General features: G+C 38.2%; 15 protein-coding genes and 3 pseudogenes across 16 annotated transcripts; 10 read left to right on the top strand and 8 right to left on the bottom strand.

The window, feature by feature from the left end:
• Positions 1-1,470: 1,470 nt before the first annotated feature.
• LOC145903508 (uncharacterized) lies at positions 1,471-3,943 on the bottom strand. Its single transcript, XM_082991592.1, has 7 exons — positions 3,832-3,943; positions 3,545-3,582; positions 3,447-3,478; positions 3,215-3,283; positions 2,971-3,030; positions 2,612-2,852; positions 1,471-2,081 (listed from the first exon to the last, which is right to left on the bottom strand). Exons 1-7 carry the CDS (start codon positions 3,873-3,875, stop codon positions 1,939-1,941), a joined length of 627 nt encoding a protein of 208 aa, XP_082847718.1. The 5' UTR covers positions 3,876-3,943; the 3' UTR covers positions 1,471-1,938.
• Positions 3,944-5,033: 1,090 nt separating this feature from the next.
• Positions 5,034-8,713, top strand: LOC145903219 (3-galactosyl-N-acetylglucosaminide 4-alpha-L-fucosyltransferase FUT3-like). Its single transcript, XM_082991283.1, has 6 exons — positions 5,034-5,180; positions 6,462-6,506; positions 6,575-6,673; positions 7,212-7,285; positions 7,657-7,773; positions 7,922-8,713. Exons 1-6 carry the CDS (start codon positions 5,034-5,036, stop codon positions 8,634-8,636), a joined length of 1,197 nt encoding a protein of 398 aa, XP_082847409.1. The 3' UTR covers positions 8,637-8,713.
• Positions 8,714-9,540: 827 nt separating this feature from the next.
• Positions 9,541-15,311, top strand: LOC145901977 (uncharacterized). Of its 2 annotated transcripts, none has more exons than XM_082989807.1 (13): positions 9,541-9,689; positions 9,911-10,049; positions 10,289-10,336; positions 10,588-10,662; positions 10,853-10,918; positions 11,019-11,157; positions 11,868-11,989; positions 12,422-12,625; positions 12,813-12,907; positions 13,132-13,381; positions 13,834-13,953; positions 14,190-14,358; positions 14,618-15,311. In XM_082989807.1, the coding sequence occupies exons 1-13, from the start codon at positions 9,558-9,560 to the stop codon at positions 14,892-14,894; spliced, it is 1,836 nt and encodes a 611-aa protein (XP_082845933.1). In that variant the 5' UTR covers positions 9,541-9,557; the 3' UTR covers positions 14,895-15,311. The 2 variants fall into 2 exon arrangements, with proteins under 2 accessions (XP_082845933.1, XP_082845932.1); XM_082989806.1 differs by having other exon boundaries at positions 10,283-10,336.
• Positions 15,312-15,314: 3 nt separating this feature from the next.
• Positions 15,315-16,544, top strand: LOC145901978 (diphthine methyltransferase-like). The gene has a single exon (XM_082989808.1). The coding sequence runs from the start codon at positions 15,344-15,346 to the stop codon at positions 16,364-16,366; it is 1,023 nt and encodes a 340-aa protein (XP_082845934.1). The 5' UTR covers positions 15,315-15,343; the 3' UTR covers positions 16,367-16,544.
• Positions 16,545-17,582: 1,038 nt separating this feature from the next.
• LOC145903218 (ankyrin and armadillo repeat-containing protein-like) lies at positions 17,583-29,886 on the top strand. The gene is made up of 31 exons (XM_082991282.1): positions 17,583-17,735; positions 18,112-18,187; positions 18,257-18,381; positions 18,610-18,733; positions 18,906-19,029; positions 19,290-19,463; positions 19,852-19,968; positions 20,202-20,374; positions 20,527-20,683; positions 20,746-20,906; positions 20,972-21,086; positions 21,265-21,458; positions 22,293-22,400; positions 22,476-22,593; positions 23,223-23,279; positions 23,714-23,915; positions 24,760-24,989; positions 25,268-25,450; positions 25,808-25,933; positions 26,257-26,456; positions 26,591-26,797; positions 27,044-27,220; positions 27,403-27,556; positions 27,764-27,925; positions 28,182-28,291; positions 28,355-28,477; positions 28,732-28,890; positions 29,036-29,153; positions 29,239-29,376; positions 29,530-29,709; positions 29,828-29,886. Exons 1-31 carry the CDS (start codon positions 17,638-17,640, stop codon positions 29,884-29,886), a joined length of 4,449 nt encoding a protein of 1,482 aa, XP_082847408.1. The 5' UTR covers positions 17,583-17,637.
• A 1,178-nt stretch (positions 29,887-31,064) lies between these two features.
• Positions 31,065-36,236, top strand: LOC145903379 (GATOR2 complex protein WDR24-like). Its single transcript, XM_082991460.1, has 11 exons — positions 31,065-31,373; positions 31,689-31,898; positions 32,241-32,384; positions 32,687-32,824; positions 32,977-33,159; positions 33,247-33,960; positions 34,273-34,436; positions 34,648-34,735; positions 34,873-35,141; positions 35,475-35,643; positions 35,914-36,236. The coding sequence occupies exons 1-11, from the start codon at positions 31,200-31,202 to the stop codon at positions 36,214-36,216; spliced, it is 2,556 nt and encodes an 851-aa protein (XP_082847586.1). The 5' UTR covers positions 31,065-31,199; the 3' UTR covers positions 36,217-36,236.
• A 12,171-nt stretch (positions 36,237-48,407) lies between these two features.
• LOC145903637 (uncharacterized) lies at positions 48,408-49,678 on the top strand (annotated as a pseudogene).
• A 5,006-nt stretch (positions 49,679-54,684) lies between these two features.
• Positions 54,685-64,257, top strand: LOC145903217 (uncharacterized; annotated as a pseudogene).
• Positions 64,258-68,930: 4,673 nt separating this feature from the next.
• LOC145903216 (uncharacterized) lies at positions 68,931-69,883 on the bottom strand (annotated as a pseudogene).
• A 588-nt stretch (positions 69,884-70,471) lies between these two features.
• On the top strand, positions 70,472-71,296 carry LOC145903215 (alpha-protein kinase 1-like). The gene has a single exon (XM_082991281.1). The coding sequence runs from the start codon at positions 70,472-70,474 to the stop codon at positions 71,294-71,296; it is 825 nt and encodes a 274-aa protein (XP_082847407.1).
• Positions 71,297-71,390: 94 nt separating this feature from the next.
• On the bottom strand, positions 71,391-88,391 carry LOC145903214 (uncharacterized). Its single transcript, XM_082991279.1, has 2 exons — positions 87,918-88,391; positions 71,391-72,116 (listed from the first exon to the last, which is right to left on the bottom strand). Exons 1-2 carry the CDS (start codon positions 88,389-88,391, stop codon positions 71,391-71,393), a joined length of 1,200 nt encoding a protein of 399 aa, XP_082847405.1.
• Positions 88,392-102,715: 14,324 nt separating this feature from the next.
• On the bottom strand, positions 102,716-103,354 carry LOC145903213 (uncharacterized). Its single transcript, XM_082991278.1, has one exon. It carries the CDS (start codon positions 103,352-103,354, stop codon positions 102,716-102,718), a length of 639 nt encoding a protein of 212 aa, XP_082847404.1.
• Positions 103,355-114,910: 11,556 nt separating this feature from the next.
• On the bottom strand, positions 114,911-119,926 carry LOC145903636 (GATOR2 complex protein WDR24-like). The gene is made up of 11 exons (XM_082991745.1): positions 119,753-119,926; positions 119,228-119,437; positions 118,730-118,873; positions 118,290-118,427; positions 117,955-118,137; positions 117,154-117,867; positions 116,698-116,861; positions 116,399-116,486; positions 115,986-116,254; positions 115,484-115,652; positions 114,911-115,213 (listed from the first exon to the last, which is right to left on the bottom strand). Exons 1-11 carry the CDS (start codon positions 119,924-119,926, stop codon positions 114,911-114,913), a joined length of 2,556 nt encoding a protein of 851 aa, XP_082847871.1.
• Positions 119,927-120,555: 629 nt separating this feature from the next.
• LOC145903715 (ankyrin and armadillo repeat-containing protein-like) lies at positions 120,556-124,454 on the bottom strand. Its single transcript, XM_082991844.1, has 10 exons — positions 124,317-124,454; positions 123,330-123,506; positions 122,995-123,148; positions 122,642-122,803; positions 122,252-122,391; positions 121,913-122,146; positions 121,650-121,767; positions 121,427-121,564; positions 121,094-121,273; positions 120,556-120,974 (listed from the first exon to the last, which is right to left on the bottom strand). The coding sequence occupies exons 2-10, from the start codon at positions 123,432-123,434 to the stop codon at positions 120,916-120,918; spliced, it is 1,290 nt and encodes a 429-aa protein (XP_082847970.1). The 5' UTR covers positions 123,435-123,506; positions 124,317-124,454; the 3' UTR covers positions 120,556-120,915.
• Positions 123,654-125,948, bottom strand: LOC145903212 (xanthine dehydrogenase-like). The gene is made up of 6 exons (XM_082991277.1): positions 125,900-125,948; positions 125,573-125,724; positions 124,967-125,127; positions 124,614-124,773; positions 124,317-124,500; positions 123,654-123,814 (listed from the first exon to the last, which is right to left on the bottom strand). Exons 1-6 carry the CDS (start codon positions 125,946-125,948, stop codon positions 123,654-123,656), a joined length of 867 nt encoding a protein of 288 aa, XP_082847403.1.
• A 1,925-nt stretch (positions 125,949-127,873) lies between these two features.
• Positions 127,874-130,417, top strand: LOC145903543 (cathepsin 8-like). The gene is made up of 7 exons (XM_082991630.1): positions 127,874-127,967; positions 128,074-128,216; positions 128,371-128,595; positions 128,652-128,828; positions 129,197-129,365; positions 129,468-129,609; positions 129,828-130,417. The coding sequence occupies exons 1-7, from the start codon at positions 127,907-127,909 to the stop codon at positions 129,949-129,951; spliced, it is 1,041 nt and encodes a 346-aa protein (XP_082847756.1). The 5' UTR covers positions 127,874-127,906; the 3' UTR covers positions 129,952-130,417.
• A 1,089-nt stretch (positions 130,418-131,506) lies between these two features.
• LOC145903211 (uncharacterized) lies at positions 131,507-132,963 on the bottom strand. The gene is made up of 5 exons (XM_082991276.1): positions 132,925-132,963; positions 132,566-132,776; positions 132,299-132,450; positions 132,002-132,185; positions 131,507-131,550 (listed from the first exon to the last, which is right to left on the bottom strand). Exons 1-5 carry the CDS (start codon positions 132,961-132,963, stop codon positions 131,507-131,509), a joined length of 630 nt encoding a protein of 209 aa, XP_082847402.1.
• Positions 132,964-136,743: 3,780 nt separating this feature from the next.
• On the top strand, positions 136,744-137,643 carry LOC145903210 (uncharacterized). Its single transcript, XM_082991275.1, has 3 exons — positions 136,744-136,776; positions 137,210-137,434; positions 137,491-137,643. Exons 1-3 carry the CDS (start codon positions 136,744-136,746, stop codon positions 137,641-137,643), a joined length of 411 nt encoding a protein of 136 aa, XP_082847401.1.
• Positions 137,644-140,950: the final 3,307 nt, after the last annotated feature.

Here is a 140,950-nt window from a genome sequence, read left to right as displayed (position 1 = left end):
GTTGCTGCCTAGTTAGGTTTTCTGGTGTCAATTGTTGCAGAGAAAACTTGACTTTGTTTCTCAAACCTTCTATTTTACTGTAAACTTCTTGTGCCTTTTGTACCAAGTCACTTTCTGATTTTGCAGCATTTGCAACTTTAAGAAGTTGTCCACAGACTTTTCTAAGTCCTTCCTTTATTTCATCTTTATTTTCTGGATTTCTTACAAGCGCAGCATTGAATAATATTGCACTTCTGATGAATGTCATCTTTTGGTCATATTTACAGTCGAGGTTCACATGAAGCTTGCTGTATTCTTGAGCCAGTTTGTAGAATATTTGTGCACATTCTACTGGGTCTTTCTCCTTGCCTTCCTTATCACACAAATCTCTCAGTTCTTTCGACAACAATTCTATGTTGTTACTCATGTTCAAAATTATGTTCTACAATAGTTTATTCGTGAGATTCTTTTGTTTTAATTAGCTGTATTTTTATTATCAAAATCATACTCACACCTAAAAACTACTAACTTACAATACTAATAATTTGTCAACAGCATTTAAGGCTTGCATCTTTCAATATATGTTGCAGGTGCCAGTTAGTGCTGAAATTTCCTTATCGTTGTGTATACCAATTGTTTGTCAGGACAAAGTTCTTGTTTGCGATACATGACTGTGACGTCATAAAGCAAATATGGTTCGCTTGTTCCCTTACTAGGGTGCTGGCCCTGAATTCGTTGGTCAAATAGATTCTTGCTGGTCAAATAGATTCTTGTAGAATTTCATTCTTTAGACAAGTGTGCAAGTATATACAACAAAATTGCTATTGGTTCGTGCGGAATGTCCAAAATGTCCTCACAGTTTTCGTCGCTGCATTTGTTTGTACCTGGTACATTTACATGCGCAAATTGTAGTGTTTTTTTAATTGGAATTTTTATCAAATGGGTTTTTACAAAAACGTTTCGGTATATTTTATTTATTTATTTATTTTTTGACACACCGGGTTTCGAACCCAGGATATCCTAGTCAGGTCCTTAAATGGGAATTTCGTTTGCACGCAAAGCGCGTCACTCAATTGAAATCACATATAAATCTTTGACGCCCTCAGGTGGTTGTGTGAAGTGCAAAAACCAACGTAGATTTGAACTGTTTAAATGGCGTTAAAAGTTTGATTGTTGCAGCTTTAGTAAAAAGCAATTGTTGTTGTTGTAACACAATTATGGCGCATTGCTAATATTGAAAAGATACAAACTTTTTCCAAACAAACACTTCCTTGGAAAACAAGCGGGAACAAAAGTATAATCACCGGTGCATTAACAGCACTTCTGCGATTCATTTCTTGCAATACTTGGGTTTTACCAACAGTACACCCAGTAGCTTTATTGCAATCCACAAAATTACACTAAACCTCATCCAAAGATGCATGAATTTGTTTTATTAATGTATGTGTACTCGTTAAACCTTCCGGTTGGCACCAATGCATTACAGGTTGATGTTGTTGCGTTCAATTATTCTCATTGAAAAGAGTTCGAAACGAGCATTTGCAGATCTAGAAATTTTCTTCAATATAAATCCTAAGATGGGGCCAGTAGTGAAGGAAGGTGGGAACCTCAAATACCCAATACACCATAGTGCAGTTTGGTGATTTGAGACAGATGGGTTTCTATATAATTAGTTGATACAATTATTTAAATCAGATCAAATTACAGCATTTGTTTACATATTTGAATTAAGTATAGTGTCCGCATTGTTTGTATTTAGATATACACATATTAAATATAAAAATGCATGCATAAATAAGAGTACACGCTAGTAAAGAAAAGTGCATAATATTTCCCAATCATTGCCATACACATAAAGTCCAAATGTAAATCGTTAAAGTAAGATATGGGAAGAGGATTAAGCTTGCTTATTTTTCCATGTTGAATACAATTATAAGCACTGATAAACTGATGCAAGATTTATTTTTCAATGGCAGGAATAGTGAGTTGGTTGATGATCCTGCGAAGGACCAACTCCATCTGGAAGAAAACCTCGCGAAAAGATGAGTTTCTGCATCCTTCAGTCGTCATGTCGAAGAACGGACCAAGAAATCCATGTGACTCTGTGTGTCACAAATTATATTCTATTTATTTTTGACCTCACTGGGATTTGAACCCAGGATATCCTGGATACTATTTCCGGTCAGGATTTCTTCTCTTTCGAGTTCGGTGAATTGGTGACTTATTGTGGTTGCTGCAGTAACAATACTACGTGTTCTATGCTATGCGGACAACGCGACAACGTAATGTTTTCGAAGCAATTAAGACTATATATCTGTAAGTATGGCTTCACTAAACAGTATCATGTTTCATAAGATCACATATTATGACGTAACATGTAAACAATATAAAATATTCTAAATATTTCCAAGGTATCCTATAGATCGTTTTTTGCCAAGGTTTTTCCTTGATGCATTTTATTTCATCTTGTAATCAATATCTGCACCACTAATTCAAATAGAAGCCGTGTCAAACTTGGGACTTAGGATTTTGTACAGCAATTGTTCAAAAAATTCGTTGATAAACCTTTGTTACACATAAAGCTATCGGGACTTTCATTATTTCCATGACGCATGTCAGCAAAATGTCTCACCGGCAGTTTGACGAATTTCAGGAATCGTGCAAAGTTTGTTTGATCCCGGTCTTGGGTTGACAAACACAACAATTACAGAATCTCGTTTTTTCAGCCAGTCGTTAGATGGACCTGCCAACATGGTTAAATCATCGGCCACAGATAAACATATGATGGCTCCTTTTAGATATGGAGTGACAGAAGATTCACTGAATGTGTAAATGCCAACTTCGTAGTCCAGAAATTTCAGCAGCCAAGCAATCTAAATAACGTAAAGCGTTTAATTTCAATAATATTCTTCAACTACCTTCATTCGTGAAGCAATCTGGCAAACATTTAATAATGTATATGTACAGATTCGCAAAGTTATAAACTTTTACCCTTCCAGGTGTTAAGTCTTGTCTGTCTGATTCGAATACTCCAACCTTTTTCTCATTTCCCTGTGAATATTTTCACTGATATAAACTGCGAGTAATGTTTGCCGAATTCATCATAGATGAAGCGTATATTTTGACTTTTCCATAATAACACGGCCATATTAAAAGAGAATATTAAATGTTTTTTATAGCTTAAGGTAGAATTTAAGTAACAAAAAATTGTGGGCAAATGCAGTTTACAACTTACAGAAAGCGAAGTTTCTGCCACAACGCTGGTGATTTCACCGTTTTCAACCGTCACTCTCCTCATATTTAGCTGCAAAGTATATCAATATGGCAATGTGGATTTTATGATGAAGCTTTTGTTTTGAATAATTGTCCTTTACACACATCATGACATCATTAGTTATTTTTTTCATGACATCATTAGTTTTTGTATCATCCTGAACAACGGCAATTTATCAAGTAAGGTTTCTTACCTCATTTCCATCCTTTTCTCCAACCATGTAAACTAAAGCGAAAACATTAGTGTTTATAATTGGTCTACAAAGTATCTAAGTAATAATATAACACTTACAAGGTCCCTTCATGGGGATTGGTTCAGCACGTGCATGTCTGTTAGAACAAAAACAAGTTTTCTGACGTTAAAAACATGCATTGGATTTGGCTGCGTTATTATTTAGGAATGACAATGATTAGTTCTTGGAATTACTTCAAAGACCAATCACATCAAATTTCATATCGCAACAACGAAGTAGCGCCTCCCCAGCACAAACTAAACGTATTCAGCGTTGCTTGCTTAAGACGAATCGTTCCTGTCCATCGCACAATACATCATATATGTTTGATACACGAAATGCTCACCCGAATGGTTTCATCACATCGGCATGTTGAGAATAGTTTTCCATTTCCAAGTCTTCCTTTCACTGCAAATATTTTTCAAAACCCAATTTTCAAATACTGGCTTCATGGTATCTGAGCCTTCATATATAGACAGTTAATGCGTGGGATAACGTGGGTTTAGTTGCAACATGTGCAGGCGTTCCAAAAACACTTTGCTTGACGTCATATTATGGAGGCTGGTGGTCACAGGATCACAATCAAAATACATCGGCAAAGATGCTTTTTTTATTATTCATGACGCGATTCGTTGACTACAATGCAAGGATTTTCATTTTACCAGAACCCGAATGGTTTGGTACGGAAGCCAAACTTTACCGATGCACTATGGTTGCATTTCTCATCATTCTTCCCTGCATCAGTAAACCCACATGCACTTGTCTTGTCATAAACTGTGTCGTAACAGATATTTTGCGACAATTCGTATAAAACAGACTATTATGTGTGGAGATACACCGTCACACTTATTGAGGTAATCACGCCATACTGACTGTCGTATCACTTCCTACTCACGTCATTTCAACATACTGGAGTTGCAACATGTTACGTCGGTGTCCAAACCTCCTCATTTCTCACATTCATTTGTGAGTTGACTTAATTTATCCTCACAGCCAGGAAGTTTATCGGTGGTAAATAATGGATTTGGGGTTGTCATAAAACCGTATCTGGCAACCTTTATTATTAAAGATGATTCCAAACCTTCAATTAATGTTCTTCATAGCAGCAGGCTGATGAAACCAATGGATTTTAAGTTTTTACCACGGCACAGATAAATCTACAGGTGATTTTCCATCATAAGTTTGTTAATTAAATCACGCATTTACTGCATGCATTAAACTGCATTGAACAAAAGTTACGCAAAAGAGTACTGCACACAAGCAATCACTAGAGTCAACCAATAAATAAGTAATGTCTTGAAGTATTGAGGAATGCAGCAAGCAACAAGTAACATTACTCACAGAATTGCACAAAACTTCCGCCTCTTACGATAGTGGTAATTAGGTGTGAAGACAGAATTCGACCAATCTTCATAAATCTTAGTATCCAATATTCATATAATGAACTTTGTTGATACCAAAGCCGTCGCTTGCAACTTGTGCCCTGCGGCCGAATAAAGTTTCTGGTTTCTTTTAATCACGTGTTTGAGTCAGTATTGCAGCGGCGGAATGACGTGCACAGCAACCTTCAAGCTGTGGAGTTTTCTGTTAATTTTCATGCTGTTCACGTTGGCTTACTATTCTATCACCGTGCGTTACCCTATCATGGTTAGGAAGCTAGAGGGGAAGAACTCAAATACTTCAAGCAGTTTCAAGGTGAGTCAATTCCAAGGAGTTTAACTTCATCTTTCCTTCATATTTTTGTGTTAATTTCTGATTGAAGTGGTGAAGTCATTGACACATTTGGTTTGTTTTTCATTCCCAAATTATAATTTATTTTGCATTCCAGTAGAGACTTTAGTTTATTTCCATTTTGGAACAAGAATCATTCTGTGTTCTGTCGCAATGTTTTATTTTCAAGATTACAACCATGCTCATAATTGATATCATTGATATATTTGTTGCTAGCAACACACATTAGCAATTCTGTATAAGAAAGCCATGACATTATTGACTGAGTTTTTTAATGCAATGAATTTCACACGAAGTTTCGAGAAAACCGGCGACGAGAAAATGAAATTTATGATTTGTAAAGTTTTTTAGGGTTATTTTACTGGTGATGAAATAATCGCAAACAGTTTTACTATGCTGTTAAAATGTGTCTGGACCTTCGTGTCAAGGCTTCATTCAGCATTTGTCAGTGTTATAGCCTCTGGGCAAACGCATACGCACGTTGTGTGCTTACTAAATGCCCTGTCCACTGACGTGTCTATTGGGGGCGTGTCTAGGGTTGGGCATAACAGTCAAGTTATCTTTTCTAAGTCACAAGAAGAATATATCTAGAATAAGATTGAAATTCAATTCGTGAAAAAGTAAAATTACTCTTGTCAAGTGTGTTTCATTTCAAGGTATAACGATAGCAACGGTTGTACATAACATGTGATTCGTGTCTTTTGTGTCCTTTGTGTAATATTGTTTCCCAACCGTTTTGGCGTCATATTAATTTCAAGACATGTTTGATTTCCAAGCAACAGTTACGTTGTCAAGTGATTTTATTAGTTAGTTTGAGAGTGTTTGGTAGCTTCGAGACATTAGGTTTTCCTGTGTGATTCTCCTCTTCTGTCGTCTTCAGTAACCGTCTTGTCTTTGTTAACTGTCTGCTGACCGTTAGCTTGCTTTGTCTTCCACTCATATAATGAGTGTGATTTGCTGTGAACAACTTTTAATGCAAATTGTTTTCTTCCTTACAAAAAAAAAGAACAAAGAATGGTGATGCAAGTGTGCAAAAAAGGGGCAGAGTTTGATTCAAATTAAAAAAAGAGGTTGCAATATTCATCCCTGGTGAACAGTAGCACAATTTTTAAACAAAAAACTTGATTGGTCAATTCTGTTTATTCATTGCCTAAAACTTTTTCCAATTTTAATTTAGATTTTGAAGAATTAGGCCTGGTTACTTTTGAAACAAAATTCCAAATTTAACATTTTCTACATTTGCAGAAAAGAAACGAAATTTTAAAATATTCGAGCAATGAAAGTGACCCGGTGAGTTTTACCTCCTACCGCTATGTGCTGCTTCATGATTACAACCAATCTCTTTTTTATCTATTTAGATATATATTGTGATGTGGTACCCACCATTTGCAAAGACACGAGAGGATCGAATCTTGGAAACCTGCGATGATTGCATCGTCACACAGAATCGATCCAAAGTACATTAACAATTTTGTGCCTATAACATGGATATTAATTTGGCAAATGAGTTTAAACCCAGCTTGACCTCCGGTAAACTTGCCGTAATTGGATTAATTCACCTAAAGCAGTGATTCCCAACCTTTTAGTGGTTACATACCACTTAGTTGAGTGTTACAAAGTAACCTAGAGTATGAAGTAACAAACATTTTGAGATCACTTACGATATTTTAAAGACGAACTAGATCCGCAAATTACGGGAATGGTCTCGCGTACCACCTGGAATGCCGTCGCGTGCCACTAGTGGTCGCGTACCACCGGTTGGGAAACACTGACTTAAAGTCTCGATTATTCTTACCTAGTGAACTTATTTCAAATTTTTATGTGAAACACTGCCAATTGGTTTCTTTTGCTCTGAATGATTCGACCTGTCAGTGTTTCGCGTAGGATTTTTTACAGAAAACACAGGAACAGAAACACAGTGAAGTTTAAACCACGTATTGGTATAATACCGACGAAGCACATTGTTTTTTGGCAGCTTTACGTTTGTCGTTACAGTTGGATGGAGATGGTGTTAAAGTGGTCGCAATGCACTTTGCCGACTATAATTCCACTGATCTACCACAGAAAAGGTGATACAATTAAGGCGCTGTTGCATGCTTAAGGTTTCATGTCATAAATACATTGAAAAAATGTTTTGTAACGTGAACTTCCGCAATGTAGATGTAAGCAAGTAGAAACCCTGGATGGTTGCCGACAATAAGGAAATATACTTTTCTAAAGACAAACCAACAACCTACTGTCTACTAGGATAGTTATTTTAAACTTTGTAAAACCTACATACACATTTCACATTGAGTAAAACAGTTTACTTTCCTAATTTAAGTGCAATAATGATAGTAATTATCGCGGATACATGCCATCGATAGATTTCTTAAACTTGCTGGATTCCCTGTTGTGTCCGGTTGTATGACGTGCGGTAAACAGAAAAGTTTTATTTTAGAGAGGAAAACCATTTGTACGCTTGGTGGAGTATGGAAAGTTCACTGACTCTGCACAATCAAAAATATTTTGAATCCGAACAGATGGATGGAATATTTAATATTTCCGTAACGTACAGGTAAGAGTTTTACTGGGACAACCTTTCTAGCCTAAGAACTTTCTTTTTAACAGTTCGCATTCCACAGCTTATTGTGTTTCAATTTTAACAAGCTAGCTCGCTAGAAACACTTTTATATTTGTTTGGTTTGTGTCACGTGTCCTTCCAGGAGGGATTCGGACATCACGTTGTCATACGGCAGTGCATCACGTGTCTACCAAAAAGTAAACCTTGATGAACAACCAATGAGTGACGAAGAATTGGACGCACTCATCAAGGAGAAAACGCACCTCGCTTTGTGGGTGGTTTCAAACTGCAACATGAACCGAGGTGCGATTGATCGAATGAGATACGCGACAAGAATGATGAAAACCGGCTTCAATCTCACATTCGGTGGAAAATGCAGCGGCAGCAAAGTTCGACGGGAGTTCAACAACACCAAGTTTAAATTTTACTTGGCGTTTGAGAACAGCTGGGGGTGCAAGGATTACATCACTGAGAAATTTTGGAAAAACTCCCTTGCAGCCATGACTGTGCCCGTTGTGCTCGGCGCTCCCAAGGCTGACTACGATGCTGTGGCTCCTCCTAACTCCTTCATCTACGCTCAGGACTTCCAAACTCCTGAAGATCTTGTAAAATATTTGGAATATTTGAACAGAAACGATAAGGAATACAAAAAGTATCTCCAGTGGATGACTCTGGACATTTCGGAAATGTCAGGGTTAAAAGAAAGGCAAGGTTTCTGCAAAGTATGTTCGTATGTGAAGAAACTCAAGAAAAATGATGAAGGCACGTTGTCACCAGTGTCCACATCTTTGTCTCGCCATAACTTTTCTGTTCAATCTTGGTTTTTAGAAAAAGAAAATAAAGCCTGTTTTTCTTGACCTTTGTATGATATATCACCAGTGACAAAAATATTTTATTTCTTCGACTGAAATGTTATAAGGCATAACTTATACCTCATCCCAATGCTGCCTTGGAAAAGAAAAGCGATGTGACATGTCATGTGATATGCCATTCTTTTTAATTAAATAATTCGTCTTTTTCTATTGCTGTGCAATATAGTGACTCAATTGCAACCTTTTCAATGTGTTGACACAATTCTGGATACAGCGAGATTCAAGAGCACTGTTTGGTGTTTTATCTGTGTTCGAATTATATATTGACCACTTTTTCAACTACAAAACATAATACAACGTTAGACCCCAATATCTTGTTTTTATCGGTTGATCTGATCCTTACACGATAACCTAAAAAGCGCTCATGTCAGATAGTGGAAGAGACCGATTGTGATTAACAAATTTTATTTGAACCAGCTTCATGCGCTTAACATACGTAAAAAATAAAAACTCGTGGCTCAGAGGTATACGATACACTTCATGTTTATTTTCAGTAGTTGGATTTCCGCAAAATCTTTGGAAACAAAAAATACCTTTTGGTGAATACCCATGCTCTGAGTACCTTAATCCGCAACAGTGGAGTGTGAATAACAAATCGTGGCGGCAAAAAGTATTTGCCAAATAAATTGACAAAAATATAAAACTGCAATGCCGTGTAAAATTAACGTTGGGAAATTGTCTGCATAAAACTTTCCAACCACTTGCCTGTATTCTGGTTAAGAAATACTAATGACGTAAACATAATATTTGGTCAATCAGATGGATTGCGAACAATTGTAAATGTTAGTTACGTTTTGTTTGCTTATTATTTTTCCAACCTGGGTCGACACATAAAAAGTTTGGTAGAGTTTGTATGATTGTGATTTTTTCCTCTTTCTATGATAGTTCAGGCCCAAAAACTTCTCCATGGAGGAGCCAATATCAGTAGAAGTTGTTGAGGAAAGTTTAAAAAGAATTCGAAAATTTAGGAAAAAACTAAGGCAGATTGAAAGACTGGAAAGATCTGGAAGAGACCTTACTACAGATGAAAAACTTAAGGTAAGCTAGATTGTAAAAACTTTTGTAAAAATGTTCCCATAATCTGTGCAAAATTATTAAATGCATCAACATATGATAAATTTGTGACAAACTGCATAATCGACGGTTGTTCAAAAAATCCTTCCACTTTCATATTGGGAAGGTGAGCAAAGTGACCAACAAATTGAAAATTAAATGTACAACTAACAAGAGATACATTGTCGTTTTTTTTTATATTACAGATTGCAACCAAAGACAATCTGAGGAGCCATCTGCAAAAACTTCTTGCTTCGATAAATCGTCAAGAAGAATCCTTTAATTCATCGCTGGGAAATGATGCTGGTGAAGAATCAAGTGAAGAGGAATTCCTGCAGCCATCAAGTTCGTCAAGTCTGGTTTCATTTTATTCACATGTGTTTTTGTGGAGTCATATTTAACTTTAAAATGTTTAGGATTTGGAATAATTTTATTTGAATGATTTCCTGTGTTAAAAAAAACTGTGAGAACTTTATGGCGTGTTGCACTTCGTCTGGTGTGTTTGGTAACCTTATATTATATATATATAATATATAGTCAGAATTAATTTGGTTCGTTTGAGTTTTGTTGCATTTCAGTTTCAGAAAAAGAATTATTTCATGCCAGTGCTTCAGGTGATGCTGAAAAATCAGGTAAAAAACATTGTTGCTGAAAGTTAATGATATTAAATATCCAAATGCTGTTTTGTACAACAAAACAAACATGATCAGTTCTTATTCAAATGAAAGGTTGATTTCTTTTGAATATTGTAATTTATTGAGAGCGAAAACGCTTTAAATTAAACCAATTTAAGGATGTATTCAATTCTTTGTAATGTTTAACACTGTTTATCATTCTGAACCTGCCAGTATCTGACTTGTTTTTGTTTATTTTTGTGAAATAGATGCAACAGTTTGTTCCACCAGCGCACCTGTGGAAAAGGTGGATAATATTCTAGTTCCCAATGAAAAATCCAAAGGTAATGTAACTTTATTGGAGAGTTTTTTCTGGGCACCTAAAATGGCCGATTTTGCAAAAAACATGGACAAGTTTTATTTATTTGAGACGTTTCAGCAACTGCTCCATGTTTTTGCTTTCTGGAATGTCGGCCAGCCCCTTTTTTTTAATTAGAATTTGTGTTGTTTTTTGATACAAAGATTTCTGTTTAGTTTCAAACAATAACAAAAATGAACAACCAAGTTTGACAACAGCTTCAAAATCTCAACAAACTAAAGGTATGAACACTTTTTAAAACAAAAAGTTACAGTTGTTATGTGTTTAAAAGCATTTCTGTAATAATTTGTATGTTTTTAATTTAATGTCGCATTTATTTAGCAAAAGAAAAACGACCGAAGTTGCGTTCGAAGTTGCGGAAATTGTGGAGAAACAGAATTTATTCCGTCATAGCTCTAAATGGACACAATGATGCAACTTGCGATGTTTCAGCATATGGAGGATGGATGGTCAGTGGAAGGTGAATACTCTGAGATAAGAGTGGAAGAGGTTTTGTGTCAGTGTGTGTCTGTTGCATTCCATCAGGGTTCTGCAGAGAAACAAAAATTATTGTCCATATTTTGTGGATGGCGTAAATTTCAAATGCATGCAGATACTTTGCGATAATAATTGTCGTGGCTTTCACTGGTGGAGCATTTCAGAGAGTTGCAACTTATGTGCACTTTATGTTTGTTGTTTATAATCTACTACACTTAGAGGTCTGGTTCTTAAAAATACTGCCTACATTAAACTTGTCCTTTGCCAAAAAACATTGGGTATGAATATTGCCAATATGATAGTGAATTTAGGTACTCAAAATCATATTGATGCACAAGTTTTAGATATTGGTGTACTAGATGCAAAAATATAACACTTAAGTGAGTACTCACATATTCTGCTATTTTTGCTGCCATGCATGGTACTTAATGGGAGTTGCTCTTCTGGCACTTAAGTTTCAGAGTGTTTATTGAAACCGACGTTTCGTCCTGAGAAAGTCTCCCTTGATGGTAGGCAACACGCCAGGTTTCAATAAACACTTTCGAAACTTACGTGCCAGAAGAGCAATTCCCATTGAATACTCACATATTTGATCCCAAATCACTTTTGGGTATTGGAGAAGGTTGAGCACAACTTGATAATTGAGATTGCTTCAACTTTTTTTAAAACTGCAACTCTTAAAATTATTTCCAGCCGGGATACTTCAGTGAAGTTGTGGGAAATTTCATCAAAACAAGAAATACGGAATATGTCTGGCCACATGGGGGCAGTAACAGCAGTGCAGATACTCGACGAGGAGGAAAGCAATCGATTAAGTTTGTTCTTTTAATTTGTTTATTTATTGAAAAGTAAAATTAAAGAGAAATTTAGAATTATATATATAATAAAACTATTTTGTTTTAATTATATATTAAATCGAAAGTAGTCGTAAGATGTATTTAATGTTGTCAACTTTGCTTTAATTTTGCTTTTCTCCCAAAGGTTTGAATTCTGAAATAAAAACTCTGAACCAACAAAAATAAATGGGTGTAACTTTTGTGTAATAAGAATCCTTATGACAAGATAGACACAGATTTGTGTGCATACTTAAGGTTGTCATGCATGGTCATGAAAAATATAATGTGTTAATTAATGATGGTTATTGTCATTTACAAACAAGCAATTATCCTAAAGGGAAAGTTCCCTTTTTGTTTGCGGACAATTACTCCAATTTTTCTTTCATTTCAAATTGTGTTTTCATATTTCAGGAAACCTCATATCAGCGGAGTCCGACAGCGAATTAATGCACGACATGTCCGTGAAGGAATTCCCACAAGAGCTCCTCCTAGTGACAGCATCAACAGATTGTTATGTTAAACTTTGGCTTTTGCCGCAGGGTTTTTGCATCAAGTCAATATACAATTATTCCCCTATTACAGCTCTCTGTCACAAACACAACTTTGTGTTTCTCGGTAAATCTTTTTTACGGTCTTACTGTGATGTAAATTTGACGATAGCTTTACTTTGACTTTTAATTAATTTGGACAATATCTTTATCAAGTTAAAATCATCAGAAAATGTGTGACTTTCATGAGGATAAATTTGTGTAAAATTTCGAGAGTCCAAGAAATATCCTCAATTTTGTTTTATTTTGGTCAGGTTCTGATTCAGGAAAGTTGACTGTGTTCAACTTATTGAACCGACAGCAGCTTTATGATGTCATAATTCATGATGACACAATCACTTCATTGCAGGTGAGTTCGTCTGTTGGTTGCTTAAAATAATGAGAATACTGCATCACATTTTTTTGGAAAAGTTAATTTGAACCCAGATCCCACACTTAAGTGTGTGACTATGTTTGTTACATCATGCACTTCACTTTGTTCGTGGATTGTTCAATATATTTCTCTGTTAAACGACATAGATTGGAACAATGCCGGGATAAATTAGGAGTTATAATAAAAAATATTGTCTTTAGTGTAATAACAACATGTTGACTTCAACATCTAATGATGGAAATCTAAAAGTGTGGGAATTTTGTAATGAAGACAAGGAACCAATCACAGCCAAGAATATTTCCAACCAACTTTACTTGAAGCCTAAGTTTAACCTGATGGAGTCTGATTTCTATGTTGAGTCTCGGCAGATATTGTGTTCGTGTTTGATCGATAACAAACTTTTCTATGGAGATGATGGAGTGAATGTTAAAGTGTTCGACTTGACTGCAGGTAATCACCACCTTTTATCTAACCATGTGTAGCCGTTTGCTACAATTGGACAAATTAAATCAGTATTCTTATAAACCTTGACACCATGAAACTCTGAAGGGGTCCCAGCAAATATTGAGAAGCCCTGATTCAATAAACAATATGTAAACATTCACATGGAAAGAAACACTCTCTGGACGTTTTAGTTCAACTGAATATTTCAGTGCAACTCAGTCGTTTTTAATATTCCTAATGTCATGATTTACTGACTTGGATGAAGTGTTGACTTAACCCCGGAGTACCTCCCGAAAAACTAGGGTTCTCCAGAACCAGGGTTGAAGGGTTTTCACTGAATGTATTAAATATATATTTGTTAAGTTCGACAATACCTTTGGAAAAGTATAGATTTACAGAGAATTTAACATCATTGGAAGCCATATTCTATTTTGCTTAAATATAATCGTGTTTTTCAGGAACACTAACCAAACTGTGCAACCACAAGTCTCCAGGTTTTACAGATTCCTGTTTCATGATGAACGAACTCATTTTCACAACTTCATTTGATCTGGATACTGGGGAGGGGAGTGTAAACAGTAAGTGTAACAGCCTAACAAAGTCTGTGTTCTACTTCACGTTTGTTAAAATCCAACTCATTGTTGATTATTACAAAAACAATAGAATGCTAAATTTGTGACTGTTACAAAACAATAGGATTTTTTGGTCAAAACATAAGTAGTTTCAAATAATTTTAACACCATGTCTTAATAACATTTTTTAAACAGTTTCAGATTCACACTATAATTGCATATTTTCCTTTTTTGTTTGTCAGTTCGAACTAATTGTGCTGAGTCACCACTTGCTTATGTTGCAAGTTTGTCATGTGATGAGTTTTCACGCTTCACTTGTGCCACTCATGATCCGACTTTGGATGAGAATATCTTCTTCACTGGTGGGGCAAGCTTGTTGCTATGGAAACCGCATCCCCATAAGAACACCAGGCAAGCCATCGGTTATTAGTTTTTAAATTATGAATGGAAACTGTGATTTACAGGGATTATTGTTTGCATTTATAATTGCAACTTATGTAATGGCAAAAGTCCGAAATATGGATTTCATTTCTCAGAAGTAAAAACTAAGTGTGTCAAAAAAAACATTTTTAGTTGTTTAAAACTTCCTCTACAAACTTGCAGTGTTGTTGCTTCCCATTAGTAATGCAACATAAATCACATATAAGAGTCACTTTAATGTTTATTCTAGTGAAACTACTTTGGAAAGAAATGGATTAGTTCATGTAAAGGGTGGAAATATTGCCGAGCTCAGCAAAAGTGCTGTGCATTCAGATGTGGAATCAGACTCAAGTGATGAAGAAACTGATTCTGGTTCATGGTGGTGGTCTAAAAAACTGGCTGAAACCGGTTCAAAGCAGATAAAAGGTGAACAGGATGAGAGCGAATCTGATTCAGATGAAAGTGAAGCTGAAAAAAATGAGGCAAAAAGTGAAATTGGTTGGACTGACTGGTGCTCCCTTTTCTAACTTCCTCGAATCTGTTAAATTTTGTGCAATAATTCTCCATGTTTTCTGCTGAAAAAGTTTGTTAGTAGCCTCAAGTACAACAAGATCTCTATGCTGTTTTTTTTGCATTAGATTTGTGTGGTTTCGTTCGCAAGATGATCAATAATTATTGTGTGGTGTTCATAGTTCATGTATGGGGCATTGTTGTATTTGGTGACATTATGCCATTTCATCTCTCTTTTGGTTGCTTTAAATACTTATTGATATTTCCCCAAACTGCCTGTTACCTATTTAGTTATCTATTGTATAATTTATTGTGGTTCACTTGTTTGTTCGAAATCTATGATAAAAAAGTTCATACAGCTAATTTTTGTATTTACTTAATTTAAAACATACAAATGTGCTCTAAATCAACAGCATATTTTTGTGCTTTGCAGATGGTTAAAATGCAACATTAGTTTTTATGTAAAATGTCAGATATTGTAACTCACCAAGAGTTGGACACAGGACTCCATGCAGACAGTGTGGAGTGGTGCCCGGTGGATCCTCACCAGAACATCCTTGCAGGGGGAACTTATCAGTTGAATGAAGTGGACCGGACGAGGTTTGGGGAAATCAAACTTTATCGACACGACGAAAACACTCTGAATGATGTTTGGTGTGGAAAATGCCCAGGAATACTTGATATGAAATGGTCCCATCACACCCTGCCTGGTGGCGTGGTTGTCTTGGCAACGGCGGACGCCAAAGGGTCGCTTACTTTGTATCAGCTAAAGGCCGACAGTTTGTGCCTTTGGAAGACTTTTATGCAACCAGAGGAATCTATAGCCTTGTCACTGGACTGGGCGACTCGACGTGAAAATAACGATTGTCCGAAAGTTGTTGTCAGTTATTCCACAGGACATATCTGTGTGTTCCAAGTCTCAAAAGATGAGATTACAGTTGTGCAGAAATGGAAGTCCCATGACTTCGAGGCGTGGATCACAGCGTTCGATTATTGGGAGACGGATAAAGTTTATACTGGAGGAGATGACTGTTTATTTCGTGGTTACGATTTACGGACGAATTCTCCTATTTTTACCAACAGGTCACATGACATGGGCGTTTGTAGCATTCAGTGCAGCCACTTAAAGGAGAATCTGTTGGCCACCGGAAGTTACGACGAAAACGTAAGACTGTGGGACACGCGAAAAATCGGTAAAACTCCTCTGTCGACGGTTCACGTTGGGGGCGGGGTGTGGAGGTTAAAATGGAATCCCACAAATGTCGATTACTTGGCGTGCGCTTGCATGCATAACGGGTTTTCAATCATTGACTGTAAAACTGAACCAAAAGTGATTGAAAGATACGAAAATCACGAGTCTTTGGCGTATGGCATTGACTGGCGCTACATGGACCGTGAAAACAAAGTTGAAAGTTCAACTATTGCTTCCTGCTCGTTTTACGATCACAAATTATGTTTGTGGGACTGGAAGAATAAATTAATTCCTTAATCGTCGGTTTTTGTATTTCAGTTTCATCAGTGTGTTGACCTTTACGGAGTGTACTTTCTTTCTTTTCAATCATATTAGTCTTTCTGGTAAACCAGGACTGTCCACAAAGTTGACAAATTATTATTTGTAAACAAAAAGTAGGCCTTGCAGATTATCAAAGTTTTTGGCTTTTATTAATTCACCCAAACATTGAATAAAAGACTATTGATTAAATATTTCGTGTTTTTAGGTTTCTCGAACACATCCATGTAAAATAACTCACAACAATAACTTTTTTCAAAATAACGGTTGACAGAAATAATAGCCCGTAACGCATGAGTGATTTCACATCGTATCTCGGCAACAAATGACGCTGAATGGATTTGTGAGGATTGAACAAAATCGTCCAACATGAAGAAAGCAATATTAATAAACATGTATACAACGAGGCACAAAGCGCCGAAGTAGTGTTACAAAGTTATGGGAAGCAGCAGACTCTACTTACGGAAACCACACTCAAAATCATGTAGTATTGTTTTCGAACGCTTAAAAAACATCGTATTGTTCGCTGTCGTAATCAAACAATTGCGAAATAAACAGGGGCTTCTTAATGGAACAATGGCTTCATTGTTACACTTTGTCTCACGGGTGTGTGTATCACACACACTAGTGCTTTATGCGGTGACGTTTCAACCCATAATATTGGTTTGTTGTCAACCGTGTAGGATTTATCTCTGGACAGGACAATGCCTGATAAATTACCCCTGGCTTAACTACACATGCGGGACTGCGTAGTATCTATAGTTGATTTCAGGCTAAAGTAATTTATCAGGAGCAAGAGTAAAATTTATTTTGAAACATAAATTTAAAAATAAACTTTGTATGCTATTGTGTCTCAAAGTATTTTGGTAATCTTCAAACAGTTCCTTAATTCAGGGCTAACCAGGTAGCTTTAGTTTAACAAACTTTATCAGTATCAAGCCATGTGAATATCAAACCAACCAGGAAATGTTTTCATATATAAACATATGGTACACAAATTAAAAGTACTGTTAAAACATACAAAAACACAGTTAATGAGATTAAAACAAGAATCTAAAGAAGAAGTATGCTCTAAAAACTATGAACATACTGATCAGGTTTCTTTGTTATATTCTGCATGTGGTTTTGTGTATTATCTTGTATAGAAAGGTGGCCACAATGAAATTTATACAAACATTGTTGCTTTTCAGGAAAATGTCGACAGTTTTTAGTTTACAATCTGTCCCTTGTATTTCTTAAAAAACTTTACAATGTCAGCGGTCCGTCCTCAAAGTGCGGTTGGTGATGTAAGGAGTGGACTTGATATAAGTATTAACCTCCCGCAGACACCAGGCACTGGTGAACAAAGGTATGTACACATACTTTGTTGAACTAAACCTTGCTTTCTTTGTGCTATACTTATTCATATATTTGGCCTGTTTGGCTAGTGAGTTTAATATAGCGAGTTTGATATAGTGGTTGTAGTGAGTTTGATATAGTGGTTGTAGTGAGTTTGATATAGTGGTTGTAGTGAGTTTGATATACAGGTTGTAGTGACAAAAAAGGTATGATTAGTTCAAATTTAAAGATCAATTAAAATTTGCTCAGTGCCATATTTTGTGCACTTCAATGCCATGTTGGTACAAATGTAGTCATATTAAAAAAAATGTATTGACCTCTAAAATTTGTTGACAGGTATTATGGTACATTGACATAATTTTGTAATATTGAAAATCGATGTTTAGAGCCGGTTCCACTCCCAGACCTGCAACAGCAGGATTGGCCACTGGAAGATCAAGTGTTTCTACTCCAAGACAGTCAGTAAGTATCAATTTATGTCTTGTCATGAACTTGCTTTCATTTTCAACTATTAACTTTACTATTTTTCAGACCATCCCTGATGACACTGGCCCCCATAGAGATGCACTTTCATATTTTGACAGCTTTAAAAAGGATGAGTTGCGAGAATTTATTGCTCAAAGCACGGCTAGTTGGATGCTGTCACCTGATTTTAGGTTTGTATAAAATGTAAAAAATAGTGTGAGGTTGTTAAACTTAAAGTGTGAGGCTGTAAAAGAAAACTCTAAGCTTGTGCCTCATAAACACTAATGATCAATGTAATTGTAAAAATTCTGTTCATGCAAAAAATTTTTGTGTAATCGTCTTTTCGACTGTCATGTACACACGTAAATTTTTGTTGCAATCTATTAATACTGATGATAATTGTTGTGAATTTTTTCCAGGGGTAACACATCACTACCATGTGGGCTCATCTCCAACCTAACTTTAAACCAAGACCCTGACATAACTTTGCTCTTTGCTAAAGAAGAAGATGTTCCCAACTTGGAATACAGAGAACTGCACCAGGTTAAAAAAGTGTTTTTACCACAAGTACATTGTTTGCAAAGTTTGAACTCTACTGGTTTGTATCAACTGCATGTTGACTGGAGAAACTGATAGTTTCATGGTAGCTTTCTACTTTTTATACTTGTCATCTGCAGATTATTTAAATTGATTCTAATATTAATGTTTTTTCCAGATTGTTAGAGAATTAACAACTGGGATATTCTGTGGCAACCAAATGCCATCACTTTGTTTAGAACCAAACTTTGATTCAAGTTCAACTTGCCAGATGCCAATTGTGTACAAAGATACAAGAGTTGGTAAACCAACATTTTTTTATCACTGTTGCTTTGTTATGAAAAAAACAATGGGTACTTGATTAACTATATGAAAAAAATAACTTATTTACCTTACCATGAACATGAAAAGATTAAAATTGGGGTTTGCATCATGTTATATGTACGTAGGTGTTAACCCCATTATCTTTTGCCAAACCAATAGCCTAACTATCATTGCTAAACCTGTTATTAAGTAAAGTCCTATCCATTGATACCACATAAATATAATAATTTCCCCGCAGGTCAAGTGCTAATGGCTGTTGATTATGCCATGAAGTCCTTCTGGCACGGAGTCTATGTCCCTAAAAAGAAAAGAAGCAAATTATCTGAACGCTGGAGGGCGCTACTTGATGTCAACACAGCTACTGGGGAATACAACAAAGCGAAAAATCCATACTCCGATTTTACTGCTGCCGGTGGGTGGCGCACTTGAGTAAATATGCAACAGCCGATTTAGGCCAGAGTTTACAGAAAAACGAGTACGTTATTAAGGCCTTGAGTCGCCAAGGAATTCTTGAAGAAGTTCGGCAAATAATGCGGAATTCCAATTTAAAAAAAACTACATTAATTGTCAAACACAAACAGAAACATATATCTTTCGCAAACTCCCTCTAAGCTCAATAACTATAACAGTGCGTTAAACAGAATATTTCAGTGTAACGCAGTAGTATTTAATGTTGCTAATGTCGTGATTTAATGATGGAACTTCTGGGCTTAATTCCCGAAACACAGAAGTTCCGCAAAACCCAGGTTGAAGCGTTCTGAACCAAGTGATTCACATTAAGTGCTCCTTTATTACACAAGGGCAAGAAAACGTCACTGACAAGAATGAGTTCAAAGATCTTTACTCCGAATTGAACAAAGTTGACCCAAGTGGTCAGGCAGCAGAGAAAGAAAACAGATTCTTCAGCAATTATTCGGGTAAATTTATATTATTCTTTTGTTAATGTAGAACTTTGAACATGCAATTTCGCTGACAAAGATTCGCCTGTAGAAGATTTTCCCGCGCTTTTATCACGTGACCACTATTGTTGGCGAGCTGGTGTCGAGTTTGAAAAACCTGTATCGTCCGTTTAAATTTCACAAGGAAATAAATTGCGTAAAGGTTCAACCCAACTAATCGGGTATCTGGATTCGATTCCTTTTTTTACCAGAATACGCTCGTTGCGTGATCACAACCTTCTTGTCGCGTGTGCGATCGTCGCCCGTCGCGAACGTGGTCGCGATTCATGCAGCAAGCGACGTGACGTCAGCAGTCACACTACCAGACCACGATCATATCCACCCGATGGCGCTGCAGAGACTACAACGGCGATTGCGTCATCACGTGATGAAACTTATATTTTTATGAATGATTTTAATAATTTCCACGCACGTTGTGTCAGTGACCCCGCTTTTAACTTTTCCACTTGATTTACTGCATTGAAAATATCGAGTCGCATAATCTTTGTAATGTTGGAACACAAAATATCCCGTCAGATGAAGGTGATTAGAGATGGAATGGAACGAGATGCAACCACAAGAAGAAATCTTGCACTCCTCCGATTTATCGCATCCGTATCAGTTCTCTTGGTGGCGCTGCGGCGTCGTTTAATGCGAGTCCCCAACGTGGACGGGCTTCTCACCCCTCTGTCAGGTGGGAGAATAAAATCTCGTTTGTTTAACAAGTGATAATTACTATATTGTGTCGTCACAAAGGTGACGTTCTACGAACCGAAACCGAAATCCCCCCATTCGCTGTTCCTCCCAAGAGTGCTCACTCATGCGAGACCTTCACGCTTGACCACACGGGCGAAAGGCGACACCTAGTGACGGCACACGGGGAGATCCAGTTCGACGTCGACACTAACGACATAGAGGTAAGTGACGTCGGCAACAACTACGTCATTTCCTGTTACCTTTTCACATAGTAAGTGATTGGCAGGTTATATGTGATGATGACTGGAGTAATCGTGTGAGGAATGATGCCAAGAAACACTTGAAGGAATTGTTGTTGAACAGGCCGAGGCAAGAGTACCCGACACCCACAACCTTCCAAGGTATCAACTTTGTCGCGAATCGTTTTCAGAATTGGATTTTTATTTCCAACTCGGAAATTATTTTTTGAGACAAATAACATTGCTTTGCAGAAATAATTTTATTACTAAACATGGCGTCGTTGAGGAGCAGTAAAAAAAATAGAAATGATTGTAAAAAAATTCTTCAATCTGTGTGAAGGTAGCGACGAATATTACGTGGTCCACATTCCTCTTTCAACTTACTACCCTGCCACCCCGCCCCAACCCGCGTGGCTCCATGCAAGGTATCAACTCCTGAGCACTTACAGACCAAGAAAACTCCCAATGAATGACCTCCAGCTTGCTGAGATGTTTAAGAGGGTGTTCGGGTTCAGGCAAGCTCTCGCTAATAAGGTGAACTGGGATTTCTTTTACTTTTATCAACAAAATAATGGAGGAAACTTGTTAAAAACAAGGCGAAAATTTGATAATGACACTCTATAGATTGGAGACGACTGATATTATCAACAAATCTATTGCTTTATTTTGTAGTTTTTGCATCAGTATGTTGAAGAACGTACAACGCAGAAGTAGTTGCAGAATATTTCACATCAGTTTTTGGCAAGGGGCATCGAAGTTGAGTTGTACAGAAAAGAATTGTTGGATGAGCGCAAGGAAGTTTCTGTTTTTAGGATATAATGTTTATGCGCGGAACAATGAAATTAGCCATGATTTATTGTAATGTCGAGGAGATGGTTTGACTTCATGTTTTTGTTCTTGAAAGGAGAATGACGAAATTAAAAGTGTCAAGGTTAAATTGTTGGCTCAGAAAATGTGGTTGTTTTGTTTGTATTCAGGACAGAAAAGGGCATAGCGTTAAGCAAGGTCGCAGTGGTGAAAGTAGACATGAACTATCCCGTAAGAATCCAACAGTTAGTGTGTTATGATGGTTATAAGAAACTTAACTTCATCAAATTTTTTATTCACCTTTCTTAAGAAATCTTACGTGGGATACGAAAGCACAACATAAACCTCAGCAGAGCTATTGTCACATGACAGTCCAGTCCTGTTTTTGTTTGTCTCCGCATTCGCTTGCCTGTGTTCGTGTGCGCTTAAGAATACCATCATATTAAATATGGCTTCTCTATTCAGGGCAATAGTTTCGTGTAAGTTTAATCGTCTGCTAAGATTGTTTTAAAAGAGCTTTCTTCTTCAAAACGTCACCCATTTCCTATTTTCTCATCTTAGAGTACGGAAGGTTGCCTCAAACTTTCCTCATGTAGAGGTCTAAGCGCGCCCTTTGTTGCCCTCATGCGGAAGACAGCAAGCTCCAGTTTATTTTCCCCCGACGTGCAGGTATGATTTCTATTGTTCAATGGTCTTCACAAAGCACACCGGCCCAATTAACATGCTTTACCGTTTGTGTTGCAGGGCATGACGTTACTTCACCAGGCTTGTATTTACAACAGGTCGAGTATTTTGAGTATTCTTCTCGGTAACAAACCGTCTCTGAATGTGAGAAGGACGGAAATCAACTCAAAAACAACCCGTGAGTTTCGTTCATTTCCCCGGTTGGCTGCAAAGTAAATCAAAGAGAAACCGTCTCATTTCAACAACAAGTTTCATCGATAACTTCCCGTAAACGCTGCCCGGGTTCAAAAACACACACGTGATGTAACAATACGTTTTGTTGTAAAACAATTAGATAGCATCTCAACATAACAATTGATCATGGTCTCAACATAACAATTGATTTATTGTAAAAAATACTCTAAACCAGTGGTTCTCAACCTTTTAAGTTTGCGGACCGGTAAACTTTCAAAATAAATTTTGCGGACCGGTGGACTTTTAAAATCACCCCAAAATGTAGCCTAATTACGACAAAATTATGCAATTCAAAAAAAATATGAAATTCAATTTAATGAGAGGATTGCTGCTGTCTGTTTGATGTCATACATGTTAAACGCGGGTCTAATGAAGTTTCTGCAAGGCGACATTGAGACATAACATTGTAATATATTTCGGCAGGAAAGTTGACGCGGGCCGGCGACTGAGAACCATTGCTCTAAACTACTTGCACTGAATCAATGTTAAAAATATATAAAGTATAGTTTTGTGAAATTTTTTCTTGCCGTTTATGTTAAATATACGTAACTCATTACGTAAAAACTGACGTAGAAAGCCAGAGAAGTTCAGTCGATATTCACGACGAAGATTTATTTTTTGAGAGGACTGGTGAGACGTTGGTGTAACTAACACTGGAAAGTCCGATCAAACATTCTTGCTGAACTTTCTGTTTGAAATAACTGTTTTTGTGTGGTGTGACGTCATAATTACTGGTTTGTTGTGTCACACTGGTTTTTGTTTGTGTGGTGATTTGTGTTGTGGAAGATTATTGTTCAGCTCTAACAGATTTGCTGTTGTTTTGATGGAATTTTATTGGCATTTTCTTCAGTGTGTAATAAGTGGATCAACCCCTAGTTTGTAACATATGCAAATTTATAAAATAAATATTTAAAATGCAAATAAATAACTTGCACAGAAACTTGCTTGTGTAAAGCGCTCTTTAATGAAATTAATTTTGAAAAGCTTTAATTTTTTCCTGACTTTTTCCATGAAAACTTTTTCTGGTAAGCTGTATTGTGAGTTACTAATGTTTCTTCGTTTAGGGGCAACCCCTCTTCACTTTGCGGCTCGATGCGGCGCCCTCGAGTGTGTGACAGCGCTCCTAGCGAGCAAAGTGAATCCATTTTTGAGCGATGCTAGGGGATATTCTGCCATACACATCGCATGTTCCTCGGGTCACACGAGTGTTGTGAGGTCATTACTACGACGTCATCCAAATTTACTCGAAGTTCGTGCGACTGGAGGGTGAGTGGGCAGCACACAAAGTACATTAAAACACCATTTGACTTTATGTTTGTGGCGAATGCAGTAAAATTGTCTTTCTTTTCAGTGATGACTCAGCAATATTTTGAAGGTATTTTCACAAACTAACTTTGCGTCATGCAATCAGTCATCCGTGAACAATTGATCAATCATTGTTTGTAATTCATTTTGTGAAACACATCCATAATTACTGCATTAACCCATATATACCAACCATCTATTGTTGGTATGGCAATGTGTTTTTTTGCACTGAAAACAGAACAAATTTTTTTTTATCCGTTGCCTTTCTATTCTAGCCTCACATATGTTACATATTGCTAGGGAAATACTCAAAAATCATTCGGATTCCGTCGAATCTGGACCGAATTCCAACATTTAATGATGCCATTAATTAATATTGGTCATAAAAGCAACAGCAATTCTGTTAACGACGTAACTATACGTAAGTGTTGTCTTTCCCCCGTTAATTTGGACTTTGTTTGTTTCATGCGGTGTCGTTTTCGCAACGACAATGTGAAATTCTTATCGAAGTTGTTACAATCTGAGTGGAGCGCATTCCACGTACGATATTCGGGTTAGGTCTGACTCATCCCTGTGTATTGCATTTCTGTCTTGCAACGTTATTTAAACTAACCCCGTATCTAACCACCACTGATTTCGTCACCAATGAAACAAATACGTCACGAAAATGGGAATTTAATGAGAAACAGCTGCTGATTTTTTACCACACCGGGTTTCGAACCCTGACTCTCCTTGCCATGAATCCCGATCAGGATTCTTGTGCTTAATAAAACGTCGAGCGCCTTCACCAATATTGTTGAAATAGAGACAACGCTACACCACTGCTCGTTGCTGCCTCAAGTGGAGCGCTCGATTGCCTCAAATTTCTCATCAAGTCTGGCGCCACCGTGCGATCGTGTGACGTCAACAATGACGGTCCCGTGCAAAGAGCAGCCCTCAGTTACCACACTGACGTCATCAAATATTTGATTAGTTTGGAGGGGAGGAAGGATGGTGATGACGAGGAAAGTTTAAACGTGTGGCCATCTTTGGTTGGTGAGTGACGTCATTGTTGGTAATAGCACCAGGATTACGTACTGAAATTACGCTGAAGATGCTTTTTGCGTATATGCGTATGTATTTATGAATTTATTAGCAGGGCGGATGACTCTTTAAGGAACTTTGGTTCCATCGGTTGATGTTGTAATTTTGAGAAAATTTTGTTTATTTTCGGAATAAGTCGGAAACTCTGTGTGTGGAAAATGTGACAATTTATTTATTTATTATTCCCTAACATTATTGCAACCTCACAAAAAACAAATTGTCTATTTAAGAAATGCTGGAATGCCGATTCGTTTCCCGCCAAGACGCTTCGCTTCGTTGCCTCGAGGTTCTGCTTCATCGCACACCGACTTACTGGCGCCCTCTGTTGGCGGCTGATGCAGTTCCTCCTCTTGTTAATTTGCTCCGGAGCGCAAGAAGAAGACCCAAGTCAGGAACCATGTCCCTTGATTCTGGTTCGTTTTTAACTGTGGTCAATGTGGGCACATGTTTTTCGTCGGGTAAATTAAATATAAAGCTATCCCGGCGACTGTGCGTGGTGTTCGCCCGGCTGTTTCGTCACTGCCCCAAAGGCTGCACGGGTGAGACCTAGTGGTCGAAACACCCACTAAACCTGACTGGCACTCACTAAAAGACGTGTGTTGTTTGCCGCTAGATGTCGCTGCAACGTTTATATTCCCGCAATAAGCTTCGTTAAATCTTTACGCGGATGCACCGAGTGTGTGTTTGGGGTTGGAGTCCAAGTTGTAACTCCAGAAATCCCAAACCATCGAACTTGATGGTCGAGGACTCAGTGAACATTTGTGTTGAAGGTTTAGGGAAGGATTTGGAAGACGAGACGACTTCTCCCATAAGATCACTCGCTTGTTCTGTTATTTGCCTTATGTCGGAACAGGATGACGTCAGAGTTGAGATTGCGAACGCTGGAGCGATTCCAAGTAGGTGTTAAGTCACGTGGTCAATATTTCACTTTTGTCAGGGTAGAAATCGTATTTAAATATCTGTTCAGTATTTTTTTGAAAACCACGTAAAAACGTAAGAGAAGTTGTGTGTCTGACTCGGAAACCCTCATGGTTTTATCGGTGCTATTTTATGTATCACGTTTTCTGTTCATGTCTGCAGTAACTTTGCGTAAAAATTATGTAATTTGTGCAATGTCTGCTTATCGTACAGCATTTGATTAAGTTAAGTGTAAAATATATTGAATATGCCGTCGATTGGTCAGACTTGTTTCTTCTCTATCGGGGACTATTTTTCGCAGCTCTTATTTCTCTGTTGAAACCCATGGCCTCCCACGATCTTGATCCGGTGCACCAGGATCTGGAATCTACGGATGAGAGATGCGAGATTCAATCGCGTTCTTCTGTCGTTCTCTCGGATCTCGCTCACGTGGATGACAACGCGTCACGCATCGCCGCACATGGTGGTATCCGACCGTTAGTTGAACTCCTCCAAGTTGACGTGAGTCAGAAATAACAGGAGGGGAATTCTGGATTAAATTTATTGCAGTTGGTTTAAAACCGATGCCTCACGTCCGTCGTATACTTCCCATGGGATTTGAGGTAATTGTAACTTTCCAGCTTGTATTGTTCCAGGTTGTGGATGTGCTTGTCAACGTCATCAACACCCTGGCTTCACTCTGTCGGGGAGACACGAGTGGTGCGGGTGACATCCAGCGGAGAATTATGGAGTGTGGAGCTTCCGGGTTCCTGGTTGATTTTCTCACGGTGAAGGACGATTCGCTTCAGACGGCGACTGCTGACGCGATTGCTGCTGTTTGCGATGACAACCAGGACAACCAGGTATAACGGGTGTGGGGATGAAGCTTGTTGTGAATTGTGACCTAAATATTAATCCACACTTGTGGGATTTTGAACAATTGAATATTTTCAGTCAAGAAGTGAAGTCGTTGTTTATATTGCTTGCAGTAATCATTTTGTTTGGCCGGTGTTATTTTTGCAAAAGATTTACTGAAATATTAAAATTGGTCTTTTTTGTTGTTTTCTAAATGTCAGAAAGTTGAAAATTTAACCGAAGATTTCACGCAGAACGAGTTTGTTCAAATCGGAGTCTTAGCGCCGCTGGTGGCGATATTGCGAGGACATTGCATTCCCGCTCAGATGAAAGCTGCGCTTGCTGTTGGATGCATTACTAGAGGGAACCAGGGAGCCCAACACGAGGCGTCGTTAGAAGAAGCTCCGACCGCTCTGTGTCGTCTGTTTCAAGTAAGTAGAGAATGAAGTTACAAAAATCAAGTTTGTCAAGTTTAAAGAATTTTCTTATTGAAACCTTGTGACTTGTAGTGGAACTCTTTTACGGCATTTTTTTATTTTTCCTTTCCATTTTGCAAAAAAAACATTAATCAACCCAATGTAAAGATTTCCATCAACTGTCATTTTCGTAACAGATTTGGTCGGATGAGGTGAAGGAACGCGGCGCATGCGCACTGTGGTCGTTGGCCGGTCACCACCCTGAGCAGCAGAGAGCAATTGCTCGCAGAATCGGGACGAGTCAAATCATTGACATGTTACTCAGCAAATCCGACACGCTTCAGTTGATCGGTAAAAAGTTGCTTTATTTCTGATATTTGAAATAAAACAAACGAATAATATTAAAAATTAAAACAGTGTATGTCGGTAAAACAAAATGACTTCAGAAAACACAAGATCCCAATCAGTGGAAGTTGTCGCTAAAAAGATTCTTCGCGGAGTATTTTAGCAAAACGATTTTATGATGTCAATGGCTGGAATGTATTGACTCGTTTGTAGGTTGCCAGGCGGTGGCAGCATGGAGCTGGAAAAGTTCATCGAGTCAGGCGCGTTTGTCACGTGACAACACTATTCCTCCGCTCATCCGGTTGCTCAGGTTGGAGAAAACCAGTCGGAAAGTCGTCATGGGAACACTGGATGCTATCAACAAGATGTGCATTGGTGCGTGACAATTTTTCCTACCTCTGTAACGTGCATTTCAGGTATTATCATGACGACAATGGCTGCGCGTGAAGCTTTTTTGTTTTCTAAAGCATTAGAGGGAGCTTGAACGTCTGGTGTTGGTTTTTAGCAATTAGAAAATATTGGTTTCGTTCAGAATGCAATATTTTGTGTTTGTAAAATCAGTGAATTTCCTAAAGTTTGTTTTTGATAAATTTGTTTATTATTATTTCACTTTATTTTCACATCGGTCCAGGTGTAGCCCACATAAACAACAAGACCTCTCAACTCACAATTGCCGAAGAGGGCGCCATTGAGCTGCTGGTCAACAGAGTGTGGAAAACGTCACGTGACGAAAAGATGCAGGTGACGCGATGCCAGAAATTACGTCATAGAGTCGCGATTAAACAAAAGATGTTTGTTCTAAAGGTCGATCTTCTCCATTGTTTATCGTGTCTTGTTAGCGGTTGTCAGGAGAACGAAGACAAACTGAACGAATTGGACGGATTCGGATTCGAAATTATTCTGCAAGTCTGCAACTCGCCCAGTATGGTGGGTTTGTTGTAAAACCTTTGTGATGTAATAAAGAATGCTCAATATATAGTACCGGGTGGGTAATCCCCACCTCTACTACTTGTTTCCCACAACTCCTGTTGAATCTGCGAAGCTTGCTTTAAGCCAGGGTATTTACTTTCTATTGAAATTTACGTACAAATAATTGGCGATAAAGTTAATTGCGTGTGCATAGTTTATGTGTGAACGAATTGGAAGTAATTTTTACAAACATATGTTTTGTTCTTTCTAAGGCGGTGAAATTACAAGCAGTATCCGCACTAACCATGTTCGCATTCAACCGAATCCAACAACAACAACGGATTTCACGCTTGGGTGGTTTGACCCTCATAACGTTTGAGGATTTATTTCGGTGCAAGGATCCGATTTTTAAAACTACCGCAGCTTTTCAGGTAAAGTTGGAAAGAAATATCTTGTATCTTAGACAGCTTTGTGAGATGAATTGAAACCTCATGCAATAATATAAACCTTGTGATTTATGTGGGACGAAAGCGGGGATGAAGTGGTTTTAAGTTATAGCAGTTGTGTATTTAACAGCTGGTTGTTCTCGCTCGCATCATAACAAACACTTCCCTTGTCGAATCTTCCGCTAGAGGCGTCATTACGCTCGTCAACTTCCTCGATGACGTCAACGATGACGTAGTGGCAATGGCAGGTACGTGTTGAAATATACATTCGACTTTTTGGGTGATTTGTAGTTTCACATGAAAGAAAGATGACGTAATGATGACGTATTACAGCGGATTATCTTGCGTCACTCGCCCACACGAGGGCGGGCGTTCCTGAAGCCATCGTCACTTGCGGCGCTGTGGAGAAACTTCTTGGTAAAGTGAAGTCGGAGAATCAGTTGGTTCGACAAACTGCTGCCCAGGCATTAGGTTAGCTATCTATATATGATTTCTATGGAGTTGTCGGGTGACAAAATAACGTGAGATTGTTTAGGAAAACATGCACTTGGTTTCCCTATTACCTTATGTATTACATTGACATTTATCTATTTCCACGTGGTTTAAACTTGATGACATTTTTAGGATATTTATCTTTCAACCGAACGGCGAGCAGAGAGTTGATGACGTCATGTAGAGCGACTGAAGGCCTTTACGTCACTCTTACGGATAATTTGGGTGAAGATGGAAAAGTGTCTGATGAGTTTGTAGCCGAGTTTAAACGACAGGCGACTATCGGTTTGCCGATTGTTAAAGAAAAGAGGAGTAAGTTCGTTACAATTTGTGTTAACGTACATTCTACTGAGCTTAGACACAAGCTTTCATGCAGCAAAAGTTCTGGGGTTTATTTCAATCATAAAAATATCAACCTTTGTTTATTCAGGGCCGTCAAGACCTCAAACAGCGCAAACGAGGGGAAACACCTTACATGTTAACGGGTAGGAAATGCCTCGTAGTGTACGTTAAAATACAGGAACACTGAAATGTGGATTTTTTCAGAGCTGCTCACCGGACGATGAGAGCACGTTCGATTTCCCCAGCCAACAGAAAAGTTTCTACAAACAAATAAAACTTTTCTGTTCCTTTGTTATACTTATTTTAGAACAACAGTTTCCTGTTTTTCTTTTCTTGTCAGGTTCAAAACATTGTATGCAGTTGCGCGACAAATTCGTGTAGTTTGTAAATATTTCACTGTGAAAATTTATATGCTTCCTGTATTATGTGAAAGATTGTTAGATGCTGTTTTTTTATGTTCTTGCATTCCCTTTTGAAGTGACACGTTTTGTGAGATTTATAAAACTGTGAACATCCCAGATTCTTCCACTGATGTAACATTTTTTTACTCATAATTGCATCGTGTGCACTTAGTAAAGAATGTTTGACAAAGTTAGACATATGCATATTTACCTTAAATTTTTGTAGAAATCGAGTAGCTTTACTACAATAAATTGTTGGCTTCCAACCGAATATTTGTAATATAGAATATTGCTCGTTCATGCAAAATGTATATCAACTTGATTCAATCTGCCTATTTTGTGTGTACAAAAAAAAATTAGGTAATTATTTCAAGTCAGCAATCAGCATTAGAACAGTTGGAAAATGCTACTACACTGGGTAACAAAGTTTTTTCCAAACTTGATCCACGTATAAGTCTGTGTAAAACAGAATTCCGTGCAAATTTTAATGATTAGGTGTAAACAGGGCCACCATCTGTTATTTTTGTTTGCAAATTTAACTTGAAATACTACACGAAATCGTAGCGTTAATATTCGCACAGATTTCTATGTTGCATAGGTTTATATGTGGATCAAGTTTGGAAAAACTTTGTGACCCGGTGTAAAAGTATCTTCCAGAAAAGTTAATGTTCTGGTTGCGAGGATAAAATCGCTGTTCGTGTTGGAAAATCACTGAAGCGTGCAAGAGACGAATTTGTTTTGTTTACATTTTCTCGGGAATTAGTTTGTTTAAGAACTTGCTGCTACTGTACTTATGTAGTTAACCGTAAGCAGGTTTCTTTATATCTGAAAAATCACCTTTGCATCTGCGCTTAAATGGTTTTTCTGGGTCGGATTGGAATAATTGTTGTTATTGTGTAATTTTATCAAAAATTTGCAAAGGCAAACAGAGCCAGTGTGTTGTTCTTTAAATATACAATAAATTTCATGACCTTGTCTTCTGTAAACCAAAGTGCTTATGTGTTGTGGAAGTGATATTAAATATAAAACACCGCATATTTCATCGGAAAACTTGAAATTATGAAGAGAAACAAAGCCGTTTCAATAGATGTTGGAACAGCAGTGAATGCACTTTGCCTCAGTAAGGACAACAGTAAAGTGGTCATCGCTGGACGGTCTCTGTTGAAAATTTATCATGTTGATGAGGTTAATGGTTTCAGCGAGCACCTTAATCTTCATATTGGAAGAAAACAGGTTTGCTCCGATGGAATTAATGTGTGCCACTAAGTTTGATAGTGCTGATTGTGTTTCGTTTCATGTTATGAGTGTATGTTTTTGCAATTGCTGTTGTATTTTTAAGGGAGGGATATTGGTATTTTTCTTTGCTCATGACTGGCCAAAGCCAGTTACCACCCAACAAAATAATACATCATAAGTTATTGAAATCAAATTAGCTTTTACCTGTGGCTGCATGCTTAACCTAATTTTTTAAGATTACAATTGCTGTTCATCAGCATAATTAGTTTACACATACACAATTAATTAAAATGTTTTGTTTTTTCATTTCAGGGTTTGAACATGAGTTGTTCTGACGTGGGTTGGAGTCCCGTGGATGAAAATTTGATCGCAACTGCTGCTACTAATGGAGCGGTTGTAGCTTGGGATTTAAACACTCCTGGTCGTGAAAAGAAGCTCGCTATATTGTCTGAACATCGTCGCACGGTCACAAAAGTTTCGTTTCACAACTCGGAAGGAAATCTTTTGCTAAGTGGATCACAGGTGTTTTATATATGGGTGGTTTTTAAATAAAAATGTGTTTCTTATGTAGATGGGACCTGTCAAGACCGTTAGACAAGTTTGTTTAAATTTGCATTGTCATATGACACAAGCCTTTTTCGCAATCAGCAAATCTTGTTCGTTAAAGTTTATTTTCGTACTCAATATAACTTGTAACACTTCTTACAGGAGCACGTACATTTTTCTGTAAGAAAATATATGCATCACAAGTGATATTTTGCTTTTGGCTGCAAACAAGTCAAAGCAGAGTGTAAAGTTTATAAAAATATGTGTTTATTCAAATAACAAGCTTAGAAGCCATATTGTATCATTTGTTTTTTAAAGGACGGAACGATGAAGCTGTTTGATTTGAGGAGAAGGGAAAGTACCTACACGTTTCAAAGCAAAGCTGATGGCGTGAGAAGTGTTCAGTTCAATCCTCATGAATATTTTATTTTTGCTGCTAGCTTCGATAATGGTTATGTACAAGTAAGTTTTAGGGGTGTGCTAACTTATTTAAAAATACCTGCAGCCAATTTTAAACTGAATCTGGATATTTAATGCTGTCATGTTGTGAAAATCCCCTCACTGTCATATTGTAACATATGAAACCATTTCAAAATCTAGGTTTTTTTGAAATAGTTGGTATGTCCTTCCAGTGAAACAGTAAACCAGTGCTTGTGATACTAAAAATGTTCCCGGTATTAATGCAAACTCAGCATTTTAGTGAGAAAAAATTAAAATATTGCACCAAAAGTTTTCATGTTAATTTTGGTTGTTGTTGTTACTAGATATGGGATTACAGGCGACCTACAGGTTACGTTCACCAGTTTATCGCACACAAGGGATCTGTGTATACTCTCGACTGGCACCCTGATCCAGATCATAAAATGACTCTTGCCACTGGAGGGCGTGATAACATGGTTAAGGTGAGTGATTGTAATAACACGAATAATTTTTTAACTCTGTTTTTGCACTGGAGGGCGTGTGAAAGGTGGTTTTCATGTCATTGCTGGTAACGGATCTAATCATTGTCGGTGTTAAATATTGTTTTCCAATGTTTCCACTTGTCGCATTCCAGGTTTGGTCGATTGAAAACAACAGGGAGAAAGAAATAAACAATGTTCCAACCATGTCGTCCGTAGCTTCGGTTAAATGGAGACCCCACCATCCAGAGCAACTTGCTACTATATCTATGATGCTTGAATTCAGCGTGAACATTTGGCATCTGCATAGGAAATATGTCCCATTTGCTCATTTCCAGGTATGAATTATAATTGTTGTTGTATCAAACAACCATTTGTTTTTTGATTAATTTACTTTTTAAACAATGAACTGAACATATTTTAAGGATCACACAGACAGCCCCTCTGGAATAGTTTGGAAAAAGTCAGATCCAAATTTTATTTTGTCATGTTCGAAAGATGGCCGTCTCATGATGCATTCATTACTTGACGCTTCTTGTCCAGCTAAGCAGGCCATGAGTAGTGGACTTGCCATCAGCTCTTGTGGTCATATCGCCCTTGCAAGTCAAGCCACAGCATCAACACCCAGGGCACAGAGTCCCACTGGTTCTGCTTCAAAACTACCAACAATATTTGGATGGAAGACTGGATCAAAAGACGTGATTGATTTGGACGGTTTGAGTATTTCCAGTCCTTCTTCGCCAGTTGCATTTCAAAGACAAAACAACTTTCTTAATTCCAGATCAAAGTTCAGAATATTTTCAAGCACCAAGTCTGATTTAAAACCAAGTTCTGACTTTGATGATTATCCAACTATGACGGACTCTGTTGTAGAGCAATTAACTCTTAACCAATTTAGGTTTGTTGCGAAAAACTATGTTTTAGATGGGAGTGGGACAAAAATGACTTTCGAAGAGCTTTGCTCGCACAACTCTGATGTTGCTTTAAAAGGTGGATTCTGTAATGTTGCTCGGACGTGGAAATTGCTTGGAGTTTTTTTCAACAAAGAGATTCATTTGAACAAATCACAACCTGAAGTTTCAGAAAAGTTAGAAAAAGCAGAGGCAAAAAACAAAAGGCACTCACTCACTGTGAAAAAGGTGAGGTGGTTTTAGTGACGTAATATCTGCTACTGAATAAACAATTGTTGCAGATCTTCACCTTATAAGTAGTTGCGAAATGCCTGGTATGCAGAAAGTTGTAGGAATAGATATAATTATGCCATGTTTTTTATGGGGGTGGAATCGAAGGATTCTTGTGACCATGGTTTGATGTTTAAAAAACAAAATGATTTTCTAAAGTTAAACCAGTATTTGTTCATAACATGGCAAATATTGATTATCACTAATTGTTGGAAATAAATTTTACCAAGATTGCTTCTACACACAATAACTGATTTGTGTTTGCTGTAGGATGAACTGCATGGTTCGCATGCATTGAATGGCTCAGCAATCCATGGTGGGGAAGCTGATCAACGTTCTGATGATGGAAGACTTGAGGTAGAAGATTATCTCACTGATATCGCTCGAGGACGACAATCAGAACCTGATCTCTACATGACAGATGATGACCCTGGGTAGTTCAGAGATATTATTCTTAAATATAAAGTCATGCAAAGTTTGTTGCAACACAATTGTGCATAAACTAGTAAAAGAATATATTATCATGCTTTCCTGTTGCTGCATCCGCAACAAAATTCACGGTGTTATCTACAATTAAACACCAAGATGTCTAAAATTAAAACATGTAGTGGAAATTATAATCTGTAATCTAGTTTAATGATTTAGGTTTGGTTATGGTGGAATAACATCAGAAGCTGAGTTTTTGTCTGAGCACGAATATCTCGTTCCAACTGAAGCGTTCCAACAGAGAGAGGTGTGATCGATATATATAGATACATAGGCCACAGTGTTTTGTGTTGCTAAACATATGGTTGCTGTGAACACAGTTTTAAGGTTGCACCACACCCTAAGTAATGAAAGATGTAAGAAACAATCTCCTGTCTTTTTCAGGACATCGAACTGGACGCGATATCAAAGTTTGGTCGAATAGATGCACCTTCTGGAATGAATATTGAAAATGAATCTGAAAAACGAATCCTGACTGCTCACGGTGGGAGGTGGCATGAGAAGGTCGTTACCAAGGAGATGAATTCTTCTTCCTCAACATCTCCTGCTGATGAGGAGCTTAACATCTCAGATGGAGTCATCAGTGTGTGTCCCACTCTCTGGCCGGCTCCACTCGATTCAATCAAAGAAGAGATTGCCTGTCAGCAATTAGAGTAAGTTTGTGCTGTTCAAAGCATTCCGGCAAAACATCGTATTTTTTAAATTGACAAAGAAATACAACGATTTATCAACAGCATATTTTTGAAACAACAGAACTAACGCTTACCAGACAATGAGATAAAATAATCTGCCAACTGCTTGTACGTAGGTAAAAAGTCTTTACAAGAATGTTCTTCTCTCTAATGTTGCCATCCACAACACACATAACCTTCAATCATGTTTATTCACTCAAAATTAGTTGTGGAGTTGAATTTCTTTTTCTATTTTTTCACAAAACTCTAACAGTTTTCAGTTTGCTACATGCGTTGTATTCAATGTATTTGCAGATTTTTTGCTGAAATGAATGATGTGCAAAGTCCAGTGTGTATGCTGCTTGCAATGTCATCCTATCCATCCACATATAACCTTCCTATTGATGTTGAAACAGTTGATCATTGGCAAAACTCCTACCTTGATTTGTTGGCAAAGAACAGGTTATGGATACAACATGCTCAGGTGAAATAACTACTCTATGATAAGCAAAGTGGAGCCAATAATATGAATTGTGTAAGTTGTATACAGATGTTATGCCAATATAAGTACAATTACTTTTAGTTTGAAACTTGCACAAGAACATCAACAAATTCAACTCTTTCACATTTATCAATTAAAATAATTTTCATTGAAAGCTGCAGACAGAGTGTGTACACGCATTGTTTCGACCTGTAAGATCTCATCAGTGCAGCTGTTGAGTGGCACTGTGCTAGCTTTACAATTTTCATTCAGGTTGTAAAACTGAGCCGAGTTCCTGCAATCCAATCTCTCTCATCCTCTTCAACTTTCACCCTGGGATGCCAAGTCTGCCAACGACGAATGCCCCAGAGTAACCCCTGGTCATGTGACAGACGCATTGATGCGGAACACAAAAACAAACCAGTCACGTGTTTCTACTGTCAGCTTCAAGTGCGCGGACTCTACACATACTGTCAAGGCTGTAGCTTCGGCGGACATTCCAACTGTGTGGCAACTTGGATAAAACAATGCCAGAAAAACGATATTCCAATAACATGTAGATATCACTGTCTGTAAAATAAAAATGAATGCATGTACATGGTTGTTTATGGTTGTACGAATTACTAACGCAGGAACTAGACAGGATCGCTCTACTATGAAAACCCGTACTTGGCAACCTCATCTGCAATAGCCAACCTTCACATATGATATCGCGATATATTTCTGCGTGGTGTGATTAGTGGTAGAGATGTGAAGATCGTTAGGAAAGTTGTGTGCTGACTCACCAGTGTATCTTGATCATTATAAACTACCTTCAAATCTCTGTAATCGTGTAGCTTAGTTGGTAGAGCGTTGGGTCTGGTTAACCCATTGCCTTTAGTTTGAAACATACCAGCAGGTGGGGTTATTTTGCATTTGCAAACTTAATATTAGAGTTTGCAGCGTACTAATGAATTCCCTGTCGCTGCTTGCTGTGCTAAAGTCTGCTTGCGTGTTCTTGCTGTATAGGTTACTAAGTTCGACTCCGTGGCAGACTTGTGTATTAATTGAAAGACACCATTGCAATGCCAGGCGGCTTAAGTATAATTTGTTTCAAGCGCGTTTAACAAGAGTTTAACACGTGACTGAATTGCTGCGAATTAACTATTAAAAGGACGTGCGAACGTTACAGCGCGATGGCGGTAATAACGACAGGATCGAGAGAGCACGAGCGACAGAGAGAGAGACTGGACTAGCTTCTCGAAGGATTACGAAATGAAAGCTTGTGGGAGCTCCTGCAGGAAAGCTTAACACCGTCTGCAGCCTTCAGTCCGTCTGTGTTCTAAATGTGTAAAGAATTAAGTAGGGAAACATGCGCGTTGCTACAAGTTGTACTATTGCTTAGTCTCGTGAAAACGCAAGTTCAAGAAGCTATGCATGACCTGGGGAAATCCCTATCGCCCGTTCGTGACGTTTTAGACTCTAACACAGACAGTTAGAGTATCTACCGGAAAAAGTAGCCTAGTTCCAGACTCCTTTATTGCCCTAGCTGCGATTCCAGTGAACTAAATTACATAATGACGTTTTTTCCCAAAGCCTGAATGACGTTTTCCCAATTGTCAATATGTTGCTTGTCATAAGCTGTCTTGATTTTGTGATATCTTTTCAATTTGTGTTTATTCGAACATGATATTTAATTTTGTTTTCAAAAAATAATTTTGACGAAATGACAGAAGTTGGAAATCTTATTACATTCGCGGCATCTATTGGTTTGGTCGTAATGTGTTCAATTTACAAACAGATATTAACTAAAATATCAAATCCTTATATTAAAAAGGGTAAACTCTTCTTTGAAAATGTAAATAAAACTACTCGCAATTTAAAAAGCACATCAAAACATATGCCGGACACTTTCCGTACATCGGTGGAATTGCGATGTGTGTAAAGGAAAAATATTCTAAACAAGGAATTGCAAGAGCTTTGTACAAGTAGTAGGTTTAAAATTAACTTGTGAATAAATGTTTCAAATATTTTTGTGTGATTGTTACAAGGCATTGTATAAGGTAACGGCGTATGCTAAGTATCGCGCTTTTATTATTGCGCCCTTGCAGACGAATGGAAATTGCCAGAAAAGACGGATTCAAATATTACTCTATTGTACACTGTAAAGGCTGTTCAAAACTTGGAAGCAAAATGCATTGTGGAGATTGATTAACGAGATTACGTGGATCCTATAACTGGAGAGAAAGTGTTAAAAAACGTCAAATCTCCTCATCGTTCAGCAAAATTAATGTTTCTTGAATAAAGTGCATTTGCATATTTTGTTGATCTTACTAATTTTAAGTCTTTTATTCGTTAGAAAATATTTTGTAATTACTTACATCTTAAATTTAACAGAAAATTCTACAGTTGTTATCATTTTAAGAAGGTTTGCTATTGCAAATCTGCACTATAATATGCTACAACTGATCACACTTGCTCTCAATTGTTCAGAAACATAATTTAGCCACGAGCACAATGAAAAGGTAAGAATCAATGCCTTGCATGGATGACTTGAAATTTGTTCACAGAAAATTAATAAAATCGAGTCGTGATGCTTATCTAGCAGGCTAAACGTTGAGTCAACATCAATGACATGGCGTCTTTTCGCAACTAGCAAAGTGGAGGGTACACAGAGCTAATAAACCTGTGTAAGTTTGTATGGTTTGAGCGGCGGAATGTATCCTGACTATATCGTCCTAATTTCATTTACTTTTCGCTCAAACAGTCTATATATGTGGGTATGTCCTCTGATAAATTTGACGCTGAAAAGAAATGTTTTGCAATTACCTCAGAATGCTGATGTGTACAATAAATTATACCCAATGCCTTTACCAATACAATGAACAAGATTTGACCATTTATAATTGAAGTTTTTTCAAGAACATGTACATTCAATATGTCTGCAGCTGAATTTGTTATCGATGGACAAATGATTTAAGATACTTTTTTATATACGTGTATTAATGCGCAATCGTAATGCTGATCAATAATACTATAGCTCTTGTCCTGATACATAAGTTGGATAATTCAAACTGCCTTTGGATCTTTAGTGACATGCACATACATAGGCTACCACATGATGCAATGATAGGCCTATATGCGAATACATGTATAAATACGTGTATGTTAACTACATCATTGCAAAATTACTCGTAGAAAAAAGCACCAGACAAGAACGGGCACGTTTGTACATATTGACTTGTGTGCGTTAATAATTCGATGTTTCGAAGCATTTTGATTCAGAATTATGTTTCAAACGAACAACCAACAAAGTAAAGTTAGCGTTGTAAAACTTCATTACAACCAAAAACATCCGATTAAGGTTTTCAAAAACGAGGCCGTGAGACATTTGTGGGGGAATCCCCGATATAGAAATGGTCTTGAATCGGTCGTCAAAACATATCTTCTCACACCAGTCAAGGAGCCAGAAGAGAACTTTGCTGGTAATGTTTTTTTAACATTTTCGTCCATTGTAGGGCCTAGAAAGTAAGAGGGTCGGAATGTGTTTTATCGTTTGAATTTCTTTTTTACATTCGAACATTCAATTTTTTGCCGGGTTTCATTTTTGGAGGTTATCATTAGTTCCATCGACTTTGCATCAGGCTTTGTTGAGGCAGCATCAATCTTTTCTCAAGAATGAGAAATGCGTTGGAGTTTTTTAAAGGGGTGGGATTGCTGGATGCAGATTTTGTGAAAGTCGCCAGACGGTTGTTGTACACATGCATTCTAGACCGAGAAGTTCAAACTTCGTGTGACATATTTGTACACTTTGCGACACTTAAAATTCGTCGTTGGATCTTCAGCGTCAGGACTTCAAGATTAGGAAGCCCTGCTCTACATATACGAGCTGCTGTCGGTCAGCTTGTTCCAGTGGCAAAAATTCTGACAAAACTCTTGCGGAATGTGAGTCTCACCAATGCGGATGACGTGGATCACAGATCTGCTTTATTCGTTACGTTATCTGGGAATTGCTGTAGTGGTGGCTACACAGTAAAGATTTGGGAGTTAGTCGCAGGGTACCGGCGATGGGTCTAAATGCTTTGTTCAATTCTGGGTCGATAACTGAAATCGACTTTTTATAATCGTACTGTAATAGCAACTTATTTCTCTAACTACTCTAGTTCACATGAAATACGAAACACGTCCGTGGTCTTCTCTGCTTCTGTGTATTCGTCCGGCTGTGCTGAAAGTTACACATATCTGGCTGAAGGTGGGAATTGGCACTGCTTTAAGACATTGTTATAGCCGTAGTTTTTGACCATTTTTAAGGAAATTGAAGTGAAAGATGAGCCCTGGCGACGAAATTTTGTGTTGACCAATGACGTAAAAATATGTGCAAAAAAGGCCATGATAATAAAACACCATTTGTCCAAATCGCAACAGCTGTCATGCTATTTCTTTCTGCATCGGCTTAAGGTGTATTTTGTATGTATCTGTTTTATAAAAGCAGGTGTTCTAAACTATGGTTTTGCCCAAACCTATAAATAAATTACATTCGTATATATTTTAATATTCTTTCTAATTTTTGGTCTCATATGTTGGTTATATTGGAAACGTATTTTGATGCTTACCGAAAATACAATTTTTTTATGGAGGGGTACCATGACCACTGATTTTGGCTTGGCATGTGATTTTTTTGGTTGTGTATCGATGCACAAAATAACCTTCAAGAGAATCAAACTATCATGGAATACTGCTATGGATATTTTGACAATGTGAGTGGACTAAAACTGTGCAGACCTTGTTCTGAGAAATGTCCTAAGTGTAATTTCAGTCTATTTTTACTCTATCGAAACGATTTGTTTAAATGTTGAAAATCTTCCGTCATGGATTTCAGACTTGTTTTCTGCCTCCGTTTTTCTTTACAAAAAAAAACTCCAATTTACTTTGTTTAAAGTGTCACAAGTCTAAATATTACTTGAAATAATGGAAGAGAAAGCGTTAAAAAATAATTAATCTCCTCATCGTTCAGCAAAACTAATGTTTCTTGTATAAACTATATGTATATATAGGCTATAAGTTATATGTATCTATACTGTAACTACATGTATATATGTTTTTGTAAATCCACGAAAACCATCTAAATAGGCCGAGTTTTAAACGTAAGTTGACTTCCTGGGATATATCTTATCGAGAAGCGGCGTAAGTTGTGACTCAAACAAAGTAAAGACCGTGTCTCAATGGCTACAGCCACGAACTTAAAGACGCTCACCAATTTCTCGGCTTGACATCCAATTCCGCAAATATATACAGAATTATGCATATCGCTGTCCCTCTTCACCGACTTACGGATAAAGTAAAGATTTCAGATTTGATCAAAGATTTACGAATGCTTTTGGTGATTCCAAGGAGCGTTTAACTTCGGCGCCCATTTTACAATATCAAATTTCGCACAGCCGTTTGTGGTCGATACAGACCCTTCCTATATCGCTGTAGGATGTCTTTTGTCGCAGAGCGTGAACGATAAAGAGAGGGTAATTGCCTATGGGAGTAGGTCTCTAAGCAATGCCGAAAGAAACTGTATAACGATTTGCCGGGCATATATCTAATGTTAGTGTTATAAAAATCACTGCACAAGAAAAAAGGCACCATTGGCCCACTCGATGCAGCGTTTGGAAGTCGATGTATTTTATCCTCTACCACCCAAGCGATCTGGGTATCAGTTTATTTTGTTTGCATGCGATATAATTGCCTTTCCACATTTCGTTCGTCCCTGACCGATGCGTCATAAAATGGCAAACGTAACAGGTATTGCTGAAATCTCTTCGTCTTTGATTTTGGATATTTGTGAAATGAACAAAAATGTCGGTTGAAACTTACTGTCTGAGCTATCCCCGTCACACCCGATGTTACCCTTGCACCGGTATTTGATGTTACGCCGGTTCTAATTACAACAAAATAAAATTTAGGAATGTGGTGCATAATTAAAAAGTCATATCCATAAGTAATACCCCGCCATAAACGCTCCCTGGAGAACAATAATAAATACTTTGCGACGCTCCTACAATGTTAAAACAACACATCCACGCGTCATTTGTGGAAACCTTGGGTTTTGCGTAATGTTGAGTACCCCAAGTAAGAAAGCATATTTCTTGTATGTTTTTATTCAGGTATTGGATCTTTACCGAGAAATTAGTCTTTATAGACGAAAAATAGCTGCATATAAATTTAATTCACTTTGTTCAAGATCTACCAACTTTGTTCAAGATCTACCAACTTTGATCAAGATCTACCAACGGAAATTAACTGAAACTAAAATCCTTTCAACGACAAGCCTAATACATGTGTGTTGTTTATTAACTCTGAGTATATGTTTCTTATTATAAGCCGACAAATGTGGCGTTCCGTCCTGTTTTGATGTTAAGCAGAAATGACTCCGTCAATCCACACACGCACGTCGGCTATCTGTGGAAGAAATTTTCTTAGTCAAGTATCAAAGGTTAAGATTTCCACTCAAAACCTGGGACTTGAAGTACCTTGTCGTAGACATTCCAGATATCGCAGACACTTTGACCGTATGACAAAACTCCATGAAGGAAGAGCTGATTACCTTGGTTGGGATGGCGGCAGACAAGACCGCCTCCACCATCGTGCTTTGAATAAAACGATATTATTTGAAACTGCAAAAAATATGGGAATTCTTGTGACTGGCAAAGTTGTTGACGCCATGTAAGTGAAGCTTATTATCTTTAAAAGTTGGTTGCCACCAGTTTCGTTACCAGAGTTGGCAATTTCGTCCAGGTTTTCCCTCAGCATGTTTTCACTTGACCATTTTAATGTATATTATAAATACTTACAGTGCAAAGGCCTTCTCCAGCAATGCCTTCAGCACAAAACTTTGGGTCTCCGGCGGACACGCGGAATGTTCCAAACGATGCAGTTAACGAAGAGCAATTTGTGATCGGAACGATGTCAGAGGCATGTTGGAGCAATACGTCGGAAGCTGGACCGCTCGGGCCTGCAACAAAATCATGTTTTTCCAATGCTTTTACGGGTATAGTTTTATTAATTTATTATATTTATTTGAAATAATCTTCACCCAAGGAGAAAAAAGATCAGTTTGTAGTTTACAAGGTCGAAGAAATAGGATTCATGCACATGGTTCTCTGTAAGAGCCAGTGCAGAACCGCATGGCGAAGGGTGTGTGTTAGTTCATACGGAAAGCTGTATATACAAACTTGTTTGTCCCCAGCCCGCTATGTAGCAAGTAGTCCCGGCAAAGGAATTGCTGTCATCGTCTGTTCTTGTTCCATCTGACACCAAGTTAACTGGCATCACAAATTGGTTGAACGTAGCTTTTCTCGACAGCTGTCGAATAAACAGTTCTTTGCTATTACTCAGTTTCGCAAGTGGATCCTCATTTATTGCAATATCAATGGTCTTTCGCAAGCAAACTGCATGCAGTTGAACAATAGAATAGTGTGGCGGTGGACACCACGTTCGAAAATGTAACCAGTGAACTCTCAATTTGTGCAAGTTCTTTGGCAACAAATTAATTTTTCCGGCCAAAAAACAGAAATGTAGAGCAGTAGTTGCAAAAAGTTTGTTTTTAAATTCTATAAATAGGCGCTTGAATAATCCCTGTATCTACATTTTGTTTTCACTTTAGTATCTTCCGCTTCAAAATTATACTCACTCTGAGAAGTGCAACTTTGTAGTTGAAAGTTGATTCATCATAGTTCGGATGAGTTATCAATTCGGATATGGTGAAGAACTGTTCTGTTCCGGAAACACTCGATCGAATCCGATCTCCCAAAACAACTCCCATCGTCTCCCTTGCGAAGCTATAGTTCGTGATATTTTGTTTTAAGGAAGTCAGTGAATACAAACAAGAAAATAAATAGCCTGGTGTTTGGTGTAGTTTAAACGACAGAAACAAAAAAAATACCTGGGGATACCCGTGATCACCCATTCGTCAGAAATCAGAGATCCCCCAAATAAAATATTTTGCACATTAGACAACTGATACATGTAAGCCATAAACGGATAATCTCCTTTGCACGTTTCTTCGCCACCTGCATTATTCCCAAAACAAAAAAAATAATTCGGCTCTATTTGTTTTTGCAGTTGCTTGGCCGTAGTGTGTTCCAACAAGATTTATCAACGGCGGTTTGTCTCTAGTTACCCAGCTAATGACTGCAAATTTTGACTTTGCTTCGCGACTTGGGTGCCAAGACCGAAGTTGCATTAATGAAATATAATAGTTGTCGTGGCCGTGTCTGAATCTTACTCAAAAATTAATACAACTAAAATATTGGTTTGGACGGGAATTTGTTAAAACAAAATTTAATGTACCCCAATTAAAATATATTCGTTAGTACAACTGGAAACTACAAAGTCAAAACATTATAAGTTACCCAAGATTCTGGGTGAAATCGTTGTCGATAAAGGAGTGGCTCGTTCTAAGCAAGTGCATGGATCCAAAAGACTAAAAAACTTCGTCCCTTAAACAAAGCAATAAGTTTTTTTTCAAGTGGAATATATTTACGAGCAAAACAAACTACAGCAGAATTGTAGCGAATGATAATTTCAAGTACGTTTACATACCGTGCTGTGACTTGCAACTTGCTACACATTCATCACACCGGGCACAATCACAATTTTGTGTGACGCAAGCTGTCGAATCTGCGGTACCTGCAACACATTCACACCATTAAGTTGTATGTGGTTTAAATACTACATATATCATAACCGCAAATTTATTTATGTTTCAATAACAGCAAGCTGCACAAAACTTGTGCCTCCAGTGGACTGGAATTGCAAAAACTGCACTTAACGTGCAGTTATACTGATAGTTAGTGGCGGTGGAAAGCCGTGAGATAGGTGCAGGTGTACATGAACTCACCTGCGCACAAGGCACGACAAAGAGCACACTGAACGTCGCTGGGAAAAGGAGGTCGTTGATCTTTGCAAGTTTTTAAACAAGCTGACATGCCTGAAAACGAGCAGCAAATATTGTGACATTATAGGATGTGCATCAGTCAGGTAAAATGTTATGAAGTATAAGAACACTGTCAGGTTTTGTACCGGCACATTCGCTAAGACAGATGCCGCATTCGGTCAGACGGTTCATAATGGTAGTGTTTATAGGTGGGCATGTTGAACCGCCATCTTGCCAGGCCTGGATCATACATGTTGAATTGAAACCTGGAAAATGTATACAAGTCATCGTTGAAGCTCCTCGAATGTGATTTTTATCATAATATTATGTGAATTCAAAAAAGAGCGGCAGTCGATCAGCTTTAATATGCATGACTGAATCCGAATATTGTCTGCAAATCCTACAAACATGTGCTTCCTCACATTTCAGTATGTACTTAAACAGGGAAATAGCACTAGCATTAAAAGTGTAAGGTTTATGTGTGCGTAATTATCCTTCTGAGGAAATTTGACTAAAATAAAAATGTCACAATGTCCGCTTTAAAGGTGCGGTTAAATCCCCGTTACGAGGCTAGCTAGCTGTGGAAACTGTTGAAATAGCTGCATTACAAAAGGAATTTAGCAAAATTATTTCGCTGTAGAGAAATTAAAAACCGTAATGAAGAGAGGTGTGAGTTGTTTTCCACAGCCATTATTAAAATGAATGACGTCAATAAACATTTGCATTCGGTTTGATTGCTGATAAAAGGTATTCGGAGTCGACCGTCTTTTACTGCGCTGGCGTACTCATTCAATATGATCTTTAATTATAATAGCGGCAATACTTCGCTTTTATGACATACAGTTTCTGTACGTATTACGCGAATCCGAAATACCCGAGGTTTGCCAAATCTGATCAGAAACCGACGATGCCATTGGAGAAAAATTAATTCTTCAGTTGTTTAAATAAATAATATAAGATCAAGTTCTCGAATTTATTGCCACAAGTCACGAATTCTTTTCTCCTAAGGTTTAGTGGTGATGTTCTTTCTAGGCCCGTGTGCAATAAATGTCCGGAATATAAAACTAAAGTGGTTTAACTAGTTGCTGTATGTGACTACCTTGTGGACATGTAGCTTTTAAATGTGCACGGCAGCTCGACTCCAGTTCATCAGCAGTAAAGCACATATCGTGTCGATAGCAGCTTCCGCATTCTTCAGTAACCTCATCAGCTACGCACTGCTGTGGGGGGTCGGCGAAGTCGTGCGGAATCTCCGGACGGCATTGAGCAACCCCGTTCTCCATAGCATAGTCTATTTTATAAAATTCCTGTTAGCCTATTCCGATAATCGCTTCCCATTATAGTTGCAACGATTTCCACCATTTGTTATTACCACTTGTGAAAAGCGATGTTTCAAACGTAGTTTTGGTCTTGCAATGATTACAAGGGCGAATTTTGCGCTTAACGTGAGCTTATAAAAGCTTGATTTCAAGGAAAGTGTAGACGTTAACGGAAATTATAATTTAGCAAACACGTTCAAAAAAGTTTGAAGAGCGACTGCGCAAAATAATGCATGTAACTTGACACCGAACACGTCCAACGAGAAACTGTGGAGGTTTTTTGTACATTGTCACCAGACTACTTAATAAACATTACGCTTATGCTGTGCACTTACCGACACAGGGACTCAAGCAGGATTTGAAGTTCATTAATCGTTGTTCGTGTTGAGCAGTGAAATTGGGACAAGAAGAGGAACACAAGCTTTCGTTCATCCAACTCGTTTTTATGCAGTCGACTCCTCTCGACGCCAAGTTTCGTAAAGAAAACTCCATCTCTGATACATTAAAATGACGCTCTTAAATATAGGACTACCGTATAATTGTTATTAAGTGTCATACCACATATATATACTGCGCATTGTATTGTTTTCCTTTCAATGGCATATTGGTAAATTAGCGCCACGATTTTCGTAACGTAAACTCAGTCTCTGATACATTTAAATGAAACTCTTGAAAATACAAAACTGGTCTAACGGGAAACGCAAGTTTATATTTCTTATTGTTGTTGTTCTATCACAATGTGGTTGATAATTAGGTGAGCACAACATCCCGATCATACACATTACGACAACAGCATTCCAGGTGGTACGCGAGCAGATTTTGTTGCAGCTACATGTTTCCTTGCGGTTGACATGGTTACATTAACCACAAGGTAAAATGTTGCTGTATATTGTGGCACGCAACTCGACCAACAGCAACGTATTGCCCAAAAAGGCGACTTGTTTCAAAGGAGGACGCCATGGGCTACCAGCGGCGAAAATATAGAGCCTCCGTATTGTAGACATTGTTATGGTTGTAGAAGATGTGCAATGGTACGTGATTACATTAATGTTGGGAAACACTGCATTACGTAGGCGTTTATATCCTGCCCTATTGTTAAGCAATATACCGCATGTCGATCTGATGCAACCCAAGCATGTTTCGTTAGGGCTGCCCGCGCTTGGTTCTTCACACGACAACTCTCTGAAGCACCATTCGCATGTACCTGTGTTAAATGCAATTGTAATTAGTGAATCACACGAATTAGAGGAAGTTATGTTTTGATACGATACCCGTTAAAAATATTTGTATTGGCCTAATATTTGCGTACCCTGGTGATAATACTCATGATTGAAATATATACAAATCTTCAAGAACTTTTTATAAAACAATAACATCCATATAATAAATGTAACAGAAAAAATTACCTTGGGCTCTAGCGCATTGCAAAATATCAAAGAGTACAACCAACACAACCCAAACACACTTCATTATAATTTTCTTCAGTAACCAAAAGTAACGCAACCTAGAATTACTTTAAATTGTTTCTGCTGATTTACGTGAATACAAACATAACTCTATAGTCTCATTGCAGGATATCTGCGGGACAATTAAACAGGATGCTTCGTCCCCACAGTATTATCTCCTGTTGAATCATGCATTGTTTGTGAAAAACGGCTTCAAGCTAGTAACGCGAGCGAATGCACTTATCTATTAACATTATTGTATTTTCGTAGTTTAATACACATGTGTTAAAATTATGCGTAAAAGTTACTGTGTGCGGCCGCGTATATTTTCCTGTAAAATCGTATTACGTGCATGCTTCCGTAAAAACGGCGAGGTTTTCTCGCCAGCCAATCAGAGTCGCCCAAAATATTTTTTCTCTTTTTTTCGCGAAGAAGTTACTGTAAACAGTTGTCTGCGAGGTAAGGGCGTCTGCTTGGTAAAAATGTGTGTAAATTGTCTGGTTTGCTTAATTTCAGAAAATAATTGCGTAAAAGTATACAACGAAATCATGTTAAAAGCTTGCACTTGTCATCAAACGCTGTGAAAGATACCAGTAGAGGTAAGTATTATATAACTGATTTGTTTTTTTAATTAATAATTAATTTGTTGAAATAATGGATTTGTTTTATAGGCCTATAAGTAGGCTTTTGTGTGTGTTTCACCAACAACTCATTTTTCTAGTGTAATAATGGGCGTAATCCAAAGTGTTGGTTTTGATGTATTTAAATGTGATATGTTAACTTCTGCCAAGTTTCAAGGTATCATTTATGCTGTAGGCATGCTTGTTGTTTTGTCCAAATTTGGGTATGACTTACAAGTTGGTGATATTCAGGCAATATGTATTGTAGAATCCAAACTGTATTTTGTTGTGTACCCCAAATTTCTTAATTTTTTCCCATAATATGGTGTGTATGAAGTCCAACATCAAGATGGTTCCTTTAAATGTATTTGCATTGATGATCTGTTGCACAAATGTCCACTATATGTATATGGAGTGGGACTAAAACAAATGGTTGTTTTGAAGCAATGCATTTGTGTTTAGGTCAGTTATATGCATAAAAATGGAAGATCTTGTAACTAAACTTTTACCTGAACTGATTGATAACCCAGCAAAACTTGATGAGTGTGTTTCACACTTACATACACTTGGTGTCCGTGAACTTGGTGACTTCAGACACCTTGAATTAGAGGACCTGCTGATACAATTCACCCTAGTGCAGGCAAGAAAGCTGCTTAAAGCACCTAATATAGAACCAGGTATTTTGTGTAAATTTTTTGCATAGCGTTATACCAGTCATATGTATTTAATGTTGTACACAATTGTTTTTTTCAAAGTTTCATCAAGTTCTGGATTTTCGACGGAACCGCTAGACTCCAGCTTTAGCAGTGTCGAAGCAAATACATCATTGCAATGGATTTATGAGTTTACAATCCATTGGCAACGGTGTTCCCCAGCAAACATTCAATGTTTGGAAAGTGGCAAAGTACCCAACCTCATGCAAAGAAAAGAGTTAATTCACAAGACAATAGACGAAGTATTGAAAGTAAGTACTGTTCATATAGACCTGTAAAGTTTAGTGGTGACTGTTACAGTGTTGTTGCTCATTTTTCATTTCAGTTAACACTAAAACCAGGAAGAAAGAATTTGGATAAAATTGCATATAGAATTGTTTCGAGGTATCCCAAATCCTTCCGTGATGTGGTAGATAGTGTACCAATAGGAAATGGCCATAATTCAGTTTCCAACCAGTTATTTTATCGCTGGGAAAATGTGATGAGAAAAAAGTGAAAATTGTGTGAATTTGAAGATCAGATTTCCACAGAACCCTCTACAAGCAGTAGTGGGTATGAAAATGATACCATATTTCAAAAATGGCTCCAAGAGGAATTTACCAAAAAAGAAAGAAACATGAAAGAAGTGATGGAACAAATGAAGAGTACCTTTTCGAAACAACGAAAAGACATCAACACCAATGCCAGAGTAAGCGAAATTTTTAAAAAATGGCCATTCTTGGCAACCTCACAATGTCTCATGCAACACTATGGTCAACTTATGGCTTTAAGTTATGACCCAAAGGAAATTCCTGTGAGAATGACCAATCGCAGCTATCACACATACAAGTAATAATTTGTTTTTATTAAAAATACATGCTTGTTAGGTAAACCGCATGTTTTGCAGAGCTTTGAAAGCAATGGCAAAACCATCTGTTGCTGCTTGCATTAAAGAGATTAGGCTTGAATGCAAAACAATAGGAAATAAAACTCCAAAAGTCCACTTCAATTTTGGAACTTCTGGGAAGTTATTTCAAAGAAGATACCTCAACTGTTTTAAAATGCATCCAAGTAAGTGATCAGTATGCATTTTTAGGCCTCCGAATGCTTATGCACCTAAATGTTCTTGACAGGATAACTTGCTACTGCAAGAAACGATTGAGAATGGTGATCCCAATCCGTTTATAATTGCAACAGGTATTACATTTTTTGGTTGGATTTTCGTGGTTTGGGTATAATAATGTGTTTTCCTTTTCAATTCTAGGTAGTACACCAGCATCATCCAGCTGTTATTCGCTGATTATAGAGAGGAGTTTGGTTTTTCAATGCAGTGAGTTTTTCCTGCATTCTCCGGTCTTTTTTGTTCATTCTATGTATTTAACATACAATACCCAGAAAAGGCAGCAGCAACAATGGAATTTATTCAACGGTTTGTAAGCTCTTGCTACTCTAAATTGTTAAATATTACATAATGTTGTATTGGTGTTTTTTTATGGCCAGACCAAGTCTCACTATAGTCAATAGCTATATGTGACTTTGGGAAGAAAACTTTGACATGCTAAATAAAGCTAAGACCAATTTATTTTATTTAAAAACACTATATATATATCCCTTTTATGGGAGTAATCTTTTTTGTATTGCCAACAGTTATTTATGACTAAGATGCAATGTTTAGGTGCGGACAAATTTTTGGAAATGTTGCAATACATGAAAGTAAATTTTGGTTTTGTGCAGATACTTTGCTGAAATAAATCAGGCTGGTTCCAAAAGCAATAAGCGACGATGTGCAGGAGGAACACATCCAAAAGTGTTGGCCTTGGGCAGGCTAATACATTCTTTGCAGCATTCATGCACCACTTAATGGTTTGCAAAGTCATTCAATAAACAAATTTTTGGCAATTTTTGTGTGCACAGTTTGCGGTTATTTTTGGGGTAAAAATTACCAGGACAATTGAGGTAAAAACTGCTGCCAGTGGTTTAGCAAGTAAATTTTACAGTGATAAAAGCAGTAAAATGTACTGGAAAATACGCGTATTTCTTACAATGAAAAGCACGTAATTTTTCCTTTTAACGTCAAAATGAACGTAAGTTTTTACGGTGAAAGTCGCAGTAGATTTTACGTGTTGAACATGTAAAAACTGCTGCCAGTGGTTTTCACAGTAAAATTTTTTAACAGTGCAACATAAACGGAACGGAACAGCGGTGCACACTAACGTAGGCTACAATAGAATGCCCTTGACGACACAGAGGATCACTTGTATAGGAGGGGGTCACGTGACCCTACCACGTTGTACAAGCACTCATGCGAAACACACTACATCCCCCTTTACTGAAAATGCGAGATCGGAATTACTAGTCCTGACGAACGGGTGGTTTTACCAAACGACCGGAGCGAGTACGCAGTTCACGTTGTTCTGGAATCGGCCGTATGTGTCGACAGTTACCTCCCAATGACCGGTTTGGGGTATAGACGATGTAAGAGCGTGGAAGTGAGGTTTGGGAACGTACAATGCCAACCTCTTCACCGATCCAAGCGTAGGTTTCCGGGGAAAGTTCAGGTAGAGGCCGTACCCGATGTCGCTTGTCGTAATTTTGCTTTTGATTTTTCTAGATTTCGAGATCTTTAGCTCTGAAACTCGATAAATAAGACCAGGACAAGGGACGACGTCCATCACGGAATTGTCGTCTTCAACCGTCTTCCCATAACTCCGCTGGGCTGAATCCGGAAACCAACTTTGTAGCACGATAAGAAAGTAACGCCAAATGGGGGCCTTCGGCTTTGCTTAGTAGACATTTTCCCGTCAATGGAGAAACGGAGAGGGCTGACGGTAAAATGTCTACCGTCTTAGTAGACATTTTACCGTTAGCCCTCTTCGCTTCTCCATTGCTTTGTGGATAGTGGGCTGCTGGTCGGGTGAATGAAGCCACATTCGTTGGCGAAATAGTAAAAATACAGGAATTGTATTGCGGGCTGTTATCCGACATCACTATATGTGGAATTCCATGGCGGGAAAAACATATAGACTTAAAGTGACTGATAATGTCCGATGAGCTCGTGCCATGAGCAGGAAGGGACAACTCAATAAACCTCGAGAAGTAATCTATGACCAATAGATATATTTTACCTTGGAAATGCAGCAAATGTGTTCCTACTTTTTCCCATGGTCTACTAGACAGAAGAGAAGGATGGACATAAGGATCTGGATAAATACCATTTTCATGAATGATACGACTTAAGAAACTGATTAGTTTAGCAGTAAAAATACACTTATCTGCATTTCACGTTACTCCAGCCTGCTGTAGGCGCGACAAGACTCCCATCAAACGCTCGTCGTTCTCGTCCATGTGCGCAAAACTCCCTGAAGTGAGTCCAATATTTGTGACATTTTCTTTGAAAATGCGTTATCAGCTACGCACTGCTGTGGCGGGTCGGCAAAGTCGTGTGGAATCTCCGGACGGCATTGAGCAACCCCGTTCTCCATAGCATAGTCTATTGTATAAAATTCCTGTTAGCCTATTCCGATTATCGCTTCCCATTATAGTTGCAACGATTTCCACCATTTGTTATTACCACGTTTGTGAAAAGCGATGTTTCAAACGTAGTTTTGGTCTTGCAATGATTACAAGGGCGAATTTTGCGCTTAACGTGAGCTTATAAAAGCTTGATTTCAAGGAAAGTGTAGACGTTAACGCAAATTATAATTTAGCAAACACGTTCAAAAAAGTTTGAAGAGCGACTGCGCAAAATAATGCATGTAACTTGACACCGAACACGTTCAACGAGAAACTGTGGAGGTTTTTTGTACATCGTCACCAGACTACTTAATAAACATTACGCTTATGCTGTGCACTTACCGACACAGGGACTCAAGCAGGATTTGAAGTTCATTAATCGTTGTTCGTGTTGAGCAGTGAAATTGGGACAAGAAGAGGAACACAAGCTTTCGTTCATCCAACTCGATTTTATGCAGTCGACTCCTCTCGACGCCAAGTTTCGTAAAGAAAACTCCCTCTCTGATACATTAAAATGACGCTCTTAAATATAGGACTACCGTATAATTGTTGTTAATTGTCACACATACATATATACTGCGCATTGTATTGTTTTCCTTACAATGGCATATTGGTAAATTAGCGCCACGATTTTCGTAACGTAAACTCAGTCTCCGATACATTTAAATGAAACTCTTGAAAATACAAAACTGGTCTAACGTGAAACGCAAGTTTATATTTCTTATTGTTGTTGTTCTATCACATGGGGTTAATAATTAGGTGAGCACAACATCCCGATCATACACATTACGACAACAGCATTCCAGGTGGTACGCGAGCAGTTTAGTTGTAGCTACATGTTTCCTTACGGATGACATGGTTACATTAACCACAAGGTAAAATGTTGCTGTATATTGTTTGGCACGCAACTCGACCAACAGCTACGTATTGCCCAAAAAGGCGACTTGTTTCAAAGGAGGACGCCATGGGCTACCAGCGGCGAAAATATAGAGCCTCCGTATTGTAGACATTGTTATGGTTGTAGAAGATGTCCAACGGTACGTGATTACATTAATGTTGGGAAACACTGCATTACGTAGGCGTTTATATCCTGCCCTATTGTTAAGCAATATACCGCATGTCGATCTGATGCAATTCCAGCATGTTTCGTTAGGGCTGCCCGCACTTGGTTCTTCACACGACAACTCTCTGAAGCACCATTCGCATGTACCTGTTTTAAATGCAATTGTAATTAGTGAATCACACGAATTAGAGGAAGTTATGTTTTGATACGATACCCGTTAAAAATATTTGTATTGGCCTAATATTTGCGTACCCTGGTGATAATACTCATGATTGAAATATATACATATCTTCAAGAACTTTTTATAAAACAATAACATCCATATAATAAATGTAACAGAAAAAAATAACCTTGGGCTCTAGCGCATTGCAAAATATCAAAGAGTACAACCAACACAACCCAAACACACTTCATTATAATTTTCTTCAGTAACCAAAAGTAACGCAACCTAGAATTACTTTAAATTGTTTCTGCTGATTTACGTGAATACAAACATAACTCTATAGTCTCGTTGCAGGATATATGCGGGACAATTAAACAGGATGCTTCGTCCCCACAGTATTATCTCCTGTTGAATCATGCATTGTTTGTTAAAAACGGCTTCAAGCTAGTAACGCGAGCTAATGCACTGATCTATTAACATTATTGTATTTTCGTAGTTTAATACACATGTGTTAAAATTATGCGTAAAAGTTACTGCGTGCGGCCGCGTATATTTTTTATGTAAAATCGTTTTACGTGCATGCTTCCGTAAAAACGGCGAGGTTTTCTCGCCAGCCAATCAGAGTCGCCCAAATTATTTTTTCTCTTTTTTTCGCGAAGAAGTTACTGTAAACAGTTGTCTGCGAGGTAAGGGCGTCTGCTTGGTAAAAATGTGTGTAAATTGTCTTGTTTGCTTAATTTTAGAAAATAATTGCGTAAAAGTATACAACGAAATCATGTTAAAAGCTTGCACTTGTCATCAAACGCTGTGAAAGATACCAGTAGAGGTAAGTATTATATAACTGATTTGTTTTTTAATTAATAATTAATTTGTTGAAATAATGGATTTGTTTTATAGGCCTATAAGTAGGCTTTTGTGTGTGTTTCACCAACAACTCATTTTTCTAGTGTAATAATGGGCGTAATCCAAAGTGTTGGTTTTGATGTATTTAAATGTGATATGTTAACTTCTGCCAAGTTTCAAGGTATCATTTATGCTGTAGGCATGCTTGTTGTTTTGTCCAAATTTGGGTATGACTTACAAGTTGGTGATATTCAGGCAATATGTATTGTAGAATCCAAACTGTATTTTGTTGTGTACCCCAAATTTCTTAATTTTTTCCCATAATATGGTGTGTATGAAGTCCAACATCAAGACGGTTCCTTTAAATGTATTTGCATTGATGATCTGTTGCACAAATGTCCACTATATGTATATGGAGTGGGACTAAAACAAATGGTTGTTTTAAAGCAATGCATTTGTGTTTAGGTCAGTTATATGCATAAAAATGGAAGATCTTGTAACTAAACTTTTACCTGAACTGATTGATAACCCAGCAAAACTTGATGAGTGTGTTTCACACTTACATACACTTGGTGTCCGTGAACTTGGTGACTTCAGACACCTTAAATTAGAGGACCTGCTGATACAATTCACCCTAGTGCAGGCAAGAAAGCTGCTTAAAGCACCTAATATAGAACCAGGTATTTTGTGTAAATTTTTTGCATAGCGTTATACCAGTCATATGTATTTAACATTGTACACAATTGTTTTTTTCAAAGTTTCATCAAGTTCTGGAAGTTCTAGACTCCAGCTTTAGCAGTGTCGAAGCAAATACATCATTGCAATGGATTTATGAGTTTACAATCCATTGGCAACGGTGTTCCCCAGCAAACATTCAATGTTTGGAAAGTGGCAAAGTACCCAACCTCATGCAAAGAAAAGAGTTAATTCACAAGACAATAGACGAAGTATTGAAAGTAAGTACTGTTCATATAGACCTGTAAAGTTTAGTGGTGACTGTTACAGTGTTGTTGCTCATTTTTCATTTCAGCTAACACTAAAACCAGGAAGAAAGAATTTGGATAAAATTGCATATAGAACTGTTTCGAGGTATCCCAAATCCTTCCGTGATGTGGTAGATAGTGTACCAATAGGAAATGACTATAATTCAGTTTCCAACCAGTTATTTTATCGCTGGGAAAATGTGATGAGAAAAAAGAGAAAATTGTGTGAATTTGAAGATCAGATTTCCACAGAACCCTCTACAAGCAGTAGTGGGTATGAAAATGATACCATATTTCAAAAATGGCTCCAAGAGGAATTTACCAAAAAAGAAAGAAACATGAAAGAATACTGTTCCCTTAGTTTTTTCCGAATCTAGCCCTCTGGTTGGCATTGTTTACTAATCAGCGACACCAATCTCCTATTTAGTATTAAGAATTCAATGAAACTAGCAGAAGTTTCGAATTGAGTCAGCTGATTTATTAGTAAAAAATCGATTTCGCCTGAACTGGCATCCTCAGTTTCTGCAAATTCGAATTTGCAAATAAAACACAGAAAGCTATACGGTAAATAAACCCAAGAATAAAATAAATTAAAATGAAATATAATAAAACATAATAAAACTGCTAAAGTTAAAAAGCAAGAAACACTGTACTGCTGCCTTCCCTATGCACTACACTGCAATGGAAGGCGTTCAGACTTCAGAGGCGCAAAGATAAGCCGAATGACGTGACACGCAACGCAACGCTACACCACCTGCAGCACGAACGTACGCCGTAAACACAACACATAAGGACATAGAAAGGGCGATGATAAAAACCAATGAACAGAAATGCGTTGCAACCGTGGGACACATCAATAAACCGTCAACAAGATATAATTCACCTAATTCTGGGAATGATCATTTTTTGAATGTTTATTGAGGCCTGCGTAAGGTTTAACCATTTGGCTTCGCAAACATCCAGCCTGTTGACCATCGGTTGTTCAACAAATGTCACTGTGAAACAGCTTTCAATGGGCTGGTGTTGACTTGACGAGGGGTGTGCACTTGAGTAATGGTGGCGCAGGGCCGTCTTGTCGGTACTCCCCGTTTTGCATGTTGTCATATTCCAATCTGACCTATGTTGCGTCCATCGTTTTGAGAATTTATTTTTTGTCTGACCAACGTACTGTTCATGGCAGATTTGGCACGTTGCAACGTAAATGCCATAACTTGCACAGGTTAGGTGTTGCGTTAGTTGGTATTCTTTGCCTGTGGGTTTATTTACCGTATAGCTTTCTGTGTTTTATTTGCAAATTCGAATTTGCAGAAACTGAGGATGCCAGTTCAGGCGAAATCGATTTTTTACTAATAAATCAGCTGACTCAATTCGAAACTTCTGCTAGTTTCATTGAATTCTTAAACATGAAAGAAGTGATGGAACAAATGAAGAGTACCTTTTCGAAACAACGAAAAGACATCAACACCAATGCCAGAGTAAGCGAAATTTTTGAAAAAATGGCCATTCTTGGCAACCTCACAATGACTCATGCAACACTATGGTCAACTTATGGCTTTAAGTTATGACCCAAAGGAAATTCCTGTGAGAATGACCAATCGCAGCTATCACACATACAAGTAATAATTTGTTTTTATTAAAAATACATGCTTGTTAGGTAAACCGCATGTTTTGCAGAGCTTTGAAAGCAATGGCAAAACCATCTGTTGCTGCTTGCAATAAAGAGATTAGGCTTGAATGCAAAACAATAGGAAATAAAACTCCAAAGTCCACTTCAATTTTGGAACTTCTGGGAAGTTATTTCAAGGAAAATACCTCAACTGTTTTAAAATGCATCCAAGTGAGTGATCAGTATGCATTTTTAGGCCTCCGAATGCTTATGCACCTAAATGTTCTTGACAGGATAACTTGCTACTGCAAGAAACGATTGAGAATGGTGATCCCAATCCGTTTATAATTGCAACAGGTATTACATTTTTTGGTTGAATTTTAGTGGTTTGGGTATAATAATGTGTTTTCCTTTTCAATTCTAGGTAGCACACCAGCATCATCCAGCTGTTATTCACTGATTATAGAGAGGAGTTTGGTTTTTCAATGCAGTGAGTTTTTCCTGCATTCTCCGGTCTTTTTTGTTCATTCTATGTATTTAACATACAATACCCAGAAAAGGCAGCAGCAACAATGGAAATTATTCAACGGTTTGTAAGCTCTTGCTACTCTAAATTGTTAAATGTTACATAATGTTGTATTGGTGTTTTTTTATGGCCAAACCAAGTCTCACTATAGTCAATAGCTATATGTAACTTTGGGAAGAAAACTTTGACATGCTAAATAAAGCTAAGACCAATTTATTTTATTTAAAAACACTATATATATATCCCTTTTATGGGAGTAATCTTTTTTGTATTGCCAACAGTTATTTATGACTAAGATGCAATGTTTAGGTGCGGACAAATTTTTGGAAATGTTGCAATACATGAAAGTAAATTTTGGTTTTGTGCAGATACTTTGCTGAAATAAATCAGGCTGGTTCCAAAAGCAATAAGCGACGATGTGCAGGAGGAACACATCCAAAAGTGTTGGCCTTGGGCAGGCTAATACATTCTTTGCAGCATTCATGTACCACTTAATGGTTTGCAAAGTCATTCAATAAACAAATTTTTGGCAATTTTTGTGTGCACAGTTTGCGGTTATTTTTGGGGTAAAAATTACCAGGACAATTGAGGTAAAAACTGCTGCCAGTGGTTTAGCAAGTAAATTTTACAGTGATAAAAGCAGTAAAATGTACTGGAAAATACGCGTATTTCTTACAATGAAAAGCACGTAATTTTTCCTTTTAACGTCAAAATGAACGTAAGTTTTTACGGTGAAAGTCGCAGTAGATTTTACGTGTTGAACATGTAAAAACTGCTGCCAGTGGTTTTCACAGTAAAATTTTTTAACAGTGCAACATAAACGGAACGGAACAGCGGTGCACACTAACGTAGGCTACAAAAGAATGCCCTTGACGACACAGAGGATCACTTATATAGGAGGGGGTCACGTAACACTACCACGTTGTACAAGCACTCATGCGAAACACACTACATCCCCTCTTTACTGAAAATGTGAAATCGGAATTACAAGTCCTGACGAACGGGTGGTTTTACCAACCGACCGGAGCGAGTACGCATTTCATGTTGTTCTGGAATCGGCCGTATGTGTCGACAGTTACCTCCCAATGACCGGTTTGGGGTATAGACGATGTAAGAGCGTGGAAGTGAGGTTTGGGAACGTACAATGCCAACCTCTTCACCGATCCAAGCGTAGGTTTCCGGGGAAAGTTCAGGTAGAGGCCGTACCCGATGTCGCTTGTCGTAATTTTGCTTTTGATTTTTCTAGATTTCGAGATCTTTAGCTCTGAAACTCGATAAATAAGACCAGGACAAGGGACGACGTCCATCACGGAATTGTCGTCTTCAACCGTCTTCACATAACTCCGCTGGGCTGAATCCGGAAACCAACTTTGTAGCACGGTAAGAAAGTAACGCCAAATGGGGGCCTTCGGCTTTGCTTAGTAGACATTTTACCGTCAATGGAGAAGCGGAGAGGGCTGACGGTAAAATGTCTACCGTCTTAGTAGACATTTTACCGTCAGCCCTCTTCGCTTCTCCATTGCTTTGTGGATAGTGGGCTGCTGGTCGGGTGAATGAAGCCACATTCGTTGGCGAAATAGTAAAAATACAGGAATTGTATTGCGGGCTGTTATCCGACATCACTATATGTGGAATTCCATGGCGGGAAAAACATATAGACTTAAAGTGACTGATAATGTCCGATGAGCTCGTGCCATGAGCAGGAAGGGACAACTCAATAAACCTCGAGAAGTAATCTATGACCAATAGATATATTTTATCTTGGAAATGCAACAAATGTGTTCCTACTTTTTCCCATGGTCTACTAGACAGAAGAGAAGGATGGACATAAGGATCTGGATAAATACCATTTTCATGAATGATACGACTTAAGAAACTGATTAGTTTAGCAGAAAAAATACACTTATCTGCATTTCACGTTACTCCAGCCTGATGTAGGCGCGACAAGACTCCCATCAAACGCTCGTCGTTCTCGTCCATGTGCGCAAAACTCCCTGAAGTGAGTCCAATATTTGTGACATTTTCTTTGAAAATGCGTTTGAACAGAACAGATATACCGAAAGGTAATGTATTAAAACAGAAACTTTTTTGAGAGTAGAATTTGCCAAAATTCCGAATTAGCGTCCAATTTAGAAAAATATTTAGAACCGGATAGGCGAGCAAGTGTTGCATCTACAGTAGGCAGCATCAGTCGTTCACGACAAACATGTTTATTTAAGTGAGTGTAGTCTTCACATATTTCTTAGTTTGTTTTTCTTTGGGACAACAACCATGCCGGCGCACCAATCAGTTGGTTAAAGTAAACGAGAAATAACTCCAATTTCTTTCATTCTTTTTAGTTCCGTTGTTACGTTATCATGTAAAGGAAGTGGCACTCAACGACGTGAAGTGAGACAAAATGGTTTTGCTGAATTCATGAGTTTTATATCACAAGTGGGTGCCAATTTTCCAAATCCCGAATAAAATCTTGGTGTATAAATAAAATCTCACTCCAGGTCGGCATAAGAATGCGATGTGCGACGTAGTTCCACCTGCTGCCTTTTCACAATCCCAGTGTTTCTACATGTGTTGACTGCTTTATTCAAAGTTAGATTAGGATCTAGTTGCAATCGCTCAGACAAACTTTTGTCAAGCAACCCAACCACAATACGATCTCTCTTATTATTATTCTTTTAGTTCGCCATAATTGCAGCTTTCGACTAGTGAAAATAGTGAAGTTATAAATTCATTAATAGTTTCCCCAGGTCTTTGCGCACGTGAATTAAACTGGCATCGTTCATAAATTACATGCTTACGAAAATCGAAGTATTCATCAAACTTTCGTTTTACAATGTTGTACGTTTTAATTTTCTTCATCAGAAATACCAAAAGAATGCAGAATATCATCGACCTTATCGCCGATAAGGTATATTAGTGTATCAGTTTACTTTTTACTTGATTCGTCAGACAATTTAGATGCTGATCTGTAGCATTCAAACCTGCGAATCGATGTTCTCCAGCATTCCAGCTTGTTGAAATCAAAGCATTCCGGCGGTGATATCTGGAAAGCCATACTCTTCTTTCTCTTAAATAGTGGACCATATGAAAATAGGGTGAAAAACCATATGAAAATAGGGTGTAGTTGTTGAATACTATCTATTCTTTCAGTCTCAAATCATTTCAGACGAAATTTTTGGCTAAACCCAACCACAAAAGCCCACAAACACGTTAGTTTGCATTTGCATATGTTTGCCCCTGCATTTTGCGTGCCGGGAGGATGGTGGACAGCATACCTCAATACTGAAACTAACATCAGTCATAGGATTGTCTTAATATTTATTTTTGTCCTTGACACTGGCATGCTTTTATCTGACTATCACATCTATACCATTGCAGAATATGTTTAGTACGTCTCACCGTTGCACCTATGTCTTGTGCGTAAATATAAGCCTATAATGGCCAAATATATTCACTACGATGACATAGTTAGCACTTATTTCAACCTTACCATCATTGTGTGTTTGTTTCTTGTTGTATGTGCAATAAAATGTTTAACGAGGAAAAGGTGCTACAGAAGGGAAACACATTCATATTCAGGCAAACCTATTGTCGAGGAATACGTCATTATCTTGATTAGTGATTTTCTCCAACAAGTACAGAATGTAACAAACTACGCACTGGGCAAGTGACCGAATGTATTCAGGCCCACAAACGGAGTTTTGATTTAATCGATTCCTGCCAATTGACCAAAGCAACCATCAATGAAGTTTAAAGCAGATTCAGAATATCAAGCATACGGACACCTCCTGAACAACCTTGGTATGGTTTGCGAGCAAAATGCGATCTGAAAGCAATCGAAGCTTTTCGTGTAGTTGAAGACTTCAAAGCAAAGACGAGAGAGGGAAAAGTCAACCTAAAACAACGTGAGAATAAACAAAGCAAATTTGGTCAAACAGTGGCTCTGTTACCCATATAAATTGAGTTGATCCAGCTAGTTTAAAAGCTGGTTTTTCTCTATGTTCACTAGCTGCAGTAATGAATTATCCATCTGGTGAACGTTAAATTCACCCAGGACAAATAAAAGTATGTTTACTTTGCGCAGATGTCTTCCGCACAGGATCTATAGTTCCCAATTCAAAGAATTGGTCCTGAAAACTGTGCATTTTAAATTTTAGCAGCTGAATAATTGATCTATTTTTCAAACAATTTGCCGTTTTGAGTCTAATCTAGTTGGAGGAATCACATTATTGATAAGAATTAACATGCATTGGGACTTAATGTTGCTGCTGCTCTTTTTTGGATTTCTTCCAATCGGAAGATTTGATGGCGTGGAGGAAAAAGGTAAAAACGTTCTTTGAGATAATTTTGTTTTTAACGAGGATTTACAGTAATATGCGAAAATATTGTCTGTGTGCAAGTTGCAAATGTCTCTGCTCCATATAAATTAAAAAATATACGTATTTAGTAAAATGTAGCACTTCACAACACAAAGTTGTTGCCATATATCATTAAACAAACAAGTCAATTTACTTTCTACGGAATACGGAAATGTTCCAGTCGTAATTCTTAAACGATGAACTTATGGGGTAAGTAACAAGATATTTATGTTTTCCAGAGTTTGCTTGCAAAAACGGCAAAGTTATTTCGGCTGAGAATTTTTGCGACGGATTTAACGACTGCGATGATATAAGAAGATGAGTCGAGTGAAAGGAAAAGCAAACTTCAAATCAGGTGCAAATTTTTGGTGATTTTCAATCTCACTCCAATTCTACGTACGCAAAAAAGTTTGTTCATGATACTGAAAACAATTAAAATAACTTGGCATAACTTCCAGTTTGCGGTTAAATGATCCGTAAGCAGATCAGTGCGAAATATTTGTTGATATATCACACTATTGATAAGATATGCCATAAACAAACTGCATTCTTTCTTACGCTGTATCGAGTTGTTAGTTTACATACTTGTATGATATCGTCAGTTTCTGTGTATAAATTGTATTGTTAGTTTCTATGTTTATATCACATCGTTGTCATTTCCCTTCTGGATAAAATATTTAGAAAACTCAAATATAACCCCTGTAACAATTTCAAGGAAATTTTCACATGTTTGCATTTAATAACTTTGGTTGTCAGGTCTCTGGGAGGAAGCCATCCTGCTCAATCCACCGAGATTATATTTGCAACGAAACGGTCACGTGTCACGGTTTGACACCTTTTGACCTCAGTTGTCCGAGTCATTACAAATGTGAGAACAGCAACACGTGAGTTCCACGTGCAACTTTATGCGATGGTGATTCGTGCAACGGTTGCCCTGAAGATGACGAATGGGTAAACGGTGGTGGCTTTTTCTGCTGGAGAAGTGGAAAATATTGTCATCTTCCACAACAGCTATTGTGGGACGAGGTTAATGATTGCGACAACGGAGCGGATCTGTGTTTTCCCACAACGATTCAAGGTAGAGTGACTTTGTATTGCAAAAATAGTTCAAGAAATATATATTACAAAAGCAAAAGAGGAGACGTACGTGTTGCCGTTTTGTTAAAATAATGTTGATGCATGGGCGATCTACTGCACAAATACGTTACACTTGTAATCAACCAAGCACGATCGTTACAACACGCATTATGTGATCGATTGTTTTGCCGCACCAGCACGTTTCGAATATGGGCAAAATCCCGATCAGTTGTTTTATTCGGTGTATATAGGACAAACGCCTTTATCGGTTTGATAATTGCCCGCTCAACAGTCGCCGATAAACTTGGTAACTCTGCATTTAATTCTTTGGCGCCCTCAGGCGGTTTGTACCTTCTAGCATCGAATTTAAATTAACAAAAATTGACTAAAATCGTATTGACTAAATTTGGGACGGAAACATGTTGTTCCATGAAGCACCTGACCTCTGACATCACTTGTTTTACGATTTGTTTTGTCAAGACTCGCAATAGAGAAGCAGAACGCGCTGGTTTAACCATGCCACGCATAAACCAAGGAAATTCCCATCGACCATCTGTGAGGTGGTTTGAGTATTTACCGAGCTGAGCGCTCTCAAATTGTTGACGTCACAGCTGACGACAAATTTTATGTAAGCAAAGTCACCTAAAGTTTAACATTACACAGAAACAACTTAAACACATAAACATCGACATCGTTGGTCCTCTTCCACTTTGTCGAGGTCAAAGGTATTAACTGTGGTCGACCGCTTCACCCGATGGCCGGAAGCGATACCAATCGATGACGCCACCACCATCACTTGTGCACGTGCTTTCGTTTTTCATTGGGTTGCGAAGTTCGGCATTCCCAGTCACGTCTCGTCAGATCGTGGCCCTCAGTTGACGTCCGAACTGTGGACAACCATTGGTCAACTGCTCGGTATCTGTCTTCACCGCACGACAGCTTTTCACCCACAAGCGAACGGCTTGGTGGAGCGATTTCATCGCCATTTAAAGAGCGCGTTGATGGCGCGTCTAACTGACTCCAATTGGTTGGACGAGTTACCATGGGTGTTACTTGGTGTTCGTACCGCACCCAAAGATGACCTGCAGGCCTCTTCCGCGAAGCTTGTTTGACCGTTCCTGGTGATTTTATCGCCCCTGCAGGCGACTCCACCGTCAAGTTTTTGCCGTCATTGCGGGACACCTTGCAACAAATTTTGCCGCAGCCGATGTCACGTCACGCCAACCTTCGGCCGTCCGTCCCTTCCTCGTTGAGGACCAGCCCATATGTGTTCGTTCGTCGCGACGTTCATAGACCTCCCCTGACCAGACCATACGATGGCCCGTACAAGGTGTTGCTAGCGTCGGACAAAACTTTCACTTTGGACATTGGAGGTCGCTCACAAACGATTTCGATCGACCGCCTTAAGCCGGCTCACGTCGACATTTCGGTACCAGTTCCAGTTGCCGTACCCCTAGCGAGAGACAGACCACGGCGCAATGTACGACCACCGCAACGCTATTCAGCGTGACACTTGCACGCTTCTGGAGGCAGGTCCTGTGGCGACCGAACTGCAGTGTTCGCCTGTGCATTGAAGCGTGCTATTGCCTTTTTCCCGTGTCGCGATGGCGCCTTATATACATGTGTTTTGTGTTGCTCGCCCCTTTCCGACTCTCGCAATAAAGCATCAACCGCTTTAACCCTTCCTTTAAATACAACTTGATTTCTGAACTTTCAAGCCTGTAGCTGCATGACAACCCTTTATCCATAAATTGACAAAAAGAATTAGATTGCAAATAATTAGTCATAAATGATGAAGCTGTGTCCTTTCTAATTTCATCAGCAACCTGCTGTAAAGTATGTCTACCACAATCAGGTTCATCGCATTTTTGCAAGGTGGCTAATTACGTTTTTGTCCCCCAGCAAGGAAAACATTTTCAATAAATTGCTACTACTCAGGTAAACAACACTAACAGCATTCGTAGAACCATTTCTTATCACCAACACACCTGCGCAGTTACAACGTCAACAAAACCGAAATCTTTCGGGCCGAGCATACTTCGCCTCAACTCCGTCAGACAACCCCCTAGACCGACCGACCGATCAGCAGTTGAGGCGCAGCAAAGCGCCTCGTTTTATTATGTCATTTCCGTTTTTCGGGCTTCGGGCCGAGTACTGCGCCTGAAAAGTGGCCATGGAACTTAGTAATTGTTTTCTTTACCGACAATATCTTTACAAAGCTGTGCGGTAAACATGAAAGCAACGTCTGTACTGTTGCAGAAAAGCTGGAAAAAACATGTAGCTTCTTTACCTAACAATCTTTATTTTTTGTTGCAACCCTGGAAATTTAAAATTTTTACTCTCTGTTCTACAGGTAATACAACATTACTACACCTCAATTGACGATTTCAGTAACAGCTGACCTCGGGTTTCACATAATTATACCAACACCAACTTCCAATATTGCAGCATTCAACTAAGTTTCGTAAGGCCGGGTCCACACTCACGCTTTGCGCCTGCGGATTCTTTGTTTGTTTCATTGCCGCGGGCGTATACGCCGGCGTGCGGGCTTACGCTCAGGACAAAGCTTGGAAGCGTGAGCTTTCGCCCACAAGAGGTCGCGGGCTTGCGAGCGCTCGGCGTATTACGCTCTCGACTTGCCGCTGAGCGTATACGCCGGCGAAATCATTTTGATTTAGCTCACGCCCGCAAGCTTTGGAATTAGGTTGTGGGTCGAAGGTATAGGTGTTGTTAGTGGAAGTTTGATGTGGTCTAGAGTATTTTTTGAGTTTAATTACTTTCGAAAATTAATCACAAACTGTTTTTTTGAAAAACTTTAATTAACAAGACATTTTACCTTTGAAACCAAAATAGAAATTTGTTAAATCATGTTAGCTTTATAAAGTTGTAAGAACAGTTTTAGTTGAATTAACGCTTCAAAAGAACATGTCTAGTATTATGTAGAAGGGCAAAATCAACTTATCAAGATAATTTACACGTTGATTATACCATGGCATGTTTATATCTTCCAGGTTCCAGCTTTTGCATAGTTTAGGTATTTCCATTTAGCTAGTGAAAAAGCTGTTTAAATAGAAAATGTAAATTGTGCTCTTGCTGGCCAATTCACCTAAAAACCAAACAGCTTTTTGTTGTACAACAAACTAATGGATATTTAGACATGATTTCAATATCTTTTGGAGCAGTATTTCATGTGGTTTTATTTGAAATGCTTTGAGCAAGCCTCCTTTCTATTTTAAAGTGAAGTATCTTTCATTGGAATATGAACATGCATCCACTAACAATCAACATGTTTAAGAAAATGTTGCTGGTTTTGATCATACCATAATAAAGGTTGCTCATGTTTTCAAAATGTTGAATTGTTATATTTGGTATAGTTATCTTTTGCATCATCTACTGTTTAGCTTTAAAAATTGCATGTGATGTGATGCTTTAATTAAGTGATACATTGTATGGTTTCATGATACTGTATATTTGTCTAAAATATGTGCTCTTATTTCTTTGCGAGGTTTTCTTCAATGTTGCCTATACATTTTTCTGTGTTTATTCAGCACTCGTTGCCAAAACTCAGCAGTATGGTGGCCCATCGCTATCACACACATTTTAACAAAAAAATATCAAATGCGTATTTTGTTTTGCATTATGACTTTATTTTTAATTACGTTTTTAAAAGCGATAATAAATTGAAATGGAAAACGCATTTTTAAAATTAACTTCGTTTTAAAACAGATTTCAAACTTGACTTTGAGATGTATTTTGAATAGAACTTTCAAATAAATTTTTAATATCACTTTCAATTTTATTTTGGAAATCAATTTTACATTTCATTTTCAATTTTATTTTAAAAATAGTTTTAAAATCTATTTCGAAAACCATTTTCATTTTCATTTTCATTTTGAATTTCATTTTCATTTGAAATATGCGATTTTTTAAATCCCCACGTAGCCCAGCGCTATCAATCCCATACACATACAATAGCCATTGGCCCAGCGTTATCAAATTTAATAGAAATCATACAACGTTCTAAACAAACTTCGTAATTAGTGCTGCAATAAAGTAAAGTGTTGTTTGGTTGCAGACGATGTATTTATTTGTTCCACGTCGTTCTGTTGTTCTTGTTTGTGCCATGCGAGGCTGAATTAAAACTAGACAACAATCTTCTTTATAATTCCAAAAAGTTGCGTCAGTTTTTGGGAACGAGATTGCGTAGTATATTCATACTACAGTTGCATAAGACGTAAACGTAAACCCTGTTCGAGATGAAACGAGTCAAGGAAACGTGGGAAGATTTCGAAAAAAGGGTCGGCTGGCGATGCGGTGCCGTCGCGTTTTTTTCGCGCGTCGTTCGAAGCGGCAGGGGGCTTCACACCCGCAGAGCGGTTGGCGCTGACGGCAATAAATCATTTTTCGTTGCCACGAAAACTAGGCCAATGTGCCAGCCAATTTCAGCGTCTCTGCATTGTAAAATGTTGTGACAAAGCCAATTATCGTTTGAACGTTTAAATCTGTAATGAAATAAAATACTTATGTCTAGTGTGTTTCCTTAGGACAAGTGAAAAATGAATAATTTTGATTTAGTTGTGATATTACTGCTAAATCAGCAAGTGATACTGTTAGTGGCACTGATGTACAACATTTTGTACCCCAGAAGGTAAGTTGGTTTGTATATTGGTTGCTCCAAAATGAACTTTATGTGTCTATATGCATATTATGTGTAATTTGTACAGGGAATGGGTCAGACCTATTTTTCAAGACCGAGACAGATTGGGGGAATTTAATTTGGTGAAGGACATGTATGAAGATGAGGAAAGTTTTCAAAAATATTGCCGAATGAATGTAGCAACTTTTTGTGAGTTGCTACACAAAGTGGAACATTTGATAGTGAAAGAGGACACCCATTACCGGAAAGCCATTTCGCCAGCACAAAGGCTTGCAATAACTTTACGGTAACTGCAGTAGAATTTACAACAGCATAGTCATGTGAAATACTAATTATTTTAACTTTACATTGTGTAGATATCTTGCTACTGGTGATTCCCAGTCAACCATTTCCTTAAGTTTCCGGGTGGGGCACTCAACTGTCAACAAAATTATATTCGAAACATGTGAAGCTCTTTGGGATGTGCTGATGCCAGAGGTTCTCAAACCACCATCAACGGAGGAAGAATGGAAGAGGATTTCTGATGAGTTTAATGACATGTGGAACTTTCCAATGTGCTTAGGGGCCATTGATGGCAAACATGTCATTATTCAAGCACCTGGAAATGCCGGTTCCGAATATTACAACTACAAAGGCACACATAGCATTGTTTTGCTTGCAGTATGTGATGCACAGTATTGCTTTACAATGATAGATATTGGTGACTCAGGAAGACACAGTGATGGTGGGGTGTTTGCCAATTCTGAATTTGGTAAAAAGTTTATGGATGGAGAATTAAATATTCCCAGTCATGCATGCTTGCCAAACACCAATATATTTGTACCATATTGTATTGTTGGTGATGCTGCCTTTCCATTGCGGTCTAACTTAATGAGACCCTATCCCGGAAAACATTTACCTGTTGACAAGAACATTTTTAATTACAGACTTTCTCGTGCTAGAAGAGTTATTGAAAATACATTTGGGATTTTGGCCACTCGTTGGCGAATATTTCGAAGGCCCATTATTGCTGAGCCAAACAGAGTTGTTGCTATAACAAAAGCTGCATGCTGTTTACATATTTTTTTGCAGATCAAAAATAGGCAATGTGTGCGAAATGAAAAGTTTTATTGCACTGCTTCGTTTGTTGACCGAGAAGACAGAATGGGTAATGTAATTATGGGAGAATGGAGATCTGAAATGCAGAGTTATTCAAACTTCCAATCTATTGGTCGCATGGGTACAAATATGTATACCAGAGGTGCTGCTGCAGTACGAGACCATTACAAAGATAATTTCATTTCAGATAATGGTGCACTGCCTTGGCAGAATGCTGTTGTAAATCGTTCATAATTGTTTTTTTTCTATTCAGTGCATTTTTTTCTTTTTCACACGCAATAAATCACACAATTTCTTTGATCTGGTTTCATGTTTAGAAGTGAACAGAGAATACAGTGAGGTAACACATGCTACATGACAATTTAAAATTGCTGGAATAGAAAAGTAGAAAAGAAAGAACCATTGAAGAATAAACAGTAAAAAACACATTATGCATTGTCAATTAAATTAGCTCTTAGTGATGAAAGATGCTCTGTAATTGCAGACATGGCCTCGTATGCCTTTGTTTTTGGCAGGCCTCTTAAGCTGCAAGCAACAAAATTGCCAAAGCCTGTAAATTCATCATCTTGTCCGGTGTTGGATGATGTTAATTTTGAAATGCTTTCACTATTTTGGCGAAGCATGCTGCAAATGCTTTCCTGAAGCAGTATGAAATATATGAGTGGCATAAATTACATTTCCACCTAAAAACACTAACCTAAAAATCCAATCGATCATTGCGTTTCCGTTTCATTCCCTGCCTTGAAGTTGATGGCAGAGATGTACTTGGTGGGGTAGCTATATCTTCTTCCACCTCCACCTCCTCAAGGGTTATCTCCTCTGCAAACATCATTTGTATGTTTGTTTAAAATAATAAAAACACAAATAAATATATATAAATACCTTGTTCTGGAACAGGTTCATCTTGTGTAAAATCAACCACAGGTGTTGATGGTCGGGAAAAGTTTCCAACAGTCCTGCAACAAACCATACTTGTTAGAAGTGCAATATATTTATATTTAGTCCATACCAAAGTCAATCACATTTTATGCCTCAAATGATCCTGCAAAAATTTTAATGCTTCATAATGCTCCCATATTTGCAGGTTTTCAGCAGCAGCCCCACTCTTCCGTGCATTTTCAATTTTTCGCTTTTCTTTTGCAAAACGGTCTCTTAAGCTTTTCCATCGTTTCATGCAATTCTCCACTGAATCAACAATTATAATTATTACTGCTGGTCCAGACAACAACAGTACATTTATCCTACCTGACTGTCCAGTGCACTCACTAATGTTTTTCCAAACATTTTCTTTTCGCTTCTGGTCTTTATATAGTTTGCTTCCAGAGTCATATATACATGGAGAATCATGTACCATTTGTATTAGCATTTCATTAAATTCCATTATTAAACTTTTAAACAAACAAACTGCAAACAAAATTTTTCCACCAAATATTAATCACAATTTAATTTATAAAATTTAATTGGTAATCAGTATATTCATTTGACTAAATAATCATGAAATAACAAAACAAGTGTCAAAACCATTAACTTTAACCAGAAAATTTACGCCAACTTACCATAAAACAAACAATTTACAAACAAAACTAGCTAAAATTGTCTGAAATAAGTCAAATAACCCACAAAAATAAGTTTCTGCAGCCAGCAGACCTACTAGCAAACAAAGCGTCTGACGGAAAAGTTAAATCAGATTTAACTCCGCCGTCAGACGCTTCGAGCGAGAAAATCACGCCGTCACGGCATGACGCCGGCTGGTGTGAATCCCCCGCCGCTTCGAAACCGCGTCGCCAGCCGTTAACCGCGTCTGGTGTGAATCCCGCTTAAAGAAGTAAATTTAGAAAACATAAAATTAGCTTGTAAGTCTTATTACCAAGCACCGCCTGGCTCTTGTGATGTACTTGCATCGGACAGAGGACCTTCTTGTTCCAGATATGAACAAATAAAGGGCAAAAAGTTTTACTACGTTAGATTTATGGAGCCAGTAGGGCGTGACAGGAAAAACCTTGTGGAGGAGAAACCACCTCAGCCTGTACAAAAGTCTATCTCCATAAGCACCCTTTTAAAGGCTGGAAAGTTAATAAAACATGAAGTGAGGTCTGTTTCTGTGGACTTAGAGCAGTTTGTTCTAGATGATTGTGCATGGAAAAGTAAAGCCAACTTACTTTTGCAAGTATCATGCACCAGCTTTGCTAGTGGTGCCTTCCGCAAGGCATTTATGGCAAATCAGGTTCCCCCAAAAGATAAACTTGTAGTAAAACTGTACAATGAAAGTGCTGCTTCCACCATCCAGGAAGATTTACACATTTCTATGGAAGACCACTGCAGAAAGCAAGTTCAAATGCACACAGTGGCAAAAAGTTTGACAGAAAAGTTCTCTGAAAAAGTGCCCATTGAATTTGGAGATTTGAAGTATGATGATGTATTTTTTTGCAAATACAATGAAAGCCCTGCTACTGTGGAAAACTATTATTCTGGTGAATTCGTGAAATATGTAAACAATGATGGTTCATGCTGTAAATTAACCAACAATGTTCTACAGCAAAAATGTGAATGTCTGGTGCACTTTAGTTACATATTTTCTGAAAAGAAAATGATGTTGCTCGACATTCAAGGAGTGAACCACACATTATTTGATCCCGAAATTGCTACAACACATCTCTTGGATGAAAATGCAGAAGTGTTTTTTTGTGCAGGCAATTTGTCAAGTGTTGCTATTGATACATTTATTGAGAGTCACATTTGCAACAAATTTTGTGTTATGATGTGTCTTCCTCAACTAAATCTAAATAATACCTAAAGCATGTTTTTGTTACTTTTATGTGACTCTGTAATTTGTTTCAATTCTGCTATTACAAAAGCAAACATGATACATTTGTTTTTATTGTTTCCAGTTATGCAGAAAATTTTTGCCGTAAAAAACAATAGATGCTGTCAGCATCTCCACAAGAAATTAATTCAGGATTGGGAACAAGCTGTAAACATTTATCTTTTATACTGGTGCTTAACCATTCCTCCTGGGCATGTAAAACACCAGATATTTCAGCAACTTCTTTAAGGTCACAGTCATTAACTGTAAGACCTTTACAAGTTGTGCCATAAAATTCAGGACATTCAAAAATATGTTCAGGTACACCAGTAGGTAAAAGAATATTGTTTTGATTGCGTATGCGATGACTGTTCCAATTTGCCACAAAAATATCACATTCACGTTGTACAATAGGTTTGTAAATATAAAACAGTAGCTGACGGTCAGTTAGACAATGTGGATCATACTTTCCATTTGTTATTAATGATCTAAGTTGTGCTTTGAAAAAAAGCTCTAATCTTTCATGCAGCTCCCTCCACCAGCGCTCAATTTTATTTGTGTTAGAAGGACCATATATAACACTCTCTGTCGGATCTTCTAAATCTCCATGTTTATTCCTGAGATATGTATGTATTGTTGCCATTTTTCCTGTTTCAGTTCCTCTATCCAGTCTTAAAAACTTTGCCATTGTTTGAGTTTCATACATGTGCTCCAAATATTTCTTTCCGATAATCTGAGGGTTGGAGTTTGAGTGAGTAACAAAGAGAAATAACACTTTACGTGAAAATGTATCTATTGCACCATATATGCCCTATGTTACGGTCCGGAACACTTTTTATTTCTTGAAACGAAATTTCGTTTCCAAGTGTTTGGAGCATAATTTGACAATTTCGTTCCGGAACCAGTTTTTGTTTTGTGCATCTTTTTACCACAAGGTGCTGCTATAGGACCGCTCGAAAAATTTAATTGCGCGTGTAGATGAAATTATTAAAAACTGCTTTGCCAACTTAGAAATAGAAGCGATATGGTAGATTTAAAATTGAAAAAACGTTCGATGACATTAACTTTTTATATGAATTATTTGATATTTTAGTCGTTAAATCGCTGTAGGAAAAATTAAATCGTTATATCGTTCATAAAAGAGCTTTGTAGTCGATTTTCTGTTGTTAGCATTGCAAATGTGTATTGGTGATATCGTTCCCACGCACAGAACCTTTTGCAAATTGGTCGATGTAAAACAAAGCACAACACTCACGTGGTGCCAAAGTATCGTGTAAAGTAAACCAAGTTGAAATTTTAAATACAAATATGTAACATGTTATTTGTAGTAATGGTCTATTTATAATTGTGTATAAAAACACAATTTAAATAAATATACAACCAAGAAATAACGATCGCCTCATGCTAAAATAAAACATACACTACATGATTTTCTCTAAACATATTAATAGCATTGATCGAAAATGTTGCGAATTATATTGGAATTTTCCGCTTTAAAAATTACCATGATACCGACAGTGATAAACAGCATCAAAATTCGGGACACAAAAAAGTGCAAAAAGGCGTGTGGTCGTCTTATCCGAACTAACAACTCCCAAAGGAGCGGCGTCATCAGAGAACTTCAAAAAGCGAAGAGAGAAAAGTCCGTATCTAAATTCCCAAGATAGGCGCCTAAATTTTACTGCTCACACACAAATCTGATGTCTTAAGATCGTTTAATTATTGCTCCCGAATTTTATTAGGAACATAGATAAACTGCTCATACGGCAAGCATCAAACATAGCAATTAACAAGTGAAAACATGTTTAAAACGCGTCATTCGCCAAAACAGTTTAAAAGAACGCCTTTAAATATATCAAAAAAACGGATAGTCGAATACGGTTCAATGGGACCGTCTACAACATACTTAGAGCATTTAACAGCTATATTTATTTCGTTTGGCCATATTATTTCAAAACAAAGACAAGTAAATACCTGTCAAAGACAAGCTTAAACCGCGCCGTCTGTTCGCCAAAACAGTTTTAAGAACGCCTTTTCGTATGACAACAAAAAACTAAAGCATATAGTAAAATAAAGTTTAGAGGTATCTCCTTCTACTGTAGTATTTAACTACCAAATTTTAACTCGCTTGGATGTAAAACAGAGATTTGGCAGGCGAATACCTCTCAAAGACAAATATAAACCGCGCCGCAAGGGCGAAAGTAACTGAATTTGACAGTAGTCTACCTGTGTTTTGAACAATTTTAAATCAAGCGACTGGAAATTTTGCACACAAATATTAGATGTCAGCACAAAACGAGAAATGAAAACTAATTGGCGTCTGTCCTTCAGAATTTTATTGCTTGCCGAAAACTAAATTTGACAGTTGTCCGACTGTGATTTCAACATTTTTCTATCAAGCGACGTGAAGTTTTGCACACAAATATTAGATGCCAGTACAAAACGAGTAATGAAAACCAAATTGACGTATGTCCTTTAGTTTCTTATTTCTGCGCGAAAACGCATGTTTGAAACTATGGTGGCTAAGGTTCGGCGGTTTCAACTAAATTTGACAGTTGTCTGCCTGTGATTTCAACATTTTTATATCAAGCGACTTCAAATTTTTCACACAAATATTAGATGCCAGTACGAAACGAGCAATGAAAACCAAATTGACGTATGTCCTTCAGTTTCTTATTGCTGCGCGAAAACGCATGTTTCAAACTATGGTGGCTAAGGTTCGGCGGTTTTGACTAAATTTGACAGTTGTCTGCCTGTGATTTCAACATTTTTGTATCAAGCGACTTGAAATTTTTCACACAAATATTAGATGCCAGTACGAAACGAGCAATGAAAACCAAATTGACGTATGTCCTTTAGTTTCTTATTGCTGCGCGAAAACGCATGTTTGAAACTATGGTGGTTAAGGTTCGGCGGTTTTAACTAAATTTGACAGTTGTCTGCTTGTGATTTCAACATTTTTATATCAAGCGACTTGAAATTTTGCACACAAATATTAGATGCCAGTACAAAACGAGAAATGAAAACCAAATTGACGTATGTCCTTTAGTTTCTTATTGCTGCGCGAAAACGCATGTTTGAAACTATGGTGGCTAAGGTTCGGCGGTTTTAACTAAATTTGACAGTTGTCTGCCTGTGATTTCAACATTTTTATACCAAGCGACTTGAAATTTTGCACACAAATATTAGATGCCACTACAAAACGAGCAATGAAAACCAAATTGACGTATGTCCTTTAGTTTCTTATTGCTGCGCGAAAACGCATGTTTGAAACTATGGTGGCTAAGGTTCGGCGGTTTTAACTAAATTTGACAGTTGTCTGCCTGTGATTTCAACATTTTTATATCAAGCGACTTGAAATTTTGCACACAAATATTAGATGCCAGTACAAAACGAACAATGAAAACTAAATTGACGTATGTCATTTAGTTTCTTATTGCTGCGCGAAAACGCATGTTTCAAACTATGGTGGCTAAGGTTCGGCGGTTTTGACTAAATTTGACAGTTGTCTGCCTGTGATTTCAACATTTTTATATCAAGCGACTTGAAATTTTGCAAACAAATATTAGATGCCAGTACAAAACGAGCAATGAAAACCAAATTGACGTATGTCCTTTAGTTTCTTATTGCTGCGCGAAAACGCATGTTTGAAACTATGGTGGCTAAGGTTCGGCGGTTTTGACTAAATTTGACAGTTGTCTGCATGTGATTTCAACATTTTTATTTCAAGCGACTTGAAATTTTGCACACAAATATTAGATGCCAGTGCAAAACGAGAAATGAAAAGTAAATTGACGTATGTCCTTTAGTTTCTTATTGCTGCGCGAAAACGCATGTTTGAAACTATGGTGGCTAAGGTTCGGCGGTTTTGACTAAATTTGACAGTTGTCTGCCTGTGATTTCAACATTTTTATATCATGCGACTTGAAATTGTTCACACAAATATTAGATGCCAGTACGAAACGAGCAATGAAAACCAAATTGACGTATGTCCTTTAGTTTCTTATTGCTGCGCGAAAACGCATGTTTCAAACTATGGTGGTTAAGGTTCGGCGGTTTTAACTAAATTTGACAGTTGTCTGCCTGTGATTTCAACATTTTTATATCAAGCGATTTGAAATTTTGCACACAAATATTAGATGCCAGTACAAAACGAGAAATGAAAACCAAATTGACGTATGTCCTTTAGTTTCTTATTGCTGCGCGAAAACGCATGTTTGAAACTATGGTGGCTAAGGTTCGGCGGATTTGACTAGATTTGACAGTTGTCCGCCTGTGATTTCAACATTTTTATATCAAGCGACTTGAAATTTTGCACACAAATATTAGATGCCAGTACAAAACGAGAAATGGAAACCAAATTGGACAATGTTCTTTAGTTTTTTATTGCTGCGCGAAAACGCATGTTACAAACAATGGTCGCTAAGGTCGTGCGGAATTAACTAAATTTGAGAATTCCCGTCGACAATATACACAATTTTAAATCAAGAGACCTGAAATTTTGCACATAAATACTAGGTGCCACAACAAAACGAGAAATGAAAACTAAATTGGCGTCTGTCCTTTAGAATTTTATTGCTTGCCGAAAACGCACGTTTTGAACTATGGTGGCTAAGGTTCGGCCGATTTAACTAAATTTGACAGTTGTTCGCCTGTGATTTCAACATTTTTATATCAAGCGACTTGAAATTTTGCACACAAATATTAGATGCCATTACAAAACGAGCAATGAAAACTAAATTGGCGTCTGTCCTTTAGAATTTTATTGCTTGCCGAAAACGCATGTTTCAAACTATGGTGGCTAAAGTTCGGCGGTTTTAACTAAATTTGACAGTTGTCTGCATGTGATTTCAACATTTTTATATCAAGCGACTTGAAATTTTGCACACAAATATTAGATGCCAGTACAAAACGAGAAATGATATCCAAATTGACGTATGTTCTTTAGTTTCTTATTGCTGCGCGAAAACGCATGTTTCAAACTATGGTGGCTAAGGTTCGGCGGTTTTGACTAAATTTGACAGTTGTCTGCATGTGATTTCAACATTTTTATATCAAGCGACTTGAAATTTTGCACACAAATATTAGATGCCAGTACAAAACGAGCAATGAAAACCAAATTGACGTATGTCCTTTAGTTTCTTATTGCTGCGCGAAAACGCATGTTTGAAACTATGGTGGCTAAGGTTCGGCGGTTTTGACTAAATTTGACAGTTGTCTGCATGTGATTTCAACATTTTTATATCAAGCGACTTGAAATTTTGCACACATATATTAGATGCCAGTACAAAACGAGCAATGAAAACCAAATTGACGTATGTCCTTTAGTTTCTTGTTGCTGCGCGAAAACGCATGTTTGAAACTATGGTGGCTAAGGTTCGGCGGTTTTGACTAAATTTAACAGTTGTCTGCATGTGATTTCAACATTTTTATTTCAAGCGACTTGAAATTTTGCACACAAATATTAGACGCCATTGCAAAACGAGAAATGAAAACTAAATTGGCGTCTGTTCTTTAGAATTTTATTGCTTGCCGAAAACGAATGTTTGAAACTATGGTGGCTAAGGTTCGGCGGTTTTAACTAAATTTGACAGTTGTCCGCCTGTGATTTCAACATTTTTATATCAAGCGACTTGAAATTTTGCACACAAATAATAGATGCCATTACAAAACGAGCAATGAAAACTAAATTGGCGTCTGTCCTTTAGAATTTTAATACTTGCCGAAAACGCATGTTTCAAACTATGGTGGCTAAAGTTCGGCGGTTTTAACTAAATTTGACAGTTGTCTGCCTGTGATTTCAACATTTTTCTATCAAGCGACTTGAAATTTTGCACACAAATATTAGATGCCACTACAAAACGAGCAATGGAAACTAAATTGACGTATGTCCTTTAGTTTCTTATTGCTGCGCGAAAACGCATGTTTCAAACTATGGTGGCTAAGGTTCGGCGGTTTTGACTAAATTTGACAGTTGTCTGCATGTGATTTCAACATTTTTATATCAAGCGACTTGAAATTTTGCACACAAATATTAGATGCCACTACAAAACGAGAAATGCAAACCAAATTGACGTATGTCCTTTAGTTTCTGATTGCTGCGCGAAAACGCATGTTTGAAACTATGGTGGCTAAGGTTCGGCGGTTTTAACTAAATTTGACAGTTGTCTGCTTGTGATTTCAACATTTTTATATCAAGCGACTTGAAATTTTGCACACAAATATTAGATGCCAGTACAAAACGAGATATAAAAACCAAATTGACGTATGTCCTTTAGTTTCTTATTGCTGCGCGAAAACGCATGTTTGAAACTATGGTGGCTAAGGTTCGGCGGATTTGACTAGATTTGACAGTTGTCTGCCTGTGATTTCAACATTTTTATACCAAGCGACTTGAAATTTTGCACACAAATATTAGATGCCAGTACAAAACGAGAAATGAAAACCAAATTGACGTATGTCCTTTAGTTTCTTATTGCTGCGCGAAAACGCATGTTTGAAACTATGGTGGCTAAGGTTCGGCGGTTTTAACTAAATTTGACAGTTGTCTGCCTGTGATTTCAACATTTTTATATCAAGCGACTTGAAATTTTGCACACAAATATTAGATGCCAGTACAAAACGAACAATGAAAACTAAATTGACGTATGTCATTTAGTTTCTTATTGCTGCGCGAAAACGCATGTTTCAAACTATGGTGGCTAAGGTTCGGCGGTTTTGACTAAATTTGACAGTTGTCTGCCTGTGATTTCAACATTTTTATATCAAGCGACTTGAAATTTTGCAAACAAATATTAGATGCCAGTACAAAACGAGCAATGAAAACCAAATTGACGTATGTCCTTTAGTTTCTTATTGCTGCGCGAAGACGCATGTTTGAAACTATGGTGGCTAAGGTTCGGCGGTTTTGACTAAATTTGACAGTTGTCTGCCTGTGATTTCAACATTTTTATATCAAGCGACTTGAAATTGTTCACACAAATATTAGATGCCAGTACGAAACGAGCAATGAAAACCAAATTGACATATCTCCTTTAGTTTCTTATTGCTGCGCGAAAACGCATGTTTCAAACTATGGTGGTTAAGGTTCGGCGGTTTTAACTAAATTTGACAGTTGTCTGCCTGTGATTTCAACATTTTTGTATCAAGCGACTTGAAATTTTGCACACAAATATTAGATGCCAGTACAAAACGAGAAATGGAAACCAAATTGGACAATGTTTTTTAGTTTTTTTTTGCTGCGCGAAAAGGCATGTTACAAACAATGGTCGCTAAGGTCGTGCGGAATTAACTAAATTTGAGAATTCCCGTCGACAATATACACAATTTTAAATCAAGAGACCTGAAATTTTGCACATAAATACTAGGTGCCACAACAAAACGAGAAATGAAAACTAAATTGGCGTCTGTCCTTTAGAATTTTATTGCTTGCCGAAAACGCACGTTTTGAACTATGGTGGCTAAGGTTCGGCCGATTTAACTAAATTTGACAGTTGTTCGCCTGTGATTTCAACATTTTTATATTAAGCGACTTGAAATTTTGCACACAAATATTAGATGCCATTACAAAACGAGCAATGAAAACTAAATTGGCGTCTGTCCTTTAGAATTTTATTGCTTGCCGAAAACGCATGTTTCAAACTATGGTGGCTAAAGTTCGGCGGTTTTAACTAAATTTGACAGTTGTCTGCATGTGATTTCAACATTTTTATATCAAGCGACTTGAAATTTTGCACACAAATATTAGATGCCAGTACAAAACGAGAAATGATATCCAAATTGACGTATGTTCTTTAGTTTCTTATTGCTGCGCGAAAACGCATGTTTCAAACTATGGTGGCTAAGGTTCGGCGGTTTTGACTAAATTTGACAGTTGTCTGCATGTGATTTCAACATTTTTATATCAAGCGACTTGAAATTTTGCACACAAATAGTAGATGCCAGTACAAAACGAGCAATGAAAACCAAATTGACGTATGTCCTTTAGTTTCTTATTGCTGCGCGAAAACGCATGTTTGAAACTATGGTGGCTAAGGTTCGGCGGTTTTGACTAAATTTGACAGTTGTCTGCCTGTGATTTCAACATTTTTATATCAAGCGACTTGAAATTTTGCACACAAATATTACATGCCAGTACAAAACGAGCAATGAAAACCAAATTGACGTATGTCCTTTAGTTTCTTGTTGCTGCGCGAAAACGCATGTTTCAAACTATGGTGGCTAAGGTTCGGCGGTTTTGACTAAATTTAACAGTTGTCTGCATGTGATTTCAACATTTTTATTTCAAGCGACTTGAAATTTTGCACACAAATATTAGACGCCATTACAAAACGAGAAATGAAAACTAAATTGGCGTCTGTTCTTTAGAATTTTATTGCTTGCCGAAAACGCATGTTTGAAACTATGGTGGCTAAGGTTCGGCGGTTTTAACTAAATTTGACAGTTGTCCGCCTGTGATTTCAACATTTTTATATCAAGCGACTTGAAATTTTGCACACAAATATTAGATGCTATGACAAAACGAGCAATGGAAACTAAATTGGCGTCTGTCCTTTAGAATTTTAATACTTGCCGAAAACGCATGTTTCAAACTATGGTGGCTAAAGTTCGGCGGTTTTAACTAAATTTGACAGTTGTCTGCCTGTGATTTCAACATTTTTCTATCAAGCGACTTGAAATTTTGCACACAAATATTAGATGCCACTACAAAACGAGCAATGAAAACCAAATTGACGTATGTCCTTTAGTTTCTTATTGCTGCGCGAAAACGCATGTTTCAAACTATGGTGGCTAAGGTTCGGCGGTTTTGACTAAATTTGACAGTTGTCTGCCTGTGATTTCAACATTTTTATATCAAGCGACTTGAAATTTTGCACACAAATATTAGATGCCAGTACAAAACGAGAAATGAAAACCAAATTGACGTATGTCCTTTAGTTTCTGATTGCTGCGCGAAAACGCATGTTTGAAACTATGGTGGCTAAGGTTCGGCGGTTTTAACTAAATTTGACAGTTGTCTGCCTGTGATTTCAACATTTTTATATCAAGCGACTTGAAATTTTGCACACAAATATTAGATGCCAGTACAAAACGAGCAATGAAAACCAAATTGACGTATGTCCTTTAGTTTCTTATTGCTGCGCGAAAACACATGTTTGAAACTATGGTGGCTAAGGTTCGGCGGTTTTGACTAAATTTGACAGTTGTCTGCCTGTGATTTCAACATTTTTATATCAAGCGACTTGAAATTTTGCACACAAATATTAGATGCCAGTACAAAACGAGCAATGAAAACCAAATTGACGTATGTCCTTTAGTTTCTTGTTGCTGCGCGAAAACGCATGTTTGAAACTATGGTGGCTAAGGTTCGGCGGTTTTGACTAATTTTAACAGTTGTCTGCATGTGATTTCAACATTTTTATTTCAAGCGACTTGAAATTTTGCACACAAATATTAGACGCCATTACAAAACGAGAAATGAAAACTAAATTGGCGTCTGTTCTTTAGAATTTTATTGCTTGCCGAAAACGCATGTTTGAAACTATGGTGGCTAAGGTTCGGCGGTTTTAACTAAATTTGACAGTTGTCCGCCTGTGATTTCAACATTTTTTTATCAAGCGACTTGAAATTTTGCACACAAATATTAGATGCCACTACAAAACGAGAAATGGAAACCAAATTGGACAATGTTCTTTAGTTTTTTATTGCTGCGCGAAAACGCATGTTACAAACAATGGTCGCTAAGGTCGTGCGGAATTAACTAAACTTGAGAATTCCCGTCTGCAATGTACACAATTTTAAATCAAGAGACCTGAAATTTTGCACATAAATACTAGGTGCCACTACAAAACGAGCAATGAAAACTAAATTGGCGTCTGTCCTTTAGAATTTTATTGCTTGCTGAAAACGCATGTTTGAAACTATGGTGGCTAAGGTTCGGCGGTTTTAACTAAATTTGACAGTTGTCCGCCTGTGATTTCAACATTTTTATATCAAGCGACTTGAAATTTTGCACACAAATGTTAGATGCCATTACAAAACGAGCAATGAAAACTAAATTGGCGTCTGTCCTTTAGAATTTTATTGCTTGCCGAAAACGCATGTTTGAAACTATGGTGGCTAAGTTTCGGCGGTTTTAACTAAATTTGACAGTTGTCCGCCTGTGATTTCAACATTTTTATATCAAGCGACTTGAAATTTTGCACACAAATATTAGATGCCAGTACAAAACGAGAAATGAAAACCAAATTGGACAATGTTCTTTAGAATTTTATTGCTTGCCGAAAACGCATGTTTGAAACTATGGTGGCTAAGGTTCGGCGGTTTTAACTAAATTTGACAGTTGTGCGCCTGTGATTTCAACATTTTTATATCAAGCGACTTGAAATTTTGCACACAAATATTAGATGCTATTACAAAACGAGCAATGAAAACTAAATTGGCGTCTGTCCTTTAGAATTTTATTGCTTGCCGAAAACGCATGTTTGAAACTATGGTGGCTAAGGTTCGGCGGTTTTAACTAATTTTCACAGTTGTCCGCCTGTGATTTCAACATTTTTCTATCAAGCGACTTGAAATTTTGCACACAAATATTAGATGCCACTACAAAACGAGCAATGGAAAGTAAATTGGCCTAAGTCCTTTAGTTTCTTATTGCTGCGCGAAAACGAAAGTTTGGAATTATGGTGGCTAAGGTTCGGCGGTTTTGACTAAATTTGACAGTTGTCTGCATGTGATTTCAACATTTTTCTATCAAGCGACTTGAAATTTTGCACACAAATATTAGATGCCACTACAAAACGAGCAATGAAAACCAAATTGACGTATGTCCTTTAGTTTCTTATTGCTGCGCGAAAACGCATGTTTCAAACTATGGTGGCTAAGGTTCGGCGGTTTTTACTAAATTTGACAGTTGTCTGCTTGTGATTTCAACATTTTTATATCAAGCGACTTGAAATTTTGCACACAAATATTAGATGCCACTACAAAACGAGAAATGAAAACCAAATTGACGTATGTCCTTTAGTTTCTTATTGCTGCGCGAAAACGCATGTTTCAAACTATGGTGGCTAAGGTTCGGCGGTTTTAACTAAATTTGACAGTTGTCTGCCTGTGATTTCAACATTTTTATATCAAGCGACTTGAAATTTTGCACACAAATATTAGATGCCACTACAAAACGAGAAATGAAAACCAAATTGGACAATGTTCTTTAGTTTTTTATTGCTGCGCGAAAACGCATGTTACAAACAATGGTCGCTAAGGTCGTGCGGAATTAACTAAATTTGAGAATTCCCGTCGGCAATATACACAATTTTAAATCAAGAGACCTGAAATTTTGCACATAAATACTAGGTGCCACTACAAAACGAGAAATGAAAACTAAATTGGCGTCTGTCCTTTAGAATTTTATTGCATGCCAAAAACGCACGTTTTAAACTATGGTGGCTAAGGTTCGGCGGTTTTGACTAAATTTGACAGTTGTCTGCCTGTGATTTCAACATTTTTATATCAAGCGACTTGAAATTTTGCACACAAATATTAGATGCCAGTACAAAACGAGAAATGCAAACCAAATTGGACAATGTTCTTTAGAATTTTATTGCTTGCCGAAAACGCATGTTTCAAACTATGGTGGCTAAGGTTCGGCGGTTTTAACTAATTTTGACAGTTGTCCGCCTGTGATTTCAACATTTTTCTATCAAGCGACTTGAAATTTTGCACACAAATATTAGATGCCACTACAAAACGAGCAATGGAAAGTAAATTGGCCTAAGTCCTTTAGTTTCTTATTGCTGCGCGAAAACGCATGTTTGGAATTATGGTGGCTAAGGTTCGGCGGTTTTGATTAAATTTGACAGTTGTCCGCCTGTGATTTCAACATTTTTATATCAAGCGACTTGAAATTTTGCACACAAATATTAGATGCCACTACAAAACGAGCAATCAAAACTAAATTTGCGTATGTCCTTTAATTTCTTATTGCTACGCGAAAACGCATGTTACAAACAATGGTCGCTAAGGTCGTGCGGAATTAACTAATTTTGAGAATTCCCGCCGGCAATATAAACAATTTTCAATCAAGCGACCTGAAATTTTGCACACAGATACTAGGTGCCACTACAAAACGAGAAATGAAAACTAAATTGTCGTCTGTCCTTTAGAATTTTATTGCTTGCCGAAAACGCATATTTCAAACTATGGTGGCTAAGGTACGGCGGTTTTAACTAAATTTGACAGTTGTCCGGGAAATGTAATTAATCCTCATAGTACGATAATTATGTTCCAGAAACGAAATTTTCCGTAACTAAAATTCTGTTCCAGTAACGAAAATTCCGTTCCAGTAACGAAAAGTTTGTTCTAGTAACGAAAATTCCGTTCCCGTGACTAAAATTTTGTTCCCGTAACGAAAATTCCGTTCCCGTAACGAAAACTCTGTTCCAGTAACGAAAATTCCGTTCCCGTAACTAAAATTCTGTTCCAGTAACGAAAAGTCTGTTCTAGTAACGAAAATTCCGTTCCCGTGACTAAAATTCTGTTCCAGTAACGAAAATTCTATTCCAGTAACGAAAATTTGGTTCCCGTAACGAAAATTCCGTTCCCGTAACGAAATTCCGTTCCAAGATCAAAAAGTCACTTTTTTGAACGACATTTAGGTCGCGTATCAACAATTTTCTTGAAAGAACGACAAATGTGTCCATGGATCGATAAAGTACCTTCGACGGAAATGTAATTATTCCTCATTGTACGATAATTATGTTCTAAAAACGAAATTTCTGTTCCAGTAACGAAAATTCTGTTCCAGTAACGAAAATACCGTTCCCGTAACGAAAATACCGTTACCGTATCGAAAATTCCGTTCCAGTAACCAAAATTCCGTTCCCGTAACGAAAATTCTGTTCCCGTAACGAAAATTCTGTTCCAGTAACAAAAATTCCGTTCCCGTAACGAAAATTCTGTTCCAGTAACGAAAATTCTGTTCCCGTAACGAAAATACCGTTACCGAAACGAAAATTCCGTTCCCGTAACGAAAATTCTGTTCCCGTAACGAAAATTCTGTTCCAGTAACGAAAATTCTGTTACCGTAACAAAAATTCCGTTCCCGTAACGAAAATACTGTTCCAGTAACGAAAATTCTGTTCCCGTAACGAAAATTCTGTTCCAGTAACGAAAATTCTGTTCCAGTAACGAAAATTCCGTTCCCGTAACGAAAATTCCGTTCCAGTAACGAAAATTCCGTTCCAGTAACTAAAATTCTGTTCCAGTAACGAAAATTCTGTTCCAGTAACGAAAATTCCGTTCCCGTAACGAAATTCCGTTCCCGTAACGAAAATTTTGTTCCAGTAACGAAAATTCCGTTCCAGGATCAAAAAGTCACATTTTTGAACGACATTTAGGTCGCGTATCAACAATTTTCTTGAAAGAACGACATTGTGTCCTTGGATCGAAAAGGTACCTTCAACGGGAATGTAATTATTCCTCATTGTACGATAATTCTGTTCCAGAAACGACATTTCTGTTCCAGTAACAAAAATTCCGTTCCCGTAACGAATATTCTGTTCTCGTAACGAAAATTCTGTTCCAGTAACGAAAATTCTGTTCCCGTAACGAAAATTCTGTTCCAGTAAAATTCTGTTCCCGTAACGAAAATTCTGTTCCCGTAACGAAAATTCTGTTCCAGTAACGAAAATTCCGTTCCTGTAACGAAAATTCCGTTCCAGTAACTAAAATTCTGTTCCAGTAACGAAAATTCTGTTCCAGTAACGAAAATTCCGTTCCCGTAACGAAATTCCGTTCCCGTAACGAAAATTCTGTTCCAGTAACGAAAATTCCGTTCCAGGATCAAAAAGTCACATTTTTGAACGACATTTAGGTCGCGTATCAACAATTTTCTTGAAAGAACGACATTGTGTCCTTGGATCGAAAAGGTACCTTCAACGGGAATGTAATTATTCCTCATTGTACGATAATTCTGTTCCAGAAACGACATTTCTGTTCCAGTAACAAAAATTCCGTTCCCGTAACGAAAATTCTGTTCTCGTAACGAAAATTCTGTTCCAGTAACGAAAATTCTGTTCCCGTAACGAAAATTCTGTTCCAGTAACGAAAATTCTGTTCCCGTAACAAAAATTCCGTTCCCGTAACGAAAATTCCGTTCCAGTAACGAAAATTATGTTCCAGTAACGAAAATTCCGTTCCCGTAACGAAATTCCGTTCCCGTAACGAAAATTCTGTTCCAGTAACGAAAATTCCGTTCCCGTAACGAAATTCCGTTCCCGTAACGAAAATTCTGTTCCAGTAACGAAAATTCCGTTCCAGGATCAAAAAGTCACATTTTTGAACGACATTTAGGTCGCGTATCAACAATTTTCTTGAAAGAACGACATTGTGTCCTTGGATCGAAAAGGTACCTTCAACGGGAATGTAATTATTCCTCATTGTACGATAATTCTGTTCCAGAAACGACATTTCTGTTCCAGTAACAAAAATTCCGTTCCCGTAACGAAAATTCTGTTCTCGTAACGAAAATTCTGTTCCAGTAACGAAAATTCTGTTCCCGTAACGAAAATTCTGTTCCAGTAAAATTCTGTTCCCGTAACGAAAATTCTGTTCCCGTAACGAAAATTCTGTTCCAGTAACGAAAATTCCGTTCCAGTAACGAAAATTCCGTTCCAGTAAGTAAAATTCTGTTCCAGTAACGAAAATTCTGTTCCAGTAACGAAAATTCCGTTCCCGTAACGAAATTCCGTTCCCGTAACGAAAATTCTGTTCCAGTAACGAAAATTCCGTTCCAGGATCAAAAAGTCACATTTTTGAACGACATTTAGGTCGCGTATCAACAATTTTCTTGAAAGAACGACATTGTGTCCTTGGATCGAAAAGGTACCTTCAACGGGAATGTAATTATTCCTCATTGTACGATAATTCTGTTCCAGAAACGACATTTCTGTTCCAGTAACAAAAATTCCGTTCCCGTAACGAAAATTCTGTTCTCGTAACGAAAATTCTGTTCCAGTAACGAAAATTCTGTTCCCGTAACGAAAATTCTGTTCCAGTAAAATTCTGTTCCCGTAACGAAAATTCTGTTCCCGTAACGAAAATTCTGTTCCAGTAACGAAAATTCCGTTCCAGTAACGAAAATTCCGTTCCAGTAACTAAAATTCTGTTCCAGTAACGAAAATTCTGTTCCAGTAACGAAAATTCCGTTCCCGTAACGAAATTCCGTTCCCGTAACGAAAATTCTGTTCCAGTAACGAAAATTCCGTTCCAGGATCAAAAAGTCACATTTTTGAACGACATTTAGGTCGCGTATCAACAATTTTCTTGAAAGAACGACATTGTGTCCTTGGATCGAAAAGGTACCTTCAACGGGAATGTAATTATTCCTCATTGTACGATAATTCTGTTCCAGAAACGACATTTCTGTTCCAGTAACAAAAATTCCGTTCCCGTAACGAAAATTCTGTTCTCGTAACGAAAATTCTGTTCCAGTAACGAAAATTCTGTTCCCGTAACGAAAATTCTGTTCCAGTAACGAAAATTCTGTTCCCGTAACAAAAATTCCGTTCCCGTAACGAAAATTCTGTTCCAGTAACGAAAATTCTGTTCCAGTAACGAAAATTCCGTTCCCGTAACGAAAATTCTGTTCCAGTAACGAAAATTCCGTTACCGCAACTAAAATTCCGTTCCCGTAACGAAATTCCGTTCCCGTAACGAAAATTCCGTTCCAGGATCAAAAAGTCACATTTTTGAACGACATTTAGGTCGCGTATCAACAATTTTCTTGAAAGAATGACATTGTGTCCTTGGATCGAAAAGGTACCTTCAACGGGAATGTAATTATTCCTCATTGTACGATAATTCTGTTCCAGAAACGACATTTCTGTTCCAGTAACAAAAATTCCGTTCCCGTAACCAAATTTCTTTTCCAGTAACGAAAATTCCATTACCGTGACGAAAATTCCTTTTCCGTAACGAAAATTCCATTTCCGTAATGAAAATTCTGTTCCAGTAACGAAATTTCTGTTCCAGTAACGAAAGTTCCGTTCCCGTAAGGAAAATTCCATTCCAGTAACGAAAATTCCGTTCCCGTAACGAAAATTCTATTCCAGTAACGAAATTTCTGTTCCAATAACAAAAATTCCGTTCCCGTAACGAGAATTCTGTTCCATAAACGAAAATTCTGTTCCAGTAACAAAAATTCCGTTCCCAGAATAAAAATTCGGTTCCAGGAACGAAAATTGTGTTCCGGGAACGAAAATTATGTTCCATGCATATTTTCATCTTCCCGTAAGTGTCTACGTTTGAAAACATATATTCGTGATAAAATCAACCTTATACTCGTCAGCAAAACCACGTTTTCTTCGTCTCTTTGTCGACATCTAGTGGTGATTTTTGGCTTGGTCGATTTTCGGAACACAATTTTTAGTGCGATATTACCCAAATTGTGATTTTGGAAACACAATTCAAAAACCAAAATATGTTCCTGTAACGAAATTTTGCGTAAAAATAATGTTCCCGAAACGGTTTTTCTCATTTGGGAACGAAATTTCGTTTCTCGGAACGGTTTTGTAACGAAATTTCGGAACAAAGGCAAAAAATGTATTGTGACTTTACCCAGCGGAAAAGTGTAGTTTTGATATCCACACAACTTGTCATGCCCATCCAATGATACAAGTTGAAGAGGGCCACTACAAGCAAACAGTTGTTTGGGTTTTTTAAATTTCTGTCTTACATTTCTATTAGCAACACCCTCAGGGTCTTTTTCTTGCAACACTTTCTGAACTAAATGCCTTGGCACAAAAATTTTATGTTTACACCGTAGCTTTTGATTCATTGCTCGATAACCTAACAGTTTTCCAGGTCCCTGTAACTCTTTATCAACAGCAGCACAAACTTCATTCAAAGAAGTGTCGTATCTTATGTATGTAATATCAAAATAGCGAAGTCTTCGGTCTAGAGTTGCAACACTCCAAGAATATTCAGAAAACCTTTTCTTCACCAACTGCAAAATTTCTTTTCGCTTCATGTTTTTTGCAACACAATTTTGTAACATAGCTTTTAAATCACTACTCTGTTGCCACATTATAACTTTTGCACCTGGATGTGACTAGACCATCAATTCTACAAAGCTGCAAAAATATGACATCATAAGAAAATTTGCAAAAAATGCCAAAATAAGACCAAGAAACTTAAAATCAAGTTCAAGATCCGAGCGCAGCGGTGCATTAAACTTGCATTAGTTTAATTGTTTTTATTCTTCCACGCGATGTTAAAGATAAACGTTGGACCATTATATCCTCCAGTTCCCCAAAAACCTATTGTTGGCATCGCAGGCTGTCAATGAAATCTCGTTCCCAAAAATTGGCGCAACTTTTTGGAATTATAAAGAAGATTGTTGTCTAGTTTCAATTCAGCCTCGCATGGCACAAACAAGTACAACAGAACGACGTGGAACAAATAAATACATCGTCTGCAACCAAACAACACTTTACTTTATTGCAGCACTAATTACGAAGTTTGTTTAGAACGTTGTATGATTTCTATTAAATTTGATAGCGCTGGGCCAATGGCTATTGTATGTGTATGGGATTGATAGCGCTGGGCTACGTGGGGATTTAAAAAATCGCATATTTCAAATGAAAATGAAATTCAAAATGAAAATGAAAATGAAAATGAAAATGAAAATGAAAATGGTTTTCGAAATAGATTTTAAAACTATTTTTAAAATAAAATTGAAAATGAAATGTAAAATTGATTTCCAAAATAAAATTGAAAGTGATATTAAAAATTTATTTGAAAGTTCTATTCAAAATACATTTCAAAGTCAAGTTTGAAATCTGTTTTAAAACGAAGTTAATTTTAAAAATGCGTTTTCCATTTCAATTTATTATCGCTTTTAAAAACGTAATTAAAAATAGAGTCATAATGCAAAACAAAATACGCATTTGATATTTTTTTGTTAAAATGTGTGTGATAGCGATGGGCCACCATACTTTATCACAAACAAGTTCAAAATATGTCCAAGCATGAAATTTCGAAGACAAGAAAAATATTTGTTTAGGCCGGGTCCACACAGAAACTGTCGAGAGCGTAGCGTACGCCCGCGCGCTCACGCGCTGGCGCATTGGCTTCCACACAGAGAGAGAAACTTTGGGCTGGCGAGCTCGCGCGCTGGCGGAAAGAAAAAATCGGCGTCCTCACTCACGCTCGGCGAATTTTCGCTGTCAGTTATCACACTTGGTGCTTTGTTTTGTATGGCTTTCAAAAACGTGAGAAATGTGCTGTTTATTACCGAAGACATTACGGCCGTGGTGAATGCTGGTGTTAATGATGAGAAAGTGCTAAAAGGCAAAAAGTATTGCATTAGTCCAAACCATTACCAAGAACAACTGAAGTATGTTTGGCTGGTTTTGCACAACTCATGCAATTACCACATTCACAAGGCCCTGTTTAAAAACTTTTGCCTGCATCTACAATGGAACAATAACACCAAATGAAACCTTTTTATTTTGTGGAATTGACTAAAACACAAATGAACAAGTAATACGAGAAATGAAATGAGAAGTTACTGGTTTGAAATCAATGGCGGATATTATGATCATTATGTTTATTAGTACTTTAATCACTGGAGTAGTTCTCATGGTGAACTGGTATTCTTTCATGTTGTTGAATTTATTGGGTTCCTTTTTAAATTTTTCTGAACAATGCTGCTGAGTTTTGGCAACGAGTGCTGAATAAACACAGAAAAATGTATAGGTAACATTGAAGAAAACCTCGCAAAGAAATAAGAGCACATATTTTAGACAAATATACAGTATCATGAAACCAATGTATGTATCACTTAATTAAAGCATCACATCACATGCAATTTTTAAAGCTAAACAGTAGATGATGCAAAAGATAACTATACCAAATATAACAATTCAACATTTTGAAAACATGAGCAACCTTTATTATGGTATGATCAAAACCAGCAACATTTTCTTAAACATGTTGATTGTTAGTGGATGCATGTTCATATTCCAATGAAAGATACTTCACTTTAAAATAGAAAGGAGGCTTGCTCAAAGCATTTCAAATAAAACCACATGAAATACTGCTCCAAAAGATATTGAAATCATGTCTAAATATCAATTAGTTTATTGTACAACAAAAAGCTGTTTGGTTTTTAGGTGAATTGGCCAGCAAGAGCACAATTTACATTTTCTATTTAAACAGCTTTTTCACTAGCTAAATGGAAATACCTAAACTATGCAAAAGCTGGAACCTGGAAGATATAAACATGCCATGGTATAATCAACGTGTAAATTATCTTGATAAGTTGATTTTGCCCTTCTACATAATACTAGACATGTTCTTTTGAAGCGTTAATTCAACTAAAACTGTTCTTACAACTTTATAAAGCTAACATGATTTAACAAATTTCTATTTTGGTTTCAAAGGTAAAATGTCTTGTTAATTAAAGTTTTTCAAAAAAACAGTTTGTGATTAATTTTCGAAAGTAATTAAACTCAAAAAATACTCTAGACCACATCAAACTTCCACTAACAACACCTATACCTTCGACCCACAACCTAATTCCAAAGCTTGCGGGCGTGAGCTAAATCAAAATGATTTCGCCGGCGTATACGCTCAGCGGCAAGTCGCGAGCGTAATACGCCGAGCGCTCGAAAGCCCGCGACCTCTTGTGGGCGACAGCTCACGCTTCCAAGCTTTGTCCTGAGCGTACGCCCGCACGCCGGCGTATACGCCCGCGGCAATGAAACAAACAAAGAATCCGCAGGCGCAAAGCGTGAGTGTGGACCCGGCCTTACGAAACTTAGTTGAATGCTGCAATATAGGAAGTTGGTGTTGGTATAATTATGTGAAACCCGAGGTCAGCTGTTACTGAAATCGTCAATTGAGGTGTAGTAATGTTGTATTACCTGTAGAACAGAGAGTAAAATTTTAAATTTCCAGGGTTGCAACAAAAAATAAAGATTGTTAGGTAAAGATGCTACATGTTTTTTCCAGCTTTTCTGCAACAGTACAGACGTTGCTTTTATGTTTACCGCACAGCTTTGTAAAGATATTGTCGGTAAAGAAAACAATTACTAAGTTCCATGGCCACTTTTCAGGCGCAGTACTCGGCCCGAAGCCCGAAAAACGGAAATGACATAAAAAAACGAGGCGCTTTGCTGCGCCTCAACTGCTGATCGGTCGGTCGGTCTAGGGCAGTGTTTCTTAACCTTCTTTGGATCACGAACCCCTAAAACATTCTTTGAAAAGCTATGGACCCCTTTGCCGGAAAAACATTGCAAATGTCGAAAAATTAAAGTTCGCGGAAAGCGAAACCTTATGGACAGAGGAAATACGTGGATTTTTTAAATAATTGTATTTCGTTTCATGGACCCCTTAATGCATCTTCTAGGACCCCTTGGGGGTTCATGGACCCCAGGTTAAGAACCCCTGGTCTAGGGGGTTGTCTGACGGAGTTAAGGCGTAGTATGCTCGGCCCGAAAGATTTCGATTTTGCTGACGTTGTAACTGCGCAGGTGTGTTGGTGACAAGAACTGGTTCTACGAATGCTGTTAGTGTTGTTTACCTGAGTAGTAGCAATTTATTGAAAATGTTTTCCTTGCTGGGGGACAAAAACGTAATTAGCCACCTTGCAAAAATGCGATGAACCTGATTGTGGTAGACATACTTTACAGCAGGTTGCTGATGAAATTAGAAAGGACACAGCTTCATCATTTATGACTAATTATTTGCAATCTAATTCTTTTTGTCAATTTATGGATAAAGGGTTGTCATGCAGCTACAGGCTTGAAAGTTCAGAAATCAAGTTGTATTTAAAGGAAGGGTTAAAGCGGTTGATGCTTTATTGCGAGAGTTGGAAAGGGGCGAGCAACACAAAACACATGTATATAAGGCGCCATCGCGACACGGGAAAAAGGCAATAGCACGCTTCAATGCACAGGCGAACACTGCAGTTCGGTCGCCACAGGACCTGCCTCCAGAAGCGTGCAAGTGTCACGCTGAATAGCGTTGCGGTGGTCGTACATTGCGCCGTGGTCTGTCTCTCGCTAGGGGTACGGCAACTGGAACTGGTACCGAAATGTCGACGTGAGCCGGCTTAAGGCGGTCGATCGAAATCGTTTGTGAGCGACCTCCAATGTCCAAAGCGAAAGTTTTGTCCGACGCTAGCAACACCTTGTACGGGCCATCGTATGGTCTGGTCAGCGGAGGTCTATGAACGTCGCGACGAACGAACACATATGGGCTGGTCCTCAACGAGGAAGGGACGGACCGCCGAAGGTTGGCGTGACGTGACATCGGCTGCGGCAAAATTTGTTGCAAGGTGTCCCGCAATGACGGCAAAAACTTGACGGTGGAGTCGCCTGCAGGGGCGATAAAATCACCAGGAACGGTCAAACAAGCTCCGCGGAAGAGGCCTGCAGGTCATCTTTGGGTGCGGTACGAACACCAAGTAACACCCACGGTAACTCGTCCAACCAATTGGAGTCAGTTAGACGCGCCATCAACGCGCTCTTTAAATGGCGATGAAATCGCTCCACCAAGCCGTTCGCTTGTGGATGAAAAGCTGTCGTGCGGTGAAGACAGATACCGAGCAGTTGACCAATGGTAGTCCACAGTTCGGACGTGAACTGAGGGCCACGATCTGACGATACGTGACTGGGAATGCCGAACTTCGCAACCCAATGAAAAACGAAAGCACGTGCACAAGTGATGGTGGTGGCGTCATCGATTGGTATCGCTTCCGGCCATCGGGTGAAGCGGTCGACCACAGTTAATACCTTTGACCTCGACAAAGTGGAAGAGGACCAACGATGTCGATGTTTATGTGTTTAAGTTGTTTCTGTGTAATGTTAAACTTTAGGTGACTTTGCTTACATAAAATTTGTCGTCAGCTGTGACGTCAACAATTTGAGAGCGCTCAGCTCGGTAAATACTCAAACCACCTCACAGATGGTCGATGGGAATTTCCTTGGTTTATGCGTGGCATGGTTAAACCAGCGCGTTCTGCTTCTCTATTGCGAGTCTTGACAAAACAAATCGTAAAACAAGTGATGTCAGAGGTCAGGTGCTTCATGGAACAACATGTTTCCGTCCCAAATTTAGTCAATACGATTTTAGTCAATTTTTGTCAATTTAAATTCGATGCTAGAAGGAACAAACCGCCTGAGGGCGCCAAAGAATTAAATGCAGAGTTACCAAGTTTATCGGCGACTGTTGAGCGGGCAATTATCCAACCGATAAAGGCGTTTGTCCCATATACACCGAATAAAACAACTGATCGGGATTTTGCCCATATTCGAAACCTGCTGGTGCGGCAAAATAATCGATCACATAATGCGTGTTGTAACGATCGTGCTTGGTTGATTACAAGTGTAACGTATTTGTGCAGTAGATCGCCCATGCATCAACATTATTTTAACAAAACGGCAACACGTACGTCTCCTCTTTTGCTTTTGTAATATATATTTCTTGAACTATTTTTGCAATATAAAGTCACTCTACCTTGAATCGTTGTGGGAAAACACAGATCCGCTCCGTTGTCGCAATCATTAACCTCGTCCCACAATAGCTGTTGTGGAAGATGACAATATTTTCCACTTCTCCAGCAGAAAAAGCCACCACCGTTTACCCATTCGTCATCTTCAGGGCAACCGTTGCACGAATCACCATCGCATAAAGTTGCACGTGGAACTCACGTGTTGCTGTTCTCACATTTGTTATGACTCGGACAACTGAGGTCACAAGGTGTCAAACCGTGACACGTGACCGTTTCGTTGCAAATATAATCTCGGTGGATTGAGCAGGATGGCTTTCTCCCAGAGACCTGACAACCAAAGTTATTAAATGCAAACATGTGAAAATTTCCTTGAAATTGTTAAATGGGTTATATTTGAGTTTTCTAAATATTTTATCCACAAGGGAAATGACAACGATGTGATATAAACATAGAAACTAACAATACAATTTATACACAGAAACTGACGATATCATACAAGTATGTAAACTAACAACTCGATACAGCGTAAGAAAGAATGCAGTTTGTTTATGGCGTATCTTATCAATAGTGTGATATATCAACAAATATTTCGCACTGATCTGCTTACGGATCATTTAACCGCAAACTGGAAGTTATGCCAAGTTATTTTAATTGTTTTCAGTATCATGAACAAACTTTTTTGCGTACGTAGAATTGGAGTGAGATTGAAAATCACCAAAAATTTGCACCTGATTTGAAGTTTGCTTTTCCTTTCACTCGACTCATCTTCTTGATCATCGCAGTCGTTAAATCCGTCGCAAAAATTCTCAGCCGAAATAACTTTGCCGTTTTTGCAAGCAAACTCTGGAAAACATAAATATCTTGTTACTTACCCCATAAGTTCATCGTTTAAGAATTACGACTGGAACATTTCCGTATTCCGTAGAAAGTAAATTGACTTGTTTGTTTAATGATATATGGCAACAACTTTGTGTTGTGAAGTGCTACATTTTACTAAATACGTATATTTTTTAATTTATATGGAGCAGAGACATTTGCAACTTGCACACAGACAATATTTTCGCATATTACTGTAAATCCTCGTCAAAAACAAAATTATCTCAAAGAACGTTTTTACCTTTTTCCTCCACGCCATCAAATCTTCCGATTGGAAGAAATCCAAAAAAGAGCAGCAGCAACATTAAGTCCCAATGCATGTTAATTCTCATCTACAATGTGATTCCTCCAACTAGATTAGACTCAAAACGGCAAATTGTTTGAAAAATAGATCAATTATTCAGCTGCTAAAATTTAAAATGCACAGTTTTCAGGACCAATTCTTTGTATTGGGAACTATAGATCCTGTGCGGAAGACATTTGCGAAAAGTAAACATACTTTTATTTGTCCTGGGTGAATTTAACGTTCACCAGATGGATAATTCATTACTGCAGCTAGTGAACATAGAGAAAAACCAGCTTTTAAACTAGCTGGATCAACTCAATTTATATGGGTAACAGAGCCACTGTTTGACCAAATTTGCTTTGTTTATTCTCACATTGTTTTAGGTTGACTTTTCCCTCTCTCGTCTTTGCTTTGAAGTCTTCAACTACACGAAAAGCTTCGATTGCTTCCAGATCGCATTTTGCTCGCAAACCATACCAAGGTTGTTCAGGAGGTGTCCGTATGCTTGATATTCTGAATCTGCTTTAAACTTCATTGATGGTTGCTTTCGTCAATTGGCAGGAATCGATTAAATCAAAACTCCGTTTGTGGGCCTGAATACATTCGGTCACTTGCCCAGTGCGTAGTTTGTTACATTCTGTACTTGTTGGAGAAAATCACTAATCAAGATAATGACGTATTCCTCGACAATAGGTTTGCCTGAATATGAATGTGTTTCCCTTCTGTAGCACCTTTTCCTCGTTAAAACATTTTATTGCACATACAACAAGAAACAAACACACAATGATGGTAAGGTTGAAATAAGTGCTAACTATGTCATCGTAGTGAATATATTTGGCCATTATAGGCTTATATTTACGCACAAGACATAGGTGCAACGTTGAGACGTACTAAACATATTCTGCAATGGTATAGATGTGATAGTCAGATAAAAGCATGCCAGTGTCAAGGACAAAAATAAATATTAAGACAATCCTATGACTGATGTTAGTTTCAGTATTGAGGTATGCTGTCCACCACCCTCCCGGCACGCAAAATGCAGGGGCAAACATATGCAAATGCAAACTAACGTGTTTGTGGGCTTTTGTGGTTGGGTTTAGCCAAAAATTTCGTCTGAAATGATTTGAAACTGAAAGAATAGATAGTATTCAACAACTACACCCTATTTTCATATGGTTTTTCACCCTATTTTCATATGGTCCACTATTTAAGAGAAAGAAGAGTATGGCTTTCCAGATATCACCGCCGGAATGCTTTGATTTCAACAAGCTGGAATGCTGGAGAACATCGATTCGCAGGTTTGAAAGCAACAGATCAGCATCTAAATTGCCTGACGAATAAAGTAAAAAGTAAACTGATACACTAATATACCTTATCGGCGATAAGGTCGATGATATTCTGCACTCTTTTGGTATTTCTGATGAAGAAAATTAAAACGTACGACATTGTAAAACGAAAGTTTGATGAATACTTCGATTTTCGTAAGCATGTAATTTATGAACGATGCCAGTTTAATGCACGTGCGCAAAGACCTGGGGAATTTATTGATGAATTTATAACTTCACTATTTTCACTAGCCCTAAGCTGCAATAATGGCGAACTAAAAGAATAATAATAAGAGAGATCGTATTGTGGTTGGGTTGCTTGACAAAAGTTTGTCTGAGCGATTGCAACTAGATCCTAATCTAACTTTTAATAAAGCAGTCAACACATGCAGAAACACTGGGATTGTGAAAAGGCAGCAGGTGGAACTACGTCGCACATCGCATTCTTATGCCGACCTGGAGTGAGATTTTATTTATACACCAAGATTTTATTCGGGATTTGGAAAATTGGCACCCACTTGTGATATAAAACTCATGAATTCAGCAAAACCATCTCACTTCACGTCGCTGAGTGCCACTTCCCTTACATGATAACATAACAACGGAACTAAAAAGAATGGAAGAAATTGGAGTTATTTCTCGTTTACTTTAACCAACTGATTGGTGCGTCGGCATGGTTGTTGTCCCAAAGAAAAACAAACTAAGAAATATGTGAAGACTACACTCACCTAAATAAACATGTTTGTCGTGAACGACTGATGCTACCTACTGTAGATGCAACACTTGCTCGCCTATCCGGTTCTAAATATTTTTCTAAATTGGACGCTAATTCGGAATTTTGGCAAATTCTACTCTCAAAAAAGGTTCTGTTTTAATACATTACCTTTCGGTATATCTGTTCTGTTCAAACGCATTTTCAAAGAAAATGACACAAATGTTGGACTCACTTCAGAGAGTTTTGCGCACATGGACGAGAACGACGAGCGTTTGATGGGAGTCTTGTCGCGCCTACAGCAGGCTGGAGTAACGTGAAATGCAGAAACTAATCAGTTTCTTAAGTCGTATCATTCATGAAAATGGTATTTATCCAGATCCTTATGTCCATCCTTCTCTTCTGTCTAGTAGACCATGGGAAAAAGTAGGAACACATTTGCTGCATTTCCAAGGTAAAATATATCTATTGGTCATAGATTACTTCTCGAGGTTTATTGAGTTGTCCCTTCCTGCTCATAGCACGAGCTCATCGGACATTATCAGTCACTTTAAGTCTATATGTTTTTCCCGCCATCGAATTCCACATATGGTGACGTCGGATAACAGCCCGCAATACAATTCCTGTATTTTTACTATTTCGCCAACGAATGTGGCTTCATTCACCCGACCAGCAGCCCACTATCCACGAAGCAATGGAGAAGCGGAGAGGACTGACGGTAAAATGTCAACTAAGACGGTAGACATTTTACCGTCAGCCCTCTCCGCTTCTCCATTGACGGTAAAATGTCTACTAAGCAAAGCCGAAGGCCCCCATTTGGCGTTACTTTCTTACCGTGCTACAAAGTTAGTTTCCGGATTCAGCCCAGCGGAGTTATGGGAAGACGGTTGAAGACGACAATTCCGTGATGGACGTCGTCCCTTGTCCTGGTCTTATTTATCGAGTTTCAGAGCTAAAGATCTCGAAATCTAGAAAAATCAAAAGCAAAATTACGACAAGCGACATCGGGTACGGCCTCTGTGACCGAAATTAGCTTGTCTTGGGCCTATAGGCTACTCTGCACTAACGGCCTATCGCAGAGGCCTTGAGTCACACGACCAAGGTGGCTATTTTTGTAATACAATAGAAAAACGCTAATAGGTATAAAAAGAATAAAACAATAAAAGCGCGAATAAAACAACGTTTGTTCTAAGACTGGCACAAAATACACATTCCACTACGACTAGCGTTCATCAGCAATTACCACATAATATCTCCCACCAAAAACAGTGTTTACCACACGCCACCACCAGAGAACTGTCTGGCTTTTCGCTCATTATTTCTCTCGCCAGCGCTTGACCAATCATTTCTGCCCGCGTTTGCCACGCAAGCTTGATCACTCGGGCATATTAAACCGAGTAAATTGCAAAATAATTACAAATATATTATAAAGGTGAGTGTGAAAAGTAAACAAAGAAAAACATGTGAGTTAAAGTGAAGGTGAAGTGAAAATACAAAAAGAAATAAAGCGTGTGAAAAACAAAACGAACAAAGACGTTTACACCCCCCACGTTAAAAATTGTCCTACTCCGTTAGGACGCTTGATAAAATTTGGTTTGTCGCCGATTTCGCTGTGGCCGGCTATCATTCATTGTCGCCGCAGCATTATTTATGTCGGCGCCCAAACCTTGACCCACGTCCATAAATGGCCGCGTAGGCAAACCTGTATCCTGCGCAGTGGGTGCGTCCGTGCGTGTTTCGCTTTGTGGTGTGTAGATAACAAAATTGTCTGTGTCGTGCAGCCCGAGCTCATCCGGCTGCGTGTTTCGGCGTTCTTTTTTATGGTAAGGCATGTTTGCCTTTTTCAAGCGGTTGAAATGTACTTGCTGCTGTTTGCCATCCTCTCCTTCAATAAGGTAATTCACCATACCGTGTTGCTCAATAACTTTAAAAGGGCCTTTGTATGGTCTGATGAATTTTCGGCACTCGCCAGGCGGAACCACCGGATTCTCCAGCAGAACGATGTCGCCTTTCTTGATTTCGTCTCCATGCCGTCGTCCATTGTATTGTTCTTGCATGTGAACTCGTTGGGTCGTCAGGGTTTCTCTGGCTACTTCCTCAGCCAGCCGCAACCGAGCTCGTAGCCCATCCAAATAAACCAGCGGAGTCGTTGCCACTTTGTGATCTGGAGAAATGAGATCGGCGGGTAGGCGCAGTTCGTGTCCTGTAAGTATAAAGTGAGGGGATACCCCCGTGGTTTCATGCCGGCTTGCGTTGTACGAAGCCACCACTGCCGACAGTGCTTCATCCCATTGTTTATTATCGCGTTGGACGTAATTGCGGAGCATTGTTATGATGGTGCGGTTGTTGCGTATGACTCCCCCATTGCTCGCGGGGTGATATGGCGTCGTTCGGATCTTTTTACAACCCATCAACCTCACCAGTTCTGCAAATAATTTGCTTTCGAAATTCCCCCCTTGATCGGAGTGAATTACCTCAGGTACCCCATGTACCGTTAGCCACCTGTGAAACAAAATGCTCGCTGTTTCATGTGCGGTTTGATGCCGCATAGGCCACGCTCTGACATATTTTGTGAATAAATCACAAGCGACTAGGATATACTGGTATCCTGTCCTGGTTAACGGAAGTGGACCAAGCACATCAATCTCAACGCGTTGCATCGGTCGCATTTCTTGTGATGGCACTAACGGTGCTCGGGTGGTAGTGGTTGGTTTCTTGTTTCGTTGACAGTGTTCGCATTTACGGCAATAAGCCTCGGTCTCTTCTCTCCATTTCAGCCAGTAAAAACGCTGTGACAGTTTGCTCAGGGTTTTAGCCATTCCCAAGTGTCCCCCGCCGTGTACCTGGTCGTGGCACGCGGACAGCACTTCGCTGCGCATGGCAAAGGGTACCAACACTTTCTGAACATCGTTTAAACCTGGCACCGCACCAGGGTCTGTAATGAATAGCACCCCACCGTGACATGAGAGCCGCTCGAAAAGGCTCCATAAGTGTTTTGTCTCTGCCGACAGGCGTTTGACGTGGCGAAAAGACGGCCTTATACCCTGTTGCACCCATTTTACTACAGGACGCAAACTTAAGTCCCCATACTGCGCTTCTGCTACATGGGTGGACTCATACCCGTACTCCGCCTTTAAATCAAGTGCAAGTACCTCTTCCAATGATTCATCCTCACGAACTGTGTAAGGGAATCCGTCATCTTCCGGTTGTCTCCGGCTAAGCGCGTCTGCGTTTGTGTGCTTCTTTCCGGGCCGGTGTTGAAGATCAAAATTGTAACTAGCCAGGTGTTCAACCCATCGAGCACATTGTCCATAGAGTTCCCCGGATCTCCACAGCCAGCGAAGGGATGAATGGTCTGTGCGCAACAAAAATTTCGATCCGAGCAAATAACTGCGATACAACTTAGTCGCAATTATGACGGCGAGTTGTGGAATAATGCTTTTCAGCTTTGCTCAATGATCTACTGCTGTAAGCGATCACATGCTCCTTACCGTCAATTTCCTGACCGAGAACACAACCTACGGCTGTGTCCGAGGCATCGGTGTCCAACACGAAGGGTCGGCTAAAGTCGGGATACTGTAGGACTGGAGCTGTTGTCAGAATTCTTTTCAGTCTGGCGAACGCCTGCTGGCAACTGTCCGTCCAGACAAAGCGACGTCCCTTTTCTGTCAATTTGTGCAAGGGGGAGGCAATACGAGCGTAATCTTTAACAAACTTTCTGTAATACGATGTAAGACCCACAAATTGACGCACCTGTTTTAGAGATTTTGGTACTGGCCAATCTTTAACTGATCGTACCTTATCGGGGTCGCATCATATTCCATGTTTTGACACTATGTGGCCAAGGAATCGCACTTCATCTTTGAACAGGTCGCACTTCGTGGGCTTTAGTGTAAGTCCAGCCGACTCTAGGCGTGAAAGAACATCTTCAAGACGCTACATGTGTTCGTTGAAATTTCTACCATAAACAATCACATCGTCTAAGTATGCGAGTGTTCCTTGCCACTCTATACCCTGCAGCACAATACGCATTAGGTGTTGGAAGCTTGCCGCTGAGTTGCATAATCCCATAGGCATCATGGTGAATTCAAACAAACCCATGTGACTGGCAAATGCTGTCTTCTCCCTTGATTGTTCGTCCATGGGGATCTGCCAGTAGCCAGATTTTAGATTAAGTGTGGAAAAGAAACGTGACCCAGACATTTCATCCAGGCTATCATCAACCCGGGGAATAGGGTAACTGTTTTTTTTGGTTGCTTCGTTTACTTGTCGATAGTCGACGCAAAATCGTAACTCACCAGACTTCTTTTTCACCAGAACAATCGAACTTGACCATGGCGAGGTTGAAGGTCTCACGAGTCCTTGGCTTCGCATTTCGTTGATGATCTTCTCAACCTCCGTTTTATGATGGATGGACATTCTTCGAGGATGTTGACGGATTGGTGCCGCATCCCCGGTGTCGATCGAATGTCGAACAAGATCAGTCCGGCCTATGTCAAAGTTACATGTCGAAAATGCTTTTTGATGGCGACGAACAAGTTTTAAAACATTCTCCCTCTGGGTTGCTGACAACCCATCTCCGATACTCACGCCTTGGTGAATGCATTCCCAACTTTCTTCATTGGTCGGTGTCTGTGCATAGGAGATATTGCAAACTTCCTCTGTAGGTTGCACACTGCTATCTTCAACAACAACACACCATTCCGATAATGGACATGCAACGTTGCCAAAAGCGTGTACTGGAATCGCGACAGCAACCCTAGTTGCTGATGGTACTAGGATTGGGTCTTCGGTAAAATTGGCTATACGTATGTTTACCTCATTTTTCCGCACAGTTGAAACACAGTTCGCTGTACAGAGTCCAATCTTTTCTGTAAACCCCGGTCTTCGCGCAATATATACTTCAAAGTCAGGTATGTCTTCTCCGCTGACGTCAAGGTGGTAACGACATGTGGCCCACACCTCCGACATTGGAGAGACTTCTGTGGCATCGGTCACACAAATATCTCTGGTACGTTGTACGAAAGACGACGAGAGTAATGGCACCTTAGCACGGCCCGCTGTCAACAAATTTTGGTCGTAACACACACTGCAGCGGTTCTTCTGCAGAAAATCCAAACCCAAAATTAAGTGGTGAGCGACGCCCGACGCGACATATAAACACGTGGGAACATCTAGCCCTCCCAGTTTAACATTTACAGTGATTTTCCCAATAACTGAAACCAAACTACCGTTAATTCCAGAAAAACGTTCGTTTTGGCCCAGCGGGGAGATTTTGAGGCGATCATTGTTCAACGTCTCTAAACACTTTTGGCTAATCAAAGAGACACTTGCACCAGTATCAACTAAAGCACATACCGGCTCTGAAGCGATAGAAATGTTGACAAACCGTACTAATCGGGGTTTGGTGGGATTCTCGCTCGTGTACTGATTATTGGTAGGATTCGAAGTTTTGGGTTCGGTGTCCTTCAAACATACACTTGCTTTTGCCTCTTGGGTCACAGGGGTACCAGGTCTTTTATTGAAATTCCTGCGAGGCGTAAAACTGGTATGAAAGCCGCGCTTACCTTGCATTGGGCAAAATCTTTGCAAGTGTCCTGGTTTACCACAGGCATAACAGCGTCGCTCCAACCTGTCTGCCATCTGATGTGGTGTTGGTTTCCCCAATCGCTGCACCTCGCGGCGTACAAGCTCAATGTCCTTCTGGAGCGCGGTCACAGTTTTTTTTGAATTCTCGAACGCTGATGTCTGCATCCTTTTCCGGTTGTTTTGATATTGATGGACCTTGAACTTCACGACGACACACGCCTAAAACCTGAGACATTTCCGGTACATGCGTGGACAAGACCATCTGAGCGGCCGTCCAAAAGTCCCGTTTATATTCCAACCGTTGCGGCAGGGATCTGGCCATGTGCTGGTCCAACATGCCAACAAAGAGTAATGAATATAACACCTCATTTTTAACAGCCTCCTCCGTAGGATAAGCCTTGTCGCCAAGAGCTTTCAAAGAATACACAAAGTCCTTAATGCTTTCCTGTGGCAAATGCCGCCGGCCAAACAACATTGCGCGTGTTTCATGGAGGCGCGAGTGGTCAGAACCTTGCTTTAGGGCGCGGCTAATTAACTCATCGTACTTCAGTTGAAAAACATTATTGTCGTTTCCCTGAACTAGCCAGCGGAGGTCATCATCAATTGATGTCAAAAAAAGATGACGTTTAACTTCCTCACTAGCTTTCACACTCTCACAGTACGATTCAAATAAGGAAACAAACTGGTCAACATCTTGTCCCGGTACAAAGCGCGGTGGCGATAAAAACAAATTAAAAGACATTAAGTTCTCTGAAAGCCGTGTGACCCCTTATAAGCGATAGCAGAGTCCTGGCGTGCTCGCCAAATGTAACCGAAATTAGCTTGTCTTGGGCCTAGGCTTCTCTGCATTTTTGTAATACAATAGAAAAACGCTAATAGGTATAAAAAGAATAAAACAATAAAAGCGCGAATAAAACAACGTTTGTTCTAAGACTGATACAAAATACACATTCCACTACGACTAGCGTTCATCAGCAATTACCACATAAGATCTCCCACCAAAAACAGTGTTTACCACACGCCACCACCAGAGAACTGTCTGGCTTTTCGCTCATTATTTCTCTCGCCAGCGCTTGACCAATCATTTCTGCCCGCGTTTGCCACGCAAGCATGATCACTCGGGCATATTAAAACGAGTAAATTGCAAAATAATTACAAATACATTATAAAGGTGAGTGTGAAAAGTAAACAAAAAAAAACATGTGAGTTAAAGTGAAGGTGAAGTGAAAATACAAAAAGAAATAAAGCGTGTGAAAAACAAAACGAACAAAGACGTTTACACCTCTACCTGAACTTTCCCCGGAAACCTACGCTTGGATCGGTGAAGAGGTTGGCATTGTACGTTCCCAAACCTCACTTCCACGCTCTTACATCGTCTATACCCCAAACCGGTCATTGGGAGGTAACTGTCGACACATACGGCCGATTCCAGAACAACGTGAACTACGTACGCGTTCCGGTCGGTTGGTAAAACCACCCGTTCGTCAGGACTTGTAATTCCGATTTCTCATTTTCAGTAAAGGGGGATGTAGTGTGTTTCGCATGAGTGCTTGTACAAGGTGGAAGTGTCACGTGACCCCCTCCTATATAAGTGATCCTCTGTGTCGTCAAGGGCATTCTATTGTAGCCTACGTTAGTGTGCACCGCTGTTCCGTTCCGTTTATGTTGTGTATTAAACTACGAAAATACAATAATGTTAATAGATAAGTGCATTAGCTCGCGTTACTAGCTTGAAGCTCTTTTTCACAAACAATGCATGATTCGACAGGAGATAATACTGTGGGGACGAAGCATCCTGTTTAATTGTCCCGCATATATCCTGCAATGAGACTATAGAGTTATGTTTGTATTCACGTAAATCAGCAGAAACAATTTAAAGTAATTCTAGGTTGGGTTACTTTTGGTTAGTGAAGAAAATTATAATGAAGTGTGTTTGGGTTGTGTTGGTTGTACTCTTTGATATTTTGCAATGCGCTACAGCCCAAGGTAATTTTTTCTGTTACATTTATTATATGGATGTTATTGTTTTATAAAAAGTTCTTGAAGATTTGTATATATTTCAATCATGAGTATTATCACCAGGGTACGCAAATATTAGGCCAATACAAATATTTTTAACGGGTATCGTATCAAAACATAACTTCCTCTAATTCGTGTGATTCACTAATTACAATTGCATTTAACACAGATACATGCGAATGGTGCTTCAGAGAGTTGTCGTGTGAAGAACCAAGCGCGGGCAGCCCTAACGAAACATGCTGGAATTGCATCAGATCGACATGCGGTATATTGCTTAACAATAGGGCAGTATATAAACGCCTACGTAATGCAGTGTTTCCCAACATTAATGTAATCACGTACCGTTGGACATCTTCTACAACCATAACAATGTCTACAATACGGAGGCTCTATATTTTCGCCGCTGGTAGCCCATGGCGTCCTCCTTTGAAACAAGTCGCCTTTTTGGGCAATACGTTGCTGTTGGTCGAGTTGCGTGCCAAACAATATACAGCAACATTTTACCTTGTGGTTAATGTAACCATGTCAACCGCAAGGAAACATGTAGCTGCAACAAAATCTGCTCGCGTACCACCTGGAATGCTGTTGTCGTAATGTGTATGATCGGGATGTTGTGCTCACCTGATTATCAACCACATTGTGATAGAACAACAACAATAAGAAATATAAACTTGCGTTTTGCGTTGGACCAGTTTTGTATTTTCAAGAGTTTCATTTAAATGTATCGGAGACTGAGTTTACGTTACGAAAATCGTGGCGCTAATTTACCAATATGCCATTGTAAGGAAAACAATACAATGCGCAGTATATATGTATGTGTGACAATTAACAACAATTATACGGTAGTCCTATATTTAAGAGCGTCATTTTAATGTATCAGAGAGGGAGTTTTCTTTACGAAACTTGGCGTCGAGAGGAGTCGACTGCATAAAAACGAGTTGGATGAACGAAACCTTATGTTCCTCTTCTTGTCCCAATTTCACTGCTCAACACGAACAACGATTAATGAACTTCAAATCCTGCTTGAGTCCCTGTGTCGGTAAGTGCACAGCATAAGCGTAATGTTTATTAAGTAGTCTGGTGACGATGTACAAAAAACCTCCACAGTTTCTCGTTGAACGTGTTCGTTGTCAAGTTACATGCATTATTTTGCGCAGTCGCTCTTCAAACTTTTTTGAACGTGTTTGCTAAATTATAATTTGCGTTAACGTCTACACTTTCCTTGAAATCAAGCTTTTATAAGCTCACGTTAAGCGCAAAATTCGCCCTTGTAATCATTGCAAGACCAAAACTACGTTTGAAACATCGCTTTTCAGAAACGTGGTAATAACAAATGGTGGAAATCGTTGCAACTATAATGGGAAGCGATTATCGGAATAGGCTAACAGGAATTTTATAAAATAGACTATGCTATGGAGAACGGGGTTGCTCAATGCCGTCCGGAGATTCCACACGACTTCGCCGACCCCCCACAGCAGTGCGTAGCTGATGAGGTTACTGAAGAATGCGGAAGCTGCTATCGACACGATATGTGCTTTACTGCTGATGAACTGGATCCGAGCTGCCGTGCACATTTAATCGCTACATGTCCACAAGGTAGTCACATACAGCAACTAGTTAAACCACTTTAGTTTTATATTCCGGACGTTTATTGCACACGGGCCTAGGAAGAACATCACCACTAAATCTTAGGAGAAAAGAATTCGTGACTTGTGGCAATAAATTCGAGAACTTGGGATGATCTTATATTATTTATTTAAACAACTGAAGAATTAATTTTTCTCCAATGGCATCGTCGGTTTCTGATCAGATTTGGCAAACCTCGGGTATTTCGGATTCGCGTAATACGGACAGAAACTGTATATCATAAAGCGAAGTATTGCCGCTATTATAATTAAAGATCATATTGAATGAGTACGCCAGCGCAGTAAAAGACGGTCGACTCCGAATACCTTTTATCAGCAATCAAACCGAATGCAAATGTTTATTGACGTCATTAATTTTAATAATGGCTGTGGAAAACAACTCACACCTCTCTTCATTACGGTTTTTAATTACTCTACAGCGAAATAATTTTGCTAAATTCCCTTTGTAATGCAACTATTTCAACAGTTTCCACAGCTAGCTAGCCTCGTAACGGGGATTTAACGGGGATTTAACAGCGGACATTGTGACATTTTTATTTTAGTCAAATTTCCTCAGAAGGATAATTACGCACACATAAACCTTACACTTTTAATGCTAGTGCTATTTCCCTGTTTAAGTACATACTGAAATGTGAGGAAGCACATGTTTGTAGGATTTGCAGACAATATTCGGATTCAGTCATGCATATTAAAGCTGATCGACTGCCGCTCTTTTTTGAATTCACATAATATTATGATAAAAATCACATTCGAGGAGCTTCAACGATGACTTGTATACATTTTCCAGGTTTCAATTCAACATGTATGATCCAGGCCTGGCAAGATGGCGGTTCAACATGCCCACCTATAAACCCTACCATTATGATCCGTCTGACCGAATGCGGCATCTGTCTTAGCGAATGTGCCGGTACAAAACCTGTCTATGTTCTTATATTTCATAACATTTTACCTGACTGATGCACATCCTATAATGTCACAATATTTGCTGCTCGTTTTCAGGCATGTCAGCTTGTTTAAAAACTTGCAAAGATCAACGACCTCCTTTTCCCAGCGACGTTCAGTGTGCTCTTTGTCGTGCCTTGTGCGCAGGTGAGTTCATGTACACCTGCACCAATCTCACGGCTTTCCATCGCCACTCACGAGCAGTATTATTACACGTAAAGTGGAGTGTGAGCATTTCCGATCCACTGGAGGTGCAAACCCTGTACGACTTGCTGTTATTGAAACATAAATAAATTAGCGGTTATGATATATGTAGTATTTAAACCACATACAACTTAATGGTGTGAATGTGTTGCAGGTACCGCAGATTCGACAGCTTGCGTCACACAAAATTGTGATTGTGCCCGGTGTGATGAATGTGTAGCAAGTTGCAAGTCACAGCACGGTATGTAAACGTACTTGAGATTGTCACTTGTTGCAATTCTGCTGTAGTTTGTTTTGCTCGTAAATATATTCCACTTGAAAAAAAACTTATCGCTTTGTTTAAAGGGACGACGTTTTTTAGTCTTTTGGATCCATGCACTTGCTTAGAACGAGCCACTCCTTTATCGACAACGATTTCACCCAGAATCTTGGGTAACTTATAATGTTTTGACTTTGTAGTTTCCAGTTGTACTAACGAATATATTTTAATTGGGGTACATTAAATTTTGTTTTAACAAATTCCCGTCCAAACCAATATTTTAGTTGTATTAATTTTTGAGTAAGATTCAGACACGGCCACGACAACTATTATATTTCATTAATGCAACTTCGGTCTTGGCACCCAAGTCGCGAAGCAAAGTCAAACTTTGCAGTCATTAGCTGGGTAACTAGAGACAAACCGCCGTTGATAAATCTTGTTGGAACACACTACGGCCAAGCAACTGCAAAAACAAATAGAGCCGAATTATTTTTTTGTTTTGGGAATAATGCAGGTGGCGAAGAAACGTGCAAAGGAGATTATCCGTTTATGGCTTACATGTATCAGTTGTCTAATGTGCAAAATATTTTATTTGGGGGATCTCTGATTTCTGACGAATGGGTGATCACGGGTATCTCCAGGTATTTTTATTGTTTCTGTCGTTTAAACTACACCAAACACCAGACTATTTATTTTCTTGTTTGTATTCACTGACTTCCTTAAAACAAAATATCACGAACTATAGCTTCGCAAGGGAGACGATGGGAGTTGTTTTGGGAGATCGGATTCGATCGAGTGTTTCCGGAACAGAACAGTTCTTCAACATATCCGAATTGATAACTCATCCGAACTATGATGAATCAACTTTCAACTACAAAGTTGCACTTCTCAGAGTGAGTATAATTTTGAAGCGGAAGATACTAAAGTGAAAACAAAATGTAGATACAGGGATTATTCAAGCGCCTATTTATAGAATTTAAAAAAAACCTTTTTGCAACTACTGCTCTACATTTCTGTTTTTTGGCCGGAAAAATTAATTTGTTGCCAAAGAACTTGCACAAATTGAGAGTTCACTGGTTACATTTTCGAACGTGGTGTCCACCGCCACACTATTCTATTGTTCAACTGCATGCAGTTTGCTTGCGAAAGACCATTGATATTGCAATAAATGAGGATCCACTTGCGAAACTGAGTAATAGCAAAGAACTGTTTATTTGACAGCTGTCGAGAAAAGCTACGTTCAACCAATTTGTGATGCCAGTTAACTTGGTGTCAGATGGAACAAGAACAGACGATGACAGCAATTCCTTTGCCGGGACTACTTGCTACATAGCGGGCTGGGGACTGACAAGTTTGTATATACAGCTTTCCGTATAAACTAACACACACCCTTCGCCATGCGGTTCTGCACTGGCTCTTACAGAGAACCATGTTTATGAATCCTATTTCTTCGACCTTGTAAACTACAAAATGATCTTTTTTCTCCTTAGGTGAAGATTATTTCAAATAAATATAATAAATTAATAAAACTATACCCGTAAAAGCATTGGAAAAACATGATTTTGTTGCAGGCCCGAGCGGTCCAGCTTCCGACGTATTGCTCCAACATGCCTCTGACATCGTTCCGATCACAAATTGCTCTTCGTTAACTGCATCGTTTGGAACATTCCGCGTGTCCGCCGGAGATCCAAAGTTTTGTGCTGAAGGCATTGCTGGGGAAGGCCTTTGCACTGTAAGTATTAATAATATACATTAAAATGGTCAAGTGAAAACATGCTGAGGGAAAACCTGGTGATGGACGAAATTGCCAACTCTGGTAACGAAACTGGTGGCAACCAACTTTTAAAGATAATAAGCTTCACTTACATGGCGTCAACAACTTTGCCAGTCACAAGAATTCCCATATTTTTTGGCAGTTTCAAATAATATCGTTTTATTCAAAGCACGATGGTGGAGGCGGTCTTGTCTGCCGCCATCCCAACCAAGGTAATCAGCTCTTCCTTCATGGAGTTTTGTCATGCGGTCAAAGTGTCTGCGATATCTGGAATGTCTACGATAAGGTACTTCCCAGGTTTTGAGTGGAAATCTTAACCTTTGATACTTGACTAAGAAAATTTCTTCCACAGATAGCCGACGTGCGTGTGTGGATTGACGGAGTCATTTCTGCTTAACATCAAAACAGGACGGAACGCCACATTTGTCGGCTTATAATAAGAAACATATACTCAACATATACTCAATAAACAACACACATGTCTTAGGCTTGTCGTTGAAAGGATTTTAGTTTCAGTTAATTTCCGTTGGTAGATCTTGAACAAAGTTGGTAGATCTTGATCAAAGTTGGTAGATCTTGATCAAAGTTGGTAGATCTTGAACAAAGTTGGTAGATCTTGAACAAAGTGAATTAAATTTATATGCAGCTATTTTTCGTCTGTAAAGACTAATTTCTCGGTAAAGATCCAATACCTGAATAAAAACATTCAAGAAATATGCTTTCTTACTTGGGGTACTCAACATTACGCAAAACCCAAGGTTTCCACAAATGACGCGTGGATGTGTTGTTTTAACATTGTAGGAGCGTCGCAAAGTATTTATTATTGTTCTCCAGGGAGAGTTTATGGCGGGGTATTACTTATGGATATGACTTTTTAATTATGCACCACATTCCTAAATTTTATTTTGTTGTAATTAGAACCGGCGTAACATCAAATACCGGTGCAAGGGTAACATCGGGTGTGACGGGGATAGCTCAGACAGTAAGTTTCAACCGACATTTTTGTTCATTTCACAAATATCCAAAATCAAAGACGAAGAGATTTCAGCAATACCTGTTACGTTTGCCATTTTATGACGCATCGGTCAGGGACGAACGAAATGTGGAAAGGTAAATATATCGCATGCAAACAAAAAAAAACTGATACCCAGATCGCTTGGGTGGTAGAGGATAAAATACATCGACTTCCAAACGCTGCATCGAGTGGGCCAATGGTGCCTTTTTTCTTGTGCAGTGATTTTTATAACACTAACATTAGATATATGCCCGGCAAATCGTTATACAGTTTCTTTCGGCATTGCTTAGAGACCTACTCCCATAGGCAATTACCCTCTCTTTATCGTTCACGCTCTGCGACAAAAGACATCCTACAGCGATATAGGAAGGGTCTGTATCGACCACAAACGGCTGTGCGAAATTTGATATTGTAAAATGGGCGCCGAAGTTAAACACTCCTTGGAATCACCAAAAGCATTCGTAAATCTTTGATCAAATCTGAAATCTTTACTTTATCCGTAAGTCGGTGAAGAGGGACAGCGATATGCATAATTCTGTATATATTTGCGGAATTGGACGTCAAGCCGAGAAATTGGTGAGCGTCTTTAAGTTCGTGGCTGTAGCCATTGAGACACGGTCTTTACTTTGTTTGAGTCAAAACTTACGCCGCTTCTCGTTTTCGTGGATTTACAAAAACATATATACATGTAGTTACAGTATAGATACATATAACTTATAGCCTATATATACACATAGTTTATACAAGAAACATTAGTTTTGCTGAACGATGAGGAGATTAATTATTTTTTAACGCTTTCTCTTCCATTATTTCAAGTAATATTTAGACTTGTGACACTTTAAACAAAGTAAATTGGAGTTTTTTTTTGTAAAGAAAAACGGAGGCAGAAAACAAGTCTGAAATCCATGACGGAAGATTTTCAACATTTAAACAAATCGTTTCGATAGAGTAAAAATAGACTGAAATTACACTTAGGACATTTCTCAGAACAAGGTCTGCACAGTTTTACTCCACTCACATTGTCAAAATATCCATAGCAGTATTCCATGATAGTTTGATTCTCTTGAAGGATTATTTTGTGCATCGATACACAACCAAAAAAATCACATGCCAAGCCAAAATCAGTGGTCATGGTACCCCTCCATAAAAAAATTGTATTTTCGGTAAGCATCAAAATTCGTTTCCAACATAGCCAACATATGAGACCAAAAATTAGAAAGAATATTAAAATATATACGAATGTAATTTATTTATAGGTTTGGGCAAAACCATAGTTTAGAACACCTGCTTTTATAAAACAGATACATACAAAATACACCTTACGCCGATGCAGAAAGAAATAGCATGACAGCTGTTGCGATTTGGACAAATGGTGTTTTATTATCATGGCCTTTTTTGCACATATTTTTACGTCATTGGTCAACACAAAATTTCGTCGCCAGGGCTCATCTTTCACTTCAATTTCCTTAAAAATGGTCAAAAACTACGGCTATAACAATGTCTTAAAGCAGTGCCAATTCCCACCTTTAGCCAGATATGTGTAACTTTCAGCACAGCCGGACGAATACACAGAAACAGAGAAGACCACGGACGTGTTTCGTATTTCATGTGAACTAGAGTATTTAGAGAAATAAGTTGCTATTACAGTACAAATATAAAAAGTCGATTTCAGTTATCGACCCAGAATTGAACAAAGCATTTAGACCCATCGCCGGTACCCTGCGACTAACTCCCAAATCTTTACTGTGTAGCCACCACTACAGCAATTCCCAGATAACGTAACGAATAAAGCAGATCTGTGATCCACGTCATCCGCATTGGTGAGACTCACATTCCGCAAGAGTTTTGTCAGAATTTTGCCACTGGAACAAGCTGACACGACAGCAGCTCGTATATGTAGAGCAGGGCTTCCTAATCTTGAAGTCCTGACGCTGAAGGATCCAGCGACGAATTTTAAGTGTCGCAAAGTGTACAAATATGTCACACGAAGTTTGAACTTCTCGGTGTAGAATGCATGTGTACAACAACCGTCTGGCGACTTTCACAAAATCTGCATCCAGCAATCCCACCCCTTTAAAAAACTCCAACGCATTTCTGAATGTTCGAATGTAAAAAAGAAATTCAAACGATAAAACACATTCCGACCCTCTTACTTTCTAGGCCCTACAATGGACGAAAATGTTAAAAAAAACATTACCAGCAAAGTTCTCTTCTGGCTCCTTGACTGGTGTGAGAAGATATGTGATGACGACCGATTCAAGACCATTTCTATATCGGGGATTCCCCCACAAATGTCTCACGGCCTCGTTTTTGAAAACCGTAATCGGATGTTTTTGGTTGTAATGAAGTTTTACAACGCTAACTTTACTTTGTTGGTTGTTCGTTTGAAACATAATTCTGAATCAAAATGCTTCGAAACATCGAATTATTAACGCACACAAGTCAATATGTACAAACGTGCCCGTTCTTGTTTGGTGCTTTTTTCTACGAGTAATTTTGCAATGATGTAGTTAACATACACGTATTTATACATGTATTCGCATATAGGCCTAACATTGCATCATGTGGTAGCCCATGTATGTGCATGTCACTAAAGATCCAAAGGCAGTTTGAATGATCCAACTATCAGGACAAGAGCTATAGTATTATTGATCAGCATTCCGATTGCGCATTAATACACGTATATAAAAAAGTATCTTAAATCATTTGTCCATCGATAACAAATTCAGCTGCAGACATATTGAATGTACATGTTCTTGAGAAAACTTCAATTATAAATGGTCAAATCTTGTTCATCGTATTGGTAAAGGCATTGGGTATAATTTATTGTACACATCAGCATTCTAAGGTAATTGCAAAACATTTCTTTTCAGCGTCAAATTTATCAGAGGACATACCCACATATATAACTTATAGCCTATATATACATATAGTTTATACAAGAAACATTAGTTTTGCTGAACGATGAGGAGATTTGACGTTTTTTAACACTTTCTCTCCAATTATAGGATCCACGTAATCTCGTTAATCAATCTCCACAATGCATTTTGCTTCCAAGTTTTGAACAGCCTTTACAGTGTACAATTACGAGCAAATAATAGAGTAATATTTGAATCCGTCTTTTCTGGCAATTTCCATTCGTCTGCAAGGGCGCAATAGTAAAAGCGCGATACTTAGCATACGCCGTTACCTTATACAATGCCTTGTAACAGTCACACAAAAATATTTGAAACATTTATTCACAAGTTAATTTTAAACCTACTTCTTGTACAAAGCTCTTGCAATTCCTTGTTTAGAACATTTTTCCTTTACACACATCGCAATTCCACCGATGTACGGAAAGTGTCCGGCATATGTTTTGATGTGCTTTTTAAATTGCGAGTAGTTTTATTTACATTTTCAAAGAAGAGTTTACCCTTTTTAATATAAGGATTTGATATTTTAGTTAATATCTGTTTGTAAATTGAACACATTACGACCAAACCAATAGATGCCGCGAATGTAATAAGATTTCCAACTTCTGTCATTTTGTCAAAATTATTTTTTGAAAACAAAATTAAATATCATTTTCGAATAAACACAACTTGAAAATATATCACAAAATCAAGACAGCTTATGACAAGCAACATATTGACAATTGGGAAAACGTCATTCAGGCTTTGGGAAAAAACGTCATTATGTAATTTAGTTTACTGGAATCGCAGCTAGGGCAATAAAGGAGTCTGGAACTAGGCTACTTTTTCTAGTAGACACTTCTAACTGTCTGTGTTAGAGTCTAAAACGTCACGAACGGACGATAGGGATTTCCCCAGGTCATGCATAGCTTCTTGAACTTCGTTATTACCGCCATCGCGCTGTAACGTTCGCACGTTCTTTTAATAGTTAATTCGCAGCAATTCAGTCACGTGTTAAACTCTTGTTAAACGCGCTTGAAACAAATTATACTTAAGCCGCCTGGCATTGCAATGGTGTCTTTCAATTAATACACAAGTCTGCCACGGAGTCGAACTTAGTAACCTATACAGCAAGAACACGCAAGCAGACTTTAGCACAGCAAGCAGCGACAGGGAATTCATTAGTACGCTGCAAACTCTAATATTAAGTTTGCAAATGCAAAATAACCCCACCTGCTGGCAAGTTTTATACTAAAGGCTATGGGCCAACCTGACCCAACGCTCTACCAACTGAGCTACGCGATTTCAGAGATTTGAAGGTAGTTTAATATGGTCAAGATACACTGGTGAGTCAGCACACAACTTTACTAACGATATACACATCTCTATCACTAATCACACCACGCAGAAATATATCACGATATCATATGTGAAGGTTAGCTATTGCAGATGAGGTTGCCAAGTACGGGTTTTCACAGTAGAGCGATCCTGTCTAGTTCCTGCGTTAGTAATTCGTACAACCATGTACACGCATTCATTTTTATTTTACAGACAGTGATATCTGCATGTTATTGGAATATCGTTTTTCTGGCATTGTTTTATCCAAGTTGCCACACAGTTGGAATGTCCGCCGAAGCTACAGCCTTGACAATATGTGTAGAGTCCGCGCACTTGAAGTTGACAGTAGAAACACGTGACTGGTTTGTTTTTGTGTTCCGCATCAATGCGTCTGTCACATGACCAGGGGTTACTCTGGGGCATTCGTCGTTGGCAGACTTGGCAGCCCAGGGTGAAAGTTAAAGAGGATGAGAGAGATTGGATTGCAGGAACTCGGCTCAGTTTTACAACCTGAATGAAAATTGTAAAGCTAGCACAGTGCCACTCAACAGCTGCACTGATGAGACCTTACAGGTCGAAACAGTGCATGTACACACTCTGTCTGCAGCTTTCAATGAAAATTATTTTAATTGATAAATGTGAAAGAGTTGAATCTGTTGATGTTCTTGTGCAAGTTTCAAACTAAAAGTAATTATACTTATATTGGCATAACATCTGTATACAACTTACACAATTCATATTATTGGCTCCACTTTGCTTATCATAGAGTAGTTATTTCACCTGAGCATGTTGTATCCATAACCTGTTCTTTGCCAACAAATCAAGATAGGAGTTTTGCCAATGATCAACTGTTTCAACATCAATAGGAAGGTTGTATGTGGATGGATAGGATGACATTGCAAGCAACATACACACTGGACTTTGCACATCATTCATTTCAGCAAAAAATCTGCAAATACATTGAATACAACACATGTAGCAAACTGAAAACTGTTAGAGTTTTGTGAAAAAATAGAAAAAGAAATTCAACTCCACAACTATTTTTGAGTGAATAAACATGATTGAATGTTATGTGTGTTGTGGATGGCAACATTAGAGAGAAGAACATTCTTGTAAAGACTTTTTACCTACGTACAAGCAGTTGGCAGATTATTTTATCTCATTGTCTGGTAAGTGTTAGTTCTGTTGTTTCAAAAATATGCTGTTGATAAATTGTTGTATTTCTTTGTCAATTTAAAAAATACGATGTTTTGCCGGAATGCTTTGAACTGCACAAACTTACTCTAATTGCTGACAGGCAATCTCTTCTTTGATTGAATCGAGTGGAGCCGGCCAGAGAGTGGGACACACACTGATGACTCCATCTGAGATGTTAAGCTCCTCATCAGCAGGAGATGTTGAGGAAGAAGAATTCATCTCCTTGGTAACGACCTTCTCATGCCACCTCCCACCGTGAGCAGTCAGGATTCGTTTTTCAGATTCATTTTCAATGTTCATTCCAGAAGGTGCATCTATTCGACCAAACTTTGATATCGCATCCAGTTCGATGTCCTGAAAAAGACAGGAGATTGTTTCTTACATCTTTCATTACTTAGGGTGTGTACTGTGGTGCAACCTTAAAACTGTGTTCACAGCAACCATATGTTTAGCAACACAAAACACTGTGGCCTATCTATCTATATATATTGATAACACCTCTCTCTGTTGGAACGCTTCAGTTGGAACAAGATATTCGTGCTCAGACAAAAACTCAGCTTCCGATGTTATTCCACCATAACCAAACCTAAATCATTAAACTAGATTACAGATTATAATTTCCACTACATGTTTTAATTTTGGACATCTTGGTGTTTAATTGTAGATAACACCGTGAATTTTGTTGCGGATGCAGCAACAGGAAAGCATGATAATATATTCTTTTACTAGTTTATGCACAATTGTGTTGCAACAAACTTTGCATGATTTTATATTTGAGAATAATATCTCTAAACTACCCAGGGTCATCATCTGTCATGTAGAGATCAGGTTCTGATTGTCGTCCTCGAGCGATATCAGTGAGATAATCTTCTACCTCAAGTCTTCCATCATCAGAACGTTGATCAGCTTCCCCACCATGGTTTGCTGAACCATTCAATGCATGTGAACCATGCAGTTCATCCTACAGCAAACACAAATCAGTTATTGTGTGTAGAAGCAATCTCGGTAAAATTCATGTCCAACAATTAGTGATAATCAATATTTGCCATGTTATGAACAAATACTGGTTTAACTTTAGAAAATCATTTTGTTTTTTAAACATCAAACCATGGTCACAAGAATCCTTCGATTCCATCCCCATAAAAAAACATGGCATAATTATATCTATTCCTACAACTTTCTGCATATCAGGCATTTCGCAACTACTTATAAGGTATTCAGTAGCAGATATTACGTCACTAAAACCACCTCACCTTTTTCACAGTGAGTGAGTGCCTTTTGTTTTTTGCCTCTGCTTTTTCTAACTTTTCTGAAACTTCAGGTTGTGATTTGTTCAAATGAATCTCTTTGCTGAAAAAAACTCCAAGCAATTTCCACGTCCGAGCAACATTACAGAATCCACCTTTCAAAGCAACATCAGAGTTGTGCGAGCAAAGCTCTTCGAAAGTCATTTTTATCCCACTTCCATCTAAAACATAGTTTTTCGCAACAAACCTAAATTGGTTAAGAGTTAATTGCTCTACAACAGAGTCCGTCATAGTTGGATAATCATCAAAGTCAGAACTTGGTTTTAAATCAGACTTGGTGCTTGAAAATATTCTGAACTTTGATCTGGAATTAAGAAAGTTGTTTTGTCTTTGAAATGCAACTGGCGAAGAAGGACTGGAAATATTCAAACCGTCCAAATCAATCACGTCTTTTGATCCAGTCTTCCATCCAAATATTGTTGGTAGTTTTGAAGCAGAACCAGTGGGACTCTGTGCCCTGGGTGTTGATGCTGTGGCTTGACTTGCGAGGGCGATATGACCACATGAGCTGATGGCAAGTCCACTACTCATGGCCTGCTTAGCTGGACAAGAAGCGTCAAGTAATGAATGCATCATGAGACGGCCATCTTTCGAACAAGACAAAATAAAATTTGGATCAGACTTTTTCCAAACTATTCCAGAGGGGCTGTCTGTGTGATCCTTAAAATATGTTTAGTTCATTGTTTAAACAGAAAAATAATCAAAAAACAAATGGTTGTTTGATACAACTACAATTATAATTCATACCTGGAAATGAGCAAATGGGACATATTTCCTATGCAGATGCCAAATGTTCACGCTGAATTCAAGCATCATAGATATAGTAGCAAGTTGCTCTGGATGGTGGGGTCTCCATTTAACCGAAGCTACGGACGACATGGTTGGAACATTGTTTATTTCTTTCTCCCTGTTGTTTTCAATCGACCAAACCTGGAATGCGACAAGTGGAAACATTGGAAAACAATATTTAACATGGACAATGATTAGATCCGTTACCAGCAATGACATGAAAACCACCTTTCACACGCCCTCCAGTGCAAAAACAGAGTTAAAAAATTATTCGTGTTATTACAATCACTCACCTTAACCATGTTATCACGCCCTCCAGTGGCAAGAGTCATTTTATGATCTGGATCAGGGTGCCAGTCAAGAGTATACACAGATCCCTTGTGTGCGATAAACTGGTGAACGTAACCTGTAGGTCGCCTGTAATCCCATGTCTAGTAACAACAACAACCAAAATTAACATGAAAACTTTTGGTGCAATATTTTAATTTTTTCTCACTAAAATGCTGAGTTTGCATTTATACTGGGAACATTTTTAGTATCACAAGCACTGGTTTACTGTTTCACTGGAAGGACATACCAACTATTTCAAAAAAACCTAGATTTTGAATTGGTTTCATATGTTACAATATGACAGTGAGGGGATTTTCACAACATGACAGCATTAAATATCCAGATTCAGTTTAAAATTGGCTGCAGGTATTTTTAAATAAGTTAGCACACCCCTAAAACTTACTTGTACATAACCATTATCGAAGCTAGCAGCAAAAATAAAATATTCATGAGGATTGAACTGAACACTTCTCACGCCATCAGCTTTGCTTTGAAACGTGTAGGTACTTTCCCTTCTCCTCAAATCAAACAGCTTCATCGTTCCGTCCTTTAAAAAAGAAATGATACAATATGGCTTCCAAGATTGTTATTTCAATAAACACATAAATTTATTGTTTTAATCTTTATACAGTTCGCTTTGACTTGTAGCAGCCAAAAGCAAAATATCACTTGTGATGCATATATTTTCTAACAGAAAAATGTACATGCTCTGCTCCTGTAAGAAGTGTTACAAGTTACATTGAGCACGAAAATAAACTTTAACGAACAAGATTTGCTGATTGCGAAAAAGGCTTGTGTCATATGACAATGCAAATTTAAACAAACTTGTCTAACGGTCTTGACAGGTCCCATCTACATAAGAAACACATTTTTATTTAAAAACCACCCATATATGAAACACCTGTGATCCACTTAGCAAAAGATTTCCTTCCGAGTTGTGAAACGAAACTTTTGTGACCGTGCGACGATGTTCAGACAATATAGCGAGCTTCTTTTCACGACCAGGAGTGTTTAAATCCCAAGCTACAACCGCTCCATTAGTAGCAGCAGTTGCGATCAAATTTTCATCCACGGGACTCCAACCCACGTCAGAACAACTCATGTTCAAACCCTGAAATGAAAAAACAAAACATTTTAATTAATTGTGTATGTGTAAACTAATTATGCTGATGAACAGCAATTGTAATCTTGAAAAATTAGGTTAAGCATGCAGCCACAGGTAAAAGCTGATTTGATTTCAATAACTTATGATGTATTATTTTGTTGGGTGGTAACTGGCTTTGGCCAGTCATGAGCAAAGAAAAATACCAATATCCCTCCCTTAAAAATACAACAGCAATTGCAAAAACATACACTTATAACATGAAACGAAACACAATCAGCACTATCAAACTTAGTGGCACACAATAATTCCATCGTAGCAAACCTGTTTTCTTCCAACATGAAGATTAAGGTGCTCGCTGAAACCATTAACCTCATCAACATGATAAATTTTCAACAGAGACCGTCCAGCGATGACCACTTTACTGTTGTCTTTACTGAGGCAAAGTGCATTCACTGCTGTTCCAACATCTATTGAAACGGCTTTGTTTCTCTTCATAAAGTTTTCCGATGAAATATGCGGTGTTTTATATTTAATATTACTTCCACAACACGTAAGCACTTTGGTTTACAGAAGACAAGGTCATGAAATTTATTGTATATTTAAAGACCAACACACTGGCTCTGTTTGCCTTTGCAAATTTTTGACAAAATTACACAATAACAACAATTATTCCAATCCGACCCAGAAAAACCATTTAAGCGCAGATGCAAAGGTGATTTTTCAGATATAAAGAAACCTGCTTACGGTTTTTTGCACGGAATTCTGTTTTACACAGACTTATACGTGGATCAAGTTTGGAAAAAATTTGTGACCCGGTGTATTAGCATTTTCCAACTGTTCTGATGCTGATTGCTGACTTGCAATAATTACCTAATTTTTTTTTGTACACACAAAATAGACAGATTGAATCAAGTTGATATACATTTTGCATGAAAGAGCAATATTCTATGTTACAAATAATCGGTTGGAAGCCAACAATTTATTGTAGTAAAGCTACTCGATTTCTACAAAAATTTAAGGTAAATATGCATATGTCTAACTTTGTCAAACATTCTTTACTAAGTACACACGATGCAATTATGAGTAAAAAAATGTTACATCAGTGGAAGAATCTGGGATGTTCACAGTTTTATAAATCTCACAAAACGTGTCACTTCAAAAGGGAATGCAAGAACATAAAAAAACAGCATCTAACAATCTTTCACATAATACAGGAAGCATACAAATTTTCACAGTGAAATATTTACAAACTACACGAACTTGTCGCGCAACTGCATACAATGTTTTGAACCTGACAAGAAAAGAATAACAGGAAACTGTTGTTCTAAAATAAGAAAAACTTGGGAACAGACAAGTTTTATTTGTTTGCAGAAACTTTTCTGTTGGCCGGGGAAATCGAACGTGCTCTCATCATCCGGTGAGCAGCTCTGAAAAATCCACATTTCAGTGTTCCTGTATTTTAACGCACACTACGAGGCATTTTTCTACCCGTTAACATGTAAGGTGTTTCCCCTCGTTTGCGCTGTTTGAGGTCTTGACGGCCCTGAATAAACAAAGGTTGATATTTTTAGGATTGAAATAAACCCCAGAACTTTTGCTGCATGGAAGCTTGTGTCTAAGCTCAGTAGAAATGTACGTTAACACAAATTGTAACGAACTTACTCCTCTTTTCTTTAACAATCGGCAAACCGATGGTCGCCTGTCGTTTAAACTCGGCTACAAACTCATCAGACACTTTTCCATCTTCACCCAAATTATCCGTAAGAGTGACGTAAAGGCCTTCAGTCGCTCTACATGACGTCATCAACTCTCTGCTCGCCGTTCGGTTGAAAGATAAATATCCTAAAAATGTCATCAAGTTTAAACCACGTGGAAATAGATAAATGTCAATGTAATACATACGGTAATAGGGAAACCAAGTGCATGTTTTCCCAAACAATCTCACGTTATTTTGTCACCCGACAACTCCATAGAAATCGTATATAGACAGCTAACCTAATGCATGGGCAGCAGTTTGTCGAACCAACTGATTCTCCGACTTCACTTTACCAAGAAGTTTCTCCACAGCGCCGCAAGTGACGATGGCTTCAGGAACGCCCGCCCTCGTGTGGGCGAGTGACGCAAGATAATCCGCTGTAATACGTCATCATTACGTCATCTTTCTTTCATGTGAAACTACAAATCACCCAAAAAGTCGAATATATATTTCAACACGTACCTGCCATTGCCACTACGTCATCGTTGACGTCATCGAGGAAGTTGACGAGCGTAATGACGCCTCTAGCGGAAGATTCGACAAGGGAAGTGTTTGTTATGATGCGAGCGAGAACAACCAGCTGTTAAATACACAACTGCTATAACTTAAAACCACTTCCTCCACGCTTTCGTCCCACATAAACCACAAGGTTTATATTATTGCATGAGGTTTTAATTCATCTCACAAAGCTGTCTAAGATACAAGATATTTCTTTCCAACTTTACCTGAAAAGCTGCGGTAGTTTTAAAAATCGGATCCTTGCACCGAAATAAATCCTCAAACGTTATGAGGCTCAAACCACCCAAGCGTGAAATCTGTTGTTGTTGTTGGATTCGGTTGAATGCGAACATGGTTAGTGCGGAGACTGCTTGTAATTTCACCGCCTTAGAAAGAACAAAACAATTGTTAGTAAAAATTACTTCCAATTCGTTCACACATAAACTTGCACACGCAATTAACTTTATCGCCAATTATTTGTACTTAAATTTCAATTTCAAAGGTTTTACAACAAACCCACCATACTGGGCGACCTTAAGAACAAACATATTTTGTTTAATCGCGACTCTATGACGTAATTTCTGGCATCGCGTCACCTGCATCTTCTCGTCACGTGACATTTTCCACAGTCTGTTGACCAGCAGCTCAATGGCGCCCTCTTCGGCAATTGTGAGTAGTGAGTTTTTGTTGTTTATGTGGGCTACACCTGGACCGATGTGAAAATAAAGTGAAATAATAACAAACAAATTTATCAAAAACAAACTTCAGGAAATTCACTGATTTTACAAACACAAAATATTGCATTCTGAACGAAACCAATATTTTCTCATAGTTAAAAAAAAAACACCAGACGTTCAAGCTCCCTCTAATGCTTTAGAAAACAAAAAAGCTTCACGCGCAGCCATTGTCGTTGTGATAATACCTGAAATGAACGTTACAGAAAAATTGTCACGCACCAATGCACATCTTGTTAATAGCGTCCAGTGTTCCCATGACGACTTTCCGACTGGTTTTCTCCAACCTGAGCAACCGGATGAGCGGAGGGATAGTGTTGTCACGTGACAAACGCGCCTGACTCGATGAACTTTTCCAGCTCCATGCTGCCACCGCCTGGCAACCTACAAACGAGTCAATACATTCCAACCATTGACATCATAAAATCGTTTTGCTAAAATACTCCGCGAAGAATCTGTTTAGCGACAACTTCCACTGATTGGGGCCTTGTGTTTCCTGAACTCATTTTACTGTTTTATTTTTTATATTATTCGTTTGTTTTATTTCAAATATCAGAAATAAAGCAACTTTTTACCGATCAACTGAAGCGTGTCGGATTTGCTGAGTAACATGTCAATGATTTGACTCGTCCCGATTCTGCGAGCAATTGCTCTCTGCTGCTCAGGGTGGTGACCGGCCAACGACCACAGTGCGCATGCGCCGCGTTCCTTCACCTCATCCGACCAAATCTGTTACGAAAATGACAGTTGATGGAAATCTTTACATTGGGTTGAATAATATTTTTTTGCAAAATGGAAAGTAAAAATCAAAAAAATGCCGTAAAAGAGTTCCACTAAAAGTTACAAATTTTAATGAGAAATTTCTTTAAACTTGACAAACTTGATTTTTGTAACTTCATTTTCTACTTACTTGAAACAGACGACACAGAGCGGTCGGAGCTTCTTCTAACGACGCCTCGTGTTGGGCTTCCTGGTTCCCTCTAGTGATGCATCCAACAGCAATCGCAGCTTTCATCTGAGCGGGAATGCAATGACCTCGCAATATCGCCACCAGCGGCGCTAACACTCCGATTTGAACAAACTCGTTCTGTGTAAAATCTTCGGTTAAATTTTCAACTTTCTGGCATTTAGGAAACAACAAAAAAGACCAATTTTAATATTTCCGTAAATCTTTTGTAAAAACAACACCGGCCAAACAAAATGATTACTGCAAGCAATATAAACAACGACTGTTTCAATCTATAAAGGTATCATCAGTGCAGCTGGTGACTGTGACACTGGCTGGGGCAACTTGGATACTCACAGGGACACAGATTTTAACTTCATGGTGTCTGTGGTGTAAGTGTGCATGGTAGTCTACAAGGTAGCCCAGTGCCACAGTCACACCAAACTGTACTAATGAGACCTTATAGAATGAAATATTGTGTACAAGTGTCCGCATTTCTCATGGATTCTTATGGCTCTTTACTGCTTGTAAGGAAGAAACACATTTTGTGCTTGTTTTGTATTTGGACCGATTCTGTTTGAAGTCAGAACACTGCACTTCATTATAGATTTGAAATTTAAGCAGGTTTAGTGCATTTTTACAACATGTTACAATATAAACTTGTTGATGTTTGTTGTTTAAAATAAACATTTGCCTGAATACTCAGGGTTATAGGGTGAGAAATTCTTACCACAAACAAATCAAAGTTTGGGTCAACTTCTTACATTGTAAATGCAAGTTGAATTATAACCACCATTACTTTAATCATTATCACAGCTTTGTTTTGACCCCAAACTTATTGTACCTCACTTTTGCCTTCATTTTAACACATACTATAGGTTCAAGTATTTTCCCATGGATCATCATCAGATCACAAACAAAAAAAACATAAATTTGTCGTGTTAGACTTACCAGAAGCAGTGTTTCCACAAACTATTTGAGCAGTTGGTTGGGATTTGAGAACTGCAACTAAATCATTGAATGAAGTTGGTCGGATCCATGAAGTTCCACCATTAAATAATTCAAGCCTGGTTGCTTTTTGTTGCACCAACTTTCGTTTGTTGCATTTTAAATGACAAAAATCCTTTTCAAGATCCTGAGAAACAAAAACTGTTGAACATTTCCAGAGATACAATGTTGTTTACTTAAAGTATTTGTTGGTCACAGAAAAGGAATCAGGAAGTTTGTACATTTTATTGCATGTTGTACCTCAATGTCTGAACATTTTTCCAGCAGTTTTGGGTCAGCATCTTTTGCAAAAGATTTCATTGCATCAAGTATGGGACGATATCCTGTACAACGACAAATGTTTCCATCAAAACTATCTTCAACTTTCTGTTCGGTTGGAGTTGGATCTTCTGATAAAAGGCTAAAAAGACAAGAGGGTTACTTTATGGTTTTATTGGCAACTACATATAAACATGCATATACTGTAATGATTTAATAAAATAAGCACAGTTGTGTTTGAAAGGCCAGAAAAGCATTCTCTGACATTTTATTTTGAAAAAAAATTGTCAATAACCCACCACAAATTTTCTGTGTATTCTAATTTATAAGCGAACCTGTACATATTCATGACGAAGCCAGGAGTGCAATAACCACACTGTGAAGCATCAAACTCAGCTACACGAGTTTGTATTGCATTGTAGCCATCTCTTCGTGACCCAAGTCCTTCCACAGTTGTTACTCTGCACCCGTCCACTGAAGCAAGCAGGCTGAGGCACTTAATACATTTGTCAATACATAAGATTTTTTTTAAATATGCATTTTTATGTCAAACACAGTAAAATTGTGTATAAGCTGCAGACAGATGGCCACTGTTTTGACCTAAAAGGTCTCATCAGTGCAGCTGGTGTGACGATAAGACAACTTTGCTGACCAAACGGCCAAGCAAAGACTTCCACTTTGTGGTGACTATGCAATCACCGTCATCCGTTGGGCACCAAACTAGGTGCAACCTTACGGAGAAAACAAAGTGGAAACACCATGACCAAGCAAAGCTCAACCAATAGTGCCATCAGGCCCCGTGTCTGCAGCTTATACACAATTCATATTATTGGCTCCACATTGCTTATCACAGTAAAATTAGTTAATGAATAGGAAGCATCTGCATATCAGTTATGATTAAACAACAAACCAAGACATAGAGTTTAACTTTTAACATTCACCAAGTTTACAGTTTCTATCTTTCCAGGAGTTTTCTCCATGGCAACCACGCAACATCCACATCCTCCCTCATAACACATAACTTTTGTTCCAGTGAGTCCTGGTTGTGATCGGAGCCATGAGTTCAGGCTCATCATCGGATCCACATCATCAACTGAACAAAGCAAACAGGTTTACAACAACTAATAATTTCTACTTCTATCTTTAACAAGGACGTCCACATTTTTTGTGACAGCTATTGCCAACAACTAAAATTAACTAAATAAAAATGCATTAAAAGCCTAAAAAAAGAAATGCAGAAGTTTTTTTGCAAATAAGCTTCAACAAACCTGTATACAGTTGTCCATTTACATGGAATGATATTGAGGTACTTGTCATTGTACCAAGTATAACCACCTAAAGTGGAAGCATAGATAGTTTTGTCGTATTTAAGAATTAGCTACAAAATTTTGTTGACAAAAAATGCACCATCGGTTTTGTATTAAAATTAATAACCTTTTACAACGGGGTTGAGAGATAAAATATATAAAAAAAATGCACAAATTGCTGACAAACCACAGCAAATCAATACATGGATCCCAGAGTGGAAAGTTTGTTTTTTGCTCAGAGGATTTTGTTTTGGCGATCGTTAATTTCGCAGACGTTTTTTTCATATGTTAATGCATTAGCTCAATAATATTTTGCGGATTATCGGTAAATTTTCACAAAATTATTTGACATTTTTTCCTAAAACATGATAATGATAAATCTTGATAATATAAATTTAAAATTAACGTGAAAACAAAAGTTTTGTAAATCAGAAGAAATACACAAGAGCTCTTACAGCATTGGAATTAAATCTCGCTGGCAAACTCTCTGCGACGCATAGCTGAAAAGTCATCATTCATTTGTTTTCTGAGTTTACATTTTTTCCTAAAAACGTGACTTCGCACGGAAAGGACAGGGGATTTCCCAATGCGTGAAATAATTACGTCAGCTATTTTTAATGATCAGAAATGGTTGGGCTTCAGGGGCCTTTTAACTGACATCATAAAAAATTAAGGATTTTTGTAAGGCCACAGTTTCATCTGTTTCTTTCCATAACAATACATTTTCCAAACAGAAATAGAAACAAAATTTGTGTCCGAAGAGAACCTCCCCTTACGCGAAACCCTGTGTAGGTTTCAAGTTACGCATCAACTTCTATGTAACGGTTACGACCCACTGAAACTAAACACACCCTGTCTCCTCGCAACCAGCATTCAGTTGGTAAGTGCGTAGTAGTTTGCTGATTCACTGAAGGTTTGCAAGGATTAATATTTGTCAGCTTGTTCTAGCTGACTTTGCGAGCAATCAGTTAAGAAACCGTGAAACTCTGGCTTATTTTGAAGTGTACAGGGGTCTTTCATAATGAACTGATAAAACGATATGCGGAAACGGTTTGAGTTATAGTAGAAGTTAAAAAGAAACATTGGATTTTATGATTATGATGATACATGCGATCAATCAACTCACCAAAGTTGGAATTTAAGGATGTAATTTAATGGTTCTCAAACTGTTCGTCGCGTTACCTCGGTGCGTTCTTTCGAATATCCAAGGGCGTCGGGTAACTTTAAACCCGGCCTTTCACAATAATCAGTGCGTCACACGTACTGTGAATATCTCCAAATGCGTCGCACTGCAATATGTTCTTTTACTTATTTGTTGCCACACCGGGATTCGAACCCGCGAGACCTATCGAATCGGTCACAGATATAAAGTCATTTCCTTCAATGACGTAGCAGCGGTCGGTTTCGCTTTGCAATTAATTGATTTGATTGCGCAGCGTTAAATTGAGTTGAAAGCGAAGTTGGTAAATGATGCGTGACGTCAAGTAGCAAATGTGGAGACTCATAGTTTTATGTACGGTTGTGAATGCGTACAAAGCTATTGTATTTGAACAAGAATTTGTATGTCAAATTTTATTTGTTACTCACGGAAAAGAAGATAACATTTATGATTAAATCGCAAGTAAACAAAACAAGATCTTGGTTTATTTACTTGCGATAAAGTGCACGGCAGTAGTTAGCGTTGATTAAATTATTCCGGCAATTACTAAGTTATTTATTCCAACATTTAATTTAGTTGATTAGCTAATTAAAAAGCATTGATTTGTTTATCAAATTTAGTATCACCCCATATTGTGCATTGTTGGAATGTGGCTGCAGCGTATATGCAGAGAAACTTATACGCAGCAAAATGATGTAATATATAATATGCCCTGACGTGGCGTGATAACTTATCATATACCGTTATCATGTTTATACTTACTGGCACGTTTATGTAGGCATAATTTTTTTGCTTCAACGTACTGAACAATGTTTGGCGATCTTGATGATGACGTAGATCAAGTATGGAATGAGTGGATCGCAAAATACAGTAAGTTTATTCCTGGTTTCAACCAAATTGCTTTAATAAGTTTCATTCTTAATTTACATCGATTTAACATTTAGAGTTATGTTGCAGTTATTTCGATGGTTTGCAGATAAACAATATTTAAACGAGGACGAACTTCTTGAAAGAAAAATTATTTGGGAAAGAAGTTTAGCTGAAGTGAAAGAACACAATGAAGATTTCAAGACTGGAAAGTTCACATACAGGATTTCACTGACACAGTTCAGCGATCGGGTAAAAAACAACACATGTCCAAATCAACGCAGTAATGTTTCATACAATGGTGGCTGATCCACCTACACTGCGATACCTGGGCTGCGAAGCCTGTTAGCCTAATGACTTCCTACTAAGTTTGAGTGAACATTTGTTTAAATACATTTCAACACAGAAAAATGATGAAATTCCATGGATGGACGATCGGAATGTGGCAGAATGTTACAGACCGCCCTTGTTATTCGGAGCATCGAAACTGTGCGAAGAACCTCAAGAAACTGACCCAGATGTTGGCATTGAGGAACCCAACCCTGAAAGTTTTGACTGGAGGGACAAGGGTTGTGTAACACCGGTGCAAGACCAAGGAACTGAGTTACCCGTTTGCTGGATATTCAGTGCAGTAAGCGTTCGTAACAAATGCCTAACTAGTATAACTACTGTGATTTAAATATGCAGGTAGCAGCCGTTGAATCTCATCACAAGATAAACAACGAAGATTTGGTCAAACTTTCTGAACACCAATTAGTTGATTGTGACGAAAAGGGTGGAGGTACAGGAGATCTGGAATGGGCGTTTGATTACATTAGAAGGAATGGACTCGTTTTTGAACATGAATATCCGTTCATTGGCAAGGTTTGTTCAACGAAAATCCATTTTCAATATTAAACAATAATTGGATCTTCAGTGTGCTTTTTACCTCATAACATACTTCCCATAGACGTCCATTACTAAAGTACCTTGTAGATTGCCAGAGTTATAACGTAACCACCACTAAACTACTGGTTTCTGCAAATGAGAGTCTTGAAAAGAGATACGTTTAATTGTATCTTCCAGTACTGGTTTGGTTTGAGAAACCAAACATCAAAATCAGCAAAACTTATTAGGTTGAACCATTGTAATCGAAATTTACGAAAAGATCTTCGTAAACAAAAAGTTACATAGCATACATCATGATTTGGTGAAAATATGTGTACGACAATTTGTGCTGTTATATTGGACAGAGAACACGATGCAGAGATGGGCCTTGCAGACGTATCGGAATCAAAGGATTCAAGAAAATAAAAGGATGTGAAAAAGAACTTGAAAATGTGGTGGCGAAAGTTGGGCCGGTTGCTGTCAGTTTGGTTGCTTCAAATAAATCCAAATTCCACGCTCACACCAACTATGAAGGTAACTTTTTGAAAACAACTTCTTATAACTTAACTGTATATAAATAAATTTGCCTCTTTGCGAGCAAATATTAAATATCATAGCAGTGCAATGAACTTTCAGATATATTTTATGATCCTGATTGGGAAAAAGGTTTAAATCCAACGAACGAAAACGCGTTACGTCACACAGTGTTGGTCGTTGGTTATGGAAAAGATCAGAGCAAACCACGTGGCGAAGACAAGTACTGGATTATCAAGAACAGGTATACCATCATATTTTTGTGTAAACGCCATAAGACAACATGTTACAAACCATTATTTACCAATGTGGAACAAAACCAAACTACAACAAATCAGCAAAGTGTTTATCGTTTTTATCGCGTACAATTATACCTTAAATAAGATATATCCTTGTTGGTAAAGTCTTCAAAAACTTCTTACAAATACTGTAAAATTTCTCAAATTGAGAATATTTGCTCAGTTGGGGAGTTGACGATGATTCGCGTTTCAAGAAAATTGCCAAAGATCGAGACAACAATTGTTTTGTTTCCGGACAAGCAATTTATCCTGTTGGCGTGGGTTGCTACTCACCAGAGGAAAGTTAGACCACAGTTAATAAATGTCAACGTGCCAAGAAGAATAAAAACGTAACAAGGACTCGCATATTTTGACTAAAATAGTAAAATAGTTTTCGATCAGTCCGACCACACTTGAAAAGCCCGAGACGTAGCAACCAAGATTACGTTGCCATGTAATTTGCTGGTGATTGTTTGTTGGTCGTCTCCATGGCGCCAGTTTTCCTGTGTAAAGTTTAACCCGGTTTTCCAGTAACTGATTGTCTTCTGTTAAATGCTTGCTGTGAACAATCTTTTTTCAGAACCTCTAAATCGTCACCCCTCTCACTAGTATAGTGTGCTTTTATCAGTCTCAGCCTCTACCACTTAACCTAATAGTCTTCGCTTTGTGTGTTAACTCTGTATGCTTACATACCGATAGTGTAGTTGTTAATGCGTGTGTCTAATTCTTTGACTAACTTTGTATCAATGTAGTTTTGATGAAATAATAAAGATGTATTTAGTGTAATTCTCTGCATCAGGTTTTCAATTAAACTCAGGTAAAGGAACAACATAAGCACCGACTTTATGTCAAATGTACTGAACAAATAGTCAGGGTTCGAACCCCGGTGTGGTAAAAGATCAGCAGCTGTTTTTCATTAAATTCCCATTTTCGTGACGTATTTGTTTCATTGATGACGAAATTAGCAGTGGTTGGATACCGGGTTAGTTTAAATAAGTGCACATACACAGGGATGAGTCAGACCTAACCCGAATATCGTACGTGGAATGCGCTCCACTCAGATTGTAACAACGTCGCTAGGAATCACACACCTGTTTATATAATAATGTCGCTGTTTCTTTTGAGACCAATTAGAATTGATGACGCAACTCTAGCAATATATGATAAATGTGCAGCAAGTTGAAAGTAAAAATAAACTAGGTTGATATATACTGGTTAGTGCAGTAATTATGGATGTGTGTTAGATCTGCGGACACATGCACGCACTGTTTCAATCTATAAAGGTCTCATCAGTGCAGCTGGTGACTGTGACACTGGCTGGGACAACTTGGATACCGACAGGGACACAGATTTTAATTTCAAGGTGTCTGTGGTGTAAGTGTGCATGGTAGTCTACAAGCTAGCCCAGTGCCACAGTCACACCAAACTGCACTGATGAGACCTTATAGGATGAAATATTGTGTGCACGTGTCCGCATTTCTCATGGATTCTTATGGCTCTTTACTGCTTGTAAGGAAGAAACACATTTAGTGCTTGTTTTGTAGTTTGACTGATTCTGTTTAAAGTCAGAATACTGCACTTCATTATAGATATTTTGATAACCCAACCCCCGTTTTGCCATTGTGAATTATTAAACATATATGTTTATGCACGTCTTATGGCCTCGGCAGATCCCAGCATGGAAACTCGTTATCACACGATCATCTAAAATCCACCAACCTGTGATCCACTCAGCAAAAGATTTCCATGAGAGTTGTGACACTTTCGTGACCGTGTGACCAACATTCAGACAATATAGCAAGCCAGAAGTGTTTAAATCCCAAGCTACAACCGCTTCATTAGTAGCAGCAGTTGCGGTCAAGTTTACATCCACAGGACTCCAACCCATGTCAACTCATGTTTAAGCCCTGAAATTAAAAAAAATGCTAATTATGTGTTAGGACAAACATGCTGATGACCAGAAACTGTGATCATGTCAAATGTTAGGTTTAGTGAATTATGTCAACTATATGATTTCATTGGGTGATGACTAGCAACATGTTACAACACAAACTTGTTGATGTTTTTTGTTTAAACAAACATTTGCCTGAACACTCAGGGCTATAGGGTGAGAAATTCTTACCACAAACAGATCAAAGTTTGGGTCAACTTCTTACATTGTAAATGCAAGTTGAATTATAACCACAATTACTTTAATCATTATCACAGCTTTGTTTTCACCCCAAACTTATTGTATATATTTTTTTTATTTTTTTGTTTTTGACTTCATTTTAACACATACCGCAGGTTCAAGTATTTTCCCATGGATCATCATGAGATCACAAACAAAATAACAGAAATTTGTCGTGTCAGACTTACCAGAAGCAGTGTTTTTACAAACTATTTGGGCAGTCGGTTGGGATTTGAGAACTGCAACTAAATCATTAAACGAAGTTGGTCGGATCCATGAAGTTCCACCATTAAATAATTCAAGCCTGGTTGCTTTTTGTTGCACTAACTTTCGTTTGTTGCATTTTAAATGACAGAACTCCTTTTCAAGATCCTAAAAAACAAAAACTGTTAAAAATTTCTAGAGATACAATGTTGTTTAATTAAAGTATTTGTTGGTCACAGAAAAGGAATCAGAAAGTTTGTACACTTTATTGCATGTTGTACCTCAATGTCTGAACATTTTTCCAGCAGTTTTGGGTCAGCATATGTTGCAAAACATTTCATTGCATCAAGTATGGGACGATATCCTGTACAACGACAAATGTTTCCATCAAAACTATCTTTGCTCGGTTGGAGTTGGACCTTCTGATAAAAGGCTAAAAAGATGAGAGGGTTGCTTTATGGTTTTATTGGCAACTACATATAAACATGCATACTGCAATGATTTAATATAATAAGCCCAGTTGAGTTTGAAAGGCCAGAAAAACATACTCTGAATAACCCACCACAAATTTTCTGTGTATTCTAATTTATAAGCGAACCTGTACATATTCATGACGAAGCCAGGAGTGCAATAACCACACTGTGAACCATCGAACTCAGCTACACGAGTTTGTATTGCATTGTAGCCATCTCTTCGTGACCCAAGTCCTTCCACAGTTGTTACTCTGCACCCGTCCACTGAAGCAAGCAGGCTGAGGCACTAAATACGTTTGTCAATACATAAATTTTTTTTAAATATGCATTTTTATGTCAAACACAGTAAAATTAGTTGATGAATAGGAAGCATCTGCATATCAGTTATGATTAAACAACAAACCAAGACATAGAGTTTAACTTTCAACATTCACCGAGTTTACAGCTTCTATCTTTCCAGGAGTTTTCTCCATGGCAACCACGCAACATCCACATCCACTCCCTCATAACATATAACTTTTGTTCCAGTGAGTCCTGGTTGTGATAGGAGCCATGAGTTCAGGCTCATCATCGGATCCACATCATCAACTGAACAAAGCAAACAGGTTTACAACAACTAATAATTTCTACTTCTATCTTTAACAAACACGTCCACATTTTCGTGACAGCTTTTGCCAACAACTAAAATTAACTAAATAAAAATGCATTAAAAAGCTAAAAAAAGAAATGCAGAAGATTTTTGCATATAAGCTTCAACAAACCTGTATACAGTTGTCCATTTACATGGAATGATATTGAGGTGCTTGTCACTGTACCAAGTATAACCACCGAAAGTATGCATAGAAAGTTTTGTCCCACGTATTTAAGAAATTCCTACAAAATCTTGTTGACAAAAAATGCACCATCGGTTTTGTATTAAAATTTATAACCTTTTACAACGGGGTTGAGAGATAAAATATAAAAAAGACAAACCACAGCAATTAATTCATGGATGGATCCCGGATTGGAAAGTTTGTTTTTTTGCGCGGATTTTGTTTTTGGCGATCGTTAATTGTGCAGACGATCGCAATGTTTTTTTTGTATGTTAGTGCATTACAGACAACTATGGAAAGCAAGTAGAAGTTGCAGAGTTGTTCGTAATAATTACAATGTCAAATAAAAATATAAGTAAAGTGATCGAAAAAGTGGTCAAATATGAAATACTGCCAAACGCAAAAACTGCCTGCAAGAATTTGTCAGAAACAACCAATCTGGGGGCTTACCTATCTAACAACTAATTCTAAAACAGACCACACAAAAACATGATGATAAATCTTGATAATATAAATTTAAAATTAACGTGAAAACAAACTTTCGCAGGTCAGGTAATACACAAAAGCTTTCACAGCATTGGAATTAAACTCCGCTGGTGAACTCTCTGCGACGCTTAGCTGAAAAGTCATCATTCATTTGTTTTTCTGACATTTTTTCCTAAAAACGTGACTTGGCACTGGACAGATAGGGGATTTCCCAATTTGTTAAAATAATGACATCAGTGTTTTTCTGATGATCAGAAAAGGTTGTGCTTCAGGGGCCGTTTTCTGACGCCATAAAAATTTAGGGATTTTTGTAAGGCCATAATTTCATCTGTTTTTTTTTCAATATCAATACATTTCCCAAACAGAAATAAAAAAGAATTTTGTGCCCTAAGATTGCGGAACCTTCCCTTAACGCGAAACATAGACCGTACGTTTCAAGTTACGCCTCAACTACTATGCAAAATGTAACGGTTACGACCCAATGAAACTAAACACACCCTCTCCTCGCAACCAGCATTCAGTTGTTAAGTGTGTAGTAGTTTGCTGATTCACTGAAGGTTTGTAAGGGTTAGTATTTGTTACTAGGATTGTTTTTGCTGACTTCGCGAGCAATCGGTAAAGAAAGCCTGAAACTCTGGCTTATTGTGAGTTGGACAGGGGTCTACTTTCATATTGAACTGAGAAAACGTTATGCGGAAACGTTTTGTAGAAAATGTTGATTTTTCGTATTTGTGTTACGCTTCTTAAACCAAACGCTTTCCAAGGTCCTCAGGACGCTGTATTACCGACTCACCACAAGCCTGTTCCAGCACAACGGTTTTCCAATCAGATTAAATCTTGTTCATAAAACTTTAAAATACAAGCAGGCGAATAACGATCTACAAAGCAGCCTGGCAGTCCTCCTTTAGAGTCTCGCGTTAGTCCCGTTTCTATCTTTTATATCACTCGTCATTGGCCCAACCGTGTCACGTGAGAGAGAGGGAGTTAGCGCTGCTATGTAAAATCAACGTGCGGTGACTGGTGCTTTCGAGACAATTACGTGAATTAAAATATAAATTAACATAAAAACATTTAATTAAGTAGGTGGAAGGTTTAAGAATAAGAGGTGAAAAAACGTGGCGTAAATGAATACGTGATATAATAAAGCGTGAAAACTTGGAAAGAAAACGTCAAACAAGTGATCGCAGGTTCTTTTGCGCTACATTTGTGGAGTTAACTTTTAAGATAACCAGTTATCTGCAGACAGTTGTGCACACGGTTTCGACCTATTGGGTCTCATCAGTGTATTTGATGACTGACGACGGTCTGGTCGACTAACAATCCACACAGACACTATTTGAGTTGTATGTGGAGGTTAAATATAAACATCACATGTTATGATTATATTTGCGATCAATCAACTTACCAACGTTGGAATTCCAGGATGTAATTCAATGGTTCTCAAACTGTTCGTCGGGACGCCCTGGTGCATTCATTTCAATTTCCAAAAGCGTCGGGTAACTTGAAACCCAGCCTTTCACAATAATCAGTGCGTCGCACGTACTGTGAATATCTCCAAATGCGTCGCACTGGAATATGTTCTTTTACTTATTTGTTTCCACACCGAGATTCGAACCCACGACATCCTGGGGACGAATCCCGATCGCTTTTTTTGTTTGTATGACTCGGGTGCTTTAACCGAAGTTTTCATTCGATGTGCTCTCCAGCGACACCTATCTAATCAGCCACAGTCATTTCTCATGACGTAACAGCAGTCGGTTTCGCTTTGCAGTCAATCGTTTTGATCGCGCAGCGTTAAAATGAATTAAAAGCGAGAAGTTGGTAAATCATGTGTGACGTCAAGCAAGTTGCAAATGTGGAAACTCGCAGTTTTATGTACGGTTGTGTATGCGTACAAATCTGTTGTTTTTGAACAAGAATTTGTATGTTAAATCTTATATGTTACTCACAGCAGTAGTTGATTAAATTATTCCAGCAAGTACTTAGTTATTTATTACAACAATTAAAGTTAATTAGCTAATCAAAAACATTGATTTCTTTATCAAGTGTAGTCACCACGTATTGTATACTGTTGGAATGTGACTGCAGGGTATATACAAGATTTCAAGATTCAAGATTTGTTTATTTTTCGTCATCATAAATTGCACAATTTTTCAAACATTATATGTGAGACGAAAGGTACAGCTAAGAACCAAATAATGGTTGTCGAGTAGCTGACCGGATGGGTGGCTGAACTAAGTCGGATGTAGCGGTAATGTGTAAAAAGTTAAACACACGAACATGAAAATGAAAGCGCAATATAAGCAGAATTGTAGAGGAAAGCAATGTCGATGGGCAAAAATTGTAATTACCCAATCATTGTGAATGCGTAAGCACGTGATTATACTGACAAAACGAGGCAAGCAAATAGTCTGGAAGGGAGAATTAAATGACGCCCAAAGCATTATTGCAGTAATTGGTTTGGGATTGGACGGTGCCGTACAATGTAAATAGACCTCGGGAATTGTTTACCAGGAAACCACGTGACAATTTCGAAAAGTAGGTACTCTCTTGCAGCACGTTTGAAACCAATTAAACTGAAACATTTAATGTTTTGTGGTAGGTCATTCCACACTGTAACGCAAGAATATTGCAATGTCCGTTGGGCGCGTTTGGTCCGGACACGGGGTAAGAAGAGGTTATTTGCTGTGCAATGTCTTGTGCCGTGGCCATGTACCTCAATTGCAAGAGCAAAGTAATTGTCAAATACTTCCGGTAGGCGTTTATTTTTGAAAAGGTAAACAAATTTTGCAAGAAAAAGTAAACATTTTACAGAAACTTATACGCAGCAAAATGATGTAACCCATAGTATATCCTGGCGTTGAAATGGTGATAACTTATCATATACCCTTATCATGTTAATACATACTGGCACGTTTATGTAGGCATAACTTTTTTGCTTCAACGTACTGAACAATGTTTGGCGATCTTGATGATGACGTAAATCAAGTATGGAATGAGTGGATCGCAAAATACAGAAAGTTTATTCCTGGTTTCCACCAAATTGCTTTAATAAGTTTCATTCTTATTTTACATCCAATTAACATTTATAGTTATGTTGCAGTTATTTCGATGGTTTGCAGATAAACAATATTTAAACGAGGACGAACTTCGTGAAAGAAAAAGTATTTGGGAATGAAGGTTAGCTGAAGTGAAAGAACACAATGAAGATTTCAAGACTGGAAAGTTCACATACAGGATTTCACTAACACAGTTCAGTGATCGGGTAAAAAAACAACACATGTCCAAATCAACGCAGTAATGTTTCATACAATGGTGGCTGACACAGCTAGACTGCAATACCTGGGCTGCGAAGCCTGTTAACCTAATGATTTCCAACTAAGTTTTGAGTAAACGTTTGTTTAAATACATTTCAACACAGAAAAACGATGAACTCCCATGGATGGACGATCGGAATGTGGCAGAATGTTACAGACCGCCCTTGTTATTCGGAGCATCGAATCTGGGTGAAGAATGTCAAGAAACTGACCCAGATGTTGGCATTGAGGAACTTAACCCTAAAAGTATTGACTGGAGGGTCAAGGGTTGTGTAACACCCGTGCAAGACCAAGGAACTGAGTTACCCGCTTGCTGGATATTCAGTGCAGTAAGCGTTCGTTACAAATGCCTAACTGGTATAACTACCGTGATTTAAATATGCAGGTAGCAGCCGATGAATCTCATCACAAGATAAACAACGGAGAATTGGTCAAACTTTCTGAACAACAATTAGTTGATTGTGACGAAAAGGGTGGAGGAACAGGAGATCTGGAATGGGCGTTTGATTACATTCGAAGGAATGGACTCGTTTTTTAACATGAATATCCGTTCATTGGCAAGGTTGATTTAACGAAAATCCATTTTTAATGGTAAACAACAATTGGATCTTCAGTGTGCTTTTTACCTACTAACATACTTCCCATAGACGTCCATTACTAAAGTACCTTGTAGATTGCCAGAGTTATAACGTAACCACCACTAAACTACTGGTTTCTGCAAATGAGAGTTTAATTGGATCCTCCGGGTACTAGCTAGTTTCGAGAAACCAAACATAAAAATCAGCAAACATTTCCGATCGCGCAACGCTTTTTAGATAGAACAATAATAATCTAAATTTACGACAAGGTCTTCAGCATTTATATTCGACAACTTAACATAATACATCATGATTTGGCGAAAATATGTGTACGACAATTAGTGCTGTTACATTGGACATTTTTCCTTGTTGCTATAGTCTTTAAACTTCTTACAAATAATTTAAAATTACTCAAATTCCCAATATTTGCTCAGTTGGGGAGTTGGTGAAAATGATTCAGGTTTCAAGACCGAGACAACAATTGTTTTGTTTCCGGACAAGCAATCTATCCTGTTGGCGTGGGTTGCTACTCACCAGAGGAAAGCCAGACCACAGTTAAATAATGTCAATGAATTAAGAAGACTAAAAACGTAGCGGACTCTTATATAAAATAGTTATTTTGACTAAAATAGTAAAATAGTTGTGTCCGATTAGTCCGACCACACTTTGTGAAATGCTTGTTACGTAACTACGTAACCTAGCAACCAAAATAACAAAAACCTTGGTTACACACAAAAAAAGAAATAATAGATATAGTTTCCCTTGGCATATTGTTTACACGTAATATTGTTGTCATGTAATTTTCTGGTCATTGTTTGTTGGTCGTTTCCATGGCGCCAGTTTTCCTGTGTAAAGTTTAACCCGGTTTTCCAGTATCTGAATGTCTTCTGTGAAATGCTTGCTGTGAACAATACTTTTTTCAGAACCCCTACATCGTCACGCCTCTCTCTAGTATATAAAGTGTGCTTTTATCAGTCTCAGCCTCTACCACTTAACCTAATAGTCTCCGCTTTATGTGTTAACTCTGTATGCTTACATACCGATAGTGTAGTTGTTAATGCGTGTGTCTAATTCTTTGACTAACTTTGTATCAATGTAGTTTTAATGAAGTAATAAAGATGTATTTAGTGTAATTCTCTGTGTTACATCTTGTTTGCCAGTAATTGCCGATTTCTATGAATGCGCATTTTTCTTTGCACTAATGTGTGTTGCAATATCATACGGTCTGTGACGCAATAATAAGAGACCAAGTTTTAAGTGACAACGCAACGTGGTTTTGTCCTTTTTGTGTCCGACAACTGTGCAGCACAGTGCTACGTCATTTTCATTCTTGCAAAAGGTTTTTGTGTTGCGAGCGGACATTTTCTGGTGAGTCTATTTGTACATATGTGTGAAACTACTCAAGAATCAAATAACCGAGATGTGTAAATTGTAATTTTGGCAAATTTAACTGCGATGACTCAGAAGTCAGTTCGCTGAACAGTATAGCTGCCCTTGTTGATGTGATTAAGTTTACGCACGGTGTTGACGCTGTCTTTGTACTCGCAGTGTCTCTCTTGCATTTGTACACACGTGAAGCGTGCGGTATTCAATCTTCTGTACCCAAAGTTATCGGTAAGCATTGTGTGTGTTACGTCATAGTGGCGCATTGTAGTTTATGTTGCCTGTTTCGTTTAGGTGTGATACAGTAACTGCTTGGACCGTCTTTGTGGTCCAGAGTTTCCCGGTTCCCAAATAGTTGGTGAGCCTTATGCTGTAATTATCTACATGAATTGACACATTGCCTTCTGTGTAGAAACCGTGTTCTAAGGGTCCACGTGTCCTATACGTGTCTTTCGTCTCCTCCCGACGTCTGTACCGTCTATACTTCGAATACATTCCATCTTGCGTACGAGTGCGTACTGCACATTCGATAACAAACATAACATCAACTGAGTGAGCGAGGCCCATTAAAGATACGCGTTTTAACTGCGGGAATTCCGCCTCGTGTGACGTTCCGCGCCAAGAACCGGGGCGCGTTCAACGGACGTTACACTCTGCATCAGGTTTTCAACTAAAGTCATGCTAGGGAAGAACATAAGAACTCACGTGCGACTTTATGTCAAATGTACTGAACAAATAGGATTTCCCAATTAAATGTTACTCAAGTTATATTAGATTTATGTATCGCAAAAATGGGAAACAAATTATAAAAAATAGTAACGATTGAAGAGTGCAATTCATCATAACGTAATTAAATAATTGGGTAAACTCAGTTTGATCAAATGTACATAAAACAAATATCAACAGAACAAAAGGTCATGTTTAATATTTACATCGCAGTAATAAATGCTTAACTGATCGGAACCGGGGGCACCCTGGGGTTGTGGATTATTGATTTAAGCGTGTGAGAAGTCACAAGGTTTGTGTTAAAAAACTTCAAATTTCAACATTCTGCCCCAGACTTGCACAACCCCAGGGTGCACATTTTCGTGGCTCGAGTCAGAAAAAATGACGTAAGAATCTGCATTTTGTCTCGCGCCTCGAAATTTTTTTGCTGCATTCGGGCAACTTTGAAACGTAAATTCCAATGCGAACCGTTTGTGGCCTTGTAATTATCATGCTTTTTGTCTTTGGTTAAAATTGAAGAAAGATAATTGTTCATGCCTCAGCGGTTTGGTCTTTCGACAATATCTGCGAAGGAATGTCAACCGTGAAGTTGTCATAAAATACCTTGGTTATTCAGCCACAATTTACACTTCCGTCAGGATTTTTATATTATTTGTGGTACAATCTATCCGCGGTGGAGTTAGCTTGGACGTAAGCCACAAGCAAAACGTTGCGCGTCATCTTCTCCATTGTAGTGAATGCAGATATCATAGAAAATTTAATACATGAGTTACAACTCTGTGATGTTTGATCCCGAAATAAAAGTGAGAACATGCATACGATGAACAAATTCTCCTTAGTTTGTGATCAACGTTGTAATTATCTATATATAGCGTCCTGAAACCCGGTAGAAATAAACATTGCTGGGCTTGCACGCACGTTCAATCTCCTCACCGTGTTTACTACAAACTGCTAGTAATTAACATTACTTGCACGCACGTTCAATCTCCTTACTGTGTTTACTGCAAACTGCTAGTAATTAACATTACTTGCACGCACGTTCAATCTCCTTACCGTGTTTACTGCAAACTTGTGATTGCAGTATTATAATGACGTTATGTAGTACCTGGTACAAGGCTAATCTCAGGTTGTTTGGTGGGAGACGAGATTAGAAGATGA

This window comes from Ascidia mentula, chromosome 5 (genome assembly GCF_947561715.1).
Source record: "Ascidia mentula chromosome 5, kaAscMent1.1, whole genome shotgun sequence".
Classification (NCBI taxonomy): domain Eukaryota; kingdom Metazoa; phylum Chordata; class Ascidiacea; order Phlebobranchia; family Ascidiidae; genus Ascidia; species Ascidia mentula.
This window is presented reverse-complemented; position numbering and strand designations above follow the sequence as displayed.

What these genes read in the sequence shown, in the direction of transcription:
- LOC145903636 (XM_082991745.1), bottom strand. Translation starts at nt 119,926, where the DNA reads ATGAAGAGAAACAAAGCCGTTTCAATAGATGTTGGAACAGCAGTGAAT. An exon ending in TTTTGCTAAGTGGATCACAG is followed by an intron (nt 118,874 to 119,227) that starts GTGTTTCATATA and finishes TCTTTTTTAAAG; the next exon opens with GACGGAACGATGAAGCTGTT. An exon ending in GGCGTGATAACATGGTTAAG is followed by an intron (nt 118,138 to 118,289) that starts GTGAGTGATTGT and finishes GTCGCATTCCAG; the next exon opens with GTTTGGTCGATTGAAAACAA.
- LOC145903543 (XM_082991630.1), top strand. Translation starts at nt 127,907, where the DNA reads ATGTTTGGCGATCTTGATGATGACGTAGATCAAGTATGGAATGAGTGG. An exon ending in AATATCCGTTCATTGGCAAG is followed by an intron (nt 128,829 to 129,196) that starts GTTTGTTCAACG and finishes TATATTGGACAG; the next exon opens with AGAACACGATGCAGAGATGG. An exon ending in TACTGGATTATCAAGAACAG is followed by an intron (nt 129,610 to 129,827) that starts GTATACCATCAT and finishes ATATTTGCTCAG; the next exon opens with TTGGGGAGTTGACGATGATT.
- LOC145901977 (XM_082989806.1), top strand. Translation starts at nt 9,558, where the DNA reads ATGGAGGAGCCAATATCAGTAGAAGTTGTTGAGGAAAGTTTAAAAAGA. An exon ending in CTACAGATGAAAAACTTAAG is followed by an intron (nt 9,690 to 9,910) that starts GTAAGCTAGATT and finishes TTTATATTACAG; the next exon opens with ATTGCAACCAAAGACAATCT. An exon ending in GGAATTCCTGCAGCCATCAA is followed by an intron (nt 10,050 to 10,282) that starts GTTCGTCAAGTC and finishes GTTGCATTTCAG; the next exon opens with TTTCAGAAAAAGAATTATTT.
- LOC145903210 (XM_082991275.1), top strand. Translation starts at nt 136,744, where the DNA reads ATGTTTGGCGATCTTGATGATGACGTAAATCAA. An exon ending in TTGATGATGACGTAAATCAA is followed by an intron (nt 136,777 to 137,209) that starts GTATGGAATGAG and finishes ATTTCAACACAG; the next exon opens with AAAAACGATGAACTCCCATG. An exon ending in CTTGCTGGATATTCAGTGCA is followed by an intron (nt 137,435 to 137,490) that starts GTAAGCGTTCGT and finishes TTAAATATGCAG; the next exon opens with GTAGCAGCCGATGAATCTCA.
- LOC145903215 (XM_082991281.1), top strand. Translation starts at nt 70,472, where the DNA reads ATGGAGCCAGTAGGGCGTGACAGGAAAAACCTTGTGGAGGAGAAACCA.
- LOC145903211 (XM_082991276.1), bottom strand. Translation starts at nt 132,963, where the DNA reads ATGGAGAAAACTCCTGGAAAGATAGAAGCTGTAAACTCG. An exon ending in TTTGTGGTGGGTTATTCAGA is followed by an intron (nt 132,451 to 132,565) that starts GTATGTTTTTCT and finishes TCATCTTTTTAG; the next exon opens with CCTTTTATCAGAAGGTCCAA. An exon ending in AAAAATGTTCAGACATTGAG is followed by an intron (nt 132,186 to 132,298) that starts GTACAACATGCA and finishes TTTGTTTTTTAG; the next exon opens with GATCTTGAAAAGGAGTTCTG.
- LOC145903213 (XM_082991278.1), bottom strand. Translation starts at nt 103,354, where the DNA reads ATGTCTTTTAATTTGTTTTTATCGCCACCGCGCTTTGTACCGGGACAA.
- LOC145903379 (XM_082991460.1), top strand. Translation starts at nt 31,200, where the DNA reads ATGAAGAGAAACAAAGCCGTTTCAATAGATGTTGGAACAGCAGTGAAT. An exon ending in TTTTGCTAAGTGGATCACAG is followed by an intron (nt 31,899 to 32,240) that starts GTGTTTTATATA and finishes TGTTTTTTAAAG; the next exon opens with GACGGAACGATGAAGCTGTT. An exon ending in ATTGCCTGTCAGCAATTAGA is followed by an intron (nt 35,142 to 35,474) that starts GTAAGTTTGTGC and finishes ATGTATTTGCAG; the next exon opens with ATTTTTTGCTGAAATGAATG.
- LOC145903715 (XM_082991844.1), bottom strand. Translation starts at nt 123,434, where the DNA reads ATGAAAGCTGCGATTGCTGTTGGATGCATCACTAGAGGGAACCAGGAA. An exon ending in CGACACGCTTCAGTTGATCG is followed by an intron (nt 122,804 to 122,994) that starts GTAAAAAGTTGC and finishes ACTCGTTTGTAG; the next exon opens with GTTGCCAGGCGGTGGCAGCA. An exon ending in GATTGTTAAAGAAAAGAGGA is followed by an intron (nt 120,975 to 121,093) that starts GTAAGTTCGTTA and finishes TTGTTTATTCAG; the next exon opens with GGCCGTCAAGACCTCAAACA.
- LOC145903212 (XM_082991277.1), bottom strand. Translation starts at nt 125,948, where the DNA reads ATGACAAGTACCTCAATATCATTCCATGTAAATGGACAACTGTATACA. An exon ending in AGATAGAAACTGTAAACTTG is followed by an intron (nt 125,128 to 125,572) that starts GTGAATGTTAAA and finishes AAATGTATTAAG; the next exon opens with TGCCTCAGCCTGCTTGCTTC. An exon ending in TTCGTCATGAATATGTACAG is followed by an intron (nt 124,774 to 124,966) that starts GTTCGCTTATAA and finishes TTGTCTTTTTAG; the next exon opens with CCTTTTATCAGAAGATCCAA.
- LOC145903219 (XM_082991283.1), top strand. Translation starts at nt 5,034, where the DNA reads ATGACGTGCACAGCAACCTTCAAGCTGTGGAGTTTTCTGTTAATTTTC. An exon ending in CGAGCAATGAAAGTGACCCG is followed by an intron (nt 6,507 to 6,574) that starts GTGAGTTTTACC and finishes TTATCTATTTAG; the next exon opens with ATATATATTGTGATGTGGTA. An exon ending in ACTGATCTACCACAGAAAAG is followed by an intron (nt 7,286 to 7,656) that starts GTGATACAATTA and finishes GTTTTATTTTAG; the next exon opens with AGAGGAAAACCATTTGTACG.
- LOC145903508 (XM_082991592.1), bottom strand. Translation starts at nt 3,875, where the DNA reads ATGGAAAACTATTCTCAACATGCCGATGTGATGAAACCATTCGG. An exon ending in GAGAAAAGGATGGAAATGAG is followed by an intron (nt 3,284 to 3,446) that starts GTAAGAAACCTT and finishes TATACTTTGCAG; the next exon opens with CTAAATATGAGGAGAGTGAC. An exon ending in TGGCAGAAACTTCGCTTTCT is followed by an intron (nt 3,031 to 3,214) that starts GTAAGTTGTAAA and finishes AAATATTCACAG; the next exon opens with GGAAATGAGAAAAAGGTTGG.
- LOC145901978 (XM_082989808.1), top strand. Translation starts at nt 15,344, where the DNA reads ATGTCAGATATTGTAACTCACCAAGAGTTGGACACAGGACTCCATGCA.
- LOC145903218 (XM_082991282.1), top strand. Translation starts at nt 17,638, where the DNA reads ATGTCAGCGGTCCGTCCTCAAAGTGCGGTTGGTGATGTAAGGAGTGGA. An exon ending in GGCAAGCTCTCGCTAATAAG is followed by an intron (nt 21,459 to 22,292) that starts GTGAACTGGGAT and finishes TTCTCATCTTAG; the next exon opens with AGTACGGAAGGTTGCCTCAA. An exon ending in TCTGCAACTCGCCCAGTATG is followed by an intron (nt 28,478 to 28,731) that starts GTGGGTTTGTTG and finishes GTTCTTTCTAAG; the next exon opens with GCGGTGAAATTACAAGCAGT.
- LOC145903214 (XM_082991279.1), bottom strand. Translation starts at nt 88,391, where the DNA reads ATGTGGCAACAGAGTAGTGATTTAAAAGCTATGTTACAAAATTGTGTT. An exon ending in ACACTTTTCCGCTGGGTAAA is followed by an intron (nt 72,117 to 87,917) that starts GTCACAATACAT and finishes ACCGTAACATAG; the next exon opens with GGCATATATGGTGCAATAGA.